General features: G+C 42.9%; 2 protein-coding genes across 5 annotated transcripts in view; one reads left to right on the top strand and one right to left on the bottom strand.

Moving 5' to 3' along the window:
* Positions 1-3,296: 3,296 nt before the first annotated feature.
* On the bottom strand, positions 3,297-75,101 carry PRDM10 (PR/SET domain 10). 2 transcript variants are annotated; one of them, XM_024209615.2, is made up of 24 exons: positions 69,239-69,483; positions 68,419-68,538; positions 58,050-58,239; positions 55,539-55,703; positions 53,533-53,592; positions 50,245-50,364; positions 48,237-48,465; positions 47,519-47,760; positions 46,038-46,241; positions 43,173-43,245; positions 42,133-42,250; positions 40,793-40,922; positions 34,367-34,594; positions 22,350-22,697; positions 20,231-20,386; positions 18,221-18,400; positions 16,962-17,072; positions 15,564-15,764; positions 14,511-14,654; positions 10,364-10,534; positions 7,748-7,888; positions 7,337-7,496; positions 6,266-6,378; positions 3,297-4,055 (listed from the first exon to the last, which is right to left on the bottom strand). In XM_024209615.2, exons 3-24 carry the CDS (start codon positions 58,140-58,142, stop codon positions 3,819-3,821), a joined length of 3,624 nt encoding a protein of 1,207 aa, XP_024065383.2. In that variant the 5' UTR covers positions 58,143-58,239; positions 68,419-68,538; positions 69,239-69,483; the 3' UTR covers positions 3,297-3,818. The 2 variants fall into 2 exon arrangements, with proteins under 2 accessions (XP_024065383.2, XP_024065384.2); XM_024209616.2 differs by lacking the exons at positions 68,419-68,538; positions 69,239-69,483 and adding an exon at positions 75,066-75,101.
* Positions 75,102-101,462: 26,361 nt separating this feature from the next.
* Positions 101,463-101,860, top strand: part of APLP2 (amyloid beta precursor like protein 2) — a 72,564-nt gene continuing 72,166 nt past the window's right edge. For all 3 annotated transcript variants that reach the window (XM_026657985.2, XM_026657984.2, XM_026657986.1), the window contains exon 1: positions 101,463-101,609. In XM_026657985.2, coding sequence (XP_026513770.1) covers positions 101,520-101,609 — 90 coding nt within the window. In that variant the 5' untranslated portion in view covers positions 101,463-101,519. The remainder of the gene's footprint in view (positions 101,610-101,860) is intronic.

Here is a 101,860-nt window from a genome sequence, read left to right as displayed (position 1 = left end):
GCTAGCATGATGATAAATTGGGTCTTGAGGAAGGATTTGATCAAGGCAAAGATAGTGGCCTTGCATGTGAGCTATGGGTGGACATTTCATGCATGGGTGGGAGGCAGCATGGAAGAAGATGAGGAGGTATTTATTGGAGAATTATACAATTAGTATATGGGAAAGTGGAGGATAATACAAAAAGACCCAAGAAAAGAAGTATGGAGGGGCAGAATTATGCAGCACCTTGAATGCAAAAACTGGAAATTAGGGGCCTGGAAGCTTAAGACAAGTAACTTACAGGTGTAAGCTGAATCATATTTGACTACAGCAGCTGCTGCTGCAACCATCATGAATGCACAAATCATGTTCAGTATTTAAAAAAGAAGAAAAATTTATTAATTTTGTTTTTACACCTGCCAGGTAGCACAATACTATTAACACTATAACAGTCACTGAATGTACAATAAACATACACATTTAAATAACAGAACAGGGTCAGAATGATGCAACTAGTCAGTCAGCTTCAGTGTCTCACGAAACATCCAGATTTAGTCCCAGGTGTTTTAACAGTTCTTGGAAAGAAGCAAGTAAGATTCTTTTGGAGAGCAGAGAATCAGGGCCAACTTCTGCGCTCAGATGCATGAGCAGGGGTACCCAATGGAAGCCAAAGGGAGCACCCAGCATGTAATTCTTAGGGCAGCCTTTAGCTCTTAGTGACAATGAAGGGTACTCCAAAATTAAGCTCTGATGGGACATTATTTAGGAGACTGAGATCTTTGGGCTGGCTCCAGCAAAAGAAAAGAAATTCATATGTTTTTTGCACTGCAGGTCTGCGCACAGCTATAGAAACAGATTTTCATTTTTAAGAGGGGTCCTGCACTACAGACCCAACTGTAGGACTATTTTTCACTACCAAATTTCTGTTCTCTCCCCAGATCTGTGTAATCATTATAATTCATTACTTTGGAATGAATATGCATGATGCTTAATTCCCAAGGAAGATTAGGTCTCTCTTTGTATATATTGTATTCTCATCCATCCATTAATTTGAGACACAAAGTGAACCACCGCTTTGGTTTCTGGCTGGTGGTTTTGTATGTGGTGCCTCTGTGAGACACAGGACAAAAATCCTCGATAAACAAGATACAAACTCAAAAAGGCCATTTTCAAACTGCATTCCATAACAACGGGCTAGTTTTTAACTTGAAATAACTGGTACAAGAACAAGTGTCCCCACTAAGTGATGTTTTCTAAACAGAGTTGAAGAAAACATTACTTTTTAAAGCCTACATTTGCAATGCTTTAAAGGCTTATTCTTCATATCTGGAATCTGGACCTTTAAAGACTTTAAAAGACTCCTGTAAAACAGTAACTATTTACCATGTGACATTTTCAAATCCCCTACTTCTCATTATCTGTAGTACCACATACCTGACTTTAAATTTGTAGGACCGTGTAGAGGAACGTGTATACCTTCATTTTTAGTCAGTAGATCATCTGGCAATCTGAGAAAAGCCCCCTTTTTTTTAATAAGAAGCTGTGAGGCAAAGTCAGGGCAGTGAGCTTCCTCCTTTTCTCCTACACAAACAACATACCAAGGGCCTGATTTCCAGAAGTGCTCAGCATGTACAACTCCAGTTGAAATCAATAGGAATAACTGTTGCTCAGCACAGCTGCAAAGAAAGGGCTTGATCCAAAGCCCAATGAAGTCAATGGAAAGACGCTCATTCACTTCAATGGGCTTTGGAGCAGAACCCAAGCCCCTAACTTGTTAATGCCCCAGCATTTTGGGACAGTCAAAGCAGGAAGATCCCAGGTACAAATTTAGTCTACATTTTGGCCAATCACTTCAAGACTACCCTAAAGCAGTGCTGAGCCGGCCAATATTTAAACAGGGTTCATCTCATCGTGCACAGTCATTGTTTCCAGTCCATGTGAACGGATATGTTATTTACCACAGCAATATGTGTCACCAGGCTTTGCCATCAAGTAGTTGTCCAGTTACGGTTTTAAATTGTGACTTCAGTTTAAGGTTTGGCATCATCGAGCCTGCTACTGCAACTCTTACACACACTCACAAGTAGCCCCACCAAAACCAACGGGGACACTTGTGTAAGCAAGGGATCTTCAGTGCAGCACCAAAGGAAAGTTGTTCAAAATAGAGATTTCATCTGTTAATTATTATGTCCCAAAAGGCCATTGAGACCAAAGTTTACAATGTATCCTATTAGACACTGACACTCTGGGGTAGCTTTTCAAGCAGAGTCAGTGGAGATTTAGGCATATTTAGTATCTCCCATCAACAGTCAGTGGAGCTGTGGTGATATTCTCCTAAGTACCGGAGTAAAAATTACCCCCTTCCCCTTGGTTTAAAAACAAACAAACAGACCCTTAAAGGGGAGCAATGTAAGAAAAAATAAACTGCTTTAAAGACACAGCTTCCCTGTCTCCTGGTCCCAAACTATAACACAAGCTCTATAAAAGACCAGGTCTGCCAGATCAAGCAATCCTTTGAGATGGCTTTCATTGTCCTATAATAGTGGTCCACTAGCATTCTTTTTTTGTGTTTCCTGAGTCCAAGGCTGGTCATTTTATGAAACAGTCCATAGGAATTGCACCACAAGGTACATGGAAAATCAGAGCAACCAACTTTATCAGAGCAACCAACTTTCCATTCAACCTTCACGGGGAAAAGAAATTAAATTTTGAGGCAGCCCTAGAGATAAGTATACCACAGCTGCAAAAAGTGTGTACACAGGGAGCAGGTTACAAAGGTTCTCTTCTGACATTGCAGGTTAAAGTGAGTTTCAAACAGCAATTGTAAGGCACAGAGTTGGAGTGCCTTTTTACTTTAAAACTACCAACGAAAAGTTTAAAAAAAAAAAATCAATTTCTTTAAACTCCCTCCCCCCATTCTCTCTTCATACAACCATCATTAGGGGTCACAGCACAAAGCTACTATAGAGGTTCAAACATTACTGAGCCTTTTATTGGTTTACAAGGGAAAAGAAGAGTTCCCTGTGAGTGTAGGGGAAACACAGTATAGGCTCAGTGTTACCGTCATGTGCTATTAGGATTTCAATTCCAAACACTGAGGTTTCAAGACTGCATCTTTCCTTCTCCCCAGAACTTCTTGGCAGGGCAGCGCAGACAGTATGTAAACAGTTCTAAAAGGTTGCTAAAATAATAATTTAATTGACTGCTTCTGCACAGTTTCACAGCTTCATTGTTACATCTGTCCCTCTCACACTCACGCGCACACAAGGAATCACCGATTTGCTGCTGCTCCTTCTTTCCAGGCGGTCTGCTCTTTATCTAGCTGGTATATTCCCCTCTTCCTTGGCCATTTAAAAATAAACACACAGGGAGCAGTTCTGACATACAGCGAATACCACAGGCAATTTATAGGATGTCTTTTTGTTTAACTGTAGATGGTAGAAATGTAAATGGGGCATAATCTGCCGTTAGCTATTTGTTTGGCAAGTATTTTCCCCCACCTTTATAATAAATGTTGTATACTGTGATACTTTCACAAAGGAAAAATAAGGGTCATCAGACATGCCAAAAAGTAAAGTTCTGGGCAAGCACAGTTTCCGTTTCTCATTTTTTCCTTTTCCTTAAAGATTTGCATAAGATGGCACCATTCCCAAAGGGTTTTGAGGGTATTTTTTTAGTTGTTGCTGTGACCTAAACCCCCTTATAAAGCATCAGCAAGAGCTCCAAGCTTCTAGCTGAAGTTATGTGAATGAATACTTTAAAACATAATGAGCTCCAGGACACTCAGATGTTTTGGGGGAGAGGTTGTCCTTAAAGTCAGGTGACACAATGGGATTTCTTCATTCATGCTCTGCGGAGAAAGTTCTTGGTTTAGTGATGTGCACTTCACTGCCCCCATTGCCATTGGTGGTTGTAGTGATGATGTACTGCGTGGTTTGCTGTTGATTGGTTGTTTGTGATTCCAAGGCGTCACAGTGTGCTGATGGCTGAGACACACCCACCTGCACCCCACTGGAGAGTGAAGAGTTCTGTTTTACATCCAGATCGGGTTGACCTTCAGATATCACATAATGGGTCTGCACAGAGAGTAGAAGCACAAGTTACAGTGATGTTTCAGACCACCTGAATAGCCATCTTTCACTCACACCTTCTTATTACAACTTTTCTGTCTCAGCACTGGGGGATATTGTCTATATGAATGAGCGATTGTAAAATTAAACTGTATTGCATTCAAACATTTACAGAATAAAACCACAAACAGGATACTTTCAAAGTTGTAAGGCTCATTTAACTACTATAAAAAAAGGTTTCAGAGTTGCAGCCGTGTTAGTCTGTATTCGCAAAAAGAACAGGAGTACTTGTGGCACCTGAGAGACTAACAAATTTATTTGAGCATAAGCTTTCATGGGCTACAGCCCACTTCATTGGATGCATGCAGTGGAAAATACAGTAGGAAGATATATATATACACAGAGAACATGAAACAATGGGAGTTACCATACACACTATAAGGAGAGTGATCAGTTAAGGTGAGCTATTATCCGCAGGAGAGAAAAAGAACTGTTTGTAGTGGTAATGAAAATGGCCCATTTCCAGCAATTGATAAGAAGATGTGAGGAACTGTAAGGGGGGAAGGGGGGAGGGAGAAGCATGGGGAAATAGTTTTATTTTGTGTCAATTGCTGGAGATGGGCCATTTTCATTACCACTACAAACAGTTCTTTTTCTCTCCTGCTGATAATAGCTCACCTTAACTGATCACTCTCCTTATAGTAACAGAGAGTCCTATGGCACCTTTAAGACTAACAGATGTATTGGAGCATAAGCTTTCGTGGATGAATACCCACTTCGTCAGACGCTCGCACCCACGAAAGCTTATGCTCCAATACATCTGTTAGTCTTAAAGGTGCCATAGGACTCTCTGTTGCTTTTTACAGATCCAGACTAACACGGCTACCTCTCTGATACTTGTCTCCTTATAGTGTGTATGGTAACACCCATTGTTTCATGTTCTCTGTGTATATATATATCTTCCTACTGTATTTTCCACTGTATGCATCCAATGAAGTGGGCTGTAGCCCACGAAAGCTTATGGTCAAATAAATGTGTTAGTCTCTAACGTGCCACAAGTACTCCTGTTCTTTTTATAAAAAAAGGGTTAATTTAACATTGGCTAAAACCAACTGTATAATTAACCCACCCATGCAAAAAATTAAAATAACTAACTCACTTTACAATAACTCTGAAAGTCTCCTAGTTTGCCATACATTCCAGTGGGAGCTGCATTTTCTGTATCCTAGATCACTATGTTCGATCTCCTGCTAGACAATATGAGCATCATGGCAGCTTTCACTGAGTCCGTTCACACCATTCAGTTATGCAAAGAGTTTAACAATGACAAAAGTTTCTAAAAACTGTTTTGAAAATTCATTTCTGTCTGTAGCCGGCCTTAATAAATATTTACCTATCTGAAGTATTATAACTAATCAATACTACTAATTTGGGCCCTGATCCTGCAATCATTTATGCAAGGGAATAGTCCTACTGGACTCAGTTTGATGAGCTAAGTGGAACTATTTGCTCATGTAAAGCCACTCATACGAGTAAATGTCAGCCACACGGTGGCATCAGACTGTAAATGCTTTAGTACAGGGTTCTTCATTTTCACTTGTGTGTAGCAGGGTGATCAGCATATCCAACTAAGCAGCAGCTAATGATTGGCTTTGATTCCCAGCTCCTACCTGCTGGGCTTCTCCTTAGGCCAGGGCTTGCTGCTCCCTAGCTCTGCAGCAGATCACCCTGCTACCCCACCTCATAGGGATTGTGGTACTGCATAAATAATTAACTGTGTTTTCCCTTGAAGTAGATGACTGACACCTTCCCACCAAATAGATCCTTTCTTGCCTCCTGGACCCTAAAGAACAATGCCACATTGCTCCTCAGCCTTGGGCCTCCTGAGTCCCAGCATGTTATGTAACTAAGGGCTGCAAGCGTAGCTATGGACACTGCCCCAGTAGGGTACTTTGTACAAGTGTTGCAGAAGGCCTGTGATCTTTTAGATCATACAGTTCTCTCTCTCTGTCACTTACACACACATTCCGTTTTTATCAGTTGTAAGGCACGTAACTTCAGAAAACACCTTTACACGTAGCCTTGGTATGACACCACCACGTTTCCTACTTTGTGTCCCCCTGACATTTCTTTTGGTGTTTCTTTAATGTGTTCAGACCGAGAGCTTTATGTCTAATTCATCCTCCCAGAACAAAGACTGCCATCCTTCTGCTTACCTGGGTGACCGCTTTCACTTGCCCTGTGTTCACTGTGGTGACAGGAGTGCCTACCGCGGTCTCTGCGATCACATACTGACCCTGTGGGATGGTCATCATCTGAATTTCTGATGCTAGAAGAGAGGATCGAGAAATACAGTTAAAGACTCTCAGAGGTTAGTATGGATAAAGCCTGGGAGTGCTACAATGGGGCCTGTGACTATCCCCATTTTAATGCAGAGGTAAGGCTGACTGGCAAAGAGTACAAGTTTCAGCATGAAATGCAGTGCGGCTGCTTAAATGAAGATGGAAGTTGCATGCTGGCACCCAGTCTCCAAGGGCTGTAAGATTAGGCAGCAACTGACGCCAGGTCGTACAATTTAAGTGTTGGGCTTCTGGTGAGTTATCAACACAGCCTTCATCTGGGCAAAGTTTGAGCTCGCGTGGAAAAAAGAATCAGATACTTAGGGCCGGATCCTCAGGTGGTGAAAATCAGCATAGCCCTATTGACTTCAGTGGAGCTACACCAACTGACACCATCTCAGGATCTCTTTAGTCCACAGCCATCATATCCCGTTGTTGCCATATATGGAAGTATTCCTCAAGGATGTGTTGCTCCAGGATTCATAGAGGGTTGCTGGCCAGAGTTGCACAGGAAGGTACTTGACATCAGTTGTGAAAAGTCCATTTTGTGTCACCCTCTCTTAAATGAGCCTTTTCGGAATGCGTTAGGGCTTTCCTCTGAATTTAAACAATCCATTCTCCAAGGCAGACTTATTCTTGCCAAATGCACTCCCCTTGGAAAAGAGAAACCAGCCTGCTAAAACAGACCACTTAAAACACAAGGATGTGACTCCAGCCTGGAAAGGGGAAAGTCCAATAATAATAGTTTGTATTTATATAGCCCTGTTCCCCTTCAAAGTGCTTAATGAACATTAACTAATGAATCCTCCCAATCCTCTGTGAAGTAGGGAAGTGTTTCACTTCCCATTTTACAGCTGGGGAAATGGAGGAGAAGGGGCTAAGAGACTTGAATCCAGTCCCAAAGGGAGTTAATGGGATTGCTGACCTTCTCCCATTTCTGATACTTACGGTAGCTACGAAATGAGTTCCATGTGCTGGGTAGATATGTGTGCTGGACTGAGGACCCTTGCTGTTGCTGGAGAGTTTGGCTTGGTGCTGATGTCGTCGTTTGCATTTGGGAGGGGCTGAGTTCCTGCTGAGACTGTTGTGATGAGGGCTGAGTTCCCACCTAGAACAACACCATGAAAATAGACATAATTATTTATCTGCCAGCAGGATATGGATTACACGCATTTGTACTGCTGGAGGTACATTCCTCTTAGGTCTGGTCTACACTGGGGGGGGGGTCGATGTAAGTTACGCAACTTCAGCTACGTGAATAATGGGAAACAATGTGAGTCCTACGGACAGAGCATCAGCTGCATAGGGCTGTATAAAACTCCAGCGGAGAATGCTCTTTGCATTGAAAGCATGGGATACCTGTGATGACGATTGAGTTGTTGGGGCTGGCTCTGTGACCTGGATATGCTGCACCTGGATGGCATGCTGGGTGTACGTCTGGGGGTCATGCAGCTGTCCAACGTCCACCGTGGAATGCTGGGACTGGTGAGGTGAGGTAGCCTGGGAAAATCAAAGCAGAGCTGTGAACTGTAAACTCCCTAGGGCAGGGACTGTGTCCACCTTTCTGTTTGCATAGTACCTAGAGCTATGGGGCCATGATCCTGATGGGGATCCTGATGGGGACCTCTGGGCACTATCATAATACAAATATTAAACAATAAGCAACACTTGGAGTGATCAGTAGCCTGCATTACAACAGGGTTGTTGCTAACTTGTAAACAGGGCTAAAAATTGCATCATAATGGAAGGTAAATGAGCAATTTAGTGGCACAAAGAGACAATTCTCTAATTATTAAATCTATCGATTTATATGGTGCCAATTACCATAGCATCTGAGTGCCTCACAATCTTTAATGTATTTATTCTCACAACACCCCTGTGAGGTAGGGAAGTTCACTGTACAGATGGGGATCCCAGGCACAAAGAGACTAAGGGCAAGTCAACATTTCAAAATTAAGTCGACCTAAGTTAGGTCAACGTACAGCCACCACAGTAATTCAATTGCTTTTGCATGTCTACACTACGCTCCTTATGCTGGCGGTGCGCGTCCTCACCAGGAGCACTTGCAAAGATTTAACTGTCAGTGTGGGCATTGTGGGACGGCTTCTGACAGGCAGCGCCAGTCAATGTAAGCAACGCAGTGTCTACACTGACACTATGTCGATTTAACTACGCCTAAGCGCTACACCTCTCGTGGACGTGGAGTTATCCAGTCGGTGTAGTGGGCAAGTTACATGGGTGGGAGCTACATTTTAGTGTAGATGCTTACAGAGTTAGGTAGACATAAGCTGCCTTACTAGCTCTGTAGTGTAGACCAGGGCTAAGTGATCTGCCCAAGATTACACAGGAGTCCGTGGCAGATCAGGGACTTGGACTCCCAAGTCCTAGACTAGTGCCCTAACTACTGGACCATCCTTCCTCTCTGTAAATGTTTGTGTTCATACATTCCAGAACTGCATATCCATGCTCTGATTAGATACAGATCTATGTTAGGGGAAAGAAAAATGAAGTTTCCAGTGTCTTACCTATTAAAGACTCTTAGGGCATGGCTAAACTTGCAGATGTAGAGCTCTGTGAGTTAAACCCGCCTTCGGAGAGCGCAGTAGGAAAGCGCTGCAGTCTGTCCACACTGACAGCTGCTTGCACACTGGTGTGGCCACATTTGCGGCACTTGCAGCGGCATTGGGAGCAATGCATTATGGGCAGCTATCCCAGCATGCAAGTGACTGCAACGTGCTTTTCAAATGGGGGGGGTGGTGTGGAGTGTGACAGGGAGTGTGTTGTGTGTATGTGGGGGGCTGAGAGCATGTCAGCATGCTGTCTTGTAAGTTCAGACAGCAGCAGACCCCCCCCGCCCCTCGCCTCTCTCTCTCACACACAGCATTCCACACTAATCTGTCTCGGAGCACACTTATCTGTCTTGGAGTAGATAAGCAGCCGGCTGTCAGAAACGGAGCTTTCAAACGGCATATCCGCATTCCTACAGCGAGTTCAAAACAATGAGAAGAGTGGCCACTTGACTTACGGGGATTATGGGATGTTTCCGCAGGCTGATCAGAGCGCAGTAATGCAACAACTCGTCCACGCTGGCACTGCGGCGCTCCAATGGGGGCGCAGCAAACGTTATTCCACTTGCCGAGGTGGAGTACCAGGACCGCTGTAGCCGCGGAGTCAGAGCGCTCTACATGCCTTGCCAGTGTGGACGGGTAGTGAGCTAGGGCACCCGGGGTCCTTTATTGTGCTGTAACTCGCAAGTGTAGCCAAGCCCTTAGAGGCACCAACTTCTGCTTAATTATAGTAATTTAATTAGAGACATCACACCTTGTTAAAATCAGTTCAAAGCTGCAGGCACCAGAATCTCAGCAGCTGAATCATTAAAACTTCATAAATTCATGTCAAATGGTTCCAGTATTTAGGCCATCGTTAACAAGGGGTGCAGCATTGCTAAAAATGAGCAACAAAGGGACAGGAAACAGCTCCCCATTTCAGGCTCAAATATAAGCTGCTTGACGCTTTCAGATCCACCCAAGCAATCAGAGGCTGAAGGGTTTAAAGGAGCTGCTCTGGTTGTGCAAAGCTGCCTGAAATACATTTCCCCAGCTCCACTAATCCCATTACCCTCTATATTTATTTTTAAGGGGGTTACTGAAGGTCACAGAGGACGAATACCCTAAGAGTGAATACATGGGGAAAGCAAACACTTTCCAAACGTTCAGATTTTGGCTCCAGGTCTCTGGGGGGGGGGAGTTCAAATTGCTCCTCCCAACTGCAGAAGTGGGTCACCCACTGACCCACTTTGTCAATTCCTGAGGGGCAGCCCCTGGAGCAGCACCAGCAATTTAGCTCGAGCTTCAGTCTCCAGGTGATACCTACCCAAAACCTTTCACCATCACAACATTTTTTTTAAAGTCTTCAAAACTGGTGTCACTTAGGCTTGGGGAGAGATATAAGATACAGCCTCAGTAGATTACCTACCTGGGCCACTTGCACAACCTGCAGCTGTATGTGCTGGGGCTGCTGCAGGCCAGCTGTAGATTGTGACACAGGGATGTACTGGATTCGCTGATAATCTCCCTGTGGGGTTCGATAGTCTGTCGTCAGGGTCTGGGACAGTTCTGTCATTGCTTGCGTCAGCAGATCTGTTGTCTGAGGAAGACAGGCACACAGTGCATCATGCAATATTATCTCTTGGACTGAATACTTTGCACGTTTGTACTTAACCTAACCTAAATCACTGAAGCTTAGTCAGTAATTTAGAAGAGTTTACTGTGTATGGAGCTCCACTTAATGAGATTCTGTCAGCAATCAGGCCAGTGGGAATGCTCTGTTCTGCATCGTGGGGGACCCATATTTTCATGCTCACTCTCTTTCCTTACCACTGGCAGGGACAAGGCATACAGGAAGGAACTGCATTCTCTCCCAGGTTTAGAGTTACTCTCCTGTTACTCGATGCAGCTGTGCTCAGCTTTTAATTGCTGGTGGGCCACCTTGCCAAAGACCGACATTTCAGACAACCACAAAATAATCACATCTTGTGATGGGGCTGCAATGGCTGTGTCATGCTGGTGAGTAAATGTGAGAGAACAGTTCATAGGTTCATAGAGTCTAAGGCCAGAAGGGACCACTGGGATCATCTAGTCTGATCTCCCGTCTAACACAGGCCCGAGACCTGCCCCAGAATAATTCTTAGAGCAGCTCTCTTAGAAAAACATCCAGTGTTGATTTAAAAATTTCCCATGATGGAGAATCCACCATGACCCTTGATACATTGTTCAAATGGTTAATGATTCTCACTGTTTATGCCTTATTTCCAGTCTGAATTTGTCTAGCTTCAACCCCCAGCCCCACTGGATTGTGTTATGCCTTTCCCTGCTAGATTGAACAGCCCGTTATTAACTATTGTTCCCCATGCAGCTACTTACAGACTGTGATCAAGTCACCCCTTAACCTTCTCTTTGTTAAGCTAAATAGAACTCTTTGAGAGACAAGGTGGGTGAGGGAATATCTTTTATTGGGCCAACTTCTATTGGTGAGCGAGACAAGCTTTCAAGCTTACACAGAGCTGAAGAAGAGCTCTGTGTAACTCGAAAGCTTGTCTCTCTGAGCAACAGAAGTGTCCAATTAAAGATATTATCTCACTCACCTTGTCTCTCTCTAATATCTTGGGACCAACACGGCTACAGCAACGCTGCATACGAGCTCTTGGAGTCTATCATTATAATGCATATTTCCCAGTCCTTTAATCATTCTCTTGGCTCTCCTCTGAACCCTCTCCAATTTATCAACATCCTTCTTCAATTGTGGGCACCAGAACTGGACACAGGATTCCAGCAGCAGTCACATCAGTGCCAAATACGGAGGCAAAATAACATCTCTACTCCTATTCAAGAGTCCCCTGTTTATGCATCCCAGGTTTGCATGAGCTCTTTTGGCCACAGCATCACACTGGGAGCTCATGTTCAGCTAATTTATCCCTCAAATCTTTTTAGAGGCACTGCTTCCCAAGACAGAGTTCCCCATCCCGTTAAAACAGCCTGCACTATATTCTTTGTTCCCAGATGTATACATTTACACTTAGCCAAATTAAAACACATATTGTGTGCTTGTGCCCTGTTTACCAAGCATCTAGGTCACGCTGAAACATTGACCTATCCTCTTCATTATTTACCACTGCCTCAATTTTAGTGTCATCTGCAAACTTTATCAGTGATGATTTTATGTTTTTTTTTCAGGTCATTGATAAAGATGTTAAATAGTGTAGGGCCAAGAACCAATCCCTGTGGGACACCACTGGAAACAGACCTGATCAATGACAATTCTCCATTTACAGTTACATTTTGAGACCTATCAGTTAGCCAGTTTTTAATCCATTTAGTGTTTGCCAGTAGTCTTGCTATTTTGTACAGATGTAGTTTCACAAGACTGTCATCACATCTCTACACTTTTCCACCCCCTGGCTCCTGGGAACAAGGGTTCCATCTCCCGTTTCTCTTCCCTAGCTGTTGGAGTGCAAGGATTTAATTCTTGCCTTGCAATAGGCCGAGGGACCCAAGAGTTTCATTCTTCCCTCTGCATGGAAGGGAAGCAGGGGAATTCAGAAACTTCCAACGCGGTAGTCAATATTCCTCATGCTGCCTGGCACTGTGGAGAGTGCCTCTGTGACTGGCATTGTGCCCATTCTGCTTTAGATCAAGTAATGCTGATCACGTGTGCAGAATCTAAACAGCCTCTGGCTCAGGAATCAAAGGCTGAAGCTCTACACTGACTCTTGCTACCTGGGCTAGTGGGTTCCAAACTTAGTGCCAGCCAGTCCCAGCTACAGGACCTATCTTTGGCGATCCTCAGCGCCCCGCTTAATTCAGCCTTACTCTCACTCAGCCATGTGCAGAGAAATCCACATGCCAACATCACACTGTTACTATCTTCATTCACAAGCCAAAAAGAGATCTGGATTCACAGCTGGGAAATGTAACCGTTTGTCTTTGGAACATTCTGAAAACCTTCCTGTTGGTATAACTGAACTGAATGGTAAGTGCCATCCTTATGATCTACAGGACAGCCAAGCAAGAGAGGGTCCTAGGCAGCCAGAGATGAGTTTATTCCCCATCTGGTCCAGCTGCTGAAGAAGCAGATAAGGCTGCTGCATGAGTTACAGATCTTGCCTGGGATTCATATTCCCCCAAAGAGCAGGATGCAAAGTGGCTGTTCGTTTTTCTCTGCTTGTACCAGCCCTGTCAACCAGAAAATGATTTCTACAATAGTATTTTAAGGTGACACAAAAATAAAGAGGAAGTTCTGCTCCTTGTGGTTGTAGCATTTTTATTCAAGTATTGGAGCAAACGCGTGCATCAAGAGCTCTATCTAGAAAGTCCTATTCCAGCATATGGGCACTTCAGTTAGGCACATAAGTGCACAATTTACACATCTTAATGCAGATTTAAATGCCCAAATACTAGAATGTGACATTGTAACGAAGCTGAAAACTGCTCTTTGCTTTGTGTTTATACAGCCATTGAGCACAACAGGCCCAGATCCTGTTTGGTATTTTTAGGTGTTATCATATTAGAATAAACAATAAATAAATAAACAAAAAATTGTATCCACAAGCTCAGAATTATTCTTTATAGAAGTAGAAATTTTGTCCTTTCAGGAGCCTGGTCTGTGTTTCCAGGTTGAATAATCTTTTCTCCAAATATATTCCAGCTATCCTACCTATCTAAGTGAAGCAGTGCTGCTCTGTGCTATTGTATTTACTAAACATGAAGAAACAATTAACACTTGGCTAATCCGATGTATCAAGCCAGAAGCATCAGGGACATTTTCTGTTAGTACAGTGCCTAGCACAATAGGGTTCTGGGTCTCTGACTATGGCCCCTAAGTGCTATGGTAATATAAATAATAATAATAATTATGGATGAGTTTGCCCTCTCTCAAGCACACTCTGGTCATGGTTATTTACAGTTTCAGTGAACAGTCTTGAAATAAAGTTTAAAGTGTGGATGACATTTTTAAAATTTTGCAGGAGTTTGGTCCTTTGCCATTCAGGGGAGACTAGAACAATTTTCTGGTCTCTGCCAATCGCTGCCTTGGGAGTTGGGAGTGTTGTGGAGGCAGCACGCTTCACCAGTGGTGATGGAGGGAGCTCAGATCACTCAAATAACACCCCACCCAAATGACTAAGGGGTGGGTTTGACTAGCACTAAAGGGAGTTTAATCCAGTCCTCGGCCATTAGGATGGAACATGAGATTTTCCAAGGCGCTAAAGTGATTTAGGAGCACAAGTGCCATCAACTTTCACTGGCACTTGTGCTCCTAAATCACTTAGGTGCTTTTGAAAATACCATCTGGTGTCCATAACACATGGGGAGTGAGGACAGGAGAGGATGGGGGTAAGGCTAATGGGCAAATCTTTAGATCTTCAAACAGGGAAATACAGAACCTCTAGAGGAACAACAGTAAAGTGCATAGATTCATATACAGAAGTGATCTATGGGAATGTCTCAACATAAGCCTTGTAATACCAAAGTGATGGGAGCCAAGCAAATGCTAATAATAATTATAATCTAGGATATCTTGACTGTTTCACTCAGATGGCCTGATTTACCATCCTTTGCATTCTTACCACAACAGTCTCTCCAGTAGTGCTGTCAGTGGTTAAAACTGCAGGGGTGGAACTGATGACGGCTGCTGCCAAGGGCGTGTGTATCGTGTTAGGGAGCTGAGCAAACTCAGGGTGCTTCTTGCGAATGTGTTGTACCATCTTGGTCTGTGGAGGGGTGCAGAGAAGAGGGTTAGGGAGTTGGCCAGTGAGATTCCTCAGCCCATGCGATGCTCAGGTCCCCAGTGAGAAAACACAAAGACCATGGAGTTCATATTAATTAGACTTGCCTGACGATGAGCTTTTGCCTCTCAAACTTCATGGCCCCATGGACCAATCTCCCCCGCACAGTCAAATGTTTTGAGTATTCATTCAGAAGAGAGCAGAAAGTCTCTTCTGTCTCTGACTCCCTCCTTCCTCTCTTTACTACCCATCTCATAAAAAAAGACCATCAAAAGAAACCTAAGGGGACAGTTTTGAAAAATCTATGGACAAAATTCACAGAAGTGGCCCTGAATTTGGGTACCTCAACCCTGAAAAAGGAAAAAAACCACTCTTTTAAACTCATGTACCCAGGAAGGGCATAAGTATTATCTCCTTTGGCTTAGGGATGTGTTTCTGGAATATGGTAGGGTCTGAATTTAAAGTGCTATAACTATTCTGGAATAACACTCTGTGTAAACACTTTTATTCTGTAATAAAAGTGTCTACATGGGAAGGTATTCTATAAGAGCTTATTCCACAATAGCTATTCTGGTCAATTTCCACATATAGACAAGCCCTGACAACCAGGCAGATAAAGCAACTTACCCAACATCACACAGCAAATCAATGGCAGAGCTTGGAATAGAACCCAGGAATCCTGACAACCAGTTCCCTAATCTAACCACTAAACACTTCCTTTCTTTGTAAATCAAGTAAACTGTGTTCACATTGTTAGTACTCAGTTAGCTTGAAATCTGTTGTCTGATTCATGATGAAAGGGCTGAACCCCTCGATTGACCAATGCAAGAGCTGTGGTGGAACAACGTCACTAGGGAGGGGCTCTGTTCTGAGGCAAGGAGACACTCACAGTACCTTACTGCTGTACTGTTTGGAACAGTGAGGACAACAGACTGGTGGAGTGGCTATTGTGCCCGTGAGCTGGGTGTGAGTACTCAGCATGGGGTCTGGCTCTCCCGGTCCCGCTGGGCGCAGTTTCCGGATACTCGGAGGTAGCTCAGCACCGGGATGGTTCTTCAGAATATGGGCTTTGCGTTTGCTGGCACTCTTGTACACCTATGGGTCAAAATTTTTGAATGAAAGCAGCCTACTTCACACTGCACAGAAACCCAGCACTACACAACTACTTAGGTCAGGAATTGAGGAGGAAACCCCTGTTCAACTGACATTCAAAGGGGAAATGTCATGGGAGGCAGAATGTAATCACTGGAATTGGAATTTGCCTAGGCTACTAGGATTAACATCTCTACTGTTGCTCAAGCATCACTGGGTCTTTAATAAACTATAAGGGATCAGCAAGTCTGTTTTGAGTCTAGTTTCTTTAGACACATCATAGGAGCTACAGTTAGAGAAAAACAACAAAGTAACCTTTTATAATAATCTAAAAAGGAAGCAAGCAAAACAAAACTAAAGAAACATTCAGCAAGGAGTGGGATGCTCTTCTAAACCACAGATAGGAGGCATCAGTGAATCACATGATGGAGGCAAGAAAAGTTGGTGCAACTTTTCCAGAATAAATAAAAGTTCATATCAGAAACAGGTCAATGAGTGGGTTATACTCAGAAAAAGCACGCACCCACCAAAGGTAAAGGAGAAGAAGCTGCAGGCTACACAGAACACTGGGAATCACTGGAATGTGGCTAAGAAGTGGATAGCACACAATAAAAAGTCTTAGGTCCAGATCCTTCAAGGTAAATAGGTGCCTAATTCCCTTTTACAAGTGCTGAGCACCCACAGCTCCAACTGAAGTCAAAAGAAACTGCGGGTTCGTGGCACCTCTGAAAACCAGACCTTTAGTCTCGTGGGCTCCAACAGTGCAAGGAGCTTGTGGTGTGTGAAACAAGCTGAGCCTACAGAAGCTACAAAGTGTGCAACCCCCTAATTAGAAATTGCAGAGCTACAATTCATTTGCAAACTTAACACCATTAATTTGGGCTCGATTAGGGACTGGGAGTGGCTGGCCCACTACAAAAGCAATTTTCCCTCTCTTGGTATTGACACCTCCTCATCAATTATTGGGAGTGGACCACATCCACCCTGACTGAATTGGCCTTGTCAACACTGGTTCTCCACTTGTAAGATAACTCCCTTCTCTTCATGTGCAAGTATATCTATGCCTGTATCTGTAATTTTCACTCCACGCATCCGAAGAAGTGGGTTTTTACCCACGAAAGCTGATGCCCAAATAAATTTGTTAGTCTTTAAAGTGCCACCGGACTCCTCGTTGCTTTGATTGGTGACTTCCTTACATACCTTATCACAGTACTGACAGAAGTAATCTCTGTTGGGTTTGATGATGGGCAATGTTAGCTCTGGCACCTCCTCAATTTTCATGTCTGGATGTCTCTTTGATAAATGATTCACCTAAGAGAAAGAAGCAAATCAGAATAAAAGAATATATTACAGCTGGAAGCTAAACAATGGACTCTTCTCTTGGTCACGGGGAGTATGGATTCCCCAGTGCAGTGCCCCACCAAAACGTTGCTAACCAGCAGCGCCCCCACCCATCTGATGGCACTGGGGTTCACATTCATTTGTGGTCAGTTACTGGAGGTGAACCTAGTCACCCTGCATCCCATTTCCAGTTTCTATGGCTGAAAGACTTGCTATTGGAAAAAGCAAAAATACTCACACAAATTTCCTTTGGTGAATGGTCCTGATACACACTAGTTTAATTTTGTTTGAGCCAGTGCCATGGAAAACCCAGGCGGGGGTCTGATTCAGACTGATTTTTCGCATTACTCCAGAATTTGCTGGCTCCAGGCAGCACTACAGTTTGTGTGTGTAACAAGGTTCCCAATGCACTGAGCATCCTTCCCCACTAATCTCACAGGGACTGTTTCCCGAAGTGGCATTTTATTTCTTGTGGGGCAGATACTAGAATGTGCATGCCTGATCCACATAAGATGAGAAGAGGATCAAACTCTCCAGGGCTGGGAGCAAGGTGTCCTCATCAGAAGCCCCTTGGCTATGTAACTCTTTATTAGCAGAGATCACAATCACCCTGAGCCCCTGTGGCGTGCAATACAGATGTGTTTGCACAAGCTTTCCCTCAGTGGCAAAGGCTGGTGAGGTCCCTCACAGGAAGGAGAAAAAAAAAGAGAAAAGAGAGAGAAATAGTAGTGGGGGACAGAGGAATAAAACAAACTTCCTAGTAAATAATAGAGGAACGTCTGGAAACTGAGCGGTGGAGCCTCCCTGTCCCATCTGGACTATGCAATTGTGTTACTAATCTCAAACTTGGTGCCCAGATAGCACTATGATGGATGTATTATACATCACAATGCTTATATACCATGGGGATAGGCCAAAAAGAAAGGAAAGAAACAAAAAGAGGATCCTTTGTAAGAACTACAATTCCTGCAGTTCTTTCTCAGCATTCCTCTGTTCTAATCACCTGAAATCTGTAGGCATTTCTTTATTATTCACTAAAGCTAAATACTTATGTAGTAAATCATTCCTAATTGACAAAAGTTCATAGGCAGAGATCTCAAGAGCATCAGGACACTAACCAACATGCCTCTCCTCCGGAAGCCCATCATGCACAGTCGGCACTTGAACATGAAGCTCTCGTAGTCGGTGGAAGCTATCCGAGGCTTGAAGGTTTTAGAGCGGCTGATTCGATCAGCTTTCTTAGCTTCTCTTTCTGGATTATGCATCCTTTGCATGTGCTCCCGGAGCTTGTCTTTCCTCTGTTTAGGACAACAGTCAGAGAGGAAGAAAAATCAATTTTATAGCATTTGTTTGTTAAAGGGGTGGCCAAAACATACCATAGAGAGGTCCATTCTTGGAACTGTCATCTCCAATGTGGAGCAGGCTGCTAAGATATGGATGGAGCATGGTATGCTGGGAACTTTTGCTTCTGTGGGCTGCACCTTCATTATTAAAGAAGCTGACTGGAGAACTGGATCAGTAAGAAGCTACAGAACACCTTTCATTTCTAAGTTTATGGTTGGCAGGCACTGAAAGCTGTTACCTGTCTAATGCTAGTTCATTGGTCTCTGAGAGATGAGCTGGTGGGTCTCAGTCTAGTTCTCAGTGGCAAAGGGTTCCCATGACTACAAGTTGGCACGAAATGTAACCCTTGATGGCAGAGCCCAACTGCTGACTAAGCTGCAGAGACCAAGCCTACCCCACTCCCCCGCAACCTCTAGAAATAGTCCCTCAAAGGCAGAGACGAGGCTTGCACCTCCACCGGCTGTATCTGGGTAGAGGTCTCAGGGCTGAATTATGGCACTTTTCACAAACACATGCAAAACATAAGGGGAAAATACAGAGGGCAGCTGCAGTTCGCTCTGTTCAATGCAAAGATGCACATGTATCCATTTTTACTTATCTTCCTGACTTCAGTGGGAGTCCTACTTAAAAATGATCTCACTAGGTGGCCCACTGTTGTACATTTTTTCCACCCAACCGTTTCCATTTATGCACCTTTGTCCTGCATTCTGCATTATGGTAACAATAGCTACTAGGGCTGATGTTATCCATGCTGTGAAAGGCTTTATAATTATAACAATGTAGTAACATTTTGCACTTTTGCAGCAGCTGCTGTCATCTCAAAATGCTTTACAGGCATTGTTATCCTTCTGAGGTATCATAGGTTTTATATTATTACACCCATTTTACAGATGGGGAAACTGAAGCCTAGAGAGATTAAAGTGACCTGCCCAACGCCGCACAATAAGCCAAGATCACAGCTGGTAATGGAAGCCTGGAGTCTCAACTCTTGGGCACAGCCCATTACACAATACTTCCTCCCATAAACAGAGTATTTCCGTCACTTTTCCTCTAAAATAACCCTTTCCCTAGGCAGCATGAATGCCATTGTTTCATTTGTCCTTCTAGTTTGATGTTATGATCACATTTTGCTACTCTTCTTAACTTTTCAGAGGCTGAAGCATCTTATAGTTTCATGCTGTGGTAACCAAACTTACAACATTATTGTAGTGTGGATCTTACCAGAAATCTCTCACATGTGTTTATTAGATTTTTGCTCCCCTTTGGTCCAGTTCAGTTTCATACTGTCCCTTTAAAATTCTCTACAGCAGTTAAATTCCGTCTATTCTGTACTTAGAGTTGTAATTTTAGGATCAGATGTCCATAGCCACTTCTTAGAACTTATTTCTCGTGGCTTGTCTGGGATATTAGTCCATTGATCTCAGTAAAAAAGATTTCCTAAACCAAGTAATGGGAAGCACAATGTTGGTGGCACTTTGCACTAACGCTATGCAACAAACTGACTCTACCAGTGGATGGAAGGAGGATGGACCTGCCCGTTGGTGTTAACAAGCTTATTATAAGCAAGAGCTGAATTGTTTGCTCAGGACAGAGAGAGTAATTCAAAAACATATGCTGCAGCACACACACTGCATGGATCGGTGCATGCAATCTGCATGCAAATCTAGCGTGTCTACAGGTGCTGATTGTTTCTGTTTCTGGGAGGACAATCTTGCTGACAAAGGAGGGAGAAAATGCTGTTCCGGTATCGCTTTGGGAACACCACAGCCCATTAGATATGTTACCTTGAACTGCTTGCCACAGGTGGAGCACAGGAAGTCCTTGCGGTCCGAGTGTCGCAGCATGTGGAGCCGCAGCTTGTCGGGACGGCAGAAAGCCTTGTCACATTCCGTACACTGGTAAATCTTTTCCGAGTGGAAGCTGCGCACATGCTTCTTCACCTGGCAGTGAAGACCACAGAGAAAACTCAGGGCACTCAAGATACGGAGCAAACAGACCACGGAACCGTCGCAGCAGCTCTTAGCAACACTAGGGGGAGACTTGGTTACTACTGAAGCTCTGTTCTTTGGATAGAATCCATCAGCACAAGAAACTGAACAGCCTTGAATAACAGTTTCCAAGAACACATTAGACAAAACAATTCCCTAGTGGTGCTTTGGAATCCTATTCTCTTGCATATCTGGGAGATGTGGAGATGGGAAGAGTTTTTAAGAGTTCTCTAGTCTGTTCTAGGGAAATCTCAATTCTTCAGTGTGAAAGACGTGGTTTACCAGAATACTTGGGGTCCTGATAATAGCTTAACAGATGCTAACAGCATAATGAATGAATCCTCGTAATCTTTGTTACAGATCTGCATGGACACTCTGATCTCCCTAGGAATGATTCTTGAAGGCACCTGCAATTGCATGATTGGGCATTTTAAAGACAATAAAAAAGGATGGCTGATGTAGTGGCAATGGTTTTACTAGACCAACATCTTCGAGTTACATGGTTAGCTGATGCTCATTCCCTCTATTTCTTTCATTTGAAGGAAATCTGAGAACATAGATTAATTCCTTTTGATCAGAAAGAATTAGGTGGCAGTTACAGTATGCATGGAACATAGGGAGCAGTTCATTTTGAACACCTTCCTGCATGCAGTTTCCTTTGCATGTTTTAGGAATGTCTTTGCCTCATCAGGTGCACAGCAAGATCTTTAATAAAACAGCTATTAAGGCTTGGAATTCCAAATCCCAGCACTGAAAAGAACAGGATCTTTGACGCAATCCTTATTTTCCTCCTGCACCATGGAGCCACTTGGTATCTGTATCTGCTCAACAATAATTACTCAGGGAAGTAGACCATGATTTCTGATGATTAATTCCCAGAGTGACTAGACTTAATTATTCATACAGCCGCATATGAAAAAGTGGAAAGAATTTGGGAACCCTTCCATTACTAGATCAGTTTAACTGGAAAATCGATGGGGGAGATGGTCATAGCTTAGGTAATTAGCTTGTTATTTCCTTTCTGCTCCATGTTAACAGAGGCTGGATTATTTTGGGGTGGAGGGGTTTATTAATAATCCCCCCCGTCTTTTCTTCTTTGAACTTTTGGATAATACCTATCAGTTCCGGGATGTATCACTTGACTTGAAACTGGATTTCCGTGTTTGGTCTCCGGTCATGGTACCTTAGTGAGATATATGTCATTTTCTTTATTCATGTTAAGTGTAATGAATGTATGTAAGGTAGGTTTACATTTTTCTCACCAAGCAAGAAAACAGTCCTCTAAAATTTCTGTAATGTCTTTCATCTTAGAGGACCCCACAAATTGCACAAAGGGGTTACATCACCCACAACTCAAACGCAGCTACTTGTATGAAATGTGGAAATGAAGAGGAATATATTCAACTGAACCTACAGGAGGAATTTATGGAAGCAGAACATACTGAAATGCTCTGAATTACTGCCCTGGAGTCAACAGCATTACTCTTGCAAAAAAGGCCATGGGATTTTAAATATATAACGCATTTTAATATCTAAGTTTAGTAGTTAGGGACAAGTGTACATTCTGATGTCTGCTGCATCCAGCAAGAGGGAAAAACCTGTTGTGCCATGCATCTCAAACAACCCTGTACGATCAAGAATTCTGTTTCATGTTGTCCAAAAGACTGCACCAACCACACTACACCATGCTGGGGTATTGGATCACTACTGACCGAAAGGGAAAAGTGCCATCTACAAAATGAACGTTACCACTTCCTGCAATGCTGTCAGTTTTCCCATCCATAAATCGATCCTGCTTAGCTTGTAAGAGCATACAGACTTACAGCATAAGCTGGCCTGAATGGAAACAGTACTGAGAAGCATTACACATGCCAAAGACCTGGAAGCCATTGCTTCTGGTCAGCACGGCACTCACCTGGATAAAATCGGGAAAGCGCTTTTTACAGGTAGGGCAGGTGAAATAGCCATCATTGACGTGGATTGCCACGTGATCTTTGAGCAGGTCCAAGCGGTCAAAAGACTCAGGACAGAAAATACAGGAATATGTTTTCTGGTCCAAGTGGAACTTCATGTGACTCTCCAGAGCACCGCTGTTGATAAAACCCTTATTGCAGATGTCGCAGGTCAGAGGGCAGTTCCCCTCCCGCCCATGGAATCGCAGGTGCTGATCCAGCTTGTCCTTTTCCCGGAACGCCTTCCCACACTGCAGGCATTTGAAGGGACGGAAGGACTTTCGGATGAACAGATGCTGAAGAGCTGCATTCTGAAAGACACACCCAAGAAAGAAGATCAGTGTTTATTATCACATACAGACTTTACATACAAGTATTGTCAAATTTAAGTGAGCCCAGATATTGAGCAGTTAAATCTCAAAAACTCCTTTGAGGTAGAAATGTATTATCTCCATTCTACAGATGGAGAAACTGAGGCAGAGAGCGGTTACAAGACTTGCCTAAGGTCACACAGTGAGACTGTAGCAGAGCCAGGAACAGAACTCAGGAGTCCTGAGTCCCCGTACCCTGCTCTAAACACATTTTGACACATAATTTTTCTGTAACATAAACTCACTCTTCCCTCTCCAGGGTGGGCTTGAGCCTGAGAGGTGTTGGACATCTGTAGCTGATCTCTCAGGACAAGGCTCTGGGTATTTATATTTGTAGATTAGCCACCACATTGAGGCATCTCCCAATTACTCATACGCATTGTCTGTTAGCAGAGCCTCTGGGAATCTGCAGCCTTTTGGGGGGTCGGTTTCTGCATCAAGGAGCATCAGAGAGATCTGCAGCAGTGGTTTAGCATGGCCCCAAACTAATAACGCTGGATCAAGTGGATCTCTGTGCTAACCTAAACCTTCTCAGTATTATTAAAAAAGAGGAATGGGAGTTTTAAAAACATTACAGCAGGGCCAGATAGGCAGCTTCAAGAGCAACACGTAATATCTTGTGGGGAACCCACACAATTCTACCCTTAAACGCACAGTGTGTGTGTGTTTGTGAGTGAAGTAGAGAAGTGAACACACTCACAGAGAAACACATACAGAGTTCTGGTAAGAGCTTTGGTAGAATTTTGTGGGCCAATCAAAGGTATTTGATTATATCTAATCAAGCATTAATTGCATTTTTATTCATTACAATGTTTAGACATTAAACTCTATTAAAAATATATTTTTAAATTAACTTACTATGTATCTCCTGCTATTGTTCTTCCTTCTCTTTCCCTTTTCCTTCACTCCATTTCTCTTTCTTTCGTTCTCTCTTTCTACCGTATATCTTTTCTTCTCTCTCTCTCGCCCCCTTTCAGTGTCTGTTTTCCTTTGATCTAGTTTTCCTATAACATTTAACAACTGCTGTTTCTTTCCTTCTCCTGCTTTCTAGATTAGACAAATCCAGCGAAGCCCTGCTCAGCTCCTGATCCCTGCTCTGGCTGCTGTAGGAGCAGTCACAGTTGGACTTGCAACCTGTGGAAATAGTTGGTTGCCCAGTGGGCCTGCATTTCAGTAGTGGCCAGGGACTTTTTATGCTGGCTGGCAGTGCATATGGGAGCAGACTACATTGACAAATATGAAATCCCATATTACAGTGCAGAGGACTGAAATGGTCTGGGGATTCAGCAATTTCTCTCGCGGTGCTATTGAAATCTAAGGAATTTTTACACTCTTTCAAGACAGGATCTCCCTTCCAGTGTTTACTGTTGTCTCCTTTCCACTCAGCTTCTCTGATTTTTGTTTTTTTTAATCCACATCCATGCTAGTCAGGGAAACAAGGCTAGAATGCTGCTAGTTACTGTGTTTGAACATGCTCGTTATTAGCATGCTTTAGAGTAAACAGAGTCTTAGAGAACAAAATTCCCTGGTTGAAACCATCTCTACTCTCCTTTATTTATGGGACTTCTTGGCTGGCATGCGTTGCTACTCTTGAGTCAGTGTCAAACAGCAGATACTGATGAAGCAGGGTTCAAAGCTGCTCTGTCAGAATTAGAAGGCACCTCGGAAGTTATTCTGGAGTACTGGGCTACAGACACATGAAGAGAATCTGAATGGTTCTCGTCACTGTCTAAACTGTAAAGGAGGAAACCGTCCACTCTTTCTAGTAAAAGCGAAACGTAACAGCAACTGTTTATAGAAAATGACAAAACACTATATATATATATATATATATATATATATATACACACACACACACACACATTTCCCTTTTCCCATGTAATCTCAGACACCATCCCATGACATAAGGAAAATTTCTAGTCACAATCAGAAGATTTTGGAATGTTCAGCGACACCAGTGATTAATTTAGCTGAAATCCCGAGTGCCTTATAATGGACTTCACTGGAGTTGGGAGTCACTCTTATACTGTAAAAAGCGACTGAGTCCTGTGGCACCTTATGCTCCAATACGTCTGTTAGTCTATAAGGTGCCACAGGACTCTTGTCGCTTTTTACAGATCCAGACTAACACGGCTACCCCTCTGATACTCTTATACTGGGGGCATGTTACTCTGTTACTGAGTCAAATTTTGGGGTGGTTGGTCTTTATTTTAAGACACAATAATACCTCAAAATCCTACAGCACTTTTCATAGAATTATTGACATATTGGGCTGGAAGGGACCTCAAGAAGTCATCAAGTCCAGCCCCCTACACTGAGGCAGAGACCAAATAACCCTAGACCATCCCTGTCACGTGTTTGTCCAAACTGTCCTTAAAATCCTCAAGTGCTGGGGATTCCACAGCCTTCCTTGGAACCTTATTCCAGAGCTTAACTACCCTTGTAGTTAGAAAGTTTTTCCTAATTCTAACCTAAATCTCCCTTGCTGCAGATTAAGCCCATTACCTCTTGTCCTACCTTCAGTAGGCATGGAGAACAATTGATCACCGTTCTCTTTATAACAGCCCTTAACATATTTGAAGACTGTTATGAGGTCCTCCCTCAGTCTTCTTTTCTCAAGACTAAACATGCCCCGTTTTTTTTAATTTTCCTCCAAGGTCAGCTTTTCTAAACCTTTTATCATTTTTGTTGCTGTCCTCTGGACTCTCTCCAATTTGTCCACATCTTTCCTAGTGTTGCACTCAGAGCTGGACACAATGCTTCAGGGGAGGCCTCACCAGTGCCGAGTAGAGCAGGACAATTACCTCCAGTGCCTTACATGCAACACTCCTAAAAACACCCCCCAGAATGATAATAGCCTTTTTTGCAACTGCATCACATTGTTGATTCATATTCATATTCAATTTGTGATGCACTATAACCCCCAGATTCAGCAGTAGTACCACCTAGCCAGTTTTTCCCCATTTTGCCATTATGCATTTTCCTTTCTAAGTGAAGTACTTTGCACTTGTTTTTACTGAATTTCATCATCTTGTTGATTTCAGATCAATTCTGCAATTTGTCACAGTCATTTTGAATTCTGATCCTGTCCTCCAAAGTGCTTGCAACGCCTCCCAGCTTGGTGTCGTCTGCAAATTTTATAAGATACTCTCCACTTCATTATCCAAGTCATTCATGAAAATATTGAACAGTACCAGACACAGGACTGACCCCTGAGGGACCAAATCAGACAAACCCTCTCAGTTTGTCAGCGAACCATTGATAACTACTCTTTGAGTACGATCTTTCAACCAGTTGTGCACCCACCTTCTAGTAATTTCATATACACCACTTTCCCTAGTTTGCTTATGAGAATGTTATGTCGGACTGTGTCAAAAGCCTTACTAAAAATCAAGATATATCACTGCTTCCACTAGGCCAGTAACCCTGTCAAAGAAGGAAAATAGGTTGGTTTGGAATTTGTTCTTGACAAATCCATGCTGGCTATTCCTTATAATCCTCTTATCCTCCAGGTGGTTAGACACTGAATGTTTACTAATTTGTTCCAGTATCTTTCTAGGTATCAAATTTAGGCCTACTCGTCTGTAATTCCCTGGGGTCCTCTTTGTTCCCCTTTTTAGCCAAGGATCTCAAGGCACTTTGCAAATATGAGAAATTACGCCTCACAGTGTCCCTGGGAGGTGTTGTTATCTCCCCTTTACAGATGGAGGAACCGAGGCAAAGAAAGGTGAGGTGATTTGCCCAAAGTCACACAAAGGCAGAAACAGAACCCAGAAGTGCTGACTCACAGTCCCCACCTCTAACAGCTAAAAAAACCATTTCTCTTAAGAAACACTGGGCCAAATTCACTCCTAGAGTAAGTAGGTGTAACTCCCTATGTGCACTTACACAGTGATACAATCTGCCCCATAATCTTGGGTTTACATGTTTCTATTGTTTGTATAACAATTTACTTGTGCTTTGAAATAAAAAAATGCATAATTTTCTGCTAATGACAGGGATTTACCAGGAAGTCAAACAATCTAGACAGATGCAATTCAAATTTCTATCTCCTCCAATACTGTTTCTTAACGTATTTAACCCAAATACTTTATCACAGTGGCAAAACAGAAGGCCGGATCCTCACCCAGAATAAGCTGCCATAGCTCCACTGATGTCAAAGAGGCTATGCTCATTACCCCAGATGAGGATCTATAAACAGGCTTTTGGAGACTTTTATACTCTCCTCTGTTTATCTCTTAGAAGTTTAAAAATCATATTTCTTTTCTTATCACTTCTGTCCTTTTCCTTTTTCAACTCTAAGTGTAATGAATTGCAGAATTTGAAACAATGAAGCCACACTCTGCATGGTTGTACAGTGTTACAAAAGATCTACCCGCAGTTAAAGAAAACCATAGATAGCTAGAAGGTGGGGGAGGAAATATCTTTTGTTGGATTTTATTTTATAGATAGCTACATCATTCAGATTCCTCACCCACTGCCAATGAGGCTCTTCCTTGATGGGATAGTATGTAAGATGTGACTGAGAACTGAAATGAACAAAGCCTTTTAGAAAAGCAGTCAGGCTTGGCTTTAATTTCAGAACAAAATTCCACTCTCAGAGCAGCCCACTGCATCTTGATTCAGATTATTCTCCCCTTATATTCATGAATGTCTCAGCAGAGGCAATCAATGTGGGCCAATAATGATGTAAACACCTGTTCACTGGGAACTGGACTGAGACCCATTTCACGCAGGCCAAAAAGCAGCTATAAGATGGTGACGAGTCCCTTCTCCAGTTTCTTCTGATCAGGTTTGATGACCAAGAAGGTCATCAAATTTGAATAGATGATCAAGAAGAGGGAAAGGTTCTGATTCCCAGCTACCAATTCCAGGATCCATCCTGTTTCCTTTTCGTATGGTTTAATGGAGCTGGGTGTAAGCCAATCTTTAATTATTAGAAATCAGGATGAGACCTAATGTAGGGGCAGATTGTCTCACATCTGTGGGATTTTTACACCTTCTTCTGACACTTCTGGTACTCATATTGTATTTGAGACAGAATACTGGACTAGCTGGACCCTGTGCCTGATCCTGCATGGCACTTCCTGTATACTACCCTATATGTATAATTACATCATGACTATGCCAGATCTGCTCTGGAGATAGTTTGTTAATTAAAGCACTATTGTCAACTAGTTAAAAACCCATACTTTAGAGTTTGAAAAAAGTAAGGGGATTTACAAAACCTATTATCAGTACATATGTTTCTCTAGTTGTTGTTGGTTTTGTGGTTGGTTGGGGGGGTTGCTTGTTTGTTTTCCATTTAGTTTTGAATTTAAACATTCCCCTTTCACTATGTTATAAACTCAAACACTGCAGTAAGGTGCTAGTGCCATGAGAACCAGAAAAGTGAAACTGACTGGAAACTTAAGTGATATTGACCAGACTAGTCTCAGCCAAAACTGAGTGATGTGCATAATTTTTGTATGTTATTTTGTTATTTAATGAATGTGTTATTTATGTAAGTATGCTTAAAGATATTTGCTAAGCACATTTTAAAATATAAATAAATCCCTAATATTTTGCATTTACATTCAAAGTAAGTAAACAGCAAATAGTAAAAGTATAACTGATTTTTTAAATTATCCCGCTTGTAATATCTGTAGTTGTTATTAGTAACATAGATAAGGGATATTTTGTTTATAAATTAGTTTTATGTTGACCAGTGTCTCTTTAATTATTGCTAAAGAACCCAGGGTGAAATCCTGGCTCAATGACAAAACTCCCATTTGACTTGAATGGGTCCAGGATTTTACCCCCAAAAGTTTCAACAATGAACGTTTGGGAGTCCAGCACAAGTGGTGGTAGCTGTTGAAATATATTTATCAACAACCGAGTGCTGCATTTTTAAAAACTATTTATTTAGAGGCATTACTATGGAGCTTATTACCACAATACCTGTTAATAGTCATTACAAGAAATGCTAATTCACTGGAAAACTAGATATTTAGATGAATCTATATGACTGACCACCAAATTTAAGGTAGTTTTAAGGCGGGTCAAACGCAAGGTACTTGAAAAGGTTTCTTTCAAATTGCATGCAACTCCATATTAGGTATTTCCTAAGTGGGAACTGTTAAAAGCACTAGACAGAAAGGTGTAAAATATATTGTTATGGTCCACACTCTGCCAGACTACTAAAGCCACTGAAGCCTAACATAAACTACCAAAATCAGGTACACAGAGGTGCACCAGACAGACTTGAATCAGGTTCAGGGGCCGCAAAGGGACAGCCCATTAAATACCCAGCTTAAAGTTTTGGATGATTCATTTAAACATCTTTTAAAGAGCTAATTATTATTAATTCCTTGCAGTGGATCAGTCTGAAGGGGACTAAGAGAAACTATGCAAACACATAGTTATTGGGATGACACTCCATTTTGTGCATGATCTGTATACAAAAGAACAAACACAAGACCATCAACAACGCAGATTCCATCTGGAGACATTAAGCAGAGGTTGCACAAAATGACATGGCAGGCAATTTTGTTTCGTTCCATTAGGTTAGACACAGGATACAAACCAAACCTACCTGCAGCTCCAACTGAGCAGGCAGCATTGGGGGAGAGAAAAATATTTATGTTATGAAATGGACCGTAAAACAGAAGACTTGGCTTTGGCAGAAATCAGTCTCCTGTGGGTCATTATCAGTCAGGGCCAGATCTGGAAGTCCTAGCTCATTCTTCACTTAGGCAAAACTCCCAATGAGAGTTTTGCCTCAGTAAGAACTAAGCAGGGAGTTCAGGATTTGCCCTTCAGTTAATAACTGCCTAGAAGGAGTTAAGATGTGAGTAAGAGTGAAGATGAAAATCACAGATAGGCAGAAACACAGTGTGTCTTAAAGGTTTTCATGTTTTCTCAGATAGCATGTTTATTAAAAATTATATAATGAACCCTTCAGAGTCTCAGTGAGAATGAAATGTGCCTGGCAAGAAGTGGTAGCTATGGGAAGATAAAGAGGTTATGGATGCCAGGATCAGATTGCTGGGAAGTAACGGGTAGTGATTTATTTAAGTGCTGTCCTACTGGTCGATACTCGTCAGAATTTAATAATCTCTTACATTTCCATTGTGTCTTTCAGCCTGAAGGATCCCATTGTGCTTTACAAACTGCACCTCTGTCCTGCAAGCTGTTCTGCATGAGTGCAGGGCTTCATCCACACGGAGAAACTTTCAGGATCAAGCCTAGGTAAGTACAGCCATTTTTGAAATGCATCCAGAGAGTGGCAACTAACGAACACATTGGATGGTGCACAACAGGGGGTAGGAAACATTTATTTTAGCCAAGGATAATGAGGTAACCCCCTATGTCACAGTTCAGGGCAACTGCACCTGTATTCTCCGCCTATGTTTCAGCAAGGGCACCCACTGGCTCCTCTGGCCGTCACCCCTCTTGAAGGGAGACATGCATCTCATGTCCTTCTGAGAGGCTATTTCCAGGCTGAACAGTTCCCTGCCTTCACCATGTTATTCCCAGCAGAGACAGGCTGCTCAAGCTGGCCTGCTGGCTTCCTCTTCAGAGACGGCTAATAGTGTGACTGCCCACGAGTATAGTTACCACACAGCTCTTTTTATGCAAGGCTCTTTTATTCTTAAGGTAATAGCACTACAGACAAAACACATTACAAACAATAAAAGAAGCTACTCACGTGCTAATAGGCTACCAGAGATCACCCCAACTCTAAAATGGGCTCTTGCAGGAGCAGTCCTTCAGCATCCCACCAAGGTTTCAAGTTCATCACAGCTTCATCTCAGAACAAGCACCCAGTCTTATGGTGCCTCGTTAGGCCCAGTTCTTCCAGCCCTTCCCTGAGGATTGGGACCTGCTGGGGGCCAGGGGTCCTGTCTAGTTATGGGACCAGGAAGTAAGCCCTGGGCCTGTGTAAAACCAGGCTAATTATCCAAAAGTCATTTCTTTGTCTGTTGGTCCCTGAAGAATCCAGTTTGAACTAGTATAGCCAAACCTTTCCGGGAGGGAGCTTCAAAGAGCTGATAACCAGAGGAATTACATTTGCATCCCCTTCCTCCTCGAGGAGTTACATGCGATTCCACAATGACACATAAAAAAGTGCATTTTTAATACAATGGACCCCAAAGGTATTAAACCTAATTCAATAAGGTTTAAATTCATTCAGTAAAGTTTATCTTAATTCCATAAGGTTTGTCCAGTATATTGTCAGTCTGTCACACCCTACTCTTACAAAAAGTGTCCCATAGGGGCTTTAGTGTCCACCCAAAACAAGGCAGGACCTCAGTGTTTAAACTCTAATCTCAAATCTCCTGCAGAGTAAACTCCATGAACTCTACAGAAATTTTTGGAGATATCCTATCTCCTAGAACCGGAAGGGACCTTGAAAGGTCATCAAGTCCAGCCCCCTGCCTTCACTAGCAGGACCAAGTACTGATTTTTGCCCCCGATCCCTAAGTGGCCCCCTCAAGGATTGAACTCACAACCCTGGGTTTAGCAGGCCAATGCTCCAACCACTGAGCTATCCCTCCCCCTACCAGGATTTGAACCTATTGCTCCAGTGAATCTCAGTGTTTCAAACTAGAAATTTAAACCATTAAGCCATTCCCTCTGACTTAGAGCCTAAACATAGTAGCCTTCTTGGTAAGTAGATTTGTACCTTCCCAAAACATGTAGGATGGTCCTGATTTTGACAGGTGCTTTCCAAATGCAAGACTTATATTTATATTGATTGTTGTAACACTGTGTTATGACAGCTTTGTATCTTCACCATGTGATGTTGCACAAGTAAATGAAACAGAAAATGTCTCTAGAGAATTATTTACTTCATGGAATGCATTCAAAAAGGTGATGTCCCTCCACATGTCTACTTCAGGCAACAAGTTCTAGAACTGCAAAGGCAAATCAATGCCAGAGCTATAAACAAGAAACTCAAGAGAGGAATGACAGATATATCTATGTACTTCCTTCAGTGTGGACCTGATCCAGCCCCCACTGAAGCCAAGGGCTGGATCAAGTCCTACATGCATACTGCCCTCTACTGGACACATTGTCAGCCTTGCATACGCATAGGTTTATCTTACTATGCTTTTCTCAAGAGGCTGCATCCTACAGGATGATATAAACACTAATGCAATGGTACAAGTGTAAACGTCCATTAAGAGCTAGTTTATTATTACTGTGTATTGTAATGCAGAAGTTTTGTTATTTAAAATACAAAGAATATTGCTCCCCTTTGTTGCAGATATAAAAGAATCATGTCATTTCTAAAGAGCATCAATTCATTGAACAAGACCCTCAGTAACATCTAGGTTGCAAATGTCTGAACATATGTAAAAGCTTTATTATTTTTTTAATATTACTCATACTCCAGGATACCTTTTTATGTTTAATTTCAGAGTGCAACAGAAGGAGACATAGTACAACTGAGGTTTGTGCCTAATAAAGGCTTGGAAAAAATCACACAAGGCCTCTTCATGATAATTATTTCTTTTAAATCTTTGACTGGAATTGTTTGCCTGAAGAGGGGCAGTCCTACCATCACCTCATGCTTTATTCCTTTATTAGAAAGGTAGAAGAGGTTCACAAAGCTTGATTGATGAAAATAAAATTACTTTCATGTCTCTTATATAGTTTCTCAACTGTCAGGTCAAGACAAGCACCAAGTTATTGCTGTTGAGTAAGAAATCCTATCTAAGTAATCAGGGTGACTTACAGCTACCTAGTTCCAGGTCCCAATGGGTAGCCACAAATTTTGTACCCGTTCTTTAAAAATAAATGACATTTCACATATTTGAAACCATAACTTGGGCTTCCCTTTGCTGGTTTATGACATTTCCTAGCCACACGCTGTGATAACAGGGCACAGTGGATTGCACGCACACATTGGAAGAGTAAGTTCTGACTAACTGTCACAGTACGGTATGAATTTTCATGGTTAAAATCTAAGGTTGAATGACAGAACTGCTCACAGTCTAACATAACCTAGGCAGGCTCTATGCAACCATCCCACATGCAGTTCTTCCAATGCCCCCTTGAGTTGAAGAACCTCTGCTTTGAAGAACCATACATCTCTAGGGCTCTGCTAATCAAGGGTTGTCAAATGTGCCAATCTGCAAGGAGAGTTGAGGGAGGAGATCTGTGATACAAACATGTCACTGAGGAATAAATCACCACCACACTCATCTCACTTGTGACCCAACTCAAGTTTCCAGGAAACAGGCTAATGCATGAGACAAACCAAAAGTCAATCTTTTCCCCGTTACCTCCAAACCAAGAGTGAGACCTTCAGACCTTTTTAAATCCAGTAATTAAAGAAATCCAATGAAACCACCTCTCCCCATCACACCCATGGCTGCACCTTTTAGGACAGAAGTTGTACTATCTTATGCAAAATGAATCAAGACACACTTGGGAACTGGTCCAATGCTATTTATTGTCAGAGCTTCAGCAGCTGGCTCCTTACTCTATAATAGTTTGACCACCACTGTCTGCTCCTACCAGCCATGTTCCCAGTGTTCTTGGGTTACAGCTGTCTGGTGGACTTACATAAACACACCATTACTAGTCTAGTGTTTTCAACAGAGAGGAAGATCAAAAGAAAGACCACTTCACAGAACAGTGACTCGTTGATGCCAAGCATTTAATAAGTTTCACACTCATGCATTTTTAGTGTTACTCGGCCAAATTCTGCTCTTAGTTAAGTCACTGTATCTGTTAAGTAACACCATCAATGCTGTCACATAGACATTGGTGTACACTGAGAGTAAAATCTGGCTCAGTGTCCCCCATAAGAATCATTCACTGTCTCCTTTTTTAATCCTCTCTCTCTTTCTCTCATCCCCTAAAAATGAAGTCTCAACTTGTTTGCAGCTGTTTCCTTCGGTAATCAAAATTTTACACATGGAGGAGGGAAAAAAAAGATTTTAGGCTAAATAAACCAATCTCACAATTACATGGCTTGGAGGATTATTTGCCTGAATCATTTCCCTCCCACACACGGTGGAAAAAGCAGCTTTCTCAGCTGCCACAAAGCACAGGTTCAAAGTGTTTGCTGTTGGTATGTAAAGTGCTCAGCACAGGCTTTTACCCTCATAAAGGGAGGAGGTTTCCTACTCCAAGAAATAATTTTATCATTAAAAATCTTCATCGTCATCATCATAGGAATGAATGGACACAATGCCTCTTTGGCAATGACTTCTAAAGCCAACAGATCTGCGAGACACGCAGATGGTGTTCTGAACAGGCCATTAGTCCATGCCACAGCACCATGATTTGGCCGGCTGTCCGGGGCGCTCCTGCCTGCCAACTTGGATGGACTATGTTTCTATGAAAGAATTATTGTGCTGGAATTGAACCAGCTCCAACTGGTGACCAAATCTCACTAGCATCTCATGACACACTAACTCTTTGTATTAGGTTTGTCTTACTTTCTGAGCGAGGGAGTTTTCTAGCTTGAGATGCTGTGTTTGGGATTTGAAGACGGACACCACACTGGAGAAAAAGACCAGCTGTTGCCTGACTGGCCAACCAAGCCTTCCACTGGCTAAAGCAAAGTGAGAGAGCAGGAGAGGGCATGGGCCACCATCATCTTCACTTACCCGAATGCGCTTTGCTCGCCGCATGTCATCTGCTGTCATGGTGCTCTGCGTAGGCACCGGGCTCTCATCATGCTGCTGCTGGAGTTGCATTGGATGGCCTTCGGGCTGTTGATCCAGTGCCGACTGCGTCTCTGGTGGCACTGGGGTCTGCTCCTGCTGTTCCAGCCCATTCAGTGTGGCTTGTCCAGCCTCATCAAACTGCCCCTTGCTGGAAAAATTCAGCAAGTCCTGAAATCGCAAATCACACAGCCAGTGATTATTTCCCTCACCCAGCAAGAAAGGCTCTAATAATACTCAATTGGCAGGTGGTTGGATTTCTGCATATTGTAAAATGATCACACTCATTACACTGGTCTGTACTAGCCTTTTTCCTTTAAAATTTCCCATTGCTGAAGCAGTTCAGCTCCATCAGTGGTAGCAACATTGGGAGCAGTAGTGTAGCTGGTGCTGCAGGCGGGAGCCCATGTTCTAACCACCATATTATCCAAGCCTGCTCATGACACAGGGGTTAAACCACAGGTGGCCTAGCTACATTACAGCCCTACCATTGCTATTACCAAGGGAGATGAACCTGTTAGCCATAGTGGGAAATTTTAAGGGAAAATCCTAGTGTAGATGAGGCCTCAGGGGAAATACAGAGGGTGTCTCTCTTGTGCAAGTTAATTGAATTGAAATATGATGATATTTTCATGTTCAAAGTTTGCCCGATCCAGCAAACTAACGGGAGTGGTGAAGCTGGGAGTAAGACACTAGGACATAAAATTGTGCCCTGTTTATTTTCATATCCAACTCCCAATCTCCACCTCTCTAGGCAGCAGCAAAACCAAACTGTGTGTTGAATTTACATTTGTTACACAGCAGAGCTGCTTTTCTGTTTCTCTGAACCAGTTCAGAAGAGGAAGGGATGTTGGGAGCGAGAAGCAGAATGCCCCAAACCCCACATTCTCCTCCCTGACAAATTCCAATAAATATTCTGGGATGGAAGATTCCAATAGCTTAAGAAAAATAATTGATTATTATATTAACTGCTTACAAAACAACTAGAGAAATTTGAGTAAGATGAAAGCCATGGAATGGGGAGCCAAGGGCATCTAAGCTCAAGAGATGTCCTGACAAAGCTCAGCAGTAAGGGGAGAAGAAAGAGAGCGCTGCAAGGAGGAATGCATCCAGCTACGAGCCCTGAATGCTCAGTCAGGGGAGACTTTTAATCTGAGGATCCAAGGTTCAAATCCCGGTTTGGTTGGTAAATTCCCACAAATTGCTGAACTTGATGAGGAATTCCTGGTTGAAGTTCTGCGCAGGAGGTCAGACTAGATAATGATGATAGTCCCTTCTGACTTTAAGATCTACGAAAGGCTGGGCAAGGCCATTCGTTTAAGCAGTGGATAACACACAGCACTGAGTTGAGTCACTGTGAGTCAGGAGGGCATCAGGTCTCTTTCACTGTGCTCCTCAGTGGAATGAGAACTCTCCAACCCTACCACAGCTATAGTGGCTGCAGAGTTTGAGAGCCTCCTAAATGAGATGCTGTGCTACACCACGTCCGCCCCTCCTCCCTAGCAGTGATGTTTACATTACGTTCCTATGGCACTCAGAGTTGACATGGCGCAGTGTTCACAGGGTGCCTGTTGTAGAGTGTAGTAGCATTTCTATCCTTTGGACCTATTTAATTATATTTATCTGTGGCCATACCACCTTGAGCCTTGTCTGCTACGACAAGTAGGGTTGTGCCAGATGAGAGACTTAGACTCATAGACTTTAAGGCAAGAAGGGACCATCATGATCATCTAATTTGCCCTCCTGAATATCGCAGGCGATAGAACCTCACCCAGTGACTCCTGCAATAGGCCCATAACCTCTAGCTGAGCTACTGAAATCCTCAAATCATGATTTAAAGACTTCAAGTTACAGAGCGTCCACCATTTATTCTAGTGCAAACTAGCAAAGGACCCCTGCCCCATGCTGCAGAGGAAAGCAAAAAGCCCCCAGTATCTCTGCCAATCTGACCTAAGGGAAAATTCCTTCCCGACCCCAAATATTGTGATCAGTTAGACCTGGAACATGTGGGCAAGACCCACCAGCCAGACACCTGGGAAAGAATTCGCTGTAGTAACTCAGAGCACTCCTTTTCTAGTACCCCATGTCTAGCTGTTGCAGATACAGCAGAATCCCGTTTATCCGATCTAATTGGAACCAGAGCCAGATCGGATAATCAAAAATTCAGATAATCTGGATAATGGGAAAGTGCAGGGCTGCAGTGTCATCTAGTGGCCACAGGAGAGATCGCCCGCTTCTGGACCTGTCTGCGCTGGTTGTTCGGTTAATACGGAGAGCTGGATAATGGAGGGTCGGATAAACAGGGTTCTACGGTATGTGCTAATAGCGCTTGTGGATAGGCCATATGCCATTGTAGGCAACCTCATCATACCAATCCCTCCATAAATTTATCACACTCAGTCTGACAAGTTAGGTTTTTTGCCCTCCCTCTCTCCTCTGAATGCTCTTCAAACTTCAATCTTCTGATGGTTAGAAACCTTTGCTTAATTTCAAACCTATACTTGTTGATGGCCAGTTTATATCCATTTGTTCTTGTGCCAACGCTGACCCTTAACTTAAATAACTACTTTCCCTCCCTGGTGTTTATCCCTCTGATGTATTTATAGAGAGCAATCATGTCTCCCCTCAAGCCTTCATTTTGTTAGGCTAAACAAGCCAAGCTCCTTAAGTCTTCTCCTGTAAGGCAGGTTCTCCATTTTTCTGATTATCTTCCAGTAGCCCTTCTCTGCACCTGTTCCAGTTTGAATTAATCTTTCTTAAATGCAGGAGACCAGAATTGCACCCAGTATTCCAGTCTCAACAGTGCCTTGTACAATGGTAATAACACTTTCCTGTCTCTAATGGAACTACCTCACCTCATGCATCCTAGGATTGCATTAGCCTTTTTCATGGCTACATCACATTGACAGCTCATAGTCATCTTGTGATCGACCAATATACCTTGGTCTTTTTTCTCCTCCGCCGCTTCCAACTGGTAAATTCCCAGCTTATAGCAAAAATTCTTGTTGTTATTGCATAAATTCATGACCTTTAACTTTGACTTATTAAATTTCATCTCCACTAATAACCTCCATCCAGGCTGACAGTTCATCTTTCAGTATGACCCTGTAGTCTCCCCTTTAACCAGTTCCTTACTAACCTTTCAATTCTCATATTAATCCCCATCTTCTCCAATTTAGCTAATAGTTTCCACTGTGGAACTGTACTAAATGCTTTACTGAAATCCAGGCAGATTAGATCTGCATTTCCTTTGTCTAGAAAATCAGTTATCTTCTCAGAGAAAAAGATCAGATTGGTCTAGCACAATCTACCTTTTTAAAAGCTATGATGTACTTTATCCCAATTGCCATTTACTGCTACCTTTAATTACTCTTTCAAAATATGTTCTAAGATCTGGCATGCAACGGAGGTCAAACAAACAGGCCTATAGTTTCCCAGATCACTTTTTTTTCCTTTCATAAATATAGATACTTTATTTGCAGCTCTCCAGTCATAGAGTACAACCCCTGAGATTAGGGATTCATTAAGAATCCTTACTATTGGGTTTGCCATTTCGTATGCCAGTTCCGTAAATATTCTTGGATGGAGATTATCAGGGACCTGGATTTGGTCCCACTAAATTGCTTGAGTGTGGCTTCCATTTCTGACGTGGTAGTTTCAACTTTCACATCATTGCTCTCACTAGCCACCCTCCCACTATCCACAAGCTCCTCATTACCCTTATTAAAAACTGAGACAAAGTATTCATTTAGGTGTGGGCCCATGCCTAGATTATCTTCAGTCTCTACCCTGTCCTCAATGCTCAGCTGTCCAATTCTTCCTTCCTTGTTTTCTTTTTATTGATATGACTAGAGAACCTTTTACTATTGGTTTGAAATTTCTTTGCAAGGTCCAACTCTGCCTGGCTTTTGGCAGGTCTCACTTTATCCCTACAGTTTCTGATCTCTAAGAGAGAGAGCTTTCCTTGCTGATCCACTCCTTCTTCCATTCCTTGTAGGCTTTCTGTTAATAGCTCCTGCAACTTTGACTTAAAGTAATTCCAAACCTCCTCCACATTCACATTCTTGAGTTCTGCAGTCCACTCAATTTCCCTGACTAATTCCCTTCATTTTTTAAAGTTTGCCCTTTTGAAATCAAGCACCCTATTGGCAGACCTATTTTTGTTTATCTTTCCATTTAGTTTAAATTGAATTAATTCATGATCACTCAAACCAAGGTTGTCCTCTGTAACCAGTTCTCCTATGAGGTCTTTACTACTTACCAATACTAACTATGAAATGGCATTACCTCTTATTGGTTCAGTGACTATTTGGCAAAAAAAATCTGTTGGCTATCACATCCAGGAATATCTATTAGTAGCATTTGTCCTCCACTCTATAGCTGGGAAATTAAAGTCTCTCATAAGCACACAATTCCCAGTAGCATTTGCTTCAATAACAGTATTAAACAAGTCTCTATCCATATCCAGTTCGGATCCTGGAGGTCTGTAGCAGACCCCCAAGCACCATCCCAGCAGAGCCTCTATTAACATTGTCCCCCAAAGTGATTTTGACCCAAATAGATTCCATTTTATCCATTCCATCACTTATTTCTTTACAGTCTACCTCATCATTAATATACAATGCTACTCCACCACCTTTACCTTTATTTCTCTCTCTCCTGAACAGCACATACCCTTTAATGCCTATATTCCAGTCATGACTACTATTTCACCATGTTTCTGTTATCCCTATAATGTCTGGTTTCACTGCCTGCACCAGTAGTTCTAGTTCCTTCATTTTGTTACCTAGGCTCCTTGCATTGGTGTACAGACATCTTTGTTGTTTCTGCTTGGCCTCACCCAGATTTCTTGCCAAATTAGGTACAGTCATTTTTCTGCCAGTATCGCCTATCTGACTGTTACTGTCAGTGGGAATGGCACCATGTTTCCTCTAGATGTCCATTCTCCTACCCGCTGTTGTTCTATTCTCCATTGCAGTATCCTCCTTTACTTGATTTTCTTCACACTCAATACTGGAATCAGGCATGGAGATTACAGCTGTCTCTCCTGAATTCCTAGTTTAAAGCTCTTTTAATCAGTTGTGCCAACCTCCACCCTTGAAGTCCATTACTCTCCCTGATCAGGTGGAGTTCATCCCATGAGAACAGTCCTCTGTTCGAGAATGCCTCCCAGTGGATGAACATCCCAAAGCCCTCCTTATAGCACCACTGCCTGAACCATCTGTTGGTCATCTTAATCTTGTCTCGCCTTTGCTCTCCTCCTCTAGGCACAGGTAGAATCCCACTACAGATCACCTGAGCCTCCATTTCTTTAAGCATCTTCTCCAGCCTGACATAGTCTTCCTTAACACATCCCAGTGAGAATCTAGCAGTATCATTTGTTCCCACGTGGATGATAATCAGTGGATTCTTTCCTGCTTTCATTAGGATCCTCTTCAGCCTCAGGTTCACATCCCATACCTTAGCTCCCTTCTGTTCTCTGGATCAGCTCTGGTGACATGCCTATCTATTCTTCTTAGTTAGGGAGTCCCCAATTACATAGACCTGCCTCTTCCTAAGTGTTGCATTAAAAGATGCAATAGAGTCATTTGTATGCAATGGATGCAATCTTCCCGCTGAGTCAGTACTGAACCAATGCCCCAGCAACATGCCAAAGGGCAGATCATTGCTCCAGATGTCAGTTTTCATCTGAGACATAAAACTGAACCATTGATCACTTTTGACACTTTTCGTAAAAAGAAGGACATTAACTCTAGGCCTGATGTGCACTAGAAAGAGTTTGCTGGCATAGCTATACCAGCAACACTCCCCCACCTCCCAGGTGAGGTGCACCTTATCCTGGCAAAAGAGAGGGTTTTTTTGCAGGGATAGCTTATATCAGTTCCCCAAATGAAATAAACTGTACCAGAAAAAGGACCTTTTATGCTGGTATAACTGCATCTCAGGCTTTTGGGCTGGTATAAAAATATTGTAAAGAATCACACCCCTAACCAACATTATTATATAGCAAGTTTCTAGTGTAGACCTGGCCCTAGTGTCCCAGCCAAATTCCCCCTGCAGTTTCAACTGGAGCTGACCTTTTCCACTGTCCACCCTACACAGCTGTGTAATGCTGTCACTACTGCGGCACGGTTAAACAGCTGTCAGGTTCCATCCCATAGCAGTTTTCCAGTAAGGGGTGAATTGCGTTGGGATAAAAAGGGCTGTAGAAATGCGAGTTAGAAATAAATTACTGTGCTTTCCCCAGGCTGAGGTGCCACTACCAGAACAATAAAAACTAGCGGCCGCATTCTGCCCTCAGTAACACAGGCATAAATCAAGAGATTACATCGTAGATGACATTTTTCTCCACCGCTCCCCCAAATATACCTGAGTTCCTTCTTCACACTTTTCCCCATTTTCACTGGTTACTTCCAAGCGCATGAATTTCGGGGGGCGCCCTGGCCGTCTGCCTGGCCCAAACCTCCTCTTTCCTCGCCCGCGACCTCTGCCTCTTGCTCTGCAGAACATACAGCGCTCCGAGTTAGAGAAAGAGGACATGGATTTGGAGTCCACTCTTTTTCTGCACCTTTTCTAAGCAATCACCCCTAAACTACCCAGTCAGTTCAGTAATAATGGCCTCCAGTAAATTATAAAAAGTGAAGAAACCTTGGGAGCAAAAACCAGGTCTCTGGTTGGTGCATACTTCTGTCACCCCCCTAATGGAAATAAAACCCCATGCCAAACAAACTTGATGTGGGACTGTAGGGACAAGCAGTGGAGCTACTGGCTCTTATCAAATCCTCCACAGTGACAGCCAGTAGCAGCCCTCTAGGCATCCTGGAAAACATTAAAACCTGAAAGCATAACATCTGTCCCAAGAAAGATGCTTCTCTACTGATGTCAGACAGCAATCTGAGGGGTTCCATTTTTTATGTGGATGTTTTAGCACCCACTTACTTGCTAATGAGAGAGATGCAATCAAGTTCAGAAAAAACAAGAGATATTTTCCCTCTCTCCTGCTGACCTGCTGTCCATTTCTAGATTCAAACCTTTCACTTGTCATTTTTGGACATTTCTGTACTTTCGATTTCTGGCCCAACAGGGAGCTGTTGCACCAGAAATGTCATTAGAAAGTTGGTTCTCTTGAGATTTCTCAAGCCCAATTCTGTAGACTCAAGAGGTCAGGGTAAATTTGATAAGCATCCAAACGGCAAAAATCCTGGCCCTGTTGAGATTAACGGCAAAACTTTCACTGACTTTAATAGGACAGGATTGTACCCCGACTTCCCACATAACAAGTGCCCTTCCCTTCCTTCAAATCACTTCTTATACAAAGCCACCTATGCCAATCACTTCCCCAGTGATATCTCCCTACATTCTTTTGCCTGAACCATTGTCCCATGTTTGTCTGAGTGGGACTGTAAACTCCTGGGTTCAGAGGCCCTTTCTTTTACTAGTCTTCTCCGTTCCCGACAAGCGCCGCTGCAGCTTCGGTACACGGAGATCTCCAAGAGATCTCAACCACTTCCTAAACTTCCACTGGGTCCCAGTCACAAGTTTGCAAATAACTACTACTGTACTCGTGATGGACACAGGGAGTGCTACTGTGCTATATAATTAATAATAAAGCCAGACCTTTTGAGATTCACCTATCACTAGTGCTATCAATAGACAGGATATAAAGTGCTGGGAGTTGGGAAATTCAGTTTCTGCAAAATCATAAATACCTGCTAAAGAAGTCCAGCTTCTCATCATGGGAGTTGAGATGTTGTTGGAGCTGTTCTGAGCTCATGAAGCGACGATTGCATTCATAACATGGCCAGTTCTTCTCTTGGTCGCGGAGAACTATATTAAGTTGGAAGTATCAATGACAGCATTAAATGTCCCAAGTTTCCTCCAAGTCCTTTTGTCCCCAGTAGTCTCTGTGGGCCACATTTCCATACTGAAGACTGTGTCTTGCAATCACTATACTGTATAGCTCTATGTGGCTTGCAAGCTTCTCCCTTAGCACCCCTGATCTACAGGCTGACATCAGCTGATTGCAGAAAAAGGCAGAGGGTAGTGAATGGGATTGAGGAACGTTTATATTGAAGGCCAGAGGGAGATTAAATATTTACATTGCCCACCTAACAAATTCCCTACATTTAGCTGCATTTCTCTAAACAACAGATAAGTCTTTCAAGTAAATAATTACAAAAATACAGTCCAACATACTCAGAAACTTAAACTTGGCTTATCGGACCAGCAAAAATCAATTCCTTTGTATATGTGGTTAAACCTCCTTGAGACTCTAAAGCAGTTATTTAAGACAGGAGGGAAGTGAGGGTGTTCTCCTTGGTATAGGTTAGGTTTTATTACACTGTCCAACAAAACTTCCCAGAAAAACAACTGCCACACAGATATAGCATACTGGATCCTACCATTGGTACTTTGAGTACAGGACTCCACCGCCATCAGTGACCTGACACTTCAGAGAAAAGCAACCCCCACTCTTGCAGCCCCCAGTAATATACCCATATACCTGGGGGGAAATTTTGTGCCCACCCTCTGGTAATAATCTGAAGCTCTTAAGCATGAGGCTGAATTATTCTGATTTTAGCGTTATAACAGCAAATGGAGGGCCCCATATTGGAGCTCCGGCATAGGTAAGATTCCTATTTGAATTTTTGCCTGAAGGATTGGGATCATTATAATGGGTCATAACGTTAGCCACCTCTTTTTAAAGCAACAGCCACAGAGAAGGAGGAAAGAGAAAAGACCAAACTACCTTTCCTTTCCTCCTCGGATATGTCATGGATCTTCTGGTTCACAAATTCTGCATAGGAGGCCGCATACCACACCTGGAGCAGACACACAAGGCAAAAAGGCATCTTCTTAGATGAACCCCGAAGTGAGGGGAATTCATTGGAGGCTTTCTTAAGCATTGCATTTAGTCCTCTCATCTGACCCAATAACTTGTATTGCTCCTCTCACCCTCGATAAAGCCTGCTGAGTTCATTGTGCCCCCGCTGAGGAATAAAACAGCACTGCTCACAAAGTGTATCCATTTGATTTTCAGGTACCGTTTCCTAATATGAATCTTCATCTCACACATGGTAACCACTACTTGGAAAGGAAATGAGGTTAATCTCACTAGACTTGACTATATGATCTTAAAAGATGGAATACATGTTTAGCAGGGATTCTTCCAGAAGAGATGGTCGTTTTTCTCTTTACAGACAATATGCAGCGTGGCATGCAGAGATTCGTTTTAAAATGTGTCTAAGATAATAGTGGATTGGAGCACCATGCTCCTGCTTCCTACAGAAAAACCTGGACTCCCTGTAATTTAGAGAACAGGGATTTAGGAAGCCTAATGAAGAGGGAAGAGCAGTAAGCAAGACAGAAAATTACTACAGCTTGGATAAGGATTTCAGTAGAGGCAGGGTCAAGGTTAGGATTCTGGTACTGTTTCAGAGGTTACCAACCCATCTCATTAAAAAGACTGAACTTACAAATGGCTTGTTTAGCTGAGCCTTAAACAGGATTTTAGGCTATGTCTACACCAGAGAGCTTACAGCGGCGCAGCTGTGCCACTGTAAGATCTCTCGTGTAGCCGCTCTATGCTGAAAGGAGAGTGCTCTCCCATCGACATGATTAATCCACCTCCAATGAGCAACGGTAGCTATGTTGGTAGGAGAAGCTCTCCTGCCGACATAGCGCTGTCCATACCAGCACTTATGTTGATGTAACTTATGTCTCTCGGGGTGTTGGGGGGGGGGGTTTATTCACATCCCTGAGTGACATAAGTTCTGCAACATAAGCTGTAGTGAAGACAAAGCCTTTAGAGTGAAAGACGTGGGACACATTTGTGTATTTCACTTCTGGGAGGACCGAGTACATTTCTATCGCAGAAGCCAAGCCTAAATGACGCTCTTGTTGGAGTCATTAGCAGGTATTTGTTATTTCCCAGGCACCTCACTGAGAGGACAAATTTTTCTGGAAAAGGGAAACTAACAGCTCATTAACAACAAAGGTCCATGAGTCTGTCAAGCAAGGTAAGCTTCTGCTTTAATGACCCTCCTGGCTCCATTCTTACACACAACTTACTGTTTCATGAATGCCTAATTGGGGAAAGGAAAATATACTATGGAGACGTTTGAACTCTCTGTTATCAGCCTGATTTTTGCCCCCAAATGGCACTGCTAATACATGAAACAAGATTAAGGGCTTGTCCAGACGCAGATTTGCGCTGGTTTATCCACAGTGTGATTTCAATTTGGTTTAGTTAAACAGGAACAAAAGGCCATATTGACACGCTTAAACTGATATAAACCAGGCTTATATTGATTCAGCTTAAAATGATTTGGAACAGATTTAAGATAAAACAAAAAATGTCACTCTAACTTCAAAATAAGTGTCTCTCTACACAGGGTTTTGGACTGATTTCACTACTTGGGTTTAAAACAGATTTATGTTAAGCTACTGAAACTTCTGTGTGTAGACAAGGCGAGAGAGAGAGAGAGAGAGAGGGAGAAGGAGGACACAGATAACAGCAAGAAAATTCCTGACAGCAGCAATCAGCCTTCTAATTAGTTCTCAAAATGGATGTTTGAAATTAAAACAACCTCTCCCAACCATCCCACACTAAGCTCAATTTAATTAAAATGTTTTCAGTCTGGGACAAAAAGTAACTTCATCATGTTCTTAACCAGAAACCTAAAAATTAGATTCTATGTGTGGAGTATAAGTTTCAAAAGTCACAGGAAAGTTGATTGAAGCAAGAGACCTCATTAGTTGACAGAACACTAGTACACCAGCAGCCAATGATATTCAGGTGCGGGTGGGACGAATGGGAACAGGAAAACAGAGCATAACACTGTTGCAGTATTAGTTAGGTTATAATCAGTGGAGTACAAGTCAAGATGGCTGCTAGGAGTACACTATGAGAGAGAGATCATTTGTATACATTTATTTTGAGCTTCCTCACTTAGGATCTGATCCAAAACCCATTGAAATCAATGAAAGTCTTTCTCCTGACTTCACTGGGCTGTGGATCAGGCCCCCATCTGCTCTAGCAAGCTAAAAAGGTTAAGAAATTGCTCAGACTATTTAAGAGCAATAAATGCTAATGTTTAAGGCTTTGTCTACACCAGGGGTCGGCAACGTTTGGCATGCAGCTCGCCAGGGTAAGCCCCTCACGGGCCGGGCCAGTTTTATTTATCTGCTGACGCGGCAGGTTCGGCCGATCGTGGCCCCCACTGGCTGCGGTTCGCCGTCCCGGGCCAATGGGGGCGGCGGGAAGCGGCGCGGGCGAGCGATGTGCTGGCTGCGGCTTCTCGCCACCCCCAATGGCCCTGGACGGCGAACCGTGGCCAGTGGGGGCCATGATCGGCCGAACCTGCCGCGTCAGCAGGTAAAGAAAACTGGCCCTGCCCGCCAGGGTGCTTACCCTGGCGAGCCGCATGCCAAACGTTGCCGACCCCTGGTCTACACTAAAGTTATAACCAAGTCCAGGGATAACAGGGTTTCAATTTGTAGCATAGGTGGGATCTTAACTGAGTTGGGTATTTGGGATATTTTCTACATTTCAATTTACCTTCTTTCCCACTATAAAGGGGAATCATGATGGGTGAGCACTGCAGTCTCTTACCTTCAGTTCCTGTTTGGGCTCCACATTCTTAATTGTTGTATAATAAATATGGTGGCCATACTGGTATGCCACCAGGTTCTGCTCCAGGTGGTTCTGGGCTGGACGCACAAACATCATCCAGTTACAAAGCGCCTCACTGGACAGCTCAAACCACAGATCCTCTTGTAAATCCCTGTCTTTTCTGTCACCCTTCTCAAGAGACACCTGAGGCAAAAACCAAAATGCACAGAGTAGTCGAATTCCACAGTGGTCACATAATACAAAGGAACCTGACCCCTTAAAAATCTGTTCTGACAACTACAGCTTCTCCATGAGGAAGGTAATGCAGCCAGAGCTGAGATTTTCACTTTGCCCACAGGACTCCGGTAACAGATGGAACCTAGGAAGGGGCTTAAAAATAGACACTGATGGGATCTATGATTGTAAGGGACATGCAAAGACAGTGGACCTTCCCTCAGATGGTGAGTGAAAGAAGTATGTTCATTCATCTATACCTGATGTACCTCTGCAAATAGGCCATGGAAACTGGAGATGGCAAAGACCTAATGCAGGGATTGGCAACCTTTGGTATGCGGCCCGTCAGGGAAATCCGCTGGCAGGCCGGGACGGTTTGTTTATCTGCAGCGTCCGCAGGTTCGGCCGATCGCAGCTCCCACTGGCCGCGGTTCATCGTTCCAGGCCAATGGGGGCTGTGGGAAGCGGCGTGGGTTCAGGGATGTCCCGCAGCCCCCATTGGCCTAGAATGGTGAACCGCGGCCAGTGGGAGCTGCGATCGGCCGAACCTGCGGACGCTGCAGGTAAACAAACCGTCCCGGCCTGCCAGCGGATTTCCCTGATGGGCCGCATGCCAAAGGTTGCCAATCCCTGACCCAATGTATTAGGTTATGTGGACTAGTGGTCGTCAGTCTGTGCCTCTACAGATTCTCAAAGCTCTTTGTGGCCTCATCTCCACTGAATACAGGAGTACTCCCAGCATGCAAATCAGTGAGCAAATAGATCAGAGCCATTCAAATCCCTCCTCTTTCATCCAAACAGATTTGAAAAAGGGAGAAAATCCCCCTTCCGTCTAGAAGTCAGGGGAGGAAGAGTCAGAAAGAAGAAATTCTGCCAAGTGAAGTCACAGCATGCCACAATGCAATGGCTGCAAAATGTCCTGAGATGGAGTTGCAACGTTTGTATTGACACTCTGCTTTAGTCAACTAACAGTGAATCATAGCACTCAGTGTCATGAGACAGATATGTCACAGCACAATAGTATCAGGATGTGCACCTTGACTCTTTTGTGGCTCCCTGCAACTACCTTGGATGACTAAGTAGCTCTCTGGCTGTACCAGGTTGGTAACAGTTGCACTGCAGTAAGATGAAGGTGTCGGGAGAACACCTCTGATAAAATCACAACAACAGATTCTAGGGCACGAAAAACAAGTAGGTGTAAGGTGTCTCTCTTTCTCTTTCTCACACACACACACTCAGAGTGTTACCTTTAAATGGATGTAGCAGTCTTTCAGTTCAGTTTGTCTGACCAGCGGTCCCTCCACGGGGCCAAACTGTGTGCGTTTGGGAATGCGTCTTTTGGAGAACACTCCGCCCAGGAACCTGTCTATATAGAGCACCAGGGGGAGGCTGGCTCTTGCTCTGGTCAGCACTGGCCGGTTTGGGATTGGGTGCAAGGGTCCATGTTTCGGACACACCGAGGGATGTGCGTTATTACACTCTTCACACCCTGCAACACAGTCAGAGAGGAAATGAATAATGGACATGAATTCCCATGCACTGGCATAAAGAAAGGCCCTTACACACAAGATATGATCCCCCTTTAACCGCCTCTGACCTGAATATTTGCCAGAAACTGCTGCAGGTACCACAGCACTCAAGCTAATGGTCTGTTTATGCTTTAAGAAGGCTGTCATCTTACAATGAAACACAGAAGAGAAGCCTCACGTTTTACTTATAAGCAAACAGTGCACTCACTCCTTGAAAGCATCTCAGAGGCCCCAGCTAATGGAGAATGCAGCTGCCCACCATCAAAGTCAGATAAAGGCTGGTGTGAGTATATATGCTTCTAGGTGCAATCCAAGGTGTTGGCTATGATCTCTAAAGCCCTGCATGGTCTTTGACTCCACTTACCAAATGGTTGACCAAAAAAACAACCAACCAGGGAAGGGGGAAGAGGGCAGTAAACTAAATGCTTCCTCTTACGCTTACACAGATCATGGGGGTCAAAGGGTCGAGGTGGATCTGGGTCCCATTCATCCAAGTCGGTGTCTTCCCCGTCTTCGTCTTCATCTTCATCATCCTCGTCGTCGTCGTCATCATCTTCCTCTTTCGTTTCCATCCTCCCCATTGGGTTCTGCAGAGGTGCTAAAGGATCAGAACCATCCACTGCCTCCATAGGAGGTAATACCTGGTTATGCACTGGTAATGATGCCTGAGGAAAGAATTCACAACACAAGTTAGATGGCTCTCCTATCCAGAGGGGATCAAAGCTCACAATTAGATCATCACCTCTATCACAAAGGCAAGAAAACAAGATTATTGCTAATCTACTCTTCACCTCTTTGTTTCCTTTGGTAACCAAACAGAAAATGAGGGAGAGTGAAAACATGAGTATATCACCGCTGAGGCTATGTGCCCTGTAATGCTTCACTGTTCACAGTACTGTGAACCTTGCCAGGTAGGCGCTTGGTGAAAATATCTACCCAACCCCATAAAACAGTGACACATCAGGAGGATGCACCAAATGAGAGGAATTTTGAATCTTCAGAGGGTCTTAGCAACTAAACAAATCCCACTCCCTATCCGTGCTTGAAGAAAGTACCTTGGGTCTATTTTAATTTATTTTGATTTATAAAATGCAATTATTCAATGCTCTGACATATGATCTTCTCCCTCCTACCACGAAAGCAAATGAAAACAACCCCCTTACATACACACAGAGGCAGAGTTCACACTCTCTCTCTCACACACACTCTCTCTCACGCGCACGCATGCAAACACACACACACAAACACACACACGCACACACAGGCAGAGTTCAATAAGGCAGTAGATAATTAAGATCTAAAATCCTATCAACGTAAGACAACAAGGCTGATTCTTAATAGCTAACGGGTGTTTCGTTTTAGCTCTAATTTTAATGAAGATTTTCTTTCTCTTCATCCACACAACAAGCAGAGGTAAATTCTCCACATTGTACAAAAATATCCAACCTCCAAAACAGGTCTCTCAGAAAGAGAACAAGAAAGATTATACAGGTTTGTCGCATCTTACGCGCATTTCACATGTGCGAATTCAGCTTTACGCGGTCGGCAAAAACAAAAACAAAACCAAAAAAAAGCGAAAAATAACAATTTAAATACTGTTCCCGTAGTGCGGGCGATTCTGCCCGCCATTACACTCGTAATTTTGACTATATGCCGTTTTCGCTTTACGCGCTGACCGCGGAACGTAACCCCAGCGTAAGATGAGACAGACCTGTATATTGTAAAACCTGTCTTAACAGACTACCAAAAAGAGAACAACCGACACTGGTCACATATAATAGCAGGGATTACTAAATTTGATACTCAAAGCCTTGGGAGAATACTTTAAAGCAGGGGTTCTCAAACTTCATTGCACCGCAACCCACTTCTGACAACAAAAATTACTTCCTGACCCCAGGAAGTGGGACTGAAGCCTGAGCCTGCCCAAGTCCCACTGTCCCAGGTGGGGGAGGAGCGGGGGCAAAGTCCGAGTCCCACCGCTCCAGGCAGGGGCCCAAAGCTGAAGCTCAAGGGCTTCAGTCCCAGGCAGGGGGCCTGAAATCTGAGTCCTGCCACCCAGGGCCGAAGCCCTCAGGCTTTGGCTTTGGCCCTGGGCAGTGGGGCTCGGGCTTCATCCCTGGGCCCCAGCAAGTTTAAGCCAGCCCTGGAGACCCCATTCAAAGGGGGTCCCGACCCACAGTTTGAGAACCGCTGCTTTAAAGTGATTGCTTCAGATAGAACAGTCCCTAGAGCACGTTTCACTATACATTAAACAAATATCCCCCGCCCCCTCAAAAAAGCCCCATATTGCATGATAAGACAGTGGAATGCTGTAGAAGCCTTCACTAAAACTTTTTTTTGCATCGCTTCTTGCATCACTCAGACATATTTAATCATCTGTTTCCATGGAGCAGTGAAATCAGAGTACCTTTACAGTTAAAAGAAAAGGGGTCCTGGCAACTTACTCTGTCTGCTTGTGGACCCTGCTCCAGAGCCATTTGCTGTGGGGATTCGGCAACGTTGCCGAGCACGGAGAGGTTGGTGGAATTCATGCTCTGAGCAGCAGCAGGCAAGAGCACAGTTACCTAAAATCACAAGCACTCATTTTAGCACTGCAGCATTTCTATCAGTCACTTACACATGGGCAGTGCCCTGCATACAAAGCTTCTTGGAGCTCTTCACAAGATGAAAAAAAATGCAGAGTTCTAAAGGTGTTTTTGGTAGAGATGATGGGCCTGAACCAAGCACCTGGACCCAAGCATTCCTGAACTGGAGGGAAAGGGTTTTGAATCCAGATCTGAATTTTGCAGCTTTGGAATATTCCATCTCCAGCTTTCAGCTTTAATTTAAGGTCCTTTCCAGTCTGGGATTAAAACCATGCTAGCTGCAAGTGTGTTTAAATGCCCTTTAGCTAGCTGGTTCCTGCTAGAACTAATGCACCAGGGACTTTGTTTTTTCTTTTGTTCTTCCCACATAAACACTTTTCCCTCCCTTTTCCTTTCCCTTGCAACAAAGACTATAGCTCCCTAATTTCTTCTCTGTTTCTTTTCCTTTAACAAACCAAGGAACAATACATTAAAGAAACTAGTAATAAAGAGATTAAGTTGAGAGATGAAGCACTCGGGATTCCAAAAGTTAGCATTATCTACTGCCCTCCTTAGTTGGCCACACGGCACATGTAGTTTTTCCTTGTTATAGTAACACACATCTTAATTTACAATATTATTGAGTGTATTAATTTACCTCTCCCATAGAACAATTTAGATGTGTAAGACTGCTGAATTCATATTGCAGGAATGACCTTTCCCGACTTTTGAGTGCTGCTTTCTACTTATCTATGCAGGTATTTTACATGATGTTCATCACTGTGCTGTCTGAACTTTCACCTTTCTTAATCTTTAACACTGCATCGGTGCTAGTGTTGCATATAATTATATAAGCAGTCTTTCAACTGAGACACAAACCCTTGTCCATCTATAGAGAGGCCTTGAGAGAACTAAATGATGATCAAAAACCAGAACAAAAGGTGTGCAGTCAAGAACAGAGAGGGAGAAAGTCCCTCTTATAGATAATTCTAGTTCTGCTCTAAAAGAGATAATATTAGAACAGCCCAGGCTTCACTAGGGGCTAGAGTGGGCACTACAGAATGGATGCATTGGCCAGTATATTAGAGAGGTGTAAATTAGTGCAATTCCCCAAAAGGCTGCAAAGTACTCTCTCAGGGAACAGACAAAAAAAACCCAAAACCCAAAAATACATGGATACTCAAGTTCCTAGTTCCTTTGAGTTTGTTGTCGTTTTAACTGGTCTAATTTATAAAATTGCTTTCAAATTAGGGCTGCAGAGAGCAGTGTGAAAATGACCAGGATGCAGCCAAGAAGACAGCTGAAATTAACTGTCTGGTATTGACATTTCCTGATGCCAAATGGCAATGCAATAGGCATCATTATTCAGTGGCATGCCTCCAGACCTGCCAGCAATGAGGAGTTCACACAAAGCTTGTGTCTGTGCGTATATCCTATTAGCACCTCCATATATATCACGCTTCAAACACATTGTTACTCTCATCTCCATGATGCACATTGTAAGGAATCAACATTACTTTAAAAAAAGCTTGGAATGGCCCTTTCATATCGAGTTCTTTTGAAAGACAGGAGGAGCCTTCTTTATCATTTTAACTGCTATGATTAGTTCAGACGTCACACAGGAAATGTGTGTGTATAACACCCGCAGAAGCAGCAGCTGCTCTAATGATATGATAACGGCTCACAAACAAATGGAAGTCCTCGCCTGGGAAAGTTATGATATTAAAAGATGTTGGTGTAAGGGCAGGACCTTGGTGGGAGGGTTGGGGATATAGAAATAAAGCGTTTGGTCCCCACGTGGCATATCCGGTCATTATCAGGAGATACCGTATGTGTGGGGATGGGAGTCAGTATCTTCGCTGTGTTTTAAGTGTATAACTTGCATTGTTTCTGGTTTTAAGTTTGATCAGACATTTACAGCCTGCTGAAAAAACACAGATTATACAGACAATAATAAGGGTGGGGGTTGTTTGTTATTTTTAAATGTGAATCCAATCTAATAAAAAATGTCAGAATGGCAACTACGGACTGCAATCCTCTATCCACAGAATAGGTGGAGCACAGACAACAGCACTGTAAGCTTCCGTCGCATTCTACCCATGTGCCTCGACCCTGATCTGGAGGGTCTCCTTCTAGCAGTGAGAAAGGACCTTGTTCTCTGTCTCTGTTCATTCCTTCGAGTCTCTACTGAGACTGTCAACAAGGTTGCAGGAGAGAATCAATTGTAGTGGTAGCTTTTATACTATGGAAATGATTGAGATCTACCATCTCACTTCATATAGGTCACTAAACAGCTATCAAATGGTCATTATTTTTAAATCAGTAATGACCAGGGCTGACTTTAAACCAATAACCTAGAAGTGAAAGTATCCATATCTTATTACCATTTCCTTGAACTATCCAATCCTTGGATACATATTAGATAAAATGAAAAACAATCCTTCCCCACCCACCCAGAAAAAAAAATCTTGCATCATCCAGCCTTCACAACCACAGTCCTCAATTTCATGCTGCTCCTAATCAATTTTAAACTGGTGAGCACATCAAGCAGAAAGCCTGGAATACACATATCAGACATGGACCAAGTAATTTAACTATTTAGCCTTTACAATTACTTTCCTAAGAAATACCTGAGAAATGTTTGGCAAATTAAGAACTGGATCCATAGTCTATTGATATCAGCAGAAAGATTCCATTGACTTCAATGGTCTTTGGATCAGACCCTGTCTGAGGAAACCTAGAAGCCCTGACTACCTGTGACTACACTAAAAACCAAAAGAAGTAACAAAACAAAACAAATCACACAGATCTATTCTCCCATTTAAAGGGACACTGTTGAGGGATTTTTCATAATGTTAAGGAGGAAAAAAAAATCAGAGTAGTAGTAATATAACCCCTTTAAAGCTTAAAATTGAATTCTGCTATAATTTTTCTACTCATTTATACACACATTGGTCAAGATAGCACTGGCTTGTTATTGTAAGGTTGATTGCTCATTATCACCAAGAAGCTGGTACTGAATAACTGAAAGAGAACACGATTTGTTCTGGACATAACTCAAAAGTACCACAGTAAAATACACAATCCACGACAGTGCCCCTTTGCATTCCCTGAGAGTTCCTTCACTGTGGTATTCAGGATCCAGTAGAAAAAAAAAATGCTTCTCACCTGCTGTGTTGTGGCATCCTGCTGGACATAAGCCACTTGGGACGGGTCTGTAAACAGAGTCTAAACAAAGCGAAAAAGGCTTATCAATCAGGCCTCAGTTTACTACCAAATCACACAAAGAGAATTACTCTCCTGCTAAGAAGCAACCTATGTAAGAATTATTTATTTTATTGAAGTCTAAAGTGCATATTACAGTGGCAGCTGTATTCAATTTATACCAGTAACCCTATGTATGTAGAAATTAAACTGAAACTAGTGGCCTCCATATAGACTAGTGGCAGCTACATAAAAGGATAATAATTTTACATTAATATAGCACCTTTCATTCAGATACCCAAAATGTGTTTACAGACTTTACTGATCGTATATATGGCAATAATATTTTTCTCCATTGCTAAAGGGTAACAACCTCTAGGATGAAATACAACAGCTGTTTAACAGTACACAGCAACACTACAGAACAATTTAGGGCAAGAATTTAGACATATTGGATTCAACTGAAATTACAGGGGGATTTAGAGAGGTAAAATGTTTACCCAAAATGGAATTGAGCCAGGATCAAAGAAGTAGGAGATGGAAGACTGTTAGACTACTAATTCCATCATTCTGCAAGTGTGGGAGCTAGCCCCTTAAAAGATGTATCAAACAGCTCCTATATTTAAACAATCTTTAATGGCTACAAGAGGTCAAGAAGTTGGTTTTTAATCTCATGTGAGAAATGACACCTCCAGCATTGTTTTGGTAACTAGAAGGAGTGTCACCCAGTGAACCACGATCACCGCTTCTCACAGCATCTGGGAAGAGAAAACCCTAGGAAAACTAAGTACTGACCAAGGTCAACTCTGCTTGGTTTCTGAGATTTAAAAATATCACCCCTTGAAGGGGTCTGGCTGCAGGCTGAATAAACACAATACTGTAAAAACTCAATTAGTGCTTTATAATGCAGTGTGCTCAAATGTAAGTTAGTGTCCTATTTACACACTACAGCATCTTTTGAACAATAAGACTAAGTCTGAGGGCCTTCTGAGGTACGTGATTAGTAACTTTCTAGGCGATTTCCACTCGTGAGCCATTTCCTCTCACAACACCTCAATCCCTCACCACTTTGTTCTCAAACTGGATGGGACCTGAAGATTGCTGGCAGCCTATGCACTATATTATGATAAACTCTGTATATACTAGATCAGAGCTGTATGACATAGGTGGAAAATGGGGCAAAAGGCAACTCTGGTGTTGCCCCATATACCAAATACAGTTCCTTTACAATGTTAATATGAATGCTGCCATATCAGCAAAGGGATTAAATGCTCTTGACAAGGTCTCTCTCCCATTAAATATATTATATATACACATGGAGATATAGAGACATACATTTACATCACATAAAATATATGCTATCAGGAACAGCAGTTATTAGATATTTATTTAATCTAATAATTATGCAGGACAAAAATCAGGCCTCTCAAATCAATTGTTTTGCCTAAATAAGGATTACTGGGTTAGAGCCAATGCTTTCAGATCCTATGACAAAAAGTGCTATACAAGTGCAGAATCTATTATTATTATTATTAATTACCAGAACTGTGCTGTGCAAAATAAGGAGACTGTTTCTAAGAAAAGCATGGATTAAGCAGCACCTCTTCCCTCTTCTAAGTATTCACAGCCTACAGCTTTTAGCATTTTATGGAATATAGTGCAGGCAGAATTTCTACAGTGATTACAAACACCTTTGATTTAATTACAGTCCAGTCTAACTGAAGTGAAATAGCCAGTACTTTGTGGTTAATAGCCCCAGCATCCCTTGATTACCACATATGCAGAGTTGATTGGAATGAACATTACATACTCCCTCTTCACCAACGGTTAGAGAGAGGTGGCTATGCACAGCTGATGGCCATTATACAAATCACATAACTTTGCAGGTAGCTGGCTTTAATCCTGAATTAAATTATTACTCTGTACAGCCCACGGGGGCAGGAAGGGAACAGATGTGGATCTACACATGCCTGCGTAGCCTCCACAGGATGGATGTAAACCAACGTGTGCTCCGAGGTGTCCACTGAGGTGTAAGAGGTGCCATCTGCTGTGTAGACCACCTGCTGCGGGGGACGGTCCTGATCATCACTGTACACAATTTGTGCCACTGTTCCACCTTCAGGGACAAAGTGCACCTGGAGAAGAAATGAAGATGATATCCTTAAATAAATGTCTCTGTGAAAGTGTCCACAAACACACTCATAATAGCCATATTCATCATGTAAAGACCTCCTGAGTCCATTCTACACAGCCAATTGTTATGGACATAACACAAAAATCATTGTATAATTTGGACTGAGAAGCCTAATCTAAATGCCAGTGAGGTAGAATCCTGGACATAAAAATCACTACATCCTTTTCCTTTTTACTCTGCATTTTAACAAGAGACATAAATATTTATACACAGCCATTCCTAACATTTAGTTCTTGGATCATTCTTCTCCCTTCTGCTTTTTGCAAAAAGTCGTCGATATGATACAGGATAAGCCTTGTTAATTGTTTATATACTTTTTCAATTTATTTTAATACAATTTTGTGGATTTATATTATTTCATTCATTCAGTTTTGTATTTGGATAGTAATTATTTAGTTCTTATTTGAACAGCTAACATAGTTCATTAACTTACTGATGCTGCTGCAAGTGATACTACTATATCTGTAATGTTGGAATATGATATGTGGGATTGTTTCCCTGTAGGATGTACATGCATAAAGCTATTTGAATGGAAAAAAATATAATTGCAAAAATTATTTGATAGCTCCTAAAGCTGCTAATGGGATACAGAGACTGCACCTCCAGGCCAGCAGTTCATATCTAGCCAGGTGGTGACTGGAAATTGTTGTCCATGCTGGTCTGTCTGAAATGAGTTGTTCTCAATCTAGTTGCCAGTAGGCAAGTGTTCTCTTCTTGACAACTTTGAGCTGAAGTGCTCAGAATTTTTGAAAACTGGGCCATTTATTTAGATACCTAAATATGGAATTAGGAACCTAACTTTAGATATCCATTTCCAAAGTATCTTAGCCAGAGTATATGCAGGTACTGCACTTTCACAGAGTTTGAAATAAAATTCATATTATTTTATTAAAACTTGTTATAAAATAATTGATTTTGTTTGGTCTTTTGGGATATTTTTTCTAAGAAAAAACATAAGCATCTTAGTTTAGGCACTAAATGTAGATCTTGAAAATAAAATGACATTTAAAAACTAATAATAATGATGAGAATAATACATAGCATGCATACAGTGCCTTTCATTTCCAGGATGCTGTGAAAATACTAATGAATCCTCACAACACCCCTTTGCAGTAGCCAGAGGAAGTAAGCATTGTTATTCCCATTTTACAGCAGGAGGAGCTGAGGTACAGACAAATGCAGTTTCTTGCAAAGTCCAGAGAGCAAGTTATTGGGACGGCCAGGATTTCAAGGCCTTACTCACAATCCTGTGCAAATTCAGCTAAACAAAAATTGAATAATTGTTTTTAATGTGTATTTTAAATCATTCCGCTGCACTGCTGAGACCCTGAGCAACAGTATCTTACTAATATTTGAGAAGTAAACATGAAACTGATTTGAAACTAATGTGAAACTAATGAATCTTGGTTTTGCTGTCCAAACTGAGTGGAATACAAAGAGTGAAACAGAAGCAATGTAAAGTAAATGAGATTTTTATAAACCTAAGGCCCAATAATAACCATGGTTTAAAAAAAAAATCTGTATATATGATATTACTCTTGACAGTAATGCTTTGAACTGATCCACATTGGTGCTGGAAAATTAAAGAAAAGTGGATGTGTGATGTGACTTTCTGTTATGCTTACAATGAAAAAATGGCAGTAGGAATCCACTACATATGTATTATGGTCTTGTCTTAGTCATGTGACTAATCCTACTGACATCAGTTGGACTAATTCAATGAATTCTTACACATAAAAGAAGGATTTGGCTGTAGTGGTCACTGCACTACCACAACACTTTAACCAGAAGTCCGATTAGAAAGAAAGAAATTGTGGTACTTTCCCAAGCTTCCACCCATGCTTCCAAGCCCAGCTATGTCCATTTCTGATGCCACTACCAGCAGATTGTGCAAAGCTTCTTATGATTGTCGTTCTCCGGCGCTGTGTGCTTATACTAGCAGTGAAATTGTGGACAATGTTGACATTTAAATGACCATTGGTAGGCTCCAGAGATCACACCCCTCAAAATGAATAGGGATAGTTAATATCTCTCAGAGCTATTGTTTCAGGCTGTCTGCAAACTCAGACAGACTTCACAGCATTGGTTTACGCTCAGTTCAATTGCTCAAGCTTTACTTTGCAAACATAGTGGCTAGGCTTCGATTTCTTCTCAAGCTTAGCTTCTGGAGCACAAGATGGCAGGCTCCGGAAAAAAAGTATGAGCTTGTTGGCGTGCTGCAAGCAAGCCCAACTCAATCCCTGACTCTAAGAAATAATTAGAGAAATTTCTAAGAGCTGCTAGTCACCTGAGCAGTATTCTGTTCCTGCTCAGCCGATTCAGACCACACCTGTGGACTTTCCTCTTTCGAGTCCATCTCGTCCCTGCTGTGGTGCTCCATGGTGACAGCTAATTACAGGAGCAGTGCTTGGCTGAATAGATTCATCTGTTCGCTATGTCTCTACTCACACAAGACAAGGTGATCTTCTGTAACATGGCTATAACGACAGAAAAGAGACCCAAGATATTAAATAGCCGAGTACATTGCAATCAATTTCAATTGTAACAGAAAGGCAGCTGAAAGGTGTTACTATCTACCACATGCAGGGAGGAATGTGCTTCTATGACAGAAGTCTTAATTTTATGAACATATTTTTTCTCAGTTCTCTTCCCCAAATCCTGCTGTACAGTATTTTCTATCTACAGTAGATGAGGAAACAGGCCAACAACTGCAAATGGCAGAGCTCCTTAGGAGGCCTGGGAGAAACAGATACATCCTGCAGCACTGAATGTGATGATTATTGCAGAGCAGAGAGAGGAGTTTAAAAAAGATCCATTTCCCTTCCCGCAAGTTCATCACATTACACTGATCATCCATCAGCTTAGGGTTAGACTGGATTTCTTTTGAAGCCCATCACTGCTGCTCCTGCACTGGTCAGAAAGGGTTTGTTTCTTCCTGGCAACAAGATGTTCCGTCTACAACTTTCTCAGCCTCTAGTGGCCTAGGGATCAAGAGACAGTGCTGGGAATTGAACCTCAGTCTTTCACAAAAATAATCATTATGTTCAGAGGCAGCCACTGTTTTCTGAATGTATTTGTTTAATTTTTAGAGCAACACTAAACCAATCATGAGTTTAGAGGCAACTCTCCATGTGCAGCTGGCATTTCAGATACTATTAAACTAGACATTTTTTTAAACAGCGAGAGAGAAGAACAATGAAGCTTAAATTCTAATCGATGTGAGCCTGGAAATTTTGACAAATTGCTTCCATGGTAGGTTTTATTCACCCCTTGCGATTTTATCGGAGCCTCTCAAGCTGCCATTGGGAATCTCAGAAGTGTAATTTACAGCTCTGCTGATTGGTTTAGTCAGTCATTCAGCACCTTCCCAGTCCTTCGTCTCCAATGTCATATTAAATCATAGACTTAGGAATTAGAATGAGGCTGAGCCCATTTGATTTTTCAGCAAGTCCAATTAACTTTATTTTATACTGGCTGGCTAGTTGGGCTGATCTGATGCCAGCACCTGCCTGTGCACCAGGAAGAAAGCAGAAGGTCCCTCACTGATGCTATCACTGATTTACATTTTAAAGGCAAATTATTATAGTCATAATTTATTCCCATAAATTCTGGCATTTGGTTCGTCACTGACAAGCTAGTAAAAGAAAAGGGGGGAAAAAGCAGGCATTTTCTGCCTTCCGTTAATCTCACGAACAATGAAGGAGCCTTGCAGGATCTGAGCACATACATCCTACACAGGCTTTCCCTAGAATGCACAAAGCAATAATTCAGGAAAGCTTTACTATAACGTCATCCCGTGGAGTGATGGAAAAATTAACACTATCTCCACACTGAAAAACAGCAAAAGGGGGAAAGAGGTTCTTGTGCTTTATTAGACAGTATGTCATGCTATCATCACTGGTAACAGCCTCCCACTGACTCCCTCATGCTAAGAAATACCTCGCATGCATATGTTGCTCAACCAAAGGGTTGACGGAAGAAAGTAGGATATGTCATGTGACTTCACATACACTCATGCCGTTAGACTCCGGGGAAAAGAAAACAGAAATGTTACATTCATGAGTGATGGTATATATACACCCCACATAGTACTCAATCCTAAAATCTGGGCAAAGAGCAGAAGAAGTAAGAAAAAATGCAATGCCATATCAATGAGTGACGCTTTAGCCAGGGATCTTACTAGTAAGAAAAAAACACTATTGGCTGCACTGAACAATGGTCAGGGCTGAGAATCATCTAACACTGCTGTCCAAGAGGCTATATTATAAGGTGCTAAAGAAAAGATTAACTATAATAAATAATAATACAGAGTATTTTGACCTTCTATAGCATCTTTCATCCAAACACCTCAAAGTGCTTTGTAATGTAGGTAAGTATTATTATAAGACTTTCTTCTTATGCTTATCAAATCCTGTCACTTTAACTGAAATAATTCACTGATTTTGTTAGCCATATGATCACCAGGGTGTACATAACGGATTGTGTAGCGCATGTCAGTGTTCATAATATTAATAAAGTCTGAACAAGACAGCGTTTAGCTGTATTTATCATAATATCATAACAATCTTTCTTGCGTTCCTTTTCTATCAATTTATTCTAAGTTTTTGGCAGTCAGTATTAACTGAATAGCAGTAATTGCATAGCCAGTTCTTTAATCAATTATCCAATAACTACCTGCCTAAAACAATCAAAATGGATCAAAATAAATGCTGAAGGTTTTATTGTTTGGTTTATTTATTCTATTTACCTATACATGAGAGAGAGACAGAGAGAGAGATTTGGTTACTAAGGATCTGATCAAGTAAACCAAGCACTGAATTAAGTGGAAAGCATGAATATAATCAATTAACAGATGGTGTAACAGGGTGGCAGAGTTTTTTGACTGACTCACCCTTTAAACAGGTATTGGAATCTTGAAGGCAGATGCTGATTCATTCCTGCTGACTCATGGTGGTAGGAATAGCTCTTCTATGTTGAATATAAAGGAGGTTGGAATGACTCTTTGGCCCCAAAACTGAACTTTACAATATAATCATTGCAGGGAAACACTAGGAACAGCCAAGCTTAGGGAGAAAGCATTGGGTTTGGTTTAATTTTTTGCTGTGGCTCTGTGAGTTACTGATAAAGCCAAATCTCAGGAAGAGTGGAAGTTTGGTCTACATTCAGGACATGGCTACACTTGCAAATGTAGAGCGCTTTGAGTTGAACCAGCCTTCGTAGAGCGCATTAGGGAAAGCGCTGCAGTCTGTCCACACTGACAGCTGCAAGCGCACTGGCGTGGCCACATTTGCAATACTTGCAGCGGCATTGGGAGCGGCGCATTACGGGCAGCTATCCCACAGAGCACCTCTTCCCATTCTGGAGCTGTGGCTTGTGGGAAGGTGATAGGGGATGTGGGGCATTCTGGGTCCTGCCCCAACGCCTCGTGATGCATCGGTTCACATCCCAGCAATCCTAATGCTTCCATCCACATTTGGCGCCATCTTTCAACATTTTTTGTACTGCGCGCTCTGTCTTCCCTTTCGGTCTGCGGGAATGGAGCCCGAACTGCTGAGGAATACTCTGACGAATCTCGTCAGCACATCACGTTTGGCAGTCGAGTTACTCGTTAAGATCCAAACTGACAGTGAGGACTCCGACAATGATATCTACTCCAGTAACGCATACGACACGAGATTGCTTATGGCATTCACGGACATGCTCACCACCGTGGAACTCCGCTTTTGGCCTCAGGAAACAAGCACTGAATGGTGGGATCACATTGTCCTGCAAGTCTGGGATGACGAGCAGTGGCTGCAGAACTTTCGGATGAGAAAAGCCACTTTCATGGGACTGTGTGAGGAGCTCGCCCCCACCCTTTGGCGCAAGGACATGAGATTGAGAGCTGCCCTGCCGGTGGAGAAGCGGATGGCTATTGCAATCTGGAAGCTGGCAACTCCAGACAGCTACCGATCGGTCGCTAACCAGTTTGGAGTGGGAAAGTCAACCGTTGGAATCATGTTTATGCAAGTTTGCAGGGCCATTAAGCTCATCCTGCTCAGAAGCACTGTGACTCTGGGTAACGTGCATGACATTGTGGCTGGCTTTGCACAAATGGGTTTTCCCAACTGCGGAGGGGCGACAGATGGGAGGCATATTCCAATTCTGGCACCAGCCCACCTAGCCTCCAAGTACATTAATCGGAAGGGGTATTTCTCTATGGTTCTCCAGGCACTTGTGGATCACTGTGGGCGTTTCATTGACATTAACGCAGGCTGGCCCGGAAAGGTGCATGATGCACACATCTTTCGGAACACTGGCCTGTTCAGGAAGCTGCAAGCCGGGACTTTTTTCCCCAGACGAGAAGATCACGGTAGGGGAAGTCGAAATGCCCATTGTGATTCTTGGATATCCCACTTACCCTTTAATGCCGTGGCTCATGAAACCCTACACAGGGAGTCTTGACAGCAGCAAGGAGCAGTTCAACAACAGGCTGAGCTGGTGCAGAATGACTGTGGAGTGTGCTTTTGGCCCTTTAAAGGGCCGCTGGCGCTCTCTATATGGGAAGCTGGACCTGGCCGATGACAACATCCCTGCGGTTATATCTGCGTACTGTACCCTCCATAACATTTGTGAAGGGAAGGGTGAAAGATTCACTCAGGCATGGAACTCGGAGGTTCAACACCTGGAGGCTGAATCTGAACAGCCAGAGAGCAGGGCTATTAGAGGGGCACAGCGAGGGCTGCAAGGATTAGGGATGCCTTGAGGGAGCAATTTGAGGCTGAAAGCCACCAGTAATGTCTGGTGCCCTGCACGGGAGTGAAGTGCAGTGGTTCCAATGTTATTAGGAATCTGTGTTTGCTACGCTGACTTGCAGTGCCTGTTGCTTTTCTGGGCTAAGGTGTCTTTTACTTTATGCAATAATAAAGAATGTTTTCAAAGCCAAAAAATCCATTCATTGAAAAGAAAATTCATTTATTGTAAAGAAACACAACTGCATGGGAAACAGAAAGGGCAAGGAAGTGGGGTGGGGAACTGTACAATCACAGATTTGCGTATGTCCTGTTATCATACTCAGCCTTCCTGTCTGGAGTGCTGTGCAATGAGTGCTGCACTTCAGGATGGCTATAATGCATGCTGATGGGAGTTGAGTGCAGTGGGTAAGGGTCGTAGTTTTCAGGGCTGGGTGGTGAAGCTACAGGTGCTGGAGGCAGTGATGGTGATAAGAACCCGGATGTTGAGGAAAGTGGTTGGAGGTGACATGGGGGCACAAGGGAAAGAGTTTTGAGACAAGTGCTGCAGGGGTGGCGGGAGCGGTAGTGCTCCGCCTGTATGGATACGAGCGCCTGGATCGAGTCCACTTGGTGCTCCATGATGCTTATCAGCCGATCCGTGCTTTGCTGCCGGAGCTCTGCGCTTTTGTGCCGGCGATCTGCATTCTGCTGGCGGATCCTCCTTTCACTCTCCCTCCACTCCTGCGCTTTTAGATTCTCGTTAAGCGACTGCTCTTTTACTTCATGCAGCATGTCTTCTTTGCTTCTACGTGGCCTCTTCCTAATTCTTTGCAGTCTTTCAGCTGGTGATAACACGGACGGCTGAGATCTCAAGGTTTTACCATTAAAGTGCAGCATGCGGAGTGCCCGAGACCCCCCCCTGACCCGCCACCTATCTCCACCTACCAGACCGGGGGCGGGGAGCTCAGGACCTCTACCTTGCAGCGGGATGGTGCGGTAGGAGCTTCCGCACAGCGAGCAGGGGGGTCTCAGGGCTTCTGCCCAGTGAGGAGGGGGGTCTTGAGGCTTCAGCCCCGTGGGGCGCACCTGCCAGGACTCAGGGCTTCAGCAGGAGCGGGGCTGAAGCTCCAATCCCCGGTTCCCGGCAGGTATTCCCTGGCTCTCGAACTTCTGAAGATTGTCGTATGTAGCTCGGAAGGCCAATAAACTTGGCCACCCCGCTATATAACCATAAAAACAAAATACAACTCTCATTAATATTTAGCTTAATTACAACCTAGTTTCTTCAAATAGAGCCTGTGCACAAGATTGCAATTAATTTTAATTACAAGGAAAGTTTGTCGAATCTGTGCTAGTCCATCATTCTGACTGGTGCCTCCATTAAATTATATATGAAAGATCTTTTCTTGGGCTTGTACATATTTTAGAAGGTGACTTGCACGGGCCTTGTCCTTTGTCTGGGATACCCAAACATTTGGCATAATGAGGGAATGCTCTCTTCTCTCTATCCATGCTACCTGTCTATGGATCATTTTTTACATGTATACATTTCTCTTTCCAAATATTTTGGGGGCTTTTCCACACCACGTGTAGAAGTTTGACACCTTAGGAATACAGGCATATCAGTGCAAATATGCCAATTGGAGATGCTGCTGTGTCAGAAGGGATGCATGCAGATGCAATATGAACCGGATGTAACTCAATTACTTGCATTTCTATAGCATCCCTGAGACATATATAGAGCATAAGCAGCACATTAATCAGTATGCCAATGTGCAATATGCTAAACCATTTACAGCGCCCATGAAGAGAGCATTTTCCTCCTCAAAATAGCAGGCATGCCTCACTCGGTATGGAATCAGGTGATGACACAAGGGCTGCAATGATAATGGATATAAATACATCATATCATCATCCTCGAGTGTGAAAGAAACAGGATACCAATAGAATGCAGCATAAACAACACAGCAGGATATGGTGTGAGGCGAAACCCACACATTTCCCTTTATTATTAGGAAATTACCTATTTAAATTCAACACAATATTGCCTTGGGTGCATGCACCCAGATTCCTCTGAGCATTCTCTTGCAAGATCTATTTAAATGATCATTTAATCTCATCCATGGTTTAATCTCCTGTAATAATAACACCTAGCTCTTTAACTCCATCCTCTATGGCATCCCTAGGTCCAGGCCTCCAGATGCCAACACATGTAGAATGCAGCTGCCTGTCTTCTCAAATCTATAAAGTGCAACCCCCTCAGCAAACTCTTCAAACAACTCCACTAGCTCCTCATTCATTTCAGGATACAGTTTAAACTGCCCTACTTTTGTTAAAATCCTCTGGGGACTCCTGCCAACCTCACAGACTCTGTCCCTCTTCTCTTCCAGCACTTGCCTCCTCTTTGACCTTTTCAAAATCTCATCAATGTTGGCTCACAAAATAATATATTATTCCATTGAGATTCCCCAAAATCGGAGGGAAGGTTGGGGCAAGACAAAATGCAGGTGTGCACCTCAATAGTGATTTGGAAAGCTGGAAACGTACAAAATAATGAGTTTAATTCAGGAATTCTCAAGTGAAGGGGCTTGACCCACACCACCAGTTACACAGAAAAAAGAAACTAGGGGTAATAGGACTCAGCAGGAGCAAGGACAAGGAAGGGAAGGAGCAATTCCCTCCCTCTTCCTCCTCCCCTCACCTTCTGTGGCTTCCCCCGCCTTCTCCCTGTTCTGCCCCCTCCCCTAACCAATTTGTGTGCAGCTCTCACCTTCACAGCATTCAACTGTGGGGGAATCGGAAGTAGCATGGCCCACAGCTAAGCACTGGGCATAGACAGACGGACCTCATCCACAACTCCGCACCCAGCATCAACCTCCTCATGGGCCCTGCTAACCCCAGCACAAGCTACAACCCCAGCCTTCTTAGCCAGTTCCCCATCCAAACACTATCCTCCCTAACACCACCAATCACCCTCAATCTCATCCCAACCCATACCACCGCCCAACACCATCAATTAATACCCTCATCATAAAGCACTTCTCCCCCTGCATGCTACCCAGCAATAGCCCCACCTGCATCAGGACCTATACACCAGCCATAATTTCTTGCCATGAATCCAAGGACAGGTCCACAAAAACTGTAGGATCTGGGTTGGTCACAGCAAGATGCCATGGCTAGTTTCTGGGTCCCAAGTGGTAAAAGGTTGAGATTTGCTGGCTTAAATTGTTTATTTGATATTACTTTACATTGTAAAAGGCAGAGAAGGAAGGATTTTAGGATAGCACATATGAAAGACTAAAAAAATTAGTATGAAGGGAACTTTTAGTGGTTGGACAGAAAGTCCTGGATCACAATGAAACCAAAAAGTGTTCCTTTTTTGACGCAATAAACAAAGATCCCTCAATGTCCACTGTGTAGAAAATACACAGTCTGTTTTAATGGTGACTGAGGTGAAGTTACAGGAAGAGGAAAACAGGCAGTATCTCCTGTACAGACACTGCACTAAGCAGACAGTTTTAAGGAGCTCCTGATACACAAGCAGCTGCAGTTACATTGATTCAGGTACTGATCTCAGCATGCCCTTAATCTGAGAAATGTTCGCTAGAAAATAAGGCAGCTCAACCATTTATTGATATGATGGATTTTGAATTAGAGAATGACAAATAATCTGTCACTTAGTATTTCTGTTACTGCAGCGTCAGGGACAGGAGCAGTTTAGTATACTGGTTACTAAATTTTACAAATGTAAAATTCTTAATTTGTCTCCTTAATTTATTCTCTGAATAATAGGGGTCTAACCTTTTACTTGCAGAAAATAACTGTTCAGCTAAGAAAGTCATTTGCACAGGGACAGTGGCACCTTTATAATATATACAGAATAATAAATACGCTCTACTTTTGTACTCATAATACCAGTGTGACCTCACCTCAGAGTGAATTCCAGCAGCAATGTCTGTCATTTATATGAAAATTGATACGTTTCTACTTGGTAAATATTTTTCGTAACAGAAAATGTCTTTAAACAAATTAAGAATTAAAAAACAAACAAACAAACACACACACACACACACACACACACACACACACACAGAGAGGCCCTTCTAAACACTTGGAAGGCTTCAGATGCTGGCAGGAGAGAACAGTGTTCTTCATTTCTAGACCACAAGATTTAATCCAGTTTATGTCAGTAGCGACTAACTTATTAGCATCCCAGGGCAGCTCTAGTCGAGGTCAACGGATGCAATTGCACTTACAGAAATCAGGTCCATATCAACCAATGTGCACTCAGTGCATTCGCATAGGACCTCCATCTCAAGTTTGGCCTAGCTGTCCCCCCATCACAATGGAGGCGCTGCCGGGTCAAATTTGAGAGAGTGGCACTGTGACTCCTTGTGCCAGGTTGCAATGCCATTCACTCAAATTCAGCCTGGCCACCCCACCAACAAAGGGTCGGTTTGTCCTAGTGTGACGGAGGGACGACCAGGCCAAATCTGAGTGAGTGGAGCTGCAACCTGGCATACGCAGTTTCAGCACCAATCAGGTTTGGCGCCTGCCATAGGTAGTGCAGGGAGCAACTTGCTTGTCCCAGATCCCACTATCACCACCACTGGCATCATTATGCTGGGCTAGGGTGACCAGATGTCCCGATTTTATAGGGACAGTCCCAATTTTGGGGTCTTTTTCTTATATAGGCTCCTATTACCCCCCCACCCACCCACCCACCCACTGTCCTGATTTTTCACACTTGCTGTCTGGTCACCCTATGCTGGGCCCAAGTCAACCTGCCAGGGCAAGAGCCCGGCGATAGGTGCAGATTCGGGGATATCGCTCCCATCAGCAGTGGGTCTGGAGCTCAGGGAGAGATGGAACTGGAAGCAGACCCCCAGCTGCACGCAGGGCAGAGCCCCCCATCTCCACAGGGAGGGCAGCAACCCCACAGGCCTGGGCCCTCTCTTATCCCCCCAGCTCCCCACCCCCCAGTGCACTCATTTAATCAGAAGGCTACATCAGCCTCTGTATTATCAGATCACTGTGAAGTGAGTTACGGATGGGAGGTGAAATCCAGCCCCACTGAAGTCAATGGGAGTTTTGCAATTGGCTTTAATGGGATTCTCAGTCCAAGTTCCGGTGGACAAGTATCCATATCACCAAAACCGCAGCTTGCACTTTTGCTGGCAGCCTCAGAAAATGCACGAACTACGGTCTAGCCAAAGCACTGTTTTTCCCTGCATGGTGTTATTACTGGGATTTCCTAACTTCTTGAGAAGGAAGGTTTGAAAACTCCATTATGATGAATCCACTCACTTCCAAGTGAGCCAGAAGACAGTGGCAAAGAGTTCCCTTTCAGTATAAAAGGCTTTCAGAGAAGCTATGTTTATCTCTGAATACGTGAGAAAGGACATCACTTTCTCGTACAAAGAATGAGGTTTGGTGTCCTCTAGCTGGCTAGCGTAGGCCATGGTCATAGTATTAGCTACAATGAGGACATGGTGATAATTTTACCTTATGAGAGCTAACAACATAACTTAGTTCTGGATTGGTTAGTGGAATGGGCTGTCCAGCTGAAATGACTGGTATCCAATGATGTGGATCTGGTCAATTCTATTTAGGATGAACTGCTTTGACCCTGTGCTTCTCAGTCCAGTAAATTAAGCAGATTATTGATTGGGGAACAGTGAAATTGAACTCAGAAATTCTGGAGAAAGCGATATAAATCCAGAATTCCTAACTCCACCAAATTGTTTCAGAACCAAGATGGAAGAGTTGACTTCCTGGTACCTCTCTTTCCTTGGAACAACTTCCACTACTCCAGCCTGAACTAACTTCCTGCATCTGGAGTTCTTGGGAAAAATGGACAAAGTGAGAAGAGGGAAGCATTGATTATGAAGAGGTTGAAGGGAGGGAGGGTGCTAAGAAATTCTGTTGCATACTCCTTACTACCTGTTCAAAGCAGAAGCCCCAGGATTTGCAAAGTTGAGGAGTCTTCCCAGGGGACACAGATCTTTAGGCAGGCAAGGTGCTGAGGTGAATCATGCTGAGCTCTTGTTACAGCAAAGTGCTCTGAAAGAAGTTGATTCTGAGTCAGTTCCGAGGTGATCTTATGGTAAGTACCTGTTTTCTGATCCAATGAATACGGAGGCAGAGAAGCCCTGAAAGTAGGGCTTATTCCTATGAAATTCTGTATATATTTTCATCTGCTTGGAGGGAAAAGACATCTTCTCCTTGTCCACTGCCTATATAACTGCTTTCTTGAGAGGCTCTCCAAAGAGCTTTCCTCCTGTCATATGATTCCATTTCTTTTCTCTTCTACACCTCCACCCCGATATAACGCTGTCCGCGGGAGCCAAAAAATCTTACCGTGTTATAGGTGAAACCGCGTTATATCGAACTTGCTTTCATCCACCGGAGTGCGCAGCCCCACCCCCCCAGAGCACTGCTTTACCGGGTTATATCCGAATTCGTGTTATATCAGGTCACGTTATACCGGAGTAGAGGTGTATTTAGGTTCTTACACTACAAAAATTCTTATGGTGTTTGAGCACGGGACATTCGCTTCCCATTTTTTTGGGCACAGATAGTGTTGCCTGTTTGGTCTGTATGGTTAGCCAATACCGGCGTTGTTTCCATTAGGGAGAGAAACTGATTGTACACTCAGGTACATTCTTTGGTTCAATCCTATTTATTTACAAAGAATATACACAAAGTCTTCCATCCCTGAATACAGTAGAAACAAAAAACAGCAGGCAGTTTCCTTGCTCACTATTTCCAAGTCTGCTCCTCCAGTCAGTTCTGTGCCCAAGGAGATGTCTCTCTGATCCTTTTCGGGGTCACGCTCATGACTGCTTCTCTGGTTGTCTGCTGGCTTTCTGCATCTCACACACAGAGCCTGTCAAAACAATCTTCTAGCCCCTGCATTTACAACCAGTCCCAGGGAAACCCTCTTACTCTCCCAGGGTTAGTTTTTTCACAAGCCTTGTCATGCAGTCTACTCCCTTGGCCAGAAGCTTCAATAGTTTTCAGTTATCTCACTTCATAAAGGAACATTTAATTGCTCCTTCCAGCCAGCCAGAAAGAAGGGTGTTTAGCACACCCATGACTTTAACCAGGTCTGTGATTGTCTATAGCAGCGGTTCTCAACTGGGGGTTCACAAGCCCTTTCAGGGGGGCTGTGGAACCCTGTTTCTGAAACCCAGCTCCCCCGAGCCCCAGCGCTGAAGCCGGCGGCCCCCCCGCCCCAGCCAGGAGCAGCACGGGGCTGAAGCCGGTGGCCCCTCCCCGCCTCAGCTGAGAGCGGCGCAGGGCTGAAGCCGGCAGCCCGCCCCCCCAAGCCAGGAGCAGTGGATGGCTGAAGCCAGGAACCCCAGCGCCCCCCTCCCCGCTGAAGCTGGGAGCTGCACTGGGAGCCCCCCCCAGCCCCTAGCTATCCCCTTCCCTGCACCCTGAGCTACGCCCCTGCCCGCACACAGCCCCTAGCTATCCCCTTCCCTGCACCCTGAGCTATTCCCCTCACTTCACACAGTCCCTAGCTACCCTCTCCCTGCACCCTGAGCGGTTTTCAAACTTTTTGAACTGAGCCCACATTTGGAGTTATATTTTTGGTTGCATCCCCCTACAGCCCTGACAGGCTGGGTGGCCTCTGGAGTGAGTCAGGGGATGGAGGTGGTGCTCCCTCCCTGGACCCTGCTTTGTGGAGTTGGCTCGAGCCCCACCAGCCCTTGCCCCCCCCCCATAGAAGTAATACTATGCCTATGCCCAAGGGCCTCCTTCCCCCCCCCCTCTTCCCCCCGGCCCAGAGGCTCGTGCTCTTCCCCCCACCCCCTGCCGGGCCCTGGCATTTTTATAGCATATTGAGGGGGGCTGCAGCAAGAAAAAGGTCGAGAACCCCTGCTCTATAAATCAAAGACCTGCTTGATGGCATCCAACAACAGCTTCCACCATACCAGTATCTTCTGGCCACCACAGTAATTCTTTCTCCACTTTTTTTTCAGGGAAGCAAAGAAGGAGAGTGATTTCTTCCATCTCCCTCTGAGGAGACTCAGGGCACGGCTACACTAGAGAATTTACAGTGGCACAGCTCTCTAATGTAGCACTCTAAGCTCTCCTGTTGACTTAATTACTCCAGCCCCCACGAGTGACAGAAGCTATGTCAGTGGGAGCAGCTCTCCCACCACCAGTGTTGTCCACACCGGCGCTTATGTTGGTATAACTTATGTTGGTTGGAGGGTGATTTATTTACCCCCCTGAGCGACAGAAGTTATACCGACATAAGCTGTAGTGTAGGCAGTCTCAGATCAGAGTCGCTTAGCTGGAAACCGTGGCTGGAGGTAGCATTTTTCTCCTGGGAATAGCTGGGCTCAATATATTTTGGTTCTTCTTCCATGGGGATTTTTGATATAGGGGTTCCTGAAGTAGACACACACACAAAATACTTAACAGTATCTGTATTTCAAGGGTGTTGCCCTTTTATATTCCTGCTGTTGGGGAAAGGGCACCTTTCCTCAACAGTGAGAATATGCAGAAGACTCTGACAAATAGAGAGGATAGATTCTGCAGCAGGACTCTTGGAGTTAAAGCGGTACCCCCGCTGAGACCAGCTCGGGAGATCCCACAGGGCAGGTCTTCACTACAGGGGGGGGTCGATTTAAGATACGCAAATTCAGCTACGCGAATAGCGTAGCTGAATTCGACGTATCAGAGCCGACTTCCCCCGCTGTGAGGACGGCGGCAAAATCGACCTCCGCGGCTCCCCCGTCGACGGCGCTTACTCCCACCTCCGCTGGTGGAGTAAGAGCATCGATTCGGGGATCGATTGTCGCATCCTGACGAGACGCGATAATTCGATCCCCGAGAGATCCATTTCTACCCGCCGATTCAGGCGGGTAGTGTAGACCTAGCCACAGAGAAACCAACATCAAGGGGTTTCCAAACGTTCTTTTTTGCCCCTGCTCTGATAGGATAAAGATGGGAGAAAACTGGAGCTATGCAAGTGTAATGGTCCACCTCTCAGCTCAGAGAGTCATAAAGCCATGGCAATATCTCAAATGAGAATCCCTTTACAATACTGGTGCATAAAAGGGTTGCTTTGATTTACTCAAGGCTACAGAAGAGGTTTGCATGCTGACTGAGGTTCCTAACAGCAATGGCTATTAGCTGAATGCTATTGGTGCTGAGCACTGAATACTTTCTTTCACCACTAATCATATACAAGGACAGCAAGACCATCATGCAAGGTGGGTTTTATACTAAATTATGCTGTGAATTGTCATCCAGCTTTTAATATCAAAATGGTTTATTATGCTCAAAAGTAGCAACACATGTGTCTGCAAAAAAGCTGTATCCTACACTTAACTTAATTATCCCAGCACACATGGGAGGTAAGTCAGTAAATTTCCTGACAGCCTTTGGAAGAATTTGCTCTCATGACAAGAGGGCTGGAAGGTGCAATATATTTAACCTCACTGACTACTGAGTCATGACTGCTTTTTTCACTCATCAAAAACATATTTATTTCAAGGAACTCTGGCTCCAGTGCATTCTGGTTGGATGTTTGTAATCAGGCAATGTATGACCACAAGATTTATATTTCACTGGTTGACTAGAGATGGAAATCACACTTACAGCTAGGACACAAAAGTCTATTTATTTCCAGGACAGGAGTAATGGTTGCAATTTATTTAACCATATAATAGAGAGAATCATTTGGCCAAACACAAACAAATCTTTACTCAAATTGTGTGGAATGGATCTATCTAGGTTCTTATATCACATCCATCATCATATTATCTGATCACCTAAAATCTCATTATTATGTTCCTAAATCGTTTCCCGCAGTTTATTAAATTTAGCTGCTAAAAATCTATTTATTTTAACCATGGAGTATAACAGGAAATCAAGCATTCTGAATGAATCCCAGGACAGTGTAACATCCTGATGCTGGAATTTTTTCAAAAAGCAATCATACCAACTGACCATGGGTTGCAAATTATAACAGGAATCTTCTACTCAGAGAAATGTGAGTCCCTTTACAAACTCCTGACTGTAATTTGCATCCAGGTCTATCTCTCAAAGAAACAGTGCTAGTCTTTTTGACTGGACTACAACAACTTCATCAAACTCCTACCTAAATCTGTGTCCTCATTTCATCCTCATGTTGGCTAAGCTGCTACACATCAACTTCTCTAACTACTCCCTTTGTCTTTCTCCCATTCTTGGCCTTCTAGTCTTTATGCTGCCCACTGAATTTGGTACAGTCTCCTTCAAATGTCCTTCTTTCACAAAGATTTTTTGCTCTAATCTCACTAAGATACTGCTTTGCCTTCTGGTACTAAGACTGATCTCCCACACATCAAACTGCTCAGACTTAGGGCATGTCTACCTGTACAGTGCTGCAAGAGTGCGTCTGGTGAAGACGCTCTATGCTGACAGAAAAGAGCTTTCCTGGTGACATAATTAAATCACCTCAGCAACCAGCAGAAGCTATGTTGGCAGGAGAAGCTCTCCTGACGACATAGCGCTATTCACACTGGCGCTTATGTAGGTGTAACTTACGTCGCTCAGGGGGTTCACACCCCTCAGTGACTTAAGTTCTGCCGACATAAGGTGTAGTGTAGATAGGCTTAGATTCTAAGCAATTTGAATCAGGGCCCTTGCCTGTTAAATTGTTCAGAAAACAGCAACATATCCATACAGTGTTATATAAGCAATATGTGTAGTAGTAAAATAAAGCTACCTAATGGGAAAAAAAATACAGAGGCCTCAGAAACTGAAAAAGATAAAAGCAAAATAAGGGCCCCTGTCAAAGTACATGTGCCACAAGCAGACATGTCCAGAACATCCAGGTACAAAGCAGTCTTAGATTTCCATAAAGGGAGGTGACAGAAACATATCAACACTAGAATACTGTTCAGGTTTGCCCCAGCCTACATTTGTCATTTTGTTGTATTCCTCCTCTTGCTCACCACACTCATCCCAAAGTTTTATCTCCCACTTGCTCCAATTCTGTCTTTCTTTCTCCTTTCCTCTTGTAGTGTTTCCATCTTTTTGCTAAATCTCTAGATTAAAGTATCATGCTATTTTAAACTTCTCATAAGATTTGGAAGACAGAAGCTGGCTCTATGACCGAGATCCCAAACTGTCAGCATCTCAATATACGCACATTTCAACAGCCTCCCCCCAGTGATTTAAGGCCACATAGCGTCCCATGAGCTAGGGAGGAAGGATCACACCCAACAAAAAACAGCACAGTCCCAAAAATGCTGGGATAGGTAGTCACTGTAAGATAGCCCTGCCATAGTATTTCTAGGATGGCTATTGCTTAAATGGAGAAATAGTGAAACTTTCCTATACCCCAAAGTCAATTTTGGGTCCTGCAAAGGTTGCTGCATTGCAACTCATTCTCATTTTGATATGGGGAGGCGCCGCCCGTTGCACCTCCCAAACACCCACAAGATGCCCACTCCCGGGCTTCTTCCCTCCATCTGCATCCTGGGCAACCCCCCGCCTCCTGCTGGGAGTGGGGAGGAACCCAGTGGGCCTCAGTCCCCAACACACCAGGCCAAGGCACCAGCCAAGCCAGCCCCTGACAACCGATCACGGGGGAAGGGGGGCCTGCACTGGGGAGAAAAACAGCCCCACCAATAGAATTGGGCTCCAGCAGCCCAACGGTCTCCCCCACTCCTCTCCCCCCCCAATCAGAGAAGGGGGACAAGACACACCCCAGCCAATCAGAGTGGGGGGCAGAACCTCTCCCCCGCCCTAGAGCCTAACGGTCTCCCCAACATACACACAAAACGACCCCCAACACCAGCCAATCAGAGGGGGCGCGATCCCCCCAGGGGCAAAGGGAGATAGGGGTGCGAAGCCTGTGGCCAATCAGAACAAGGACCGCTCCACCGCACAGAGTACTGTCCCCCCCGACAAAACGGGAGGCGCAACAGCCCCCATGGCTGGCCTGGCACCCAACGGTCACTCAGCCCCAACCACTCTGGGACTGGGAGGGGGGAAGAGGCAGAGAGGTTGCGCCGCAAGAGCTGGGAGAGGAAGAAGACCGAAGCCGAGGGGAGGGGGAATGATCCAACCACGGGGGCAGGGGAAGATGAACGGGCCATACGGGGGCAAAATGCCCGGCGTGTTGGGAGGGGAGTAAGATGGCTCCGACACCCCCCCCCCCATTAATGAGGTGCCGGGGTCCGGACTGTACCATCCGGGAGGGGGGAAACGCGGGTGGGGGCAGCCCCTTACCCCCCTGTCCGGGGCGGGTGGGGTATCCCGATCCGGGAGGGGGGGGGGAGAAGCGGACTGTACCTCTCCTGCGAGGGGGGGGAATGACAGCGCCCTACTCCCCCCCACCCGCGGGAGCGAACGGTTTGTCCCGGCCCCAGCGCTAAGGAGCCGCCGGCTCCGGCGCCATCTTGGGTGCGACTAAAACAACAAGCCCAAACCTCTTGCATGTCTCTGTGGTGCCCCTGGGCCAGAGTCCCCTCCCGGACCGTCCCATCGCGTTACCTGAGGGGGTCCCATGTGGGTGCCGCGCCCCGGCCGCCGCCGCAGGCCCCGCCGCCGCCCCAAACCCCCCCACCTGTCCTCACCTCACAATGGTAGCTGCAGAGCAGGAGGGGGGGCGGCCGCCCAGACCTCATTACCATAATCTGCCTGGCAACAGCTATCAGTGCTGCACGCTGATTGGCCAGGAGTCCCTAGCCCGCGGGAACCGGGCAAACGCACCCCCCCCCAAAATAAGCACAAAGCGGCCGGGTCCCCAGGGGGGAGGTGAAGCAAAGCCCCCCCCCATCCACAAGAAGGGGGGAACCCTTGCCAGGGCTTCCACCCCACCCCAGCACCACGCACCAATCACAGCGCCGCTCTCATCCAAGCGCAGCTCCGCCGGGGCCTGCTCGCCAATCACAGTGTGTCTCTCAACGTCGGGCTCCGCCCTCCTGCTGGGGGAGGAGGTGAGGGGAGTAGAGTAGTGCCCCCTGTTGGGTAGACGGGGAGAAGGGAAGCCCAGCAGCGCCCCCTGCTGGTGAGGGGGATGATCCAAGGGGCAAGGGGAGCAAATAGATGAGTACATGGAGAATTGGGCTGGCTAGTTCGGCGGTGACAGAGCAGGGCATGGAACCCAGGAGTCCTGACACCCAGCCCCTCACCCTATTCTCTCTTCTCTAGGCCCTACACTCCAGGACTCAGCCAGCCCTTCATCCTCCAGGTAAACTGAGTTCAGTATCATTTGCTGCGTGTGTGCATTTCTGGGATGGGACCTTCCATCCTGTGTCTCCATCTGCTCTGCCCTCGGGACATTTCTTGTAAGAGGGGCCTTCTGCCCTGGTACTCTTGGTCTACATTTCTCCACCCTCCCCATTGCGTACTGGGTGCAGCCCCCTGCCGTTGAGAGGTGGCTGCATTTTGGAGTCGAAGGCATTCTTGTGTTTGCATCGTGTGTAATGGGTTTTTAGACTCTTTGAGATGAAGGCTGCTTTATAAATGTAAGGAATTGTTATTATATTATAGACATAAAGCAATGGTGCACATGTTGTAGGGATGCTTTATGGAGGGAGGAACTAGATGACATAATCGATCCTTTCATCGTCTTCACTGTATTATTCTGTAGGGGAAAAAAAATTTAAAATCTAACCTAAACTCACTTTTTGTTTGAGAATGTTGGTTTTCTTTTTCTTGTTGTTTTTTGTGGGTTTGCAGGGGTGGTCAATTGGCTTCTGTTGTATAATAAGGACATTGATCCTAGTCCATTTACACTTTATATTTTTGTATAGCATCTTCAGCACAGACGTGAACACAAAATGCTTCACAGGTGTTTATAAAAGATATGTAAATACAAAATTATTAATCTAACGCACATTTTACTCTGAGTTTTGTCTAGCCTGGCCGAAAAAGGTGGGTTTCTTAAAACTACCACTAGCTGCACTCTCCCAAAATTCTTTGGGAAAGGATATTTGCAAATTATAAAAGAAACAGAAATTTGGTTTGTTTCTTCATAGACTCACTTAGAATTGGTATTCTAAAGTGAAAACTATAAAATGTTATTAGGGATAACTTCAGTACACAAGGAAATGCATATTTAATTGGGGTGATGCTTCCTGACTATTAGATAATGCTCTGATATATTCTGGAGACTCCTGCATCGTTTGTCTCATTTACTTCTACTTTCTGTTCATGTGTTATATAATAAATTTGAGTTTTAAATGTCACGCAAAATAAATCAAGGATAATAATTGGTATAGTTCAGAAACTTGACCTACCCATTTGATATTCCATTCTCTCTTGGGGTTACCACTGTTCTTTTTAAGGGGAGAAAAGACTTTATATTGGTATGGTACAGAAAAATACTCTTTTTGCTAATTATCTTAGTGTTTATTTACCAGATACCCAGAAATTTATTTTATTTTGCAAGTTCTTTTTTAAAAAGAATACTTCCTAGCAGCTTTCATTCTCATAATATTTCAAATTCCTTTACAAATGATATATATACAGTGCCACTGAAATGCAGCCGCTTTGTGAGCAGTTATCTCCTCAGTGGAGATAGCAGCTAACTGACAGAGCAGGGCAGTGGGGGAAGGGGAAATTGTGATCAAGGACACAAAGGCAAAGCACTGCTCTTACAAAAAGTGCCACAGAGAAGCAATATCAAGAGCACAGAGAGGGCTAGATCCTCATCAAACGTAAATTGATGTAGCACTGTTGATTCAATAGATCTGATTTTCAGATGAGGATCTAGTTCAGAACCTCTATTTTTAAGATGTATGATGCTCAGTTTTTCTATGCTGGAAGGGCTAATGGGTGTATTCTGAAGTAGTCTCCTAAAATGTTGAATATTTACTAGATTATTTAAATTTAAAACCTACAGGGACACTGTCAATTTAAAAATCATATATGCACATTGCCTTACCTGTGTCAATAATTTCACCTGAGATCATTAAAACTAAAGTAGTTTTAAAAATTGAAGACAGTAGGATTACTTGCATGAGTAAAAGGAGCAAGATTTGGCTCTGTTTTGCTTTTCTCCACTGATATTGTGTGCTTGCTTAGACGATTAAAACAGTCATCTTCTTTTCCTTTTTTATTATTATTATTATTTTATTATAGTCAGTTTCATACTTTCACACTGACATGACGCTGAAATGTTTGAGTGGCAAACACAGCAAGGAAATGTTTAAGAACAAAGAAAAACAGGTTCATTTTCCATTTTATTTTAACTTCATGAAAACATTGTAATCATATTACTTTGAAAAGAAAACATGTATTTTAAGCAAATCTGCATTTTAGGCCTATGGTACCTGATAGTGCCTTTTTAGTGTTCTGGATTGGAGAATAGGAAAGTTGTTACATTTGCTTACATACACATATGCTACTGTGTTATATTTTCATGCAGACATGTCTTGGGTTATAACTTGGCACATAAGAATATGTGGCATTGGCTCCATTCTTTCCCTTCCTCCTGCACTGGCCACAATCCAAGGGTTATTTATGGGTATTTGCTTCCCTCTTTAGCGGAAGAGAACTATTGGGCCTAAGCATACAGTACATCATATGATATAAAGGGCTGCCAAATACAGAAAATCATGAGTCATCAACTCTTGTGTTTGAAATCAGATGTAAAGCCTACATTTCCCTTCTTTTAATCCTTTTTGTTTCTGGTGTTTTGATGGAGAGCCCATTTACCTAGTGTCCTCGTTCACACACAGATCCCAGAAAGAAAGAACTTTGTTGTCAAACCAATGTATTTTTCTAGGCACCCAGAATAAACTACATTAATTAATTCCCCTTTTCCTTAATTCTGTGGAATATTGGTGTAATCCTTGATCCTGAACTTTTCCCCACATCTCAGCATTATCACCTTGGTATACTGCTGCCTCAGTAGTACTTCAACTGAATTTCTTATCCATTCCTTCATCTTCTCCAGTCTTAGCTATTGCAATTCTCTTCCTTGTGGCCTCTGCAAGTCTGCGAGTGGTGCTGTCTGCCTTCTCGGATGTACAATACACCCACATCCTCCCAGCAATTCTGCCTTCTTCTCATTCATTTCAAAACCCAGTTAGAAAGTGATCTTGTGGCTTCTTTTTGGCCCATTGCCGTGTATAAGCCTGCTTCACAAAACTTGTGTGGCTGAACCCCGCTTGCTTATTGGCATACCGCTCACACAACAAAGCCACTGTCAGTACAAGAACCTTCTCCTCTGCAACTCCAGCCATCTGGAACAGCCTTTTTCAACTCCAGCTCATCAACTCTCCACCTCATTTCAAATCTAAGCTAAAGATACCTCTATTCTCCCCTGCCTATATCTCTGAATTCCCTTCTTTGCTATTATGTATTTGATTCTTTTTTGTGGTACTGTCTAATTCTGTAAAGTATTATGGGTTACAAATTATATAATCTGTATGAAGAACATTGATCTAATCTTGTAAATCCTTGTGAGTTGTTACGTAAGTAGTCTTTACATTAGTAGCCCCATTGACGTCACTGGGACTACTCATATGCATGATGATTACTTACATGAGTCAGGGTTTGCAAATTGAACCATAAATTGGATTGAACATTCCATCACTAGTTTGTCACTCCCCTGCTGCTCCTCTGTCTGTCTATAACCTAAATAATTGGAAGATTGGAAAATTTCAACTCTGTCTTGACTATGTTTCTATCAAAATCATTTACATCTGACTGACCACCTCTGAACTGTTTGAATACACTGCACTGTTTTATACCATAAGGGTAGAATACTAGATATAGTGGAGGTGTTGGTATAAGATTAATAATTTAGAAGGAAGCCATCATAAATTTAGATTAAGGGGATCATTGCCTCAAAAGACCATACAAATAAAGCTTTACTCCTTTATTCCTTTTTTCCAAACCAGTTCAATCTCTCATCGTAACAAACCAAGTTAATGATATTTGTCATTCTCTAATGGAAAACTTAAAGAGTTCTGCAGATGTCTGATATAATGGTGTCCACTTAACACCCACAAAACTTCTACATTTTGTTTTACAGAAGACCTACACCTTTTTAAAAAAAAACCCTGAACCTCTAGACAGTGTTCAAATGAGCAAGGCCGTTTCCCACTCCCATCTTTATCACTGCTGATGGCTGCTTCACCTGGTGTACATCACACACAGCCATAATTTTGCCCTCTAATATTTGCAAAAATGTGTGCAAAGATCAAAATAAGAAATGAGCAGGAGAGTCCAGTTCATATTCAAGGGATCCATTTTCAATACAAAAGTCGCAACATTACTCACACCAAAAATGCATGTTAATTTCTAGACAGCATCAAGCTAATACAAGCTTGGAGACTCCACACTTATAGACACCATCATATAATCAGCACATTTCAGAACATCAGACAGATCATTCATAAAAAATATTCCACTCAAGCACATCACCCTATGAGAATGTATAGAACTCTGACATAAGTTAATACACCCTAAGGCAATGGGCCAGATCTTCAGCTCATGTAAATCACTTCAGTGGAGCTATACTGATTTACACCAACTGAGGATCTGGCTACATAATCCTTTCAAAATCTCCATTGCATGTTTAATAAACAATATATCAAAGGCCTAGGGGAAAAGGTGCGTTTTACAGTTTCCCCAGAAGGTCTGCATTAACAAAGCCAAGCTCTGGTGTACCAACTGGAGGAATGTGTTCAGTCAAGGATCCCCTCATGGAAAATGCCTTGCTACTAGCCTGCCAATATTTCTGTGGCTCCAATGTGAAATTACAAAGTCTGCTGCCTAAGGTGGCATTTACGAAGTTTGCCTGAGGCCGAGGGCCAGATAAAATGGCCAAGAGGGTTTTGTGTGTTATCTTGCTTTTATACTTCTGATAGACCCCGTCTTAAATTGTCAACTCTTGGGTGGCAGGGACCACTTTTTTGTTTAGAGTCTGTACAGTGCCTAATACATTTGGTCTTAGTCCATGATTGGGGTTCCTGGGTGCTACCCCAATTAAAATAATAATACATTACATGGAGGGCACTCAGGGTAGGGTGAATAAAAGAGTAGCGAAGCAGTGGCGTTTGGATTTCAGGACTTTTTAATAACTGGAGCTTTTTCCAGAAAACTACAGTGGAGAAATTTATTTCAGCTTTAATTCCAATTTAACTAAATTTCTTTTGTCTGGGATTATTTATCAGTTTAGAGCACAGAAAGTTATCCCTTGCCTAGGAAACTCTTCTACTTAAAATGTTTGGAACCCTGTTGGGAGATTTTTATATCAGCAGATCTGATTACATTCCTTCAATTTTGATAGCTGCTATCTTTGTAGGAACCACAAAAATCTGTTGTGATCTTGGTTCTGCAGAAGCAGTAGATTAATATTGTTCCCAATGAGATCAGTTGTGTACAAACAATGAAGGAAATAAAAGAGCCATGTTACTTTCAGCTCCATTAGAAAGACAGGGCTGGGTGAATCAAAACCTCAGCAATTAAACATTTTGAAGTTTCTGAATATGTTACAAATAAACATGTTGAATTAACAAGGAAAACCTTAGTATTATACTACCTTAGTTAAATATTTACTATATCGAAGTACTTTTAGTGTGTCCATCATTGTACTATTTAGATTTATTATATAAGAATATCTATTAAATTAATTTTCTACCAAGTTTTTAGAAGTTCCTCTGACTATTTCAATATTTCCATGATTGTGAACAGTCTTATCAATGAGAAATGTCAATTTTTAAGTTCTTCCTGGAATAACAATAGGGAAAATTTCCACATTTTGACATTTGTTTTCATCCTAAATCAAACAAGTAGAAATATTGAAAAATTTTGCAGAATGATAAGTTCTGAAAAATTTCAATTCAGAATGAAAAATATGACATTTCTCAGTTGAAATGTAATGTTTTGACATTGGAAAATGACTATTGATTCAAAGTGAAATGTTTTGTTTTGAAATGGTGCTTCAGAATTTTTTTCCCTTTTCCTCTTCTTTTCAAGAATTGATGATTTCCCATGGAAATTTTTTAACCAGCTCTAGTTTTTAGCCACCAAGGAGCTGATCCTCTGAGAAGCAGAGCACCCATAATTCCCATTAACTTGAGAGGGAGCTGAAGGTGCTTGGCACCTCACCAGATCAGACCTTAATATAGTTGTATCAGTGCATCTGCACTGGTGCAAACCCCTAGTGTAGATATAATGTGTACTGCTGCAACATATCCCAGCTTCAGACCAGTGTAAACCATGCATCAGTGTAGCTATATTGATGGCTACAAAAATACTGTAGACAAGGCTTTATTCACACAAAAGTCCCATTTTGAGGCAATGGTTGTCTGAGTAAAAGATCTGAGAATTTGACCACAGGTGGTACTGCCATCACCAAGCATTCAAACATCATGAGTCAGGTCCCCAAAAATCATGAGGTTGACTTAAAGATCATGAGACTAAAAAAATAAAAATGTGGTTCCCTTTATTTGCCTTTTGGTTTCTGAGCCTGTAGGGATCAAGTTTTTATGTTTTTCTCCACATTGATGAGGGCTAGAAATGTACTATTTTTAAATGAAAGCTGAGATTCTCAGCCTAGGTGCTGGGGGTTTTAAGACACACACCAATTATTGCAAAAATTGGAAGCACTGCATATGTCATCTACATCTCACTGTATCCAGACTGCAGCTTCCTGTGTGAATTAACTGATCCTGCAATGAACTCCACAGAGGCAAACACCTGCATCAGCATAGAGCCCTACTGATTTAGGCCACTTTATGGATTATTGTCAAAACACTTTTACTGATTTATTCTTTGCACTTAAATGTATTTGGATATATCCTCTAAAAGATACTTGTCTCGGTAGAAGAGAATCTGATCTTGGTGAGTAATTTAAGGGAATGAGATATTTTGAAACAAAACTGAGTTTGGGAAATCAATATATTCCACCCTATGTACAGAAAGGTGTTTGAAAGCAAATGCCTTAGAAAAATATTAGGTATTAAATGGAATGAATTTATAACAAATGCCAAGATCCGTCCGAGTTCAGCAACCCCTTATCTCTAAAGATGTCCAGGAAAGAAGATGGGAATATTTGGGACATGTGTTAAGAATGAAGCAAAAGTGTCTGCCGTGACAGGTGTGCAACCAGAAGAACATGCAGAAGTGTGTGACTGAAAGACTCCCTCCTTCGAACACTACTCGGAGAGGAAAAAATTATGGGACTTAACACAGAGAAGATGCAAAGAGCAGCCCAGGATAGACAGGGCTGGCGGAGCCTTGTTCTAAGAAATGTCTGATGGCACAGGAACATTTCAAATTCAGACCCTAGCAGCTAATTATACTAAAGATTAAAATATGTTAATTTGGTTCCTTGATCTCATCCTTCATTTTTTTTCTTTGCCTTTTGGATTAGTTTATCAATAATTGTATTTTTAGAAAATGTGGACATTCTATTGTCATCAGAGCTCATTTCATGTCACTCAGATGCATCCAAGCGCTGTATGATGTAGGCATGCCCAGAGTTTGAAGGCTGGGGACACAAAGGTCAGATGTTGTCTTCAAGGAAGCAGATTGACAATGCATGTAATTATCCCTTCTTGCAACCTCAAGTATGCTAGAGCTCAGCATTTCTCCACAATTATGGAATTGTAAATTGTTGCCTTGAACTTTTGTAATCCCAGTTTGCAATCAGTGGAACAATTCAGGATTTATTAGATAAGTGCCTGGAGGATAGGTCCATCAACGGCTGCTAGCCAAGACGGTCAGGGATGCAACCCCATGCTCTGGGTATCCGTAAGCCTCTCATTGCCAGAAGCTGGAACTGGATGACGGGGGATGGATCACTTAATAATTGCCCTGTTCTGTTCATTCCCTCTGAAGCATCTGGCACCGGCCACTGTCGGAAGACAGGCTATTGGGCTAGCTGGACCATTGGTCTGACCCTGTATGGCTTTTCTTATTAGGATTTGCTAATACAAGCCTGAGTCTAGTTCACGGATGTTCAAACTGACAGTGAACAATTTGCTGCAGTTCCAGCTGAAAGTGCTTGTGTATCCTGCAGCACAGAACATGGAATACATCATGGATTTTACTAATATTTTTGACTCTCAATGGAGCTGATTGCCCCTATCTCTAACTATGACACAAAGGCCCATTGGTGCCAGTTGGCAACGGGTTCACTGCTCTATGTCAGCAATTCCTAACAGGCCTGACAAAGTCACTACACCTACCACACCATTTTCATAGTATCTATCCAGAAAGAAAATCATGTAAGGTATCTAATTGAAGCTTATGTCAGATTGATCCTCATAATCATTGCAAAAATATATGTATGGATGAAATTTAAGGAGTTGTGTATATGTACTGAAAGCTGGGTGCACAAACAGGTTTTGCCAGACAAAGGGAAGTAGATTCACGTCTGCCTAGGTTCATATGTAGATTAAGCATTGGAAGCCTAAGCATTGGAACCCAGTTTACATACGGGGGGGGGATGGGAAGTCAACAGGAAGAGAACAGCAGCAGGGGTGAAGAAAAGAGCTTTGTCTAGAGATGCACTTCAAAGGTTTATTAGACTATAACTGGAGAACAGGGACAGCAGCACCCTGTTGTCCAACACTGAGAGAGGAAAAAGGACAGCACTTTATGAATCCACGAACCATAGTTCCCAGGCATGTAGATTGATGACGAGATTGTTTTAGGTGGGAAACTATTTTAGACAAGGATTGTAGCCTGTTAGAGTTAAGTTTAGACTCTAAGGAGTGTGTTATACTTTTTGTTATGTAGCCATTTCTGTTTCCATTATCCTTAGTATCTCTTAAATCTGAATCTTTGATCATAAACTCACGATTGTTTCACTGTAAATATATCTCTATGCTCTTATGTTATAAAGGACCTATTTCTGAGTTGTACCAATCAAGCTGTGTGTACACTGTTCCCTTGGGAACAGTAAACCTGGTAATTACTGTGGGCGTCCAGTGACAGGGGCTGGATATTACAGGAGGATGCTTTCAGAGGGGCTCAGGGATTGGGTTGCACCTATTATTACCCTGAAAGTAAAGTAAGGGCTGGCAGAGATCTGAGAAGATTGTCTGGGTGGCTGACAGATAGACTGGTGGTGTCAGGGAGCTTGACACCCGCACTAGCAAGTTTTTCTCTCCCTGAAGCAGGGGGAGTAACAGGGTGATTCACAGTTCTGGGCACACTGGGAGAAACCATCACCCTATCCCACTTTGTGGTTTCTGTCAAATGAATCCAGATGCTTTACACTTTGGATCATGCATAACAATTAATCCTCCAAGAAGTTCCTAATTACATTCCTAATACTAAAAAAAACGAGGAGTCCTTGTGGCACCTTAGAGACTAACAAATTTATTTGGGCATAAGCTTTTGTGGGCTATTACCCACTTGAAGTGGGTTATAGCCAAGTGGGTTATAGCCCATGAAAGCTTGTGCTCAAATAAATTCGTCCCGGGCCAATGGGGGCGGCGGGAAGCGGCGCGGGCGAGTGATGTGCTGGCGAGCCGCGTGCCAAACGTTGCCGACCCCTGCTCTAAGGCCTGGTCTACACTGGGGGGGGGGGTGTCAATTTAAGATACGCAACTTCAGCTACGGGAATACCGTAGCTGAAGTCAACATATCTTATTCCGACTTACCTCCCGTCCTCACGGTGCGGGATCGACGGCTGCGGCTCCCCCTGGTGGAGTTCCGGAGTTGACGGGGAGCGCGTTCGGGGATCGATATATCGTGTCTTAACGAGACGCGATATATCGATCCCCGATAAATCAATCGCTACCCGCCAATACGGAGGGTAGTCTGGACGTACCCTAAGGTGCCACAAGGACTCCTCATTGTTTTTGCTGATACAGACTAACACGGTTACCCCTCTGACTCTTAATACTGTATTGCTTAGACTTTTCTTACTTATAGTGGGACAATAACACTACTGAATTCAAGGTTAAGACTAACTTACTGTTTAACAAACAGTTATTCTAAGTGCTCTAAAATCCACATGCCTCGTCAGATTGTTTTAAAAATTGCTGTTCCTCACGCAGATCTGGGGTAGGGTTAGTAGTCTTAATGTGAGCAAGGGGTTCTTGAGAGATAGCACCCCCCTAAAATCATATGACATCAACATTTTATGGTTCTTATAACTTTTTCTGTGCACACCTGTAGCTTAAAGTATGGCTCTAATCCTCCCCAAACTTATATCACCTGTTTGGGATGGATTTCAGCTAATATCTGGAACCCAATATTTAAAAAATTATTCAGGTTAAAAGTTGGATTTACTATGGGTCTTGAGTCAAGTTAACAGGCCAGAGAAAGTTATTTGGGTGTGAGTAGCAGGGTTGGGCTTCTATTGCTAATCAGAGGGTTTGCAGGCAGCCTGATGTCAGAGTAAGTGGGTGACTGTATGTGATATACTGTGTCTGTTGAACCTAAGCAGCACTTTTAAAAAAAAAAAAAAAATGGAAATATACCTATCTCATAGAACTGGAAGGAACCTTGAAAGGTCATGGAGTCCAGTATAGTCCTTGACAGATTTTTGCCCAGATCCCTAAATGGCCCCCTCAAGGATTGAACTCACAATCCTGGGTTTAGTAGGCCAATGCTCAAACCACTGAGCTATCCCTCCCCTCCATATATTGTAAACTTGAGTCCTTTCCTACATAGCTTTCTGAGAATATGTGTTATGCACTTTAGGTGCTCTCTGCCTGTATTCAGCATGGCTCCTGGAATTTTTCCCCTGAACCCAAAGCTGCTGCTTTAATATCTGACATTTCAAAGTGCTCTATAATCCACATGCATTGGGACATTATCTTGAAAACTGGTATGTTACAACAGGTGCTGGAGTAGAGTTTGGAGTGCAAATTTGGGGTCACTTGATCTTTTGCTTCCCAATATTCATCCCCTGATCCTATGTGCTCTTTTAAATGTTTAAAATGCTCTAAAATCTATCTGATGTGCATAGTGAATTTATCTTGAATATTGGTATGCCACAACAGGTGCAGGACTGGTTCTTTTGGTGCGTATTTGGAGTCCTTTGGTCAAGAGTTTGGGGTGTATGCAGATGAATGAGAATGTACAGTTCTGTGAGACACAACACTCATATAAAATGGCACGCTTACTTATGTCTGCCTATTATAGGGCAGCCCTGACTGAACCATTCCTACAATATATCTTATTTGGATCTCGCCAGCTCCAGGGGCAGAGTTAAGGTTGTGGGGCGGGGCTAGTGTGTACCTTGACTCTGTATTTCCTGGTTTCCAGTGGTTTAAGAATTGGTCTATTCAATGTTTTGGAAGGACATGAGGCACACACCATTAACTCTATTAAAGACATTTTTGGGAAGTGAATTATGTTATATTTAGTGATGTCTGTTCAGTCCCTGGGAATAAGGATGAAGCAGTCTGGAGATTTTAAACAAAAGCCATTTCTCTGCATGTCTGCAATTTTGCTGATTGATTTTATTTTTGTTTCTCCATACCACTTGTCAGGTGGAAAGTAAATATTTCATAAGTAATAATAGTCATAAAATATTCTGATATCCACTTTTTAAAAGGCCCTGACTGATTCATTTGCCTGCATCGTCTCTGCACTGCAGATATACAATTCATTGCTTTGGAAAGCTTGTAAAATAAAAAGATTATGGCAGGGTTTAGGGGCAAATGAGGATTTAGTAACTGATCATTCTAATACAGGGGCTCTGTGGATAGTGCCATAAAACAAGTTGCTCCAGGAGCAAATGAGCTTTGAACCCAAGACTGCAGGTCTAGGGTAGAAATCCTGAGCTAGAGAATGTTTTGGTAACTCTTATTCTTTGCTTAATGTATACAATTGTTCCTGAGAAAGGAACATGGCAAACTGATGCTGTGGTTTTTTGTTTGTTTGTTCGGCTTATTGGTTTGTCAACCTACAGTGTTATATATCTGAAAGGTTGAGACAAAATGTAGTCCTAATAGCTGTATTACCTAGCCAGATTTTGAAAAGCAATTTTTATTTTCTTATAGTCACATATATACTGTGTACAGTAACATGTCAAGCAGTGCACTCTTTAGGTTCTAATTCCATTTAAACAAACAAACAAAATTGAGCTTCCATCCTACACAAGAATTAAAATTGGGCCTCATGGTCACATCATATTGGATCATATTGGAAAATATCACAGAGAGTATGTCTTCAACGCCGACTTAGCCCAGATGTTGCCCCTAAGCATCCCTCCCATCTAGACACGCAAACCTCTCACTAGAGTTTGCTGATGCCTTCAATCCAGGCTAGCTGGCACGGCGGGGGTGAGTGGGTTAGAGCCCAGGTTCCACTTTCACTCAGGTTTGTATATATGTATTTCAAAATGCTTTTACCATTGTTACTAATAATTCATGATTATTTAAACTGAAAGATTTTTTAAAAAATCTGATTTATTTTTCACCCTTTGGGGTTTTGTTTTGCTGTTTACATTTTACTTAGCTTAGAAAATGAAAATCAGTGTGAGTTTTGGTTTTGTTTCTAGTTAGTTTATTTTCCGATTCTCGGGCACTTTGTGCTACAATGTCTAGCTTGCATACACTGCAGGGAAATTTAATACCTCAACAAAATGCTGTTTTCATTGAAATAAAAAAACTCCACCATGGTAAAAGCATATCAACAGCATAACTTAGGCCTCAACAACTTTACAGCAGTCCTTTAACATACACTAAATGGCTTTATTCACCTTGAAATTATTATTGCTTCATGCTCTTTTATTAGATTTTTCAACATCTGGCTGCTTGATTGATCTGCAATAAAAGAACCCTCTGCCACACAGAAGGTGAGGTTCTGTGACTATGCATTACTAACCAATGAATTATATAATTATTGAAAACCCCATAGGCAAATATTTGAGACACAGTAAGTAGGACAGTTTAGTGTGCACGTCTGTTTTCTTCATCTGTATTTAGAGAAGAAATTTCAGACTGGAACAAACTTGAATGAAGAGAAACCGTTTATACAAAAAATAAACTAACTTGGTCATTATGCCATGTCTACGCTAGTGACCTTAGAGCAGCACAGCTGTACTGATGCAGTTGTGCCGCTGTAAGATCTCCCATGTAGCCGCTCTTTGCCAATGTCGACATAATTAAACCACCCCCAATAAGCGGCGGTAGCTATGTCGGCAAGAGAGTGTCTCCTGCCGACATAGTGCTGTCCACACCAACGCTTTTGTCGGTGTAACTTATTCGCTCAGAGGGGTGTTTTTTTCACACCCCTGAACAATATAAGTTATGCCAACAAAAATGCTAGTGTAGACATAGCCAAGGGACGACCTGCGAGGAGATGGATGGATGGTTTGTGACAGATCACTGGGAAGTCAACCGCTGAGTGCTCAAAGTTAGCGATGGATCATGAAGGCTTCCAAAAATTCTGCTTTGATGTCAGTGATATTCAGCTAATGGATAAATGGATTTACTTTCTTACTTACTTATTATGACTTCTCAAATTCACCATTATGGGCTGAATCCTTCTCTGTATGCATATGCCTGAAAAGCCACAGCCAGAAGGTACAGGGTGCAAGTGTCATGTCCTGGTTCTGGAACCCCAGAAACCTGCAAAGAGGATGCTCTGGGGGGCCCTCAGCAAGAGTTAGGAGGGCAGGATCCGCAGATCTTAGCACGTATATGCCCTGACTCAGACGCATTCAGCCTGCATTCCATGTCAATTATTCCCACTCCTGGCAGGAATAATCTGACTGGGAATAGGGGATGCACGGTGCATTAGACAAACCCAGTTCAGGCTTCACTGCAAAATCAGATACAAGGGGATTGGCTGGAAGAGAGCAAGATCTTGCAGCTCATTGTCAGTGGGAGTTAAACACATAGCGATTAGAGATGGACTCAAACTATAAATTTTAGATCCAAGAGTGGATTTCAAATACCTCAGAGTTGGGGCTTTTTTAGATTTTAATGTTTTGATTCAAGCCAGTCTCTAGCACTAAAGAGAGAAGAGATCCTTAATAGCTTTGATACTAAGCAAATAGAATCAGAAAAAAATATATCAAGAAAATAGATGAAAGGCATAAAAAGTTTTGTTTGTTTCTTATATTCAATTCCCCCCTTCCGCCCCCGAATGTAAGTACCTCTTTGAGGAATACTTTCACTATTAACTAATTGTTGTTCAAGTTTTGGGATCTGCAGGTATTATTTAGTCTGTGATTCTGCCAAGGGATCTGTCATGGGATTTACCTTTTTGCCCATTGAAGTGAACAGCATTCTGCATGTGCACAAGGGTCCATGCTTGCAGAACCCATTGCCAGATCAGGGCCTTAGATACAGGCAGAGACTTCGGCCCAGATCCTGCCCTGCTTTAGGGCATTTTTGAGTCAGTGTCTTATACAAATTGGTCTTAAAACTGGCTTCCCTTGCCACCCTCCACTATAGTGGAATCCTCGGGTGGTGGAGTGTCACTGTAGTAACTCTTATACCACCACTCACCACTCAAGGACGGCAGTGTGGTGAGCGGGAGGATAGCCAGAAAAGGAGACATGGCAAGGGCGTCTTGGGAACCCCCAGCTGCCAAAATGACCCCTTGCCCATTGGCAGCAGCCATCATGATTAAAGTAGCCTATAGGCTCCTCTAGTTTATGCTGCGGAGCAGCCTGATGTCCATCCTGAGCTGTGCAAATGTTCTCCAGCCACAGCTTAGGATCTGTGCCCTGTTTATAAAGCACCATCTTGGGGCTATCCAAATACTGTATATTTTTGTAACTAGATATTATTTGTTAATATTAGACTACAATGGACATTTAGCTTTGTCATTCCTTTTTAGACAAAATTTCATTCATTCCATGCTATGCTTATGACAAATAAATCCATTTTTGGAGGCATGAATGGGATTAAAACTGTTGAGTGTGTATGTGTGTGTGTACGAATGTATCTTTTTGGAAGGGGTTATATTAAAATGTGATAATCAAATATATTTTCCAGAAGATGGAACAACTAGCAGATACAAGGACTCTAGTTAAACTAACTACTTAGGGACCGATCCCGTGAACATTCTGAAGGCCCAATGACTTCACTAGAAGACAATGTCATTTAGCACCGAGAGAACTGGACCCTAATCGTCGTTACTATGATGCAGATTTTTTGAAACATAATCTGGTTCAAGGGCGTAAGTGTTTTCTGGCTTTTATTATTTATTGTTATTATTCAGTTCTCTTATGTTTTATACTTGAAAAACTGGCAGTTACTGAAATTGAAAGGAAAGTGAAATGGAAGAATAAGATGGCAAATTTCCCTTTAGAAATCTCACTTTCAGTTCATCATTGGATAGATACCTGTTTTGGATAGTCTTTCTGTCATTTTTGAAGCTGAGAATAAGTGAGTGTATAATAGGTAAAGGAAGCAAACAACCCTTCCGTTAGCTGGTTCTATTTTCAGGATATACATGCTGAATTTTTAAGTTCTCAAAAAAGCAGAATGTTTAAGTGTGACTTCTTTTAATGAGAGGGAGATTATTGCACTAATATATTTAAATGTGCTGATGCGTAATTTTTACAGTATTTTACAGAGTAGACAACAGGGTCAAATTTCACCTTCATATACACTTCAGTGAGGTTGCACCAAGGTGTATGTTGGTGCAGAATTTGGCCAAAAGCAATAATGAGTTATGAGTAATTATGTGTTTCAATATACTGCCACCTGTTGGTAAAGGTGCTTAAAATGCAGATGAATAAAGATCTCTGACTAACTAGAAGAATCTATACTCATGTAACGATGTTTCTTTATCCACACTACAGGGCTTTCTGAAATATATTTTTCTATCATAGCTGCATATTTTAAAGTCAGCTGTTAGATCCCAAATGGGGAATTAACTATCAGCTATTTGCATTTTAAAGGGAAAAACCAAACCCCAATAGGGCTCTACTTAAAATGTCCTTTGTATAACTTACCAGATAGCTAAATCTCAGCGTAGTCCTTAGGGATTCAAACAAATGACTGAGACAAGTGAGGAAAATTTAGAATCAGAATAATCCTTGTAAGTCTGTTTTAAAACTGCAGGTCTTATTGATATCAGTGTTAAAAATGCCAGCTCCCACTATAGCCTGTCTTTGTGCAATGGTATTCCTCTACTGCTGAGAAAACGGCCCCCAATCTTAAGTGAATTGATAATGTTGGAGGCATGGGGCTGCTCTATCTCTTCTTATGCACTGAGGAACACTGTAATAAGAAATTGTAAAATAACACTTCGGCAAAGAACCCAGCCACCCAAACCAGATACATTTTAAATTCAATTCATTTCAAGGCAGGAGCAATAATAAGAAGCAAACTTTAGGAGAAGTGAGTTGGGCTTTGGAGAAGCAGAGATCTCCATGGGGACGACCTCTCTTCTGAGACACCAGAATACTTCAGGAAAGAAACTAAATCATCTGATTTCTTTCTAAGACTCGTTTGTGGACGTAAGCTGCAGGCGAACCACTTCTTCCCCTGGAGACACCAGGATCCATTTCCTGGTCAGATCTCTCAGGGTATGTGCCTACACTGCAAAGTTGTCGACAAAACTTTTGTCTTTCACGGGTACTTAAAAAAGCCCCCCACGAAAGACAAAAGTTTTGCCGACGCAAGTGGCAGTGTGAACGTGGCTTTGTCACAAAGCTAATGCTGCAAGCGGGGCTGGAAATATTTTGTCAGCAAAAGTGCCAACAAAATACCGACAAAGAGCGTTTACACATGCTGACTTTTAGCGACAAGGCTGTGTAGGAAGTGACTGTATGTATTAATTGGGGCTCTATGCTAGTGATCAAGTTGCAAGGCTGGGGCCTAAATCAGTACAAAACCGCTTGGCTCCTGCCAGAAATGTGATATGGGTGCTAGCACAAAGGACTGAAAGCCAGGACTTCTGAGTTCTGTTTTTTGCACTGCCACTAACTCATGGTATATCTTGTGCAAATCACTTAACATTGCAGATTCCCCATGAGAGGAATTGTGAGAAGTAATAAGTATTAATATGGCTACAGTATGAATGAATTTGAATTGAGAAGCTTCGTACTCCCATCAAGGCTGCCAATTTAATGATTTTTTTAATAGGAAAAACAGCTTGAGGATGACTATCAAAATGGGACAGTCAGAGATGCAGTCACTGATTCAGATTTCAAACCAGTGTAAATCAGGAGTAATTCCAATGATGGAAGTACATTGGTCTAAAAACAGAGAAAAATTAGCCCTAAGTATCAGGTATTGGTGCAACTGATGCAGAGAAGACGACCTGTTAACAGACAAAGCATTACAGTGTCATGATGTAATATCTGCTGGACTTTTAAAAATTACTTTTTCTCTTTTCCTGTGTGTCATATTACCACTTAACACGCCCTGCTGCTTATGAACCACACAAACAATGATGAAGAAGAATGAAAGGGCAACCTCAGTGTGCTGTAAAAGAGCTTGTTAGCACAAGTTAGTTCCATAATGTCTGACTGAATATGCTCTGAATCACACCTGATTTTTTTTTTCCAAAAAAGGTAGTGTGGAAAAAAAAAACTTCTGTTTTTATTGTGCTGCAGATGATCTGACATCTTTACAAACAGGACAAGTTCTGAGGTTTTTCACATTCCATGTTGCTGATTTGGCGTGTCATTTGTTAAGGTGATTTCAGTTCTAATCTGTGAGTTAATACTGAATAAACAACTCAGTTATGAATCAGATCACTGCCTTCGCTTGTAAGTAGTACAAGCCATTTTTTATTTTCATTTTCAAGTTTCTTTTACTGCAGAAGGCAAATAAATGTAGATTAATAATGTTCAAATCTCTCCCATAAAATAACTATTCTACATCAGTGCTCACCTTCCCATCATGTGTGAAATCATTATTAACAATCCAACTGTAATATTTTACATTTATAGAGAATATTTGGGCCAAATTCCGATCTGGGATAAATAAGTGCAATTTCACAGACTTCTGTGGAGTTACCCTTGCTTATACCAAGACATAATTTCTCATCCTCTTTGCACTTCTGCCTGTCAGTTTCCACCCAAAAGAAGATTGTATTTCAGTCGTGATGAATGCCATTACTTTATTTGGCATGAAAGGTGCCTAAATACCTTTGAGCATCTGGGCCTAGCTGACTTGTAAAGGCTGTGTCTACACTACATCTCTTCACCAGCCTTGTAATAACCAGTTAGTTGCATGGTTGACCCTAGATGTGGCTGCTGCCCATGTACAAAATAGTTAATAATAAATTGTAGTAGCTAAGGCCCAGATTTTAAAGGTATTTAGATATTGCTTCACTCAGCATTGCAATGCCTAACTGATTTAGTAGCCTAAATCTCATTTTCAACAGTGATTTAGGTACTTAATCTAAATCCCATCTACTGTCAGTGGAATTTTGGCTTCTAAGGGCCTACATCCCTTTTGAAAATGAGATTTAGGCTTCTAAATCAGTTAGGCATTGCAATGCTGAGCACAGCAACAACTACATACCTTTAAAAATCTGGACCTAAGTGTATTTGACCCTTGTCAGATGCTTAGGATGGCACATGGTTTCCTCTGAAAGCAAGTTGTAAGCTTGTATTGCCACATGGTCGGGACCCCCACTGTGTGCCTGTATAACCAGTTTGGCCAGTCCTTCTTCCTCCCAGAGTGCGTTACCCCACATGCTGCTGCTTTGCTTTCATGTCCTCCAAATACTCTATCCGCTGCTGAGGCAATATGGGATAGCTGCCCAGATTTTCCAGAAACACTGACACAAACACAGGCAGCAGAATAGGTGTGCACAGATGCATTCATTTGACTGTTAGTTGCGTTTTGAAAAAAGCTGCTGTGTTTGGACACAACTTGGCAATGTTTCTTGTAATTGGATCAGCTGTGTCATGAACTCTGTTGTTTTTGAAGCCTGGATGCCACCAAAGGTGAAAGGCAAAAGGCTTTTCACTCATCCTAACTTCTTCTGTAGTTGCTTTTGTTGGAAGAATGTTATGTACAATAATGGAGGAAATTGCAATCAAATTATTTTTACATGGTGTCTTTGCAAAGCTGCTTAGAGGACTGACAGCTGAAAGCATCTTTACACCTGCAAATTTTCCTTGTTCGGGTGGTATTTTAGCTCCTAAAATCAGACTTGGCTCAGTTCTACCTCTGCAATTTCTAGCTTGCATGAAACTATCATTCACCACTATTACAAATGACATAATCCCATTTAAATCTTCCATCAAGATTTTAATTAAAATCCCCATATAATACTACTGTTTGAAGGCTAGTTCAATTACAACCTTTCAATTGCAGAGTTGAGGGGAGCAGAGGGAATATTCAAGGGCTTTCTGATTCTCATAGACTCATTCTGCAACGATGAGTCTGATTCTGACAAATGCTCTTGGCACAGCTCTCTACTGGAACAAACCACAGGCCCCCTCAACCTCTTCTGTTCTCCTTCCTTACCAATTGACTTAACATGCCTTGGGGGCAGATCTTTTCAGCCAGGAGTCGCCTCTTTCCTTTTAAACAGCTGTGCAGACTCACAAGTTGTAAATAACAGAAAAGGTTCCACTGGAACATTATTTACAGGAGAAACACAAACACACAAGGATTTTTCAGTTAAAAAAGAAGCTGATCAAAGACACAGGGTGAGAGCTGCTGCTCTGGCACAAGTACACTGGGTAAAATGGCCAGAGCAGCAAAAAAGGGGATTCTAAAAGCCCTGGATCCAATTGGAGAAAATTCCCCTGGCACAGAAACTAATCAAGCAAGACAATTGCAGGCTGTTTTCCAACCCTGCCTCCCTCCCCCCCGCAAAGGCCTGGTGTAGGTGACTGTGCTGGGTTTAGGAGGGGTGTGTCAGGGTTGGGCCACAGCACATAGCATTCTGAGTGACAGTGCTGTCCGTAGGTACCATAGGCAGCCCAGCCCCCAAGGCTGTCTGCATTACAATGGAGATCACTCTGACCCCTGGAGCAACCCAGAATAGCAGGGCACAAAGGTGGCTTTCCCCCACCGGTCCATGGGCTATGAGTTCTGTGGTGTACCCCATGTACCGCACAGAATCTCACCTCTGATCTACAGAGAGTTGCTGCTACTATCATGACTAGACTAAAACAAAGTGGAGTTAAGAACTCTTTAGAAACTGTAGGCAATAACATAGATAATAATTAATATTTTCACTTACAGAGAACCTTTCATCGGAGGTTTGGAAACATTAATTAAAGCTTCACTCACTCCTTTGAGGTAGACAAATATTATCTCCATATTATTAATGGGCAAAATGAAGTAGAATTTGAGTGATTATCTCAAGGTCACACGGTGACAGGGCCAAGAATTAGAACTTAAGTGTCTTGCCTCTCAGCCCTTGTTCTTACCATACAGTCATATGCTTGTCAGTACAACAAACAGTTTGCCGGACTCTCATGCCGCCTCACTCATCTACTTTCCACAGAACTCCCTTTCACTTCCTGTTTTTACCCACTTCCCCACCCATTTCACAACCTTGACTTTGTAAAGTAAACAACCTTCCCAATGGGACATTTTGCATGTGGTGATAGCAACGGTCCCTCCTTGAATTCTGGGCTTGCTGAGAGCACTGGAATACTGAGCTTTAAATAATCATCCTCTTCACACTTACATTTCTTGATAAACTCAGCAAAGACAATCATAGAAATCTGCACCTACCTGAGCTTTAGCAAAGTAACCCCAGAAGATGATAATGTCATCAGACTATTTTTATAGAGAGCACCTATTAATTTTATCACAAGCGATTTGGAAATTGTCCCTAAACTACTTCAGTTGGGTGTTTTTTTAAGCAAAAGCTTTATTTTAAAAATTCCTTCTCTCCTAGGAGTTCCAAACACAGTTTTTTGCACATGTCATTTGCAAAATGTTACATTCCATTCCTTTTTAATTAGGCTGCCAGATGGATATCTGGTCTTGTGATACTGAAATATCAGTTTATCATACCCACTGTCAAATCACAATGCTACACTTTTTAATGCATTTTGGGCTAATAGTCTCCCCCTTCTAGCTAGGCTTTGTGCAAAGAGATTCTACAGCTGCTGAAGGGAAATTAATCCTCTGTGGTGAGCGTTAGACAAGTAGTCAAATGGAAAACACTATTATGGCCCTTTCTAGACCCCACCACTTATCTCCCCCCCCCTCCCCCATTCCGCAAGAGGCAGTGGCTGATGGATTGTTACAGTAGCAGATCCATTGGCCCTGCTGCTGCTCCTTCCCTGAACTACTCATGTCCTGGAAATGTGAAAAAGTCCTACACACCTTGGCTCTGCAACAAGACTATATATCCCTTAAATCTAGTCCCTGTGCAGCAGAACTGCACTACTTCTGTTGCTTCTGGAGCCCTCTGTGCCTGCCCGTGAAAAGCAAGATTTGCCTGTTACAACACATTTTGTTGTTGTTGTATCTCTGTTTTAATGGGAAATATGTCATGGGTGAGAAGCCCCAAAATTTTACTTATCTTTTGTTTCCCTGTGTAAATGTGACAGTATGGCTATCTGGCTACTCTGGTTTCTGAGTTAGAGGATTGTGAGTTCAAGTCCCACGCCAGGACTTCACCTGATACCCATTCTAACAGTGCAGCTTAGTGGTAGGAGGATGCTGTACTAGAAGAGGTAAGAAGCTAAAATACAGTCCCTTTTGCTCCTCTCTGGTGACCGTCCTGGTGGAAGTTATAGAACTAAGGTGCTTCCAGAAGGGTAGGATAACCTCAGTGTCCTAGCTAAGAGTCCCTCTCTCAATAACCATATTCCAGATGTATAAGACTGTGGGTGAATTACAATCGGATTGTTGACCTGCATTGTTGACCATAACAACTAACCCATAAAATGCAGCCTCCACCCCAAATCCCACTTTGCCTCCAGCATTTATAATGGTGTTAAATATATAAAAACATGATTTTAATTTGGGAGGGGGGGGGTCGCATTCAGAGGCTTGCTATGTGAAAAGGGTCACCAGTACAAAAGTTTGAGAACCACTGGTCTATAGAATATAGGAGAACAAAGAAAAGAAAGAGCTAAAAGCCCCCTTCTTACAAGGTATTTCATAGGATCCTGACACTATGTAATTCATGCCCAACCTACTATACCCAAATCTTATTTCCGTACCCTAAGAAATGTATGGGTATCTTATCCTATAGGTTAGTGGATTATGACACTTACTCTCTCTATATTAATAAGGATTATCTCACTCCAAAAACTGCCACCCTAGGCTCTCTTGGCAACTTCCAGGTTTGTGGTATACCCTGCAGTTACCAACTGGTTGCAGATGCCGGATAAACCTGATCAGTGTTGTGTATAGTTGCTCCCTTTGGTTCCCCAAAGTTCAGGGACCATTTCTATCTGTGCCAAAGGTTACCAGTTTTTATGCTGACTTACTCTTAACTGATTATACTTTTAGCTATTTAGCGAATCTTACTGGATTCAGGCCGGTAGGCTTCTTGCATGTCAGCAAAACTTATTCTATGTATAATTATATTAGGAAACACATATCATATGCCTCAACACATCCTAAATTCATAGGAATTAATACTGATAAAATATAAGAATGAAATGGATTAATTCAGAAAGATAAACATATTATTTGATACGGCTGGCTGGATTAGTAGGATATAATAGCTAGCAAAATAATCCTGTGGGCTACAGGATGCACAGATGCGGCCGTCTTTATGTGTACAGCTGCTACACTGCTATAATTTTGGAGCAGCAATGTGGATGATCCAATGGACAGAACATGGACCTGGGAAGTAGGGATACCTGAGTTCTATTCTGACCTCTGATACTGACCCCATGTGACCTGCACAAATCACTTAAGCCTAAATTTTCAAAAGGGTCCACCAATTTTAGGCGCATCAGCCTTTGGATGCCCAACGGGAGACACCTGCAGGGTGATTTTCAAAGGTGCTGAGTACCCACGCTCCGGTTGACTTCAATCTCTGCAGCAGCTCTGAAAATCAAGCCCTAACAGATCCCAAGTTGGGGACCCAAAATTAGTGGACACTTGAAAATTGACACCTGAATTTCTCCTTGCCTTCTTTTCACCATCTGCAAAATTACTTACCTCAAAGGGGAGTTGTGAGGATTAATTAATGCTCATAAAGTGCTATATAAATATAAATGCTAAATATTACTAGCTCATTAATTTATATAGCACTTCAAGATATCTTTGCTATGAGAGGCTGTACCCAAAGATATATAAACAACTGTTCTTGTGGAGCTGGGGAGAATGAAAAATATCTTAATGATAACTTTGTAAAAGGGAAAAATTTAACTCAAAATATATTCAATTGAATCAAATACACCCATATTGTACATTAAAAATGTATATACATTAAAATGTATTATTTTAAAGGAGTCAATGAATATTCCAGCTGGGTTTGGGTAAGTTTAAAAGAAGATTACAGATGCCAGAGGACTGCAGTAAAAGAGATTTAAAGGTTTTCAAGTACTGTAAAAAAATGAGACTGTAATAAGTGACTAGTGGACCAGCTGGCCATTTTAATTAAAACTGGGCTGCTTATTGATCTATATTACAGATTGTCCCCATTTACAACACTTCAGCAATCTTCCTTGCATCCATTTCAGAAAAAAAAAAATCACTTGTGATTGTGTGTGAAGAATGTAAAAGTTAAAGAATATAAAGGGTTTGTAATTTTATCTAATTGTCCGAAAATCTTGGGATTTTTCTGTTTGCTTTGTTTTTCAGTGTAAGCACTCTTGCACATCCGGCTATGAACATTATGGAGAATAACATGTGTAAATTGTAGCAGATGCTTCCTTAATTTATTCCATGAAATAATTCTGATGGGTTTTTATACATGTTTTAAATAATGTTTATTCTTTCAAACATAGAAATTGCTTCTGAAGTTATTCTGATGTATATTAAATTATATCTATTTTTTAATTATATTACAGAAACTATTTCTGTTTTAGGTAGTGGCATCTTTTAGATTTTGGGGGTGAAATCTTGGCCCCGTTGAAATTAATGCCTCACCATTGACTTCAATGGGATCAGGATTTCACCCACTACATTTTGTTTGACTGTCTTCTACATCATTGTGAAAGCCAAACAACAAATAATAAATAACTAATAAATGGTTTACATCGATACAGTGTTTTTCTTTCTGAAGGACTCAAGTGTTTTACAAATTATATACATAGTGGAATCACATGTCAACTCAGATTTGCTACAATTGATTTTAAACATTTCCTGAAATGCTGCAATTCAAACATAACAGCACAGAAGCTCTAAAAGTGAAACGATCAACAGCAATACAGTTGATCTCACTGACTTTTTTTCTAAACTGAGAAAAGCAAAAATTAAAAAAGTGCTACAAATGTAACAAGTAAATAGGATTTTTAAAATTTGTTCAGTTTTAATAATCTAAGATGTCTTAAGTGGCATAGGTAGAGAAATATGTCTGTTTACACTGATTATTTTTGAGTTGACCATGTGCTCTTTTGTCATTTGCAATCAAACCATTTCCTGGGTGAAGTGCAAAAAAATAAAGGGACTACAGCATACTACACAAAAGTGAGGGTAGGTGACATCCGAGGGGCAAACATATTATTTTACAAAAATTGCTCTGAGATCTTTAATGTAGATATTATTCCCTTAAAAACAAAAACAAACAAACCCCAAAGCAGTTTATTTTATTGTAATATTTTCCACGCACAGTTAGACCCAGATCTTCCATGGTATTTAGGCACCTAACTCTCATTGATTTCAATGGGCGTTGAAACTGCCTAAACAGTTTTGAGGATTTGAAGCTTAGTGCTTTCATTTTGTTTATACAGCACCTAACACGATGGAGCTCGGATTTGGAGTATGGCTTTACTGCAATCCTGTTACTATTACTATTCAATTTTTTTCTCTCAAAAACATAAAGAGCTGAATTCACCATACTGGGATTTGAATCTGTAATTGCAGAGCATAGCATTCCAAACCTGCTGTTAATGTAAAACTGTATAGAGCAGGTATGGGTAATGGCAGTTTGGGGACCACAGCCAGATGATTTGGCCCACCAAAGTTAAGAAGATTTTAACCTTTGTTGTTTTCATTTAATAATCCCCTGCAAAAAAGGTTAGTGAAAGATTTATGTTTAAACTTTATTTTGTTTTATTTAAGGGTTTTTTATATTTAAGAACACTTCAGTTTTTACACCGTTAGTTGTATGTTAACATGCTGTGTTGTAGCAAACACTTCTGAGTTATGCAACATGTTGTCTCTAAAAATAAATAACATGGTCTAAAAGGGTCTGAGTGGATTTTGTGGCCCTCTACTTCCTTACAGGGGCATTGCAGTAATGGAGACCAATTGTTCCATTTTATGAAATTTACTAATTAACAAATAGATTGTGGGATTGCTGTTTGGTTCTTTTATTTGCAAACCAGTCGAGCTTCCTTCTGTCTCTTACTGAGAGAGGGGCTTTTTTTTATGCTTTTTGTTATATCTTTTTGTTCTTCATTTTAAAAAACCCTAAGAAAACCAATCCAAAAACGTTGAAAACAGAAAACTAAGCCTGCAAAAGCATTCTGAGGCCAGAAAGGCTGCCCACCCAGCCTTAACTCTGCCCCTCTGATGCTCTCTTTCATTGCATGGTCCTATGGTGGGTCTTAAGTAATGCAGTACCACAGGTGGCAATTTCTTGCAGGGCTTAGGAAAGCGGCTGCTCACCAGACATTGTGCTTGGGCCTGGGAGTCAGAGATGAGTGGAGGCCATTCTCCCACCCGCAGAATCCCCGCCCCTTTTCCAGCCCCAAGCCCAGCCCACCCCTGGGTGGCAGTGCATAGTGGCAGGTGGTGGCGCTGGCAGCCTGGGGCCACTCCCCGTGATTGGCTGTCACTTGGGGGCGCGGGTGCTGCACGGATGGGTGTGGCGCTCCCCTGTCACCCTTGCTCTGATTGGCGGAGACTCGGAGTGATGGGCGTGGCTCCCTCCCTCGCAGGGTCTTTCTCTGGGGCTGGGGCGCGGCCGTGTCGTCTGTACGTCGCTGTGATTGGCCGGAGCTGGGACAGGGGCGTGGTTTCAAGGCTCCGCGCTCTGTGATTGGCGTGGGCGTGGCTTTGTGAGGCGGCTCCCCGCTGTCGCCGGGCTCAGGGCGTGAAGGCCGCAGAAGCTGCTGGGCGGCGGCGAAGACGGACAGGATGGTGGCGAGCGGAGAGCTGGCGTTGCTGCTGCTGCTCCCGTTGCTGGCGCTCACCGGCCCCGCGGCCACGCTGGCCGGCTACATCGAGGTAAGGCCCGGAGGGAGCGGTGGGGGTTTCTGCGTGGGTGGGCCGGGGGTGCTCCCGCCGCAGAGCCCCCTCCCGCCTTGGCGCAGTGGCGGCGCCCGGCCTCCGCGGAGCCGCCGCAGAGGCCGCGTGAAAGGCACCGAGGGTGGGGTGGGAAGGGGGAATCAGTAGCCCCCCCGTCTGGCCCCCTCAGGTTATCTGTTCTGACCCCACTTTCCGACCGGGGGGGCCATTTCCGACCGGGGGGAGGAGAG

Source organism: Terrapene carolina, unplaced genomic scaffold (assembly GCF_002925995.2).
Source record: "Terrapene carolina triunguis isolate 2854851 unplaced genomic scaffold, T_m_triunguis-2.0 Scaffold374, whole genome shotgun sequence".
Classification (NCBI taxonomy): domain Eukaryota; kingdom Metazoa; phylum Chordata; order Testudines; family Emydidae; genus Terrapene; species Terrapene triunguis.
Note: the sequence above shows the minus strand (reverse complement) of the source record. Positions and strands in the feature narration are given on the sequence as shown.

What these genes read in the sequence shown, in the direction of transcription:
- PRDM10 (XM_024209616.2), bottom strand. Translation starts at nt 58,142, where the DNA reads ATGGAGCACCACAGCAGGGACGAGATGGACTCGAAAGAGGAAAGTCCA. An exon ending in ATCCTGTGGAGGCTACGCAG is followed by an intron (nt 53,593 to 55,538) that starts GCATGTGTAGAT and finishes CGCTTTGTTTAG; the next exon opens with ACTCTGTTTACAGACCCGTC. An exon ending in AAGTGAAAGCGGTCACCCAG is followed by an intron (nt 4,056 to 6,265) that starts GTAAGCAGAAGG and finishes CTCTCTGTGCAG; the next exon opens with ACCCATTATGTGATATCTGA.